This window comes from Brachypodium distachyon, chromosome 3 (assembly GCF_000005505.3).
Source record: "Brachypodium distachyon strain Bd21 chromosome 3, Brachypodium_distachyon_v3.0, whole genome shotgun sequence".
Classification (NCBI taxonomy): Eukaryota; Viridiplantae; Streptophyta; class Magnoliopsida; order Poales; family Poaceae; genus Brachypodium; species Brachypodium distachyon.
In genome coordinates, this window is record NC_016133.3 from 38,248,470 (window position 1) to 38,381,610 (window position 133,141).

The window sequence follows — 133,141 nt, forward strand, 5'->3', positions numbered from 1 at the left end:
TCGATTTGGGACTTTGGAGCCGCATCCAGCCTGTGCGGGTGCCAGCACGGGGCCCGGCCGTCTGTGCTACGAAAGCAAATTCGTTGCCCGGCCCGGAACCGAGTATGTCTTGGACTTTGAGTAGGCGTGGGAGTTCGGTCCACTATGACGCTTTAGGTTCGGTCTTAGGGCAACTCCAGAGCAGCCACCAAAATAGGACACAAAAAGTGTTTGTTTTGGTCCGTTTAGGTTGCGATCCGGACAGATCGGAGGACTTTGGCCGTTTGGGTCTGCTAGTACCCAACGCAGCCACCTATTTAATTGGTCCATTTTATTGGTCAGGAAAAGACAAAGGAGCAAATGGAGGACAAACGCAGTGCAAAGATGCTTTTCGTCCAGACCCCAAACCTGAATTTAATTTGGGCTAAAAATAGGTTGCGCCGGACAGAAAAAACGGACTCTCTTCAAGATGGGTCGCTGCATTGGGACAGGCTTTTATCCGTTTGAACACAAATGGATCAGTCTGCGCTAAATGGATCTTTCTGCTGGAGATGCCCTTAGCAACAGAGCACGCCCGTCATCTCTGGCTCTAACGGCTTTCCGGAATATTTGATCGTGCCGATTTATTTAAAATACTGTTGGAGTCAAATATAAATTCTCTGGTAGCAGGGCTGCTAACTACTGGTTCTTAATACGTTTGTGCAGAGTTGACAACTGAGCTTTCTCACTATGTGGACATGCGATGTGGAATCCATTATCCATGCATTTATGTCAACGCCCCCTCGTACTGGTCCTCGGAAACATTTCATACGTGCGTCGTGTACTCGTGTTCTGTGTCTGACCAATGACCCAGCCTTGTCAGAGATAGAAAATGTCTCTTCAAAAAAACAGTATGCATATTTAGAATCTCGGATCAAGCGAGTTGAGATAACATCGCTACTCCGTTTCTGTAGCTCACCTATATAATTTCCGCTGCAAAAAAAACATATGTAATCACTTTAAATCACATGGGCCAGGATCGAGGGAAACAACGACCAGTAGGAAGAAGGCGGCCGATGCATTCTCGCCACGACGGCACGCTTCACTTGGGCTCGAGTTCTTCGGAGCCGCATCCAAGCAGGTGCGCTACAGAAACGAGTCCATTGCTCGGCCCGGAACCGAGCATGTCCTGGGTTTGAATAGGCGTGTGAGCCCGGTCCACTATGAGAATACTTTGGGCTGCGTGGGCCTTCGCCTTGGACGGGGCACGCTCCCCACGAACTTGAGCAAAATAATGCTCGCAATTCTCTCCTTCCTTCGCTCCCAGGCCCAACAATCAGTTGATTGTTTTTTATTCGCTCAAAACAAAAGTAGATTTTTCGCTCAATTTTTTTTATCAGTATACACGCACAGACTCTACTAGTCTACTATATCGGTTGTTTCAAAAAAAAAAGTCTGCCGTATTGCTACACTCGTATGATTTGTAGGTTTTGCTATAGAAAAGTTGACATGTTTTTCAGTTACAGACAAGTCAACGTGTTGATAGTTTGATCTTAGTCCAACGACAGCACGTGAAAGATGAGGAGTGGAGATAACGTCCATATCTTAATCGAACAATTATGACTAAGATTTAAGATTTTTTTTTTAAACAAGCGACCGAGAAATAATCACACACATAATCCCTTAATTTATTGCCCAAGAACACGAATTAGCTAGCCTTGCGTGAAGATTTAACTCAGAAAATGTTCCGTTCATATTGCGAGACGCTGGCTCCACCGGGCTATACTCATCGGGGCCCAAACTATGATGTTTCCATTTAAATAGTGACATTTAATCGAGTTCATCTCGTTGATCACAGCCTTATCCAGCTGAAACGGATCGATATTTAGGCGCCAGAGCTTCCAAGGAAAACGGAAACGCCTGAACTAACAACACACCATGCAAACCATATCGCTACTCCGGCAACGTATCCAAGGGCTGCTCGCAGTATCAAATCTGTGGCTCTCGGCGCTCCCACACCGCACGCGTGCACTGTACGTATCGCGCGCGTCCAAGTTTTAGTACGAGTGCAGCCTGATTGGTAGCTCGTGATCGATGCCCCTGAGGCCTTGATTGGTTTTAGGCCCCTGAGCCACGACGAGGGTCTCTCGTCTCGTCAGAGTGGTCTTCAGACTGGATGGATGGATGGAAGACAGCATATGCACACGTGCAGTACGGTTCAGACGTCCGAACTAACACCTGGTGCGTTGGTCTGTCCGAGATGATCGATTATAAGTTAGACGAATATTCCAATGAGTAGGAGTATTATTTAGCGTGTCCACAGAACGTCCACCAACTATGCCAGGCCAGCAAGCACGTAGTACACAAGGCCGTGGAAGAAAGTATATATGCAGGCCACCGCGCGTCCGTGCATGTGCCGTATGGCAGCAGCAAGCAAAAACTATAGAATCGTCACAACTTCACCTACATAATCTCAGTACACCCCTACAGCCTACTGGAAAGCCAAACACTGCAATAGATCTCAACAAATACTGTAGAAGGATCTAGAAGCGAATCCCCAGACTTGGCAGCAGCTGATCGAACGTACGTACCATTGGTCCCTAACTCTTCAAGTCACAGTGTTTCTTTCCACGACCTAACGCAGAGAGGCCCGGGACAAACCAACATAGCAGTACTACTGTGGCCGGGACGACCACTACCCAACGCACAGCCCAAATGCGCGGGAAAAGGTGCCTCACAACCGCCCTGGAGGAGACCGGCCCTATGCATGCCTGGCCGGAGCGTGTTACGCCACGATTGGCTGTTGTCTACGAGCTGGGCTCCACGCAATACGCGACATTGGACACCTGGCTTGGGCTAGCTCTGATGAAGGGTCTCCGATGTCCGATATCTGGCTCCTGGTGCAAGCAACGGGGCCACCACTATTCTTGGTTGAGCTGCGCAGCAGGGCCTCACACGTGTCCACGGGCCTTGGACAGGCTCCGTACTCAGCCTCGTTTGGTCGAACTGAAAATCGTACTCACTCGGTCCCATGACACGAGGCGGCAAGTCTTCCTAACGAATCTAATGACGTATATTTTGTTAAAAAACATACGTATTTAGTTAATCAAATTGAAAATGTAAGGGTGCGTGCGTGTATCATATTATGGGACGGAGGGAGTATCATGGACCAGCCATATTGTGATGCGGTGCGTAGGACATTTCCAAACAGGCAATAGCGACATTTTTGTTTTGAGAGTTATACTGTTCACGGGACGTGTGTCCATGGTATCCAAGATTAACAGCTCCCATGGCATGAAATTAAAATCATCTACTTAATCAGGCTGAAACCAGAGGGTGTCTGTCAACCAGCGTTCTCAGGCCGATTGATTGACGGTAACCATTTCCTATGCAAATTGTAAGGCCGATGCTACCACTCAAATTTAAGTTGGGACTGTAGCATGTATAGGAGGAGCTCATTAATTCCTCGGGTAGGCAGTGTGGTCTTCCGTCAGATACTGGAAAAGGTCTCCAGGGTACCGGTGACAAGGAGCCGCGTTTTACTACCTGAACTGTTGCAGACTGATACGGATCCTGAGGCTTCGCGGTCAGCAACGACGTTTTCGCGACAGATTTCACTGTACCCTTCCGTCACGTCACTGCTCCGACAATATGTATAGCGATAAGAGCAAAAATGTCAAGGTCAATGTCACGTTCTTGATATTTATAAATTACAATTTTGCCTTGTAGCAGAGCATTACCAAATTACCCTACATAAAAAACGAAAAGAATGGAGAGCTAAAAAAATACACATCGAATCATTCAGATGTACATGTCACAAAAATGTAAGATTTTGCACGAAACTTAAGATGTGCACCTAATAGTAGGTCATTGACATATGTAGTTATTTAGCCCCCTTCTTTTCGGTTTCTAGGATGGGCTTCTCCGAGAAGCTGCTCCCACCCAGCTTCCTGGAGAAGCCGCATGTGAAATTTTGTTAGGCTTCCAAATTAGGTTAGCCTAACCTAATCTAAAGACCTAGCAAAAATTTAGGGCGGCTTCTCCCGAAAGCTGGGGGAGAGCAGCTTCTCCGAGAAGCCCATCCTGAAAGCCGAAAAGAAGGAGGCCTTAAAAGTATTTTGAGCGGCCATTCTTCTTAGGGTCCTCGGCTCACTTAGAGCATCTCAACCTAGTGTCCTAAAATGGTTACGGTCCCTATTATCAAACTCATTGTACTCACTTCGTCCCGAAATAAGTGAGGTAGATTTGTATAAAAATCAATATAAATCCAAGTCATTTATTTTGGAATGGAGGGAGTACAATAAGTTATCTCTAACTTATTAGAGGATGTATTGTACGATAAGTTGTTAGAGCATCTCAAATTTTGAGGAGTCAACGATGAACTTTTTTAGATACCATCAGTACCAATTCTAGTTCATCTTTTTAGTCATAAAATGGCCAATAAAGCAAACAAAACCTCAACCAAAAATTTGACATGATATTGGTGGGTTCAAACCAAACGGACCCCTAATTCTCATTTGAAAAGGATGCAAACATTACCGTGGGCATCTCGATCCTTTTGTAAATCAGGTACTCGTATTAATTTACGGTGTCTCGATCTATATCGTGTGATCGATCGTGCATGTGTCATCTCAAAGCACATTGGCCTTCCAAAACGAATCTACAACAATAGCTCTGGTTATTTCTAAGTCGTCGGATTTTTAAAAAATAGCCTTAAATCTCAGTCAACGTTTAGAACCGTTGGATTAAGATTTAAGGGTCATCCGCATTCTCTCATCTCCCAGTTACGTAGTATCGTTAGATTAAGATCTGATGGCTAACATGTCGACTAATTTATAATTAATAAACAAGAGACTCCTCAACATCAAAACCGTGTCAAAAAAAAAAATCATCCGACGAGTTACCCATTGGCGGCAACCGCACAACCAAAACGATCCTAATTCTCGTCTCAAGAGATGCAACGATGGGCATCTCAATCCTTTGGTAAATCAGGTACTCGTACTAATTTACAGTGTCTCGATCCGATCTCTATCGTGTGATCGATCATGCATGTGTGTCATCTCAAAGTACAGTGGCCTTCCAAAAACGAATCTACCACAACAGCTCCGCCGGCAACCTCGCAGACGGCGTCGAACGCCGCCCTGACCGGCCGGTGGTCCGAGAGCCTGTACCCGCCGCACCTCTCGTATTCAATCTGCTTCAGCCCCTTGCCGCGCCAGAGGATCCGATCGCACCTGCAAGAATCACGCCACAGACATCTAAGAATCCTCATCCCATTGGCAAGACAAAGTATATATTCATGGGTTAATTTGTCGGGCTCGGGCCAGACCATGCCGGCGCTCGCTGCTGCTTCTGGCGGCCACCGGGGGCGGTGCCGCCGTCGACGCACCAGTAGAACTTGTCTGAATTGCGGTGGTACTTGTAGGTCGGGGAGAAGGTGACGAGCCCCTCGCTCCATCCCTCGAAGCTCCGGCCCTCGGAGAGCTCCAGCAGCAGCTCGTCGTTCTCCAGCAGCATGCCCCACTTGCTGGCGCTCACCAGCAGCCGCGCCTCCGCGTCGTCCATGGAGATCCGGTAGTTCAGGTCCCCCAGCAACACCACGCGGCTGCACACAACAGCAGCCACAAGTACATCTCCATTAGATTATTATTAGAGCACTGTGTTTAATTACATCGATCTAGGACCAGGACCAGGCATCATAATTAAGATGATTTGGCTTTCTAATAATTAAGATGATTTATTGAGGCAATGAGATAGTATGTGTGTGGCGCCTACTCATGGTCGAGGATCTTCTCCGGCAAGCCCGCTGCCGTGGGGAAGCTGGTCCTGGAGAGGATGTCCGCGGCGTCCGCGTTCCGGAGCAGCACGGCGCCGCACTTGCTGCCGGAGGCCAGGTGGCAGCACACGAAGCAGAAGCTCGTGCCGTGGAGCAAGAAGCGGACGGACACGGCGCCCTTGTTGCCGAGCCGGCCGAGGACGCCCGCGCCCACGCAGGAGACGCCGGGGCTGCGGACGTGCCGGCGGACGCCGCTCCTCGCCCAGACGGACACGAAGATGCCGACCATCTGCTTGCTCGCGACGCGCCTGAACCCGAACGACGACTGCTGCTTCTGCTGCTGCTCACGCGCTTCTGCTTCTTCTTCTCGCCTTGTTCTCGCCGTTTTGTTCTTGTTCAGTGCGTCCCCAATGAGTTGGTTCCACTTCCTGGTCGCCGAGCTGTTCTTGGGGCCGACCACGTTCCTCGCATTCAGCGGCACGATCTCCTGGAACCTGAAGGGGAAAATAAATCAAAATTAGAACCGCAAAAATCTAACACAAGAACTTGTTACTTGACGGCTCCATTACTGAGAGATTAATTACTGAAAGATGATTCAGGTGCAATACCCAAGAACGTATATGTCGTAGGAGTTGGCCCTGGTGTCCAGCCAATCCTCCAGGTCTAGATCGTCCGGCGGCGCCACGCCGCCGACGTTCCATGTGCTGGTGAACACCCTGCAAACAAACAGAACATGGAAATCAGTGGTCTGTTCTGTTGACACTTGACAGGAAACTAATTCAATGGCGATGTACTGCGAGAAATGCTCACCTGTAATTCACGGTGCCGTTCTTGCTCTCCTGCAACGCATCCTCCCCCAATCCAGCGAACTCGGAGACGAGCCGGTGGCATAGCAAGTTGCTCGCCACGAATCTTGGCCGGATAACCTGGAACGAAATTGGGAGGAGTTCATGCTATACTGACGGGCAAGTTATCTGAAGAAATTAGTACAGGCATGCGTGCATTTAAAGGGTGCTGACTTGTGCAAAATTTGGGGACTCCCCCATGATGCAGCAGAGAGCCACAGAGGCAAGGATGATAGCACTGCCTCCTTGTTTAGCAGGGACTAGGGAGAATGCATGCAAGAATGGCCAGGGCATGAGCAGAAAAGAATTATGGGTCAAGTATGGAGAAGTGCTGCAACCTTGCAAGATATATAGTGATGCAACTTGAAGGGAAAGAGAGCTACCTGCTAGAACAGCAGTGAGCAGGGCAGAAGCTCTGATGTTGACAAGAAGACACAGGAGGAGATCTCGTCCACATGTTTGGTGAAGACTTGTCGAAATCTCTGCACTAGAAGGTTTGCTGTAGAAGCATATTAGACCTTGCAGAAAACCAGCAGCTTCTCTTTTGCACATAAGAAACCTGAGCTTATGGTTTACTCTTCATGTCCCTGTCATTCCTAATAACTACCGTCTTACTAGATGAACAGTACTGAAGACCTCAGCATGTAGTAGCTTCTTACAATTGTCAAACCTTTGTGTTCAATCACAATAAGATCCAGGGAGGAATGGAGGATCACGTTTGGGAAAACGTGTGGCTGGAAGTAGAAAAAGGAGGTTATCCTCACCGAATTCTTGGTAACTCTTGGATTGGATGGAAGCTCAGTACGGATGAAAAGGTTTTATGTGTGTATTTGTTTTTCGATCACTGAAGAGATGACTCTCCTACACTCTTCATGAATAAATGCACGCAATAAAAAGTTATCACAAAATAATTATATAAAAGTAGCAAGCGAAAATTATGTGACAAACCACCTACATTAACAGAAACCAAATGGCCTATCCTGTGGAGTCCGGTAAGAGCAGTTACCGGACAGTAACCAAAATTAGCAAGTAGCACTTAGTTTTACAACCACCATGGAGAATAACAGAAACACAGCTAGCTACTAATACATAAGTAGATTAAAAAAATGAGGATAACCCCCGGCCTCTCCGTGGGTTGATGCACACGACTAGATTTATATATTCTTTATGAGGGTGGAGCTTTGTTCTTTTTTCTGTATATTAAATTTAATATATTTTATTGTTTTAGACAAAGAGAATTATCAGTTGAACTTGAAGTACAACTGTTTTAACCTTTTGTTTCTTGCCAGAAAATGCACTTGTCGAAACAATGGCTTTTTGCATTTTGATAAGAGATGGGTAATTTTTCTGGAAATATAAATTATCTATGTTTCAAGCTACTCTCTTTTTTTTTAAGGAAATAATGTAGGGAATAACCCTAAAGTATATTGTGAGGGAGTAATGCACCCACAACTCTACCACCACACCAAGAGGTGCTTCTCGTTTCAAGCTACTCTAATATCTGAGCTGTGAAGTTTTGACAATTAGACACCTTGTTTAGCAGTTTCTATGAAATGGAGCTGGGACAGAATAGCTCTTTTTGACGCAAGAAAGTCAATGTTTCAAATAATTAACGGGGCAAGAAATGCAATCCATATTTTTCTGATTAATTAGATCAGATGTTACATCGACATGTGTATTTCATCGGATGGTTTGGCTGGGGAAGAACCATATCCATTTCTGAATAATGGATGATTTGCCGGGTAAAATATGGGCTAAAGCACTGTTGTGCAACTTGGCTGCAGAATATGATTGTTATTGCTATCTGTTTGGCGTGCTACCTTAGGCTGTGGCAATGCAACCAATAACCTTGCAAAGTTGTGCGTGATTTGCCAGGATTCAGCTGACTCTTGTGCGTGTTCTCACGCGACTACTTTCTTTATATCTTAGCTAGAGATGTCGAGTAGTAGGCTGTAGACAGATACATGCAGAATTGTTTTTCAAGACACTGCATATTTGGCATTGCCATGTGTTGCTTCAGCAGACATGATTTTGGTCTTCAGTTCCTCACCGTGTCCCAGCAAAGTTTGAAGAAAACCGCCAGTGAAGCCGTCGTGGCCCGACTCTTTGTCAGCAGACACTGAAATTAGCAGATCAAGTAAAAGAGCTGCACAAAACGCCCACAAAACGGTTTCTAATGGTGCAGAGTCTATGTTCAGTGTGCAGCCCCAAGATGTTATTGTTGAGACCACAGGTAGGGAGATACTCTGCGTTGTCGGTTGCATGATCAACCGGAACTCTTTCACTATCTTAACAAATAATTTCCTTTCAGATGGAAAAATCAGGTGTTACGTTGTCGATGGACTTTGAGAGATGATGCCGCAGCCAGCACTCCTCCGTCGACCGATATAAATTCCTATAAATTTCGTTGTCATCAAAATCACTTCTTAACAAAATAATTTTTTATCAAAATTTTATCTTAACGAGACCAAATAGAAAAGAGCTTAATTAACATTGCTGCTACTCTGAGGTTGCCTTGGTCACATACCATAAACCATGAACGGCCTCTCAACCTTTTCCAACATTTGTTTCTAGAAATGGCAAAGTTCCAAATATGAAAATCCCACTAGCTCTACCGATTTGGAACCAAAATCTCCAACTGCTGGCGGCATATCAGAGCAAAATATCGAGTCACCTTTTTATGATAAAATAGCTCGAAGTAAAGAGATAATTATGATTGGATTTTCTGTTGTTTCCTCCACTAACAGCACAAACGCATTAAAACAGAAACTTTAACGGCAGTTATCCAGACCACACTATCTAGTGACAGCAACTAAAGTGACAGCTTAATTAACTTACCCAAAACCAGTAAGAGACAATACAAGGCAGCAACTTGTGTTAGGCAAAGACAAGAGCAGATGGCCAATAGTGTCAGAAACTGGCCAATCAGCGTGGTTTCTGCATTAATAGGTTATGTCATCTGTTAATGCCCCTTAACTATTATAAATTATCCTAGTGTCACAGAATGGCCATATTGTTGATTTAAAACCAGACACTGGCCGAGTTGATGTTTTCCTGCTTCCTTGTCTTGGCTCTAAGCATTTTTTAGAGAAAAGGCTTTTTCCGTCCGGCTTTATTAGAAAGCCCAAAGGTCCGGCTGGGGATACCAGCGATACAATGTAGACCAGACCACCAAAGAGTGCTTACAGAAAAGCACTGAAACAAATTAATCTGTACTGGGGTTATTTTTACAGGGTGACACACTGCGGGGATACTGTAATTCAGAAGAGCAACACACAAGATTTGGTTTTGTAATAATTCGTTAAAATCGACCACTGACGTATGGCAACGTTTGACGAAGTCAACTAGCAATCCTTTAAGCATGACCTCGGACAAGTACATTATTGCCTTTCCAACTTTGCAGGACTCTCGGGTGTGCCCTGGACAAGGAGAAGGCTAGAGAAGCTAACCTTTTATTCGAATTACTTCTAATTTTGATCTCTTGGCTTCGATTCCTACTGTTTAGCCTATGTGTTTACATAGTTACCACGATATCCCTCTCAAAATGGGAACGTATCAGATGAAAACCTCTATTAAGTGAAAATTAAAATTTTGAAATACTAGCAATTACTCCCTCTGTCCCATATTTGTCGCAACTTCGTCTAGATACGCATATATTTCGAGTTTTAGTGTTTACATATATTTTATTTCATAAGTAAACAGAGAATCCATATTTTTGTTGATCTATTTATTTGAGATCTAATTGCTAGATCGAAAGTTTGTTGTGATATGCCGCCTCTCAAAAGCTTTGGAAATTTTGGTAATACTTCATGCACTGCACAGGAACAACATATAGTACTTCATCCGTCCCTAAAATAGGTGTCGTAATTTTTTCCCTAAAATAATGAATCTACCCAATAAAACATGTCTAGATACACAGGTATCTAGATATTTTGGGACAGAGGCAGTATATACCTCGTCATAATACTATTTGTTTAATAGGTTTTTTTTGTCTTTCTTATGCTAGTTTAATCACATTATTTCTACTCTCAACATGAACTTTCTATAGCAGATGTTCAGCGAGGAGTGATTTAGAAACCACAAAAGTTCAGGTTTTGAGTTACTGGTATTTGCGGAAATATGCAAAAATAGACAAGACAAACGGTATTGCCGAAATCCCATCGAAGTACCAAACAAAACCTAGACTTTAACATAGGATTAGGATTAGAATCGGACGCAATTTCATCGGTAAGAAAAGGACATGCACTTTACCGCTTGGCTAAAAAAGATGGTTAGTTAGCCTTTCTGTGGCTTGAAAGGTCACAGGTTAGATTAGAACATCAAGAGCAGCATCACGCTTCGACGGTGGAATTTGTCCATCGTCACGAAGCCGTAAACTTCAATCGGTAAAGAAAACGAAAGGATACTCCATTTGAGGACAGGGCCAGTGTATAATCCATGTCACTCACACCCACTCTGGCAAGGCGACGCAGGAACACTGATCGCCACGTACAGACCAACAAGCAGAGTCAAACACAAGCAGTAGCGTAATGAGCATGACAGCGCACTGAAGATATGGTGTTCAAATTAACCCTAAAACGTACTCATTGTTCTTCAATGGGAACACCATTGCAGATCTTGGTTCTAATCGCAGAAATAAAACAGGAACACGCAGAGGGTCTCAGAATTAAGAGTAAATATTACAGAACCCATGGTTTAGGACGAACCGTATCACAGAACTGCACCTTTTGGGTTTTTTTATCACTTAAACCCGATAATTGGGCAAAAATGTATCACAGAACCCGTCATCACGCTGTCAATGGCGCTAACATGGAAACTGACTCCGGGCCCCACCTGTCGGTCTCTGTTACTTGGACTGGCTTAACCGGTCGGTTTTTAGGCCGGTTCGGGCTGGTCGGGACCCGGGAGTGGCATAAGTGGCTCGGGACGGCGCTCTTCCCCTCTGTTCTCTCACTCTTCCCCTCTGTTCTTCGTTGTTCCCGCAAGGAGAGACGAAATCCAAGGTGGCGGATGAAGGCGCGAAGATGACGAACAACAGTGAAGCATCATCTTCCCTGTCTGCAGTTCAAGTGTTGTTTGAATTTGGGGATTAGAGTTTTTGATTTGGGGATTGGGGTTTTCAATTTGGGGATTAGGGTTCCCCAAATGGGGATTAAGGTTTCCGAATCGGTGTTTGGGGCAAAATTGGTACGATTTGATGCTTCTGGGATGATCTTTTCGTAGGAATTTGGCAAAATCCCGATGGACGTGGATGATATCGAGTACTTCGGTTGGGAGATCGAGTCTGTTGTGAGGTGCCGCTGTGGGCTGATACAAGTTCGAAGGGTTGCTTTTGAAGGTTGTTTTACTGGTCGCCGTTTCATCAGCTGCTGCAATGACGATGAAACGAGATGTGATTTCATCTCATGGTATGATCCAGAATGGCCTCCTACCATGGAAAGGGCTTTGGAGAAGCTATGGGGAATGGGAGAAGCAAATTCATGCCGAACTCAACTCACTCATTCATCTATGATATGATGTGGTGGTTACGTCAAACAGAAATGGCAGATTTCATGTACTCATTCATCTATGATATGATGCAATGACTATTTTCAGCTCATTCTGTAACTTGTCGTGATAATGTGACACATATTGATGAACTGTGCATACAAATTGAGGCCTGAAACACATAGTAGTCCAGTAGCTATGCCAATCACACACAAAATCTTGCACAAACATGTCCAGTGCATACAAAATAAGACCTGAATCATACATGTTGAGTGGCATGGCAATCACACACATAATCCAGCACATACATGTTTAGTGGACACAAAATGAAGTTCTGTAACACTTGCAATTAATTACATGAAAAGAAGACAGCAATCAAGGCTTCTTCTCGTGGTTCCTTCCACTTGCAGTTAAGTATGACCACATCCTCCCTCTCCCTCTGACCGGCAGAAGCTTCTGAACCCTGGCCTGAGAGGAAGAGCCAGCTTCATCATTGTTTCTTCCTCTCCCTCTAAATGGACTGGGTGGGGCTGGTGGAAAATCTTCATCAGATGTATCTGCTTCAAATGATGAGTCAGTGTCATCACAGCTAGAGCCAACTTGATAGGTCACATGAGTCCCATGCTCCTTCTTCTCCTTCTATTGCTGCAGCTTGTTCTTCAGCTTCAAAGTTTCTCCTGTTGCTCTGCACTTGGAATAATTAACATGGTGTTAATGCTTAATTATCATTACAATGTGCCATATGTATAGTAAGAGTTCTGAAAGTTACCTTGTGAAGTTGCTTTCTAATAGCCAGGTCTGGCCTTAGCTCTTGCCCACAATGTGTGAACTTATGCCCTTGTAGATGGCAGTTTGAACAAGTGATGGTCGCCATCCTTGCTTTACCTTGGTCATTTGCTTTCTCATCTTTGCTTTTCCTTCTATTTTTCTTCCTCCTCCCTGGATGCCTAGTGAATATTGGTGGGTCTATGTCAGATCCTGCTGTCTTTGTCCAGTCATGGCTCCCTGGCACAGGATACATCATAGCAGTAAATGATTTCTTGTAGGTGTTGATCTTGAAGAACTCACTGACATAGTCCTCAGGCTATTGTCTGGCTTTGTAGATGGCAGAAACTGCATGGTTGCATGGCTGCCCTGTGAAGTCCCATTTTCTGCATCCACAAGTGTGTTTCTCTAAGTCAACAACATATGTCCTTTCACCACTTGTCACTTGGTAAATTCTTTGTCCAGCAAATCATTATAGAACGACTGAAAACTCTTTGATGGAGGTGGTGAATCCAGATGTAACTGCTTCTTCATGATATGCAAATTAATAGTCTTTGTACTCTCAAACAGTTTCACAACTTCATCAATTTTGGCTGAACTGTCAACCAAATCTAGCCCAGCTAACCCACGCTTCTCATCCTTCTCATAATACAGAAAATCACTTGTTGAAAATCCCTTGCTTAGCATCAGATTAACCAAGTTCATAAATCTCAAATCTTCTCTGACCACTGTTCTACACTCAACACAACGTCCTTGCGCAATGAGCTTTAAGACCCAAAAATCATCAGCGAACCTACATCACATACGAAATTTAGGGCACAATCAAACCTATGCAAGAAAAGTGTGGACAAACCGTACCCAAATTACTCAATCTACCGGTCAATTGAGCCAACCCGACACAAAATTGGCAGCGCCAAGCTACACACACAACCAGCATAATCAAACCAACAAATTCCACTGCAGATCCGCCAAGAAACTGACGTCGATCATCCCAACTAAAACCCTAACCTCAAAAGTTCAAACTTTCAACAGAGAATACGACGCGAACCCTAGATAAAAAGCAAAAGAGATGATAGCGGGGGCTTACATCTCTAAGGTCTGATGCTTCCATGGATCAGTATGCACGCGATTCACCGCCGCCGAGGCCCCCAAGCCGCCGCCGACATCGTCGTCGCCCGCTTCCACCTCCATCTGTCGTCTCGCCTTCCGGGTAGATGGGTTATCGGACTAAGCCGGGTCTTCGCCCAAACGCGCCGTCCCGAGCCACTTATGCCACTCCCGGGTCCCGACTAGCCCGAACCGGCCCGAAAACCGACCGGTTAAGCCTGTCCAAGTAACAAAGACCGACATGTGGGGCCCGGAGTCAGTTTCCGTGTTAGCGCCGTTGACAGCGTGATTATGGATTCTGTGATACATTTTTGCCCAATTATCCGGTTTAAGTGATAAGAAAACCAAAAGGTGAAATTCTGTGATACGGTTCGTCCTAAACCATGGGTTCTGTGATATTTACTCCAGAATTAATTTCGAGATGACATCATTTTGAGATTTTTTTTTTCTTTCAGAATCATGTCCAGCCCAAACTGCATCAATAAGAACCATCACGGCCCAAACTGTAGACCAACCCAACGCCTATTTTTTGTTTGTTCTTTTATGAGGAAGTAGTACACGCTAAAGTATCATGAGAAACCTTTTTTTCGTTATCCAAATTATGGACAGGCTATTACAAAGCAGTTAAGATGAATTGTCACTCCAGTGCTTTGCTTCGACTGTTCGACAGGCAGAGTCGGATCCATGCGGTGGGGACGTCAGAGCATCCGCCGCGTCCCTAGCACGTACGTCCCACAATTGAGTCACGGTGTCACAACTTGTGCCTCTGAACATCTCCCCCTGGTTTGAGCACGTGCATGGTGAGATGGGTTCGATATCGATACAGAAGGATAAGTGAGCAAGAAAATCGGTTTGAATTTCCGTCGTATCTAAGTTTCTTATCGGTAGATGCCAGGATGGGTTTGACCGAGGCCTTCGTAGGAGTAAAATCGTAGGCAAGACGGTTCAATATCACCTGAAGCTGGATGGCCCGGCGGACGACCGGACGTGGACGCGTACATATATGGTCCATCAGCAAAAAGGCGCGCGGCGCAACAAGGCGATTGATTCGATCCCCCCAAACTCGATAAGGAGGCATCCCATTTCTCTTCCCCTTGACAGTGGTGGTTGGATTGCCCGCGTCAATCAGACGCAGTAGACCACCCTTGCACGGCGCTGGTCGGTCCATCGACCTAGCGGTGATTCCTCGAGAATCCGAGACAGGTATCTAGCCTAGCCTAGGCGTAGGCGGCCGCAGGGAAAAGCTACCGTCTTCTTCCCCCTTTTAAACCCCCTCCGGCCTCTGTACCAACGCCAGCACGAGCGGCAGCAGAGTCCCCAAAACACCGATAAGATCGTTAGCTCACGGCAGCAAACCTGCAAGAACATCCGAGCTTTCGAGCGATTGGTTAACCGAGGCAAAAATGGCGAGCCTGAGCGTGCCGCCGGTGCTCACGTCCCCGCGCCAGGACGCCGCCGCCCTCCACAAGGCCTTCAAAGGTGTCCTGCACGTTTTGTTCAAAGTCCAAACTTAACCAGCAATCGATGATGATGATGCTTGTGCTTAATAGCTCTTGTCACGGCCGGTTTCGTGTTGTTGTTTTCAGGGTTTGGCTGCGACAGCACGACGGTGATCAACATCCTCGCCCACCGCAACGCCACGCAGCGGGCGCTCATCATGCAGGAGTACAGGGCCATCTACCACCAGGACCTCTACCACCGCCTCTCCACCGAGCTCACCGGAAACCACAAGGCAACAACGCAAAAAAAAACTCGCAAAAATTCGTTTGTTCTGTCCGTCTGTCTTGGAAGAAAGAAACTAACTCTGCTCTGGCTGTGCGACATTCTTCCAGAAGGCAATGCTGCTGTGGATCCTGGACCCGGCGGGCCGGGACGCGACGATACTGAACCAGGCCCTGAACAGCGACATCCCGGACCTGAGGGCGGCCACGGAGATCGTCTGCTCCAGGACTCCCTCCCAGCTACAGATCATGAAGCAGACCTACCGCGTCAGGTTCGGCTGCTACCTGGAGCATGACATCACCGAGCGCGCCTACGGCGACCACCAGCGGCTCCTGCTCGCCTACCTGGGAGTCCCGCGCCACGAAGGGCCCGAGGTGGATCCTTCCGCCGTCACGCACGACGCCAGGGAGCTCTACAAGGCCGGCGAGAAGAGGCTGGGCACCGACGAGCGGACCTTCATCCGCATCTTCAGCGAACGCAGCTGGGCGCACTTGGCCTCCGTCGCCTCCGCCTACCAGCACATGTACGCCCGGTCCCTGGAGAAGGTGATGTTCTGAAGATGCTTCTCTCCAATTCAGGCTGAAAAACCAGGGCTTAAAAGTTCATATGGAGAGTGAATATATTGTTGCAGGCTGTGAAGAGCGAGACGTCGGGGAACTTCGGGTTCGGGCTGCTGACGGTGCTGAGGTGCGCCGAGAGCCCGGCCAAGTACTTCGCCAAGGTGATGCACAAGGCCATGAAAGGGCTGGGAACCAGCGACACCACGCTCATCCGGGTCGTGGTGACCAGGACGGAGATCGATATGCAGTACATCAAGGCGGAGTACCACAAGAAGTACAAGAGGTCGCTGGCCGACGCCATCCATTCCGAGACCTCCGGCAACTACCGGACCTTCCTCCTCTCCCTCGTCGGCCGCGATCGCTAGGGCGTGCGCTCCCTCGATCAAGCCTCCCAAGACATTTGCCTGGCCTGGCCCTTTTGGTGTATCCGTGTACATACTTGTTTCTTTGGGGCTGTGGCACTAAAACTTGTTAGGGAAGAAGCAAAAGGAGCCAGGACCGACTGCTATGATCACTGATCAGTGTATTTCCATTTGGACTGCTATGTGTTAATTAATGTGTCCCATGTGCATGTATTGCTACTCATTATTACTGCAATGTTCAACAGAATCATGAAGAGCATGTATATTTACAGCGCAATACCATAGCTGATTTATTCCATACTCACGGCCAACATTGGCTATTTTATCTCACTGGTTCACAATGTCGCACTACATCCCATAAAAGAGAACCCTTGCTTATTGGCTACTAGAGTTTGGCTATCTCACTGGTTCACAATACCGCACTACTACATCTCATAAAAACCAACCTGCCTTATTGGCTACTAGAGTATACAGACAACTAGAAGTTCAGAGGCGATACCCTTAACACTAAACTGGACCGATATACAGGGAACCGTAGCTCTCACCTATACCAGCATGTCTGTCCCCTGGTCATGAGAGCCTACTAGACAAGCAGTAATTCACAAAGAGGAAGCTTCAGGTAGCACATGATATAGCAGCAAGGTGGCGAGCCAGCTACGTCACGCGGCTCTAGCGCAGTTGGAGCCGGAATCGCAGCCCGCTCTTCAGTCTGTAGGCTTCTGCCTCACATGTCGCGAAGATGAATACGATTGCATAGCCGAAGTCGTCACGCCGATTGAATGCTTCGTAAGGTCCATGCTCTTTCTTGCCGCAAACCAAATCGCCCAAAAGAATCCAGCCCAACCTGCAGCAGGAGGTTTTATGATATTAGCACGTGTTAATTGGTATACCTCTTATGAGGTGAAGACTATCAGTCGTGGGCCTGGAATTAAATAATCTGAAAAGGAGGAACCTATCTTGTTGAAAACAATCATTATTATTCTTGTAGAATCAACACAATGTTCTATGATTACTTTTCTTGATATGGAGCATCACAATATTCCTGTGGGACGAACACAATTGTTTCCATGATAACTTTTCTTGACACGGAGGATCACTATATTCACAAATTTCCAAATAATACACTGTGCACCTTTTTTTTTTGCTAAAGTAGTATCCCTTTTATACCACTTTATTCCCCTTTATCTCAGTCGTCAGTCTTTTGTGTTCATATTTAACCTATTAACCAGAAAATGTGTGATAGTGTCGTGATGATTGATGTCTACCACTCCGATTAGGACAAAGCGTGAGAACATATTCTAGACTACTGGTCAACCACATCTCTAAAATTCTTTAGAAGTTGATTTTAAGAGCTAAAAGTTGTAAATCACTTCCAGTGGATGCAACCAATCTAATGTTTTCTCAATGGAAAATTTACATTCATGGTTGAATTCATAATTTTATATGCAGTACTTGAGTTTAACTAATGTCCCTGGGGCATTCTCTCTTGTAGAAATAAGATGCAAACCCACTCATTTTATTGCAACTAAAAACTTAGATAGACTAAAATGGGTATGTTTCCGCACTCTGTTCCTCTGCTAGCTGCAACACTTCCTATCCATGACATCATTTTTCATACATATTCTGAAGGATCTAGACTGACACAAGTATCTCAAGCTTAAGTTTTACAGACTGGTTAAGATGCCTCTACATGATATTCCTAGTTAATTAGAAAACAAGACCGTGAAAGAACAAACCAGCCTGTACAAATGATTCACCAAAAATTACATAGCAGTTGGGAAAAACATAATCCTGCTTTATCAATTACTAAGTGAACAACAGGATGCAGAGTGGATAGAAAATGCCCAACTATAATAAATTACTGTTACAAACATGATGCAGTTGGTGAGTAATATTACAAACTGCTCCAGTATAACAAATTACTGTTAAAAATATGATGCAGTTGGTACACGACACCTGGTTCTTCTTGATCATAGAAATACAAGTTTATAGCAATCGCTCCATTGGACAGTAAGGCAAGCTAACAGGCAAAGTAAATGACAACTATAAAAAGTGAGCACATGTGCGAACATAAGATTTCCATCCACAAAAATAGATGATAGTTGAGAATATTACTACAATGCATTAGCACCAACTAGATTAACTGACTATGATAGTTGAGAATATTAATACAATTCATTAGCACCAACTAGATTAACTGACTATGAAGAATGTTTCCAATACTTAACTCTCTGACTTAATCATTACTCCCTCCATTTCATAAAGGTTGGCGTATTTTGTTTCGTTAAGACAAGGCTTTGACCGATGATAACTTTATTAATATGTGTTTTTACATACATGAAATTTATATCAAGAGATTCGTTTTTAAAAGTTCTTTCTAATAATCATGATTTTGTATCATATATGTTACATATTAATAGTGTAATCCTTGGTCAAAGTCTTGTCTTAACGAAACAAAATACGCCAACTTTTGTGAAATGGAGGGAGTATAAGGTAGTTGAGAAGATCAGCAGTTAATGTATATAAAAAGGAGTAACCTGGTGCAAAGGCAGATTTGGCTGGTCCTATACTCTTATATAAATACTGAAATTAGCTGAACCAATACTATGGGTGTGGGTGATGAACAAAGTCCGAAAAATATTATAAGAACCCCTTAGATTGTTGATTAACTAATGGCTATGTGCCCCTAAAAGTTGCATACGACTATACAAGTATTGAAACCTCAAGTAATTTGATCTTCTTCGGGTAAAAAAGGAAAGAGATGGTGTACCAGTAGCAATCATGACTGCAACAATTGCTGAGATAACCGTAGCGGAAATGACGAAAATAGCAACTGATACTGCTCCAACATACACTGCAACTAAGCAGGCAAAGAACAAAGCCAGGAACCCTCCAGCAGCTGCCAAGGACATAAGGACTGAAATGATGATAGCATTAGCAGTCGCAACCAGCAGGAAGGACATGAAAATCAGCAGGCCAGTCAGTGCTATCAGCGTAATCGTTCCAACCTGCCACATTAGCAGTGAAAAATAATTAATTCTCTGTGCGCAACTTCTAATACTCTATTCCAAATATAGATGCCAAAGCAACTATGAAATGAAATTTTCATCAATGCTACAAAGAAATGTACTACAATCTACCACTGCCAAACTAAAAACATTCCTACCCTGTTCAGGTGCATCCACGCTACATACAAATGTACAATCTACTGTGTGTTTTCAGTTACATCATATATGCAGTACAATTCTGCACATACTTCACCACCACATAATCCTGTAAACATTTGTCGCGGGAGCACAGATGATAATCGATTTCACATGACAATAAATTTAGTCCCTAAAACTGGATCCAACCTGTCTGAACCAACATGTATTGCAGAACATAGTAAATAATCGAACTCCTGCCTCATAAATAAAACAAATCTCCCTTAAGAACCTACACGGTCAGTCTGGTCATGGAGCTACAACTAAATTCAGTTCCGAACAAACAGAGGGCGCGCGGCGGGCTCACCGAGATGACAAGGATCGCGCGGAGTCCGCTGCCCTGCCTGGTCCAGGCGAGCAGGTCGCGGGCCGAGTTCCTGGAGGCCTCCCGGAGCCGCGGCGCGGTCTCGCAGGACGCCGCCCGGAGCCGTCGCAGCAGGGGCTCCCCGGCGGCACCGCGCGAGCAGACGCCGTCGACGAAGCTCTTGAGAACCCCCGGGAGCGTGTCCTCGCTGGAGAAGTCGACCGCGCGGCCGTCGTCGGAGACCTCCACCGGGCGGACGTCGTCGGAGACCTCGCCGTTGGCCATCTTGGTGGTGTCCGCCGCGCCGGATTCGTCCATGTTGTGGGTGAAGAGGAAGGAAGGAAGGAGTCGGTCGATGGGCGAGAGGAACGGAAAGGGGATAGGGGACGGTGGAACTCGTCACTGATGCTAGTATACAAAATCATTTTCTTTTCTTGAAGGCAGCGGTTTAGTGACACGTGGCTCTTTGGACCGGAGGGTCTGCCACGTGGGTGATACGTGTACCGGAGGAGCTTCTTCTTTGAAGTCGTCTTGTTGATGGTTGTGCGGTGAAGAGAAGGGTGCAGACACTTGTCCAGCGTCGCTCTCTCTGGTCTCTACATTTATTTTCTGGGGCCAATGCTTACACATGCATTTTGACTCTTTGAATTTAGCATTTCTGATCAGTTTAAGAAAGGAAACAGTTCTACTCGATGAGCAAATTTCGGTGTGGCCGTGGGGATAATGTGGCCAATCAAATCGATGAGCAAAGTTTTATAACATAACTTGACGTAATGACGGAAAGATACAGACAGTATATGGCCGTTGGACCTGATCTGATATTTTCTGGGCCTACTGCAGGCCGGACATCCGGAGCCCAGTAAACAGGCCCATGGATCGAGCAGCCGCTCTCTTCCTTGCCCCAGGCCCCCAGTTTACATACTTACTGTGTTACTCTAAACAAAACGTACTTACTGTATCGTACGGACGATTCTTTTTGGAAGCGTTTCATGATTGTGGAACCAATGCAAGTCACCAACACGTACGAAAAACTCCAATCTTCCCACCTTAACATTGTGATTCCAAGAAAGTACGGGATGTGCTGTACATCCGTATGTAAACAATTACAGCACTGTACTATTTCCACGTGTATTTTTTGTACACAACAAGTATTAATTTACATCTTTTTTTCGAATAAGTATTAATGTACATCACTGGTACGTAACAGCGCATTAACATACGTACCATCCACGTAGGCTGTAGCTAGACACAGTGCAGTGCTTAAATACTTAATCATGCCATCAATAGGCCGGCCGGTTCCGTACGTGTTGCTAGCCCGATCGAAGAATACGTGCATTATTTTTCTTGTATAGAGTGAAGTCCATTTTATCCTTATTTTTTTATGTGAGAAATGAGAAAAATACAAGATAATTAGCATCACAAGTTTGCTTAAATGAGGTAGATTTATATAACATTTCTTAAATGGGGTAGATTGTGTCACAAAAGTAAAATGAAGGGTAAAACATAGGATTCACTGCTATATATTCATATATTGCATCCATGCATGCACGCGTCCTAGGAAAACGAAATGATTGCCTCGTCAGATCATATGGCGTACGCACGGATGTGTGTAGTACGTTGCATAAACTTTTTCTTAAACACGGCGTCCTTTTTAACAAGTACGGGGTACTTACGTACTGCCTACTCACACACAACAATTGAATAACCCTGCTTCTCTTTCATTTCCCGCGCATGCACGGAGTTAGAGATACGAATAAAAAACTACTCTCTCATATCCACGATAAGTGTCAGAAATTTAGTATAAATTTGTACTAATACCGGCCGGCACTTGTTATGGATCGTGGGAAGTAACGAAGAGATAAGACATCGGCCGGTAGATCAGTCGATGGTTGTCGAGATACTGATTTACTCCATGAAGACACCGTAGGGTTTAATTGGGAATATGGCGACGGACCCAGCTGCCGGAGGGTAGCTAGCCAGTCTCCGTCAAGACACCATACGTCCGACGATCTCCCCGAAATGCCAACAGAAAGGAAAAAAGAGCTTATAATTCCCTCTACAGATTTTTTGTGATTCGACAGTCATGTACTACTTGGAGCGATGATGCATGCACATGGAACATGAAGATTTCGTCCTCAAAGATCTGTATTTACATTATTAAGGCGCTCAAGCTAGGGCTTCAATTCAATATTGATTCTAGACGATCGATCTAAATTTCCAACTATGTTATCAAGGGTTTGGGGTACCACGAGATTTGGGATCTAGATCTCTTATCGTAGCTAGGACGTACGACTACTAACCAAATAATTGTATCTGTAAATCAATGAACGACAAAGAAAGCGCAGCATCCATGCATCTATTTCATGCATGCCTGCGAAGTACTGTACATCCAATGATATATGCATCGATTACCAATTATGGCCGTCATCCTCGACGGCCTGTACAAAATATTTCCACGATCGATCATGAAGCACAAAGATCGATCGATCATCTGCATACGTACTGTACAGAGTAGCTATAGCATTAGCAATTATGATTTGTAAGAAGATCGAACAGGCCACACACAAGTCACCACTGTGTTGGGATATGTGTTCCTTTGAAGCATTGGTTTACTCTTGTAGGTGCAGACCGAAGGAGAAGGTGGCCATCTCCGTGCGCCCACCTATCATGAGGCCATCATGGCCAATCTTTTGCGTGTCAGTGTCACACACAAAGGGGCCGGGCCGGGAAAGGCTTAAAGAGAAGATAGGGAAACAAAAGGGCTGGTGAACTTGCAGTGTGGTCAATGGTGGTAGGGGCACGGGGGAAAGGGAGTGTGGGAGCTCAATCATAAAGCAATGGATTGCAGAATCATTTCAAGTCCTTGTTGTTGCTGCATTGCCAGCCTCCCCCCCCCACCCCCCCCCCCCCCCCCCCCCCGCGTTAAAACCAGCGAGCTTGCTGCATGCAGCATCGTCGTCTGCCATGTTTGTGTATGTGCTTAAAAAAAAATCTATATCTGTACATGTTAGTCCATACTACTTGTTTCTTCAGATCTATACTATCTCCCTGACAAAAGTAATAAAGCCGTGATCCAAGAAAGCAGTAGAAATTAATATAATGCCCTGTGGGTGGCTGTCAACAACTTTAATGCTGCCCTGGCTTTATCTGGTGGCCATTCTCCCCCTCTTGCACAATGCTGTACTTACCACGTTCCATTACTTTGTACTGTCCATCGATCTGTTACCTGCGGCTCCAGCGTAATTAACAAAGCTTCTGATCATCCATCCTAATTAAGGCCTCGTACGAAATGTAGTCTCGTTTATTTCGTGTTTTTATTAATTAATTAAAATTATGTGTTCCAACAGACTTACAAGCTTTTTTTTACAAGACAGAGACCTTATAGTAGCTCTTCCGACAGATGACCTCTCAAAAAGTCGCATCAGTTGGCATTGAGCTAGCTGAAGGTGAAGCTCTCTAGCTACAACGTACTGTTAGCCATGTATGGAGGGAATTCTATAGTTGGTACTATGGCGCAAATTAGGATCATAAGATCATTAGATTCCTCGGCAATAAGCAACAAAGTTTGGTTACAGTGTGAACAACATAGTTTACACAAGGAAAGGTACATGTGAGCAGCATATATACTATGCACAACTACATCAATGAACCAACAAAAGTTGGTTCAGGAGGAGAAAAAACGTCAAATCGACAGAGGTAGATCTGTAGAGGTGTATAGCTAATCATGAATTCATGATGCAAAGATTTCGCGATCTAACTACTTTCGTACAGAAAACATGACATGACTATATGTAGTTTTGTGTTCCGACCAATTCAAGCAAGAACTTAAATATCAAACAGTGAAACAAAAAGAAAGGTAGATGTTGTACAGAACTGGGGGGCATTTACCACTCCATTCCTGAATCAGCATTAACTCGATTCATCTCTTCTCCTTGTTTACGACCACATTATTAGTAGTAAACAGATGAGTACTGGCTGCAAGGACATATATATACACATGCATATGGAAGACAAAAGTTAGTGGGTTACTGCTAGCTAGCTGCAGTAGGTTTGTGATACGGAGGCAACCCACGGTAAAACGCACGATCGGAAGAAACAGGATACTCCCTCCGTCCCATATTAAATGTCGAAATATTACATGTATTTAGACGTTTTTTAGATATACATACATCCATAAGGATAAATTTAAGACACTTAATATAAGACAAAGGAAGTATTTGCCATGAATGGAGCATGCATGAGGAGTTCAAGAAAAATAATGGAGGATGCATGGAGTACTCGAGTGATTGACTATATCAACCATCCATCTATCATAAGCTATATCTTGGATGACCATATATATGTCTACACGAGTTAACCATAAGTAACAAATACTAGTCCTACGACGTTAATAAATTAGCATATACTAACTGTTAGAGTAAACTTTTTAATGCAAATTAACTACTAGTAGAAGTACAATTAATCTTGTCCCATTCACCTCATTCATCCAATTAATCAATTTCGTGATCTAACTAGCTAGTTTCGAAAACAAAACAGAATTTTTGGAAACTCAGAAATGTGATTTATTTATTTTAATGAAGGGTTCCAAGAAGTCCAAGCTTCAAAAGCCATTTTCGGTTCGGTTATTGCAGTCATAACATCTCCATTTTATGACTGCAAATACTCAATGGTCAGGCCCATGCATGCTCATTGTTCACAACAATGTGCATATGCATGTATGCGCCCACAGCATGCACATGCCCCTTTCATGGCAGTATATAAGTTGGCCATAAAGACAAATAGCTTTCTGAATCAAGCTAGCCATATAAACCTACACGCATAGCCATGCATGTAGGGGGTGGTACCGGCCAGCAGCTAGCTAGTACACAGCAAACACACATGAAGTAGTACGACCCGGCCGGCGTACCGGCCGTCCATGCATCTCTGCATCATCGGAGCAGAAGCAAAGTGAATGAAATGAACAGTAGTTGCCATCATGCCTTCATAATTTGCATCCAGGACGATGTGCCGCAGTTATGTTGTACATGTGACTGCCACCATGCATGCATCCCACGGCCTGCGCGGCATTTATGCTGCACACTGTTCTTCTCCTTCACCCCGCTGCCCCCTCTCTCTGCCTCGTGGAAAATTGCACGCACACGTACAGTAACAGTATCATTGGTTTACACGCATGCATGCATGCATGCACAGGCCGGCCTGTACTACATGTAAAAAACTGTGACTTTCGCTTCTTTTACCTGAACATCTGCCTAGAAACCCAATCTGTAGAAAATAGTCCATAATTTATGCCAATACTTTACTTTTGAGATTTTACTTTCATTGCTAAACACAAATTAGCAATATCAATATACTGTTATTTTAGTGTTGTGCGTGGTTTTCTCCTTGTGTAAACTCCGCAGCACGTAATTTTTTTTCATGCCTCCGCTACTGACCACAAGCGCACACACTCCTGCAGCTAGAACACCGTAGTCCTGGAGATGAAGTCCCTATATATGAAACCTCTCGCCATCGATAAGCGCCAGCTACTACTAAAGGTAACCTGCAAGGACGTGGCTTTCCTGTTGCCATGCATCATGTTAGTCTCTCAGCCATTGATCCTAGCGAGATCGATCACAAATAAGAGTACATGGTTCGAACAACCGTGTCATGTGCCTCGGAGTACAACAACACTACTAAGTACTATTCCCTCTTTCCCAATATATGAGGCACGCACGTGTCCCAAAATCATTAATTTAACTACCAAAATATAAACTATATACGTAAAAAATATATCATTAAAAAGTTCATTTGATTACGAATTTAACGATATATTTTTTATGAAATATAATTTATATATTTCACTAGTTAAATTTGTAATCTTGGAATGAGTATGTACCTCGTATATGGGACGGAGAAAGTAGTTGGATCTGGACTTTTGCTCTATTTCGTCTTCTAAAGTTCTACAATATGAAGTATCATACACGTACGGCTGCCATTATGCTACCGTGAAACACCGAGCAGTAGCCACCTCACATCATCAACCAGATCTATATATGAAATCTCATACGACCAAAAATGTTAAATGTCATGTCAAGAAAAGGGAAACCCAATTTGGCACTAATTAAAAAGGACACTGTAGTATAGCCACATGGTGGTATGCGTCAAGTCAAAACTTATAACTACGGTGTGCCCTACTAGGTTTTGGAGCCTTCTCCCGGTTTGGTGTCTATTCCGGGGCCCACCACAAGAATGTTAGAGAGAAAGAGGGATGGAGATGTTTGTGTGTGAGAGATCGAGGGAGAGAAGTCAAAGGGGAATTTTTGGGCAGAATCAGCGGAGCATTCCATTCTCCCAAATGTCCTTGAGATCGAGGTGCGTTTGTCAGCTGTGTAAGCTGTCATGAACCTCGCGGTTAGTAGTTTAATTAGCAGTAGTAGTTTATACAATACTGTAGCAGAACATGTGGCGTGTACTTGCATAGTTATGCCGATCGCGGAGAGGCGAAGGAAATGTCTGTTCCGATTAACACTCACGGAATATCTTCGCGGCGCCGGCCGGCCGGGAATATATCTCGCCCCCGTGCGCACAACGCTGTCTTCCCCAGTTCCCCTGCTTAATTCCTCCAATTCGAGTTCGATCTCTTCCCCAAATCCCAACAGCTTGACCTCGATCTTCTCCCCAAATGCGCATCTCCGGCCCTTAATCCATTACTGGTATTACTTACTGTTGATGAGAGGCCTCGCCGCGTGCATGCGTGGATATATACGCTGCTGGCTTTTACTGTTGACGGATTTAATTTTTGTTGTGCAGGACCAGCGCGTGAGTACGTACGTACGTATTGGTGAATTCCGTATTCTTTTTTTTTCTTTTGTCTCGATCGACAGGACGAGGAGACTGTTGAAGCGTTAATCAATGGGGAATCGGCTGTGTCGTCGCAAAGGAACAAGGAAAGTTTTACGGACTCGACTGATTGATGTCACCCCATATTGGTCTATCCTTCCCGATCATGCAGTACAATCCGTAGCTAGCTCCGGGGGTGGTGGTACTGATTTTCTTTAGCCTGCGGATGGTACGTACGTACTGTCATATACGGAGTAGTATACAGTATTTTACTGGTAGGAAACAGTATGTCATTTTGGAACCTCTGGTAGTGAGAGCTGCTTTATTTTGAGAACCGATAATTCGGCTTGTGAAATTTGAATCGAACGATACCAAAGACGTGGATGGTTCAGTGCCAATAATGTTCACGCGCGTACGTGCTGTCACGGTTCTTGATGCGCGCCTTTAATTAGAGCGAGATCTACCACAGTAATTAAACGGTGGTAGACTTTGCTGCTTTATACGCAACGGCCGGACGTACGAACGACTACGAGCACGTATGTATATACACGATATTAATTGTTGTACCCAGAGTACAAATAAAACAGTTCAAATTACAGTATGATCATCGTTTTAGCTAGCTAGTGTGTCCATATATTTGGATGATTTGACGATAATTAAGAGCAACCGGCAGATCCAAACACGGACGACAGCCCTATCAACGTTAGCGTCAATGTTATGTCCAGTTGGCTGGAAGCTAGTTTGAGACGGGACTATTGGGTGCATGCTGTTTGATAAAATGGAGCCGGGGGTCGAGGTTCCCTGGTCATCTAAAAAAAATGCTCTAGATCTTGAATAATATCATGCATGGATGAGAGTCCTCCATGGATGAAGCGCCTGCACAAGGGGTTTTAAAAATGGGAATGTAGGTTTGCTGGACCTCATCAATGCATAAAAAATAATAATCTAAACCTAATAATAAAGAGAATAGCTATCCGCAAAAATAATAATAATATAATAATAAAGATAATAGTGTTTTTTCGCCAGTTGTCGTCCGTCGCACGATTTGGGCTTCGGCCTAGGCCCAGCCCAATTGGGGGGATTGGTCTGTCCAGCCCATCGAACCACGAGTCCGAAAGAAAAAATCGCTTCGTCCGTCCCTGACGCGCGCGAGATGCTGAGCCCGACCTCAAATCCACACGCGCGCCGCCAAATCCGCTGCTGCACTGCCTCCCCGCGCCTCCGGTGGCATCCACGAGACTCCGGATCGGTACTGTTTCTCTTCTTTGCTAATTAGCTGGAGTAGCAATAAATTTTCATGACCTCTTTGTTAGTGTATGGCGTTTATGTTTAACGGTCCATGATAACGCACGGACACTAGACTAGTATCTATAATGTAAAATAGTCTAGTATCGTACCATGTACCACGACACTTTTAATTTCTGTAGAAAATAATACAAATACAAATACCATGATAATCCGCTTTGCAAGACAAGCTCCAACCGAGCGGATATGCATCTGCCTGCAAGCCCTTGCTTCGCGGGAGCCATGCCTCGCTTGATGTAACCTTGGGATTCGAAGTTGACAGACCGCGCAGACCGGTGGACGGCAAGCATAGGGGAGTCAAATTAGGCTCGTGTCTTTCTGCTGCGTGAGGAATTTGGGCATGTGGGGGTGACATGATAGTTCCAGACAAGGTCGCATCGCAGCTGGATAGGGCGGGGAATATCTGGGGAGCTACGGCCATCGGTGTTTCTCGAAGCAAAGGTGCGTTTCAGCTCGTTTTCTATTGGGCCAACCGTGGATCCACGGGACATTGGAGGTCAACGCAGTAAAAGATAAGGGCAGGGTAAAAATGACGATCAGGCCCCATGGGCTGGGCCCCCGGCGTTAAAAAGAAACTTAGAAAAGGCCGTCTGTCATGAATAATGTTTTTTTTGTTTTGCGAATAATGCTTTTTTGAGTTAGCAAATCAATTAAGCAGGATCTCGCCTGCATCACCAACTATGATTTTTTTTTTGAAAAAGAGGGTTTCCCCTCCTGTTTCCATTAAAGAAACCATAGTTCGGTACAAGATCAGAGTCTGAAGGGCACTCATCCCAGAAAAAGAAAAAAACAAAGGATTCTAACGAAACAGCCCTATTCGCACCGCCGCCTGCAAATACAAAACAGGACAGAGCTTAAACATCCAAAACTCAAGCTGCAGCACCCCCTACACCTTGTGCATACTCCCTCCAGGTCTTAACAGCGGAAAACAGGCACGAAGTCGAGGCTGTCCATCAGCAACGTCCCACCAGGCCACCAGAACCAGATTCCAGTCAGGCAAAAGAAGAAGAACACCCACACATCATCAGGCCATTGCAAACAGCATGCGAACTTCCAGCTCCAGGCTTAGTTGGAGGAGAAAGCTACGAGGACATCCGCATGGTTGACTCTTAACCAACTCTTATTTAAATTTTGTGTGTGTGGAGAAAAGAGAAATAGGAGAATAGAACTGACTCTTCGGGAAGAGTCTCCGATAAAAAAAAAGACTCTTCGTGAATCTGACTCATCTTAAGGAAAGAATCGACGAAGAGTCAGCTAAGAGTCGACCTTTTAACCATTGTGCAACATCGCTTTAATGCTAACAAATTATCTAGATCAATTTAAAAACACAAACCATTGCACATGTTATTTTACCGTTGACTCTAGATGACGTGGAGAGTCAGTACTCACTCTACTATTGCGGATGTCATGAGAAACAAAGGCCCGCGGATGCATGATATCCACCTATATTTTGGGGTAGGGGATTTTCTGGCCTGGGCACATTGATTCTCATATCTTTCACCGTTGAATCTGCTTTGAGATACGTGGGTTGTGCGTAGTAAAGTTTGCTTTGAAAAATTGGTTTAGTTTTGTATTCGCAATGGGAAGGGATGACTTTGAGATACACTATATGTTAAGCATAGACAATTAATTAGACACTCATGTTGCATGTACAAAGAAGATCAATCCAATAAAAGTTCCGGTTTTTGACTCCTTTTTGCTACATATTTTGTAAGATTGTCATTTTCTGAAACGTGAAGGCCGGGTCCCAAACGACATAGCCTCCCACTCGGTATATCCTTTTCTTGCTCGTTGGAAATCTCTCTTCATTTATACTCTTTCCACTTTCTCTCTCAGCGGTCACCAGCCCCTTTTAATACCAGTACCTAACCAAGACAAGGCAAGACACCAATTCCATTCCATCCATCTCTCATGTCACTCCTGATATCTTGAGGGAGAAAGAAAGGAAGAAGAGAAAGGGGAGATGTATGGAGAGACAAAGTAGAAGATAGCAGCAGCGGTGGTGGTAGAAATTTGCACACAAAGCAAAAAAAGAAAAGGAAAAAAAAAGAGAGGCAGCAGCAAGCACCAGACATCGCAAAACACAAGCAGAAACAAACACAAGAGGCCTCTCCCAAGAACACCAAGAACCTTCCATCGGTGGAATCCTTGCACTGCCACTACCCACCGCGCTCACGCGCGCACGCGCGGAAGGTGTTCGATCGGTGGATGGAGGCGGCGGCGCCGTCCCCTGACCTGTCGCTGCACATCAGCCTTCCGACCAGCGGCACGATGATGCCGACGTCCGCGCCGGGGCTGGGCGCGGCGGCGGCGGCAGGTGGTGCAGGCGGGGACCCGTGGCGGCGGCTGAACGGCTCCACGGCGTCTACCGAGCTGTCGCTCTCGCCGCCGCCGCCGCCGCCGCCGCAGGGTCATCAGCAGGCAGACGTCCTGCCGTGGCGACTCAGGCAGATGATGGCGTCGTCGTCCGTGCCAGTGACCTTGCCGACGCGTCCTCTGGATGCCGCTGCCGCGGCAGAGTCCTCGGCGCGGCCGATCCGGGGCATACCCGTCTACAGCAGGCCGGGCGCCGCGCATCATCCGTTCTACAACAACCCCTACTACTGCCAGTCATCCGAGGCGTGGCCTCCATCGTCCACGGCGCCTTCGTCTTCGGTGGACGCTGCAGCTGCGGCTTCGGCGGCGGCGTTCCTGTCGCCTTCGGCATACCACCGGATGCTGTCGAGCACGGGGCGGCTGCACGGCGTGCTCGCGGACACGCTCCGGGGCTACGGCGCCCTGGGCGCGGCGTCCCGCTTCATGCTGCCCAAGCTCCCGGGCTCCCGCCGCAGCATGCGCGCGCCCCGGATGCGCTGGACCAGCAGCCTCCACGCCCGCTTCGTCCACGCTGTCGAGCTCCTTGGCGGCCACGAGCGTCAGTCCTCTGTCCTCAATCCCCGCTTGCACATCTCATTTTTGCTTGCAATCTCGGATCATTTCATGTTGAAACAACGAACATCGATCTGCAGCCGATGAATTGCTAATTTCTTGTTGATCGATTGGGCGCATTATGCTGCAGGTGCGACGCCCAAGTCGGTGCTGGAGCTGATGGACGTGAAGGATCTGACGCTAGCCCATGTGAAGAGCCATTTGCAGGTGAGTTCGAATTAAGAGGCCGGCCGGCTCCAAATTAGGGCTGCTAGCTGCTCGGCTCTCTCTCTTGTTGTACCGTCCAATCCCTTTAAATTCAGTGCTGTTGTTGGCCACTGTTCTTGTTCTTGTTGGGGTGCCTGCACAAGGAGGTCCAATCTCGGCACAGATTCCGACGGAAACTGAAATGAGAGAGAAAGTCGTGCGCTTCCCCTAGGCAAGAAACTGCCATCCCTAGAGAGAGAGGGGGGCTAGAGAGAGGGAGGTGAAATGCATGTGTGTGGGTGCTAGAAAAAGTTGCCATCATTACACAATAATGCAATCTGTGTGTGTGTTGCCCCAAGCACTGAACAAGGAAACATGCAGGAGCCCGGCCAGCCACACACAGAGGAGAGAGAAAGAGATGGGCTAAGCTAAGTTAGCTAGGACCAGAGACATGGCACCAATTCACCATAGTATTTTTGTTTGTCCATTTCTTGGTGTATGCTTTGCTCACTGATCCATCATATTGCTGTCTTTTTACCACCACATCCTGCATCGCCTCCTTTTTCATATATATCTCCCCAAAGAGATATATCTGCAGCTTTGCTTTCTTGGTCATTCTTTTCGTGCTGCTCTTTTCCCAGATGTATAGGACCGTCAAAAGCACTGACAAGCCTGCATCCTCCTCGGGTAATTAAAACATTCCTATCCCCATTTGCCAAACTCCAATCTCTCTAAGCAATTTACTAACCCAGCTAGAGCTACCCTTCTTAATTTAGGGCCAATGGACGGCATTGGCTCCGGCTCCGGCGACGACAACCTCCCGGACAGCGTCAGGCAAGCGACGTCGGGCGGCGACATGAACCCACAGCTGTTCAACGAGCACAACCGGTCTTCTTCCGAGTGCACGGCGAGCCCTGCCGCCGCCGGTGCCGGCGACGTCGACTGCTCATCGTCGGCCGCCAACTCCGACAGCAGGGCACGCAGCGATTCAAGGTAATGTCATATATCTGAGCAGTGCAGCAGCAGTACGTAGTTGTACTGTGTTGTGTGCTCGATCTGTTTTGTCTGGCTTGTCACGTTTTTCGCTGGCCGGCTACTCTTGTTGTTGCATTCACGATCTGGACAGTAAGTAACTTGTCATGAGATAACGTGACACAGTAGTTTTAGCAGATGGCTTAGGAGCAAAGATAACCAAACATAAAGTTGCCAACAGAAGTGTGGTGTCTAGCGGTAATGCGATAATGGCCAGAGCTTCAAAAGATGGTTTGGCCCTACACCAACACGGGAAGAGAACCAGCCATGGCATTGGCATCTCATTCATATATCAGAGTGTACGTGTGAAGTTTCACGAGCTAGCTAGCTGTGGCGCTTTGTCCTCTTTTTATCCTTCTCCCTCTCAAGTCTCAACTCAAGCAGTAGACTGTCTTTTTACCTTTTCTTATCACTGCATGGCTGTGTCTCCAGTCCAGGGGAGTGCTGCATGCTGGGCTTTGACCTCAGATCCGACATGCAATCCTAGAAATGTGTTGCCAAGGACTTCTTCAGATCATAATATAGCCTCCTTTATTTTTCATCGGAACATGGAGTAGCATGCAGTACAATTTCTGCTTCTTTCTTGATTTATTTACGTACAGTAATGATAGTTGCATGTTTCCATGCCCCCCCCCCCCCCCCCCGCCAAAGTCACTGTTCAAAAAGGTCCCTGTGTGCTACACGTACACCGGTCCGGAGTTGCTGATGTTAAGGCGCCTGAAACCTTTCTTTAGCCCATAAGGAAATTTTATTTCTCTAAACATGCATGCTAACGTTAGTTAATTTATTTCAGCACAAAATTAAGGTTGAACATTACTTCTGGATTAGCTAGAAGTAGAACGTTCTTGTGCCTAGTAAAGATGCATGTTTTCCATGTAAAAAAAATCACACGGATACCTCACAAGCCGGTGTAAGTATATACAAATAAGTGAACTTAACTACTTCCTCCATCCCAAAATAAGTAACGTGGATTTGCATAGTACGTAAGTAACGTAGATTTGTATATCTATACAATTCCGCGTCACTTATTTGAGATATACAAATCCATGCCACTTATTTTGGGACGGGAGAGAGTAGTACAATTTCTCATTTTTCGCTTAAAATTAATTATATGTGGGGTTCGCAGACTGACCACTTTGCACCCTTAATATGAAGAAGAAAAATATCGTTATTAAGAAGCCATGTGTAAACACTAGAATTAAGGGTGCAATACAAATATATCCAAAGGTTGGGTTCCTTTTGTGTTCTGTGTTATGCTAAAAAGGGTGGGGTTCTCGTAATAAATAAAGATCTAGGAGAACGTGTCCCAAGCATGAGATCTGTGGCGAAAAGAATGTCACCTATACCGAGTACTACAGTACTATAATTAATTTATGTTAATATACTATAAAGTTTAGTTAACAGCCTTGTCACAGATAATTCTGTATTAGTACTACTCCACTAACTGTTGTAGTCAGAGAAATCGAAATCGCGAGGGAGGGGGGAGAGAGAGCATCATGCATGCATAGAGTAACTCACACGGACAATGGTGATTAATATGTACTGTGGCCCTGCACTGCATACATTTGTACGAACACTAGTATAATATTTTAATGACTTGTTGCCTAGAGAGCAATGTGACCCTGCAGCTAGCCATTTTACGATGATTGCTAGCCACAGCAACTACGTACTGTCACTGTTCCTGGTTAAAGGAATTGCAAACGACACATATAGCGCTAGCTAGATCAGATTCAGAGTACAGACAACGACTACGTACAATGTGTATTGTTTTACTGTACTGCAAGTTGCACCTCTACACCCGATCTACTCACAAATTTGCCAAACCAAAACTTCTATTCAGAGATCTGTGGCCGTCATCAAACGGGTGTGACCCTGCCGCTCATCGATTGGTTGGAGCTTCACGAGCAGTTGAGGTAACACATGTAAATTATTTTTATCCTCTTCCTTGCCTCTTCTTAAACCAAAATGCTAATTACATTGTGTTCATCTCGATATATGTCAGGGAATAGAGCCTGCTTGTAGATCAAGTAGCTTGCAGTTGCAGGTATCCAGCCATGAACTGAGCTGCCCAAGCCTCGAGTTCACGCTAGGGCGACCAAATTGGCATGGTGCAGATCATGACTAGCTAGCTAGACGCATGCCTGGCTTCCGAATTTCAGCCATACCATTAATTATGACCTATGGCCATACTTTCATCAGGGCGAGTGTGCTACCAAGAATTCAGCAAATCTGATGAAAAAAGAGAAGGGCTGAACAGCGGCACACAGAGACGTGCTCCAGATTCGTCAAAAGAACACACAAGTGACCTCATTATCTCATCTTTCAGTAGTTTTTCGTCATCTTTTATAGAGAGTTGAGTATTGTAGTTTGTCCGTGAGGGAACCAGCTAGATTATTAGAAATCCCAAAGATGTTCTATACTTGACTTCGTGACTAGCTAGGTAGTGTAATGCCTCATCTGCATATGGAAATTAAGGGAGGGAAATTTGTCCTGTCAGTTCTCCTATCTTTCTAACACAGTTTTTTCTCCTTTTCAAACCATCGTATTGGTATCTGGTTGTTTTCCAGCTGTAAGCAACGTGGAATATGCTTGACTAAACTGTCCAAATCGTTTCACTCTCTTAGTATATATATCTTAAGCGATTATTGCTCGCAAGAAACTCTTAGTTAAGTAATTAGTTACTAACTAAGTGACGGCGCGTTGTTGCGTAGTTTTATTTGCACCTTTATTTTTAATTTTTAACCTATTAAATGTTTTTCACGTAACGAACGTGCCTTAATCTATAAACTCTATAAAGTTGAAGTCCACTAAATACAATAAATTTAGCAAGTTGCACATGCAGGCTATCCACGTCAGCGTCCATGTCAGCCTTTTTCCCATCTTCTAATTTTCTTCTGATTTTCTAATTTCTAATCTTGTTTTTCCCCATCTTCTTCACCCATGTGCGTACATTCGCATACCCCGGTTCCTCCCGTCATGCAGTTGGCCCGTTTCTGCACCTGGGCTCTCGCAGAGATAGCTAGCCACGTTTGAGAATAGGAAAATATGGCTGATAGGATCAACCCATTACGCATTGATATGATGAAGGCGTATGATAGGGTGGAATGGCAATATTTACAGGACATTATGTCCAAGCTTGGATTCTCGGATCGGTGGGTGTCCTCGATCATGAGAGTGATGACATCTGTGTCTTTCTCGGTGCTGTTCAATGGAGAAAGAACGGAGGGTTTCCGCCCGTCCAAGGGAATCCGCCAGGGTGACCCAATTTCACCATATTTGTTTTTGCTAGCAGCTGAAGGTTTGTCTTGCCTGTTAAGGAGCAAGGGGAATTCAGAAAATTTGTCAGGCATCGTCGTGGCGCCCACAACTCTCCCGGTCAATCATCTCTTATTTGCAGACGACAGCTTGCTATTTGCTAAAGCGAATGTGGAAGGTGTGGAGGCAATTACAGAAGTTCTGGACATTTATTGCAATGCATCGGGTCAGCGGATAAACCGTCAAAAGAGCTCAATTCATTTTAGCAAAGGTTGCCCGGAGGACACTAGACATGTGATCATGGATCTGCTACAAGTGCCTAATGAATCATTGAGTGCTAAATATCTTGGGATGCCAACGGATGTAGGGAACTCAAAGAATGGTGCCTTCAAATATTTGAAGGATCGTGTCTGGGGTAAAGTACAAGGATGGATGGAGCAGGTTCTATCAGCTGGGGGGAAGGAGGTTCTAATTAAATCTGTAGCCCAGGCAGTCCCCACTTATTCGATGGCATGTTTTAATCTTCCAAGAGGCTTATGTTTGAAGATTAATTCGATGATCCATGGCTTTTGGTGGGGAAGCAAGCAAGGCAAGCGAAAACCCCATTGGGTGTCGTGGGACACTATGACTATGCCGAAGTATATGGGGGGTCTTGGCTTTCGAGATATCGAGCTATTTAATCTTTCGTTACTGGCTCGGCAAGCTTGGCGGGTGCTTGCTCATCCGAGCACTTTGAGCGCCAGGATCCTCCGCGCTGTCTACTTCCCGCAGAGTTCATTGATGAAAGCTAACTTGGGGCATCGCCCGTCTCAGATTTGGCGGGCTATTATTGAGGGGCGGGACGTTCTGAAACTGGGCATTGTCCGGCGTATTGGCGATGGAAAGACAACGTCGATCTGGCATGATAGTTGAATACCGCGCGATGAGCGGCGTCTGCCTTATACAACTTCAAAATCTGACTTTCTAGTGATGGTGTCAGAATTGATCAACTCCACTACTCGTGAATGGGATGGTGCAGTGGTGAGGAGGCTTTTTCTACCGATGGATGCACAGGCAATTCTTGCGATTCCGTTGAACACGCTCAACTATGGTGATTTCTGGGCATGGCACTTTGAGCCGCGAGGACTGGCTAGAGAAGCGGCCATCGTCTAGTTCTCTGAAATCAGAGAAAGCTTGGACTCTGTTGTGGAAGACCAAGGTGCCTTCCAAAGTGCGAGTTTTTGCATGGAGATTAGCACATCGCTCGTTGCCCATAGGTGATTTACTTGAACATCGGCATATGAAGGAAACGACAATATGTGCGATTTGTCAGGCTACTAATGACTCCTGGAGGCATTCTCTTCTGGACTGTACAATGGCGAGGTGTGTGTGGGCTTTGGCGTATGATCAGCTTGTCGAGCACATGTGCGCGTCCCCTTGCCCGGATGCCCGCGAGTGGATGTTTCATCTAATTGACACAACTTCTCATGCGGAGTTCACGCAGATTCTTCTGACTCTTTGGGCAATTTGGTCGGCGAGGCGCAAGGCTATACATGAATCCATATTTCAGAGCCCGTTGACTGTCCATAGTTTTGTGCAGAAGTTGATGGCAGAATTGCAAGTGCTTCAATCGATTAATCCACCTCGAGCTAGGGCTGGACTGGTTCCAGCACCTCTTCGCTGGATTCCTCCGCCAGTGGGTGTGTTTAAAATGAATGTTGATGGAGGTGTTGCTAAGAATCAGAACAAAGGGGCAGCGGCGGTGGTCTGTCGTGATGAGTTGGGCTGCTACCAAGGGTCTTCAGCCTGGGTGTTCCCAGCTATCACTGATCCTCCGACGTTGAAAGCTCTTGCATGCTGTGAAGCGCTAGCTCTGGCAAAGGATTTAAATATCCAGCGAGTTCGGGTGGCATCGGATGCCCAAGCCGTCATCAAAGGTCTTCTGGAAGGTAACCGATGCAGTTACAACGCTATCTTACGTGAGGTTGCCGTCCGGAGTAGAGATTTTCTAGATGTTACTTTTGTCTATGAGAGTAGATCTTCGAACTTGGATGCTCATAGTCTTGTTAAGAGCTACTTGTCCCTACCACACGGTCGGTTCACTTGGCTTACTCAGCCTTGGAACGATGCTTGTATCCCTATGTTGATTGATTAATAAAGGCTGTGGGTTTCGCTTAAAAAAAAACCAACGCCTCTTTAATGGAAACCGACCTACTAATTGTGGAACAACCTTGCCATTTCCCTTTTCCTCCCCCATGTTCCATTATCAAGTAAAATGGAAATTGCTTTAAAAAAATCAAGTAAAATGGAAACAATCCCACTAATTAAGGAACAAAACGTCGTGCCATTTTCCTTCATTCCCTCGATCTGTCTCTTCCACTTCCAATTCCAATTCCCACTCAATAGTAATTATCGATGGTCCTCCGCTGACGATGCATGCAAAGCAAGTGCTATATAGTCAGCTGCAGACAGGACTGGAGCAGTCCCATGCATGGGAGAGGGGTGATGCACCGGGACATCAAGCATGGAGCAGAGACACCAAGCTCCATGCATGTCGCCGCCATCGGCCTCGCCAACATCTTCTTGCCGTTGCCGTCGTTTCTGCTGCCGCCGAGCCATGTCGTGACGCTGTCGTAGACCTGTGGACCGTCGGGTAAATCTTCGCCGAGCTCCACGTACGGCAGCCCGTGCTGCAGGGGCGCACAGAGGTGGAGGAACCTCAAGCTCTGCGGCTTACCGTCCGTTGACTACGCTGCGTACTGGACCTCTTCCTCCTGTGCTGCCGCCGTGTTACCGCGGTGCCGTACGCGAGCTGGTGAGGGAGAACTTTGGGCCATCCATGGTGCCTGACGAAGCCATGTGTTCGGGCTCCTCGAGATGCTTCTCTCCGTCGACGCCCACGCCCACATCGAGGAGTCGCTCATACTACCGCACTACCCCACGCGCAGCCGCCAGCCAGGAAGTGGGAGAAGCTGCCCAAGGTAGTCGGTTCCATGCAGCTCGACGCGTCCACCGGCTTCGCGTGGGCCAGAAGTCCACACCGCAGAACATTGTGGCGGCGGGTTAATTTTTCCAAACCCAAGTCCGAGTATTTATTTAAATGTTGTGGCCCATTTTTTATTGCTTATATTTTCAGTAAATAAGGGTTTTCCGAATATATATGGCTATGTGAACATGTACTTAAACTAAAGTTCAATTTTTTATATACCATATACTCCCGCAGCAAGGCGCGGGTATCATCTAGTTCTTAGAAAGTTTGGTGCTGATGTGTACATACATAAAGAATGTGTTAATTGTATTAGATTTAGGGGCAGGTGGGGGGGGGGCAAATTTTTTGAATTTTGAACCTAAAGATTAGATTAGATTAGATTAGATTTCGGAGCTCTAATACTTGGAATGTGCGGGGACGACGTACCATCCAACTGTAAATTAAGAGATATAGTAAAGACTTGCTAATTAAGTGTCCACGCGTTGTTGCGTAGTTCACTATAGTATTTTCATTTTTGACCTAACAAATGTTTTTCACGTAAGGAATGTGTCATTCTCCTTTTGGACCTTTTAATTTCTCTTTATTGTGCCACCGTTTTTTTTAGAAAAATCCGGTGTTGATCTAGTATACTTAAGGAATATGCTAATTGTATTAGATTTGGAGGGGGCTAATTTTTGGAACAGGGAAGAAGAGATTAGATTTTGGGATCCTAGTTTTTGGAATGTGTGGAAAAGATGTATAATCGCCACCAACTATTAACTATATAAGAGATTTTTTTTTGCTAAAACAAATAGGCTTGGAATGTGCAGGGGGGGGGGGGGGGGAGGTTGGATGAAACCTTACCACTAATAATTGGAAAAAAGAAACTATTCTACAAAATGATGCAAGTTCACTGGGAAAAGAAAGTCAAAATTTGTTCATATATAATAGATGCTTAAGGGAGTAATAAGACTCAATCAGATCGACAATGTGCTAGAAAAAACTCGCATGGTATAAAACGTTGGTTTCAAGACTCCAATGGGATAAATAAATTTATAGCGGTGCAAGGCTAAAACAAGAGAAAAGGAAGAGGGTCCAGGGAAATAAAACCAATCATAAAGCAATCGATTGCAAAATCATTTTGCTGTGGCCCATGTTTGTCTGTCCCCCTCGTCTATGTCACTGTATTGTTTACTTTGTCGGCTCTTTTGGTCAGTACCTGACAAAACACAGAGAGCAAATTTAAGACAAAGAAGGAAAAGGCAAGGCAAGGCAAACACACCAAAGCAAATAAAGGGCTGCACTGTGTGCATTTAAATCTCTCTGGCCCTTTCTCTCTCGTTTGCATGGGCTTCTGGCGCGAGCAGACGAGGATGGGACCATGTGTACTGTCACTCATTGATGATTCATCGCCACTGTCTGCAAAATATCATGACACTTATCGCCATGCGATCTACTATATCGTTTCTTGCTGTTCCTCGAAACCAGTAACGTGTCTAATTAACAAAGTCGTTTGTTTAATACTGGCTCCACTCTTCAGAAACATTATGTTTGACACGATTTTTGTCAAAACTCTGAGAACACGTATGTATAAATCTGTCTCTAAACATATGGTTTTAAACAGCTAACTATACTGTGACGTTATAGCTTTTCTGGAGCCTGAAAACTAAGCTATGGTACTTAATTTGTATCGGGAAATAGCTGCCCTATTTGCCTTACCGTGAAATCAGTTATAGCTGACACTATTCCTTGGAACCGGAGATTGGCCAAAACAACATTGTGTCTTCCATTGTAGTCATCATTTAAGTCAAAAATAGCCCATCTCTGTATTGTGGCTACTATTGCTACTGATTGTAAACATGTTTCTTGAGTAATAAAGCTCTTTTTTCCTCGTGAAAAATAGATAAATAGCCCTGTATATGAGAAAAGCACTATGACTTATTCGACACGATCATTGACTTCTTTTCTATTTAATATTACTACCAATTTATTAGTACTTCTAAATGATCACTACGATATTCTAGTTTATTTCATACTAGTATGACTTAGGCGACACCGATCATTAGATTTTGTAGCCATAGTTGTCTAGCTATAGGTAGGACCTTGTACGAAGCAGCCTGTGCAGAATGGGTGGTATCAACCTTATCCTAATAATGCCACGTAGATTGCTGACATGGAAAAAAGATAAATGAAAAAAAATGTGAGCCTTCTTCTGACTAAGAGATAAGAGACGATCTCTTTGTAGAAAAAGTAGACAATATTCGTCGTACTAGATTTCATCTTTTATTTTCCATCAGGCTGTGGTCCATTTTCAACGGGCCGTGCCATTTTCTAATGGGTCGCGCTTCTCGGGCTAGACAATATTTGTCATACTAGATTTCATCTTTTATTTTCCATCCGGCTGTGATCCATTTTCAACGGGCCGTGCCATTTTCCAATGGGCCGGGCTTCTCAGGCCGATCTTAATAGTCCAGCAATGCGCGGTGCTGTGCTAAAGACCACTTACGCGTGACATAACATGGGCCCGGTAACAGATCGACCGAGGACACCACACCGCCCCGTCGTCGACCCTAACCGCTCGTCCACGCCCTATTCCTGCCTTACCTCCAGCGCATCATGTCACCACCTTCGCTCCGCTAGATCCCTCTCTCCTGGGACCAAGCAACGGAGGATTCTGCATCAGGTCAGCTCGGGCTGCGCGATTGTGCCACCAAGTCACCACCAGAAGGTTTTCGCTTAATTGGAGCTGCCGGTGTTTTTTCGGGCAGTTCCGGTCTCACACATCGGCGGAGGACAAAAATTATTATAGATATGGCGAATTACTATCTTACCGCTAGGAGTTAACATAGAGATCACATTCAAATATTTGTGTGCTTGTAAAAATATAATATAATAAAATTGGTTTGTTCGGACTTTTTTACAATGCATTTTTGTCCGGTACATCTTATAATAAAACGAAGATAGTACTATATAAAGATTGCGCGTTGTAAAAAAATTAAAATTATGTATTTCAAGAATTATTTTAATGCTCATGCATTACATGACTTGTTTAAATGTTTGTGTTAAATATTAATTATCTCATATTATATGTCAAATCAACCATAATTGAAAGATCACGATACAAATATATATATAACATAGAATATATGTCAGTTACTATAATTTGCAAACAGTTCTTCGGTGGAGTGAACAAACGGCCAACAACTCAAATGTTTATATCGTTTTGTTTCCAAAGATATCCCTATACCCACCGACGTAAAAAGATCAATTAGATATTTGGCACAATAAACAATGCTCTTCTCCATACTTCGAGAGATATGCTATCTTATCAGCAAGAACCACAGAAGGTGAAACATGATTTGTCAAAATCAGAATTTTCTAAAAAGAAAAATACACCACCTGAACATGATTATTCATATCTACTGTCATAAGGAAGATGATTTTCATATCAACTTTCATTCCGTAAGAAATACGGGTAAAGAAAAGACAATTAAGACAACATCAAGCAATCATGCACGGATGTTAATAGTAGGTAGCCAAAAGAACTAAAAGGGTGAGAAGTTGCGTCTCCCGGAGAGTCGGTCTTTCCAAGCCATGTCGTCGTCAACTGCGCGAAGGCACATTGGAACACCACGCGCACCGCCTCACACGAGACCCGTCATCACGGTCGAAGATTGGCCACTAAAGCAGACGACAATTGACTCGTTGTTGCTGCCTCCTACGATGCCATTCTGATCGGACCCCGTCCAAATGCATAGCTTGGCAAAAAAAAAATACTACCTTCGTTTTATTATCTTTGGCACCCCTTCGTAGTTGGCCTCCCTCTGCCCCATCTCACTATTGAGTGACCCAGACCCCTATAGGTGGCCAACGGGCCGGCACTAGCCTGGCTCGGGATAAAATGGCCTAGCCTGAGCGCGGCCCGGTGAAGCCTGACAATAGAGCGAAATCTCCTCCACCAGGCCCAGGCACTGCACCGAGCCCGGCCCAGGCCCGTTAAGGCCCGACGGGGCCTACCGAAGCCCATCTCGCCACATGGGCCAAATCAGGGAAAAAGGAAAAAAGAAAACAACGGGTTGGGCCAGATTAGAGAAAAAATGATTGTGCTAGACCAAACATGAAAAAATGTGGGCTAAAAGAGAAAAAAGTGGTGGGTTGGTACAGAATGGAGAAGGTTAATGGGTCAAGTGTGTTAATCCAAAAAAATAATATAAACGGGCCGTGTCGGGCTGGCCCAAGGGCCTGAGCTTGAATCCCAGGCACGGCACAGGCAGAGCTTCGGGCCAGTCCGGCATGATTATTTTTGTGCTGGGCCTCGCACAGGGGCTAAGCTCGCGGGCTCTCGGACTTTGCCAAAAGGAGAAGATTTCTAGTGCTACAAGACTTTAGGGGGCTGTTTGGTTTGAGCCCACAAGTGCCATGCCAAAAATTTGGTTGAGGTTTTGATTGTCCATGAATTGGCAACTTTGGTCAAAAAAATGAATTAGAATTGATAATGAAATGTTTGCTTGCCAAATAGTTGGCTTTCATCCAAACAAAAACCAAATTTTGGTCAATGACCAAAAAATTGTAGGACAATGTTTGACCACCATCTAAAGAGTGCCTAGGTGCTCACACACAGTTCCATGCTCCGGGGCAACCAGGAACGTCTAATCTGCATCCAACGGGGTTCTTTTTGCATACGTGGCAGGGATGGGGCTGAGGATGCCTTTAATCCTGTCCGTTGAATCAGATCTCACGGTCCAGGTTGGCACTGGAGTTTGGAGTTTGGTAGCAGCAGACGAGAGCCTGGTTGGTAGCACAGGAAATCTTCTGAGATCTCTATACAGACACCTCGCTCCGTGCATCGTCTTCCTCATCGCGCGAGCGCCGCCACCCATCCCGCTGCCGAGCGCCCCAGCCCCTTCCTCCTCGCACGAGCGTCTCCACCGCAGGTTGATCTCCCCTTTGATTCTCTCACTCCCGACCATTTCTCCTCCCATCACCCTACGAACGGATTCCGCCCTTTAGCTCCCCGTTTCATAATCTTCCCCAATTCGTAACCGAGGCAAAATTCAAGGTAGGGCGGACCTTGCCCTACTGGGTCCTCCGCCCGTGGTCTCAGATGGGGTTATCCTCGACCGACGGCGCGCAGCTGTGCGTCTTCGACCTCAGGAGGGGGCAGCAGGAGGGGCAGGAGCTCGACAAGATCCTCTTCTTCCACCCCACCGACTGCCCCATCCTCCTCCAGCTCTCCGTCATTGGCCTCTGTGAGGGGATCATCACTTTCACAAGGTTTGCTTTTCATTCCGCTGCACGATTCTCGCAAGGAACTGAAGTAGTTGTGCATTTAGCGGTCGTTTGTCGTTACCAGTAACCAGTTACCATTTCAGTTGAGACTTTCTTCTGTTCTGGTACATAACATTGGCGACATCATTCCATTGTGTTTTACTCCCTCCGTTCCTAAATACTTGTCGTGGTTTTACTGCAAATTTATACTAAAAGCACGACAAGTATTTAGGAACGGAGGGAGTATTTGTTTACATTTGTAGGCGTTCGGTCTTATCGAGCCGTAATAAGCACTAGCTTGCTGCTCCCAAAACTTAATTAAGCCCAAATTTCACTAAGCTTTGTGGCGTGGCATATCAGTTCCTCATGCAGTGGAATCTAGTGTTCATGAATTTGGTGGCATATCTTCCTGCTTATAATTTTCAAGGAAGAACTTACATATGTCGTGCGGGACTTGAACCAAAGGTTTTAAGTGTTGGTTCGCTGCAAATTGCGAACCTTACAGTGTTTAAGGTCAAAGTATTGCTTTAAGTACATCTTAATTTTAAAGGTACCAAGTTCTTTAGATCGCCTTTTCTGTAGAGAATTCACATATATTCCATTAGATCACTGGACAATTGTGAACATCTGTTAGTATGGACTAACATGGAACCATAAAAGGCCCACAGATCAGAGCGCTTTGTAGGCAGCAGTTTGTTTATCATTGCTTTACGTCCCAAATGATTCTCCAATCAATGTCGATCCTTTACTTGTGCTACTTCATTTCTTGCCTTATTTTGTTGTATTTAGCCATTTCATCTCTCTGATGTTAATTATGTGCAGAATATTTTCCCCTGAAGATGATTGTGAGGTGATAGAATCAGATAGACATTCCCATGTTTTTTACCAAGCTGAGACAGATATTTGGATGGTTCTGGTAATGGCTGTTCACTACATTTGGCATTTTGGTTTAGCAATCTTTTTTGCCTTTTAAGTTTGTGTTGCTTACCACATATGTCACGTGGTTGCTTTCAGCAATCTTTGGCTGAAATGAAGTATAAATTTATGTGTTTTTGCTATTTCAACACTGTTTGAGCAAATTTCTACCATGTCGGTTGGGTTTGCTTCTTGATAGAATTGCTCTTTTTATCTAACAGGATGTAAAAGTTAGTGATTGATATAGAATAAATGATGACTAGCTGGCGGTTGTTACCATTGAATGGTACTCATTGCAAAGTCTGGAAATATTCATTTGTAGGAGTTAAGAGATATTCCACACTAGAACCGAAATTTCTCTTTTATGCCATGTTGTACAATAATGTAAACGACTTAATGCAGTTGAGCATTTTTACCTGTTCTTGGAACCTTTTTGCTGGAAATTTGGTCTCTGATTGATGAACATGGGACTTTGTTCTTTTCCTTGAAAATTTGTATTTGCATCCTCTGCACAACAATAAATGAAATGATTCTTTCGTTTACTTACCGCTCACATGCAATTTCATATTTAGGTGGTGGAGAAGACCAAGGATAGTGAATCAACCTTGCGTTGTGCTGCATTGCAAGGAATACTTAAAGAATCTCATTCACTTTTCACAATGTTTCATGGCCCAATCCGATCTTTACTTGACAGAAAACCAAGTGCTGAACTTGCCCGCGGTCACCTCCACACATTTATCACAGATTATTTAAGCGGTAGGTTTAGTTTTCCATTATGCTGTGGTCATCGTAATTCCTTCTAGTTTTAGCATGATATATTGCAAGAGTAAATGAACATATTAAACCTCTTCTTGAAGAACATATGGTATTTGTGAATTTAATAGCTACACCAATTCCATCTATATGTTCTTGAGCAGATTTCACTGTTGGCAAAAAGCTACAATTGCCAACCTACCGTGACAGCCTAAAGGAGCGGGGAACAGTCCAAATGCTAACAGTCTCACGAGAAGTGGCACTTGAAGTTCAGGTAGTCTGTATAGTTTTGAAATCTTATGTGTTCTCCATCTTAACTGTAATTTTCAGTAGAAAAAACAACTGTCTCCTACTCCATCAACAAGCGCAATACTAAGCCGGGTTGCCTGCTTAGCGCATGCAAGGTTTTGTTCATATCTTGTTCAGAGTTGTGCTAGGTTTACTTAGAAGCAGTGTGTGAATCGAATTTGGAGATGAATTTTTGCATGATGGTTCACATATATATTGTGCCAATCCACTCTTTTTTCTGAATGTTTTGCATAACTTTCTGTGTTTCTGCTACCTCGACTTAGGAGCACGGTAGCACCCTAAGTCATGAGGAGTTGATATCTTCTCCAGTTGGCTTCACCTAAAGGCTGAATTTTAGTTCTACTTCGTAGATTATGATATATGCAATTGGTTAACATGACTTGTTGGTAGGTTTTTAAATATGGTATGCTTTTTAGAGTGTGATGCCGTTGATCACTTATTTTGCATTAAAACATGGTTGCATAAAGTTTTCGCTTGTAGCACAGTAAAAGTCCTTCTGGGTGTATGTAGAAGCTTCCTGTGTGTTTCTTCAGAAACAATTGGAACCCATGTTGCACTTTTAGGTTAACCCACAGCAGCAGTGTATAAACATTGTGCTCTACTGTATTATCTGGAATCAGGTTTTCTAACACTTTCCATACATGTCAATTCAACCATTGATGTTTTAGTATTTCAGTCACTCGCCACAGTTCTTGGATCGTGTCTTGGAAATGTTGCCTGCCAATCAATTGTATTATTCGAGGATCTCTTGGTATCTACGACACTTTCCCCGGTATGATCTCTCTGCAATCAGTACTTCTGTTTTTTTTCTTCTATTTTTGGCCTTTTCTGGTTCATGGCATGTGGTTTGCTTGTGGTGAAAGATTGTAAGTCTTCTATTTCTGTTGTAGGATGATACACTAAACCTATATACGTATGCTATCCTGCGGTTGACTCCTCGTGCTTTATCCAATGCAAACTCATGGTCTTATTTGCGGAAAGGGGTTTATGTTAATGCTGGCTCCACCTCAAGTTCGTCGAATGGAGCAGCTACAGCAGAAAGGTATCATAGTCGATCTCGTGATACTTCTCCTGATGGACAAAATCAGATGCGTCATAATTTCAGGCCTCTCCAGCGTGAGAAATTGTCTAAGGGAAAGGATGGTTTTGTTGCTGCTGAGTTTGCAACTACAGAAGTTCGTGGTGCTGTACCTTTGACTCCGATACTGTGGTTCCAGCAGGCAGAGGAGCGCATGTATCTATGTGTTTATCAGCACAAGAGCCTCACCATCTTATTGCTGATTCCAGCTTCCTCGCTAATAAACGGAGAAGAGGGTATTGCTCATGTGAAGAGGCATCTTCTTGAAAATGTGTGTGATATTGCATTATTGCATAACTTTCATCATTTTTCTGAAATATTTTTTCCTGATTCAAAGCTGACCCGGACTATCCTAGTTTGTGGGAAAAAGACTAGCATGTTCTTCTCAGTATTATTTATTTATTTATGAACATGGACTTTAATGCAATGCTCAACAATTCGACTGACTTGCAGGCATCAGAGAACATTGTCATGGTTGAACAAAAACTAGCACGAGGATGGGGAGGAGAAAATGCCTATCATGTTGGTGGATATCGTTACTTACTCGTGGATCCAGACAGAAAAATATCAAGAGCCTCCCCGCCTGGGAAAGTCACCACCCTGTCAAAGGTTTGTTATTCACATTGAGTAAAATACTAACAGACCATTCTTTTCTTGATCATTCATTCATTTGGGAAAGATATATCCATCTCCCTACATGTGTAAGCTGCAAGTCATGCGGATTGATGATGTTACTTTCATAAACTAGTAGGCACTAACTTGCTTATTAAGCTTAGCCTTTTTTTCAAGGTTGAGTGGTCCTTCAGACTGATTTGCGTTCCATGTCTGTTAAATTTTCTTGTGTGATGAAATTGTGCAGGATTCTCTACTTGCCCTCAATAGGCTGAGAGAAGAAATGGATTTAGAGAAGTCAAGAGCTAAGAGGAGTGACCCTACCCGGGACAAAGACTTTGAAGTATGCATCAGAGCGAAAAACAATGCATGGGTTATTGCTAAAATTACTCGAGGAAGAGAACTCTATATGGCTTTAGAGAAGGGTGGGGAAACACTTCTTTATGCGTCTACAGCTGTCGAGAAATTTAGCAACAGGTATTCTTTTTGTTATGTGGTGGCCAATTTCAGTTTCATATTCACAGTTACCATTGGCAACAGTTACCATGCCAATGATACTGTGGTTAACTCAATTTGGGATAATGAATCTTCTATGTGCTCTGTCGGGCAGCCATTCCAATGAAATAGCTGATTAAGAAATTGAAGATTTTTTTGGTTCGTTGTGCTTTCATGCTTCGTGAAAGTATATGCTCCTCTTTTAATGCCCTAAAAAGGGTTGTATAGATCTTCTGTTTGACCAAACTGGTAAACCTTCACTTTTATTTGAATGGTACTCCTGGATCTATGTCATCCGCTCTGATTACATATTTACATTACACTTTGAATTGGTATTTTTCTGTCCCCAGCCATAGCACCGTTAAACTGCAGTTAATAACAACCTTGCTAATTGCATTCCTCTCAGGTACTGTGAAGGAGCATTCTCGACAGACTAAAAGCACCACCACGAGATGTCGCCTCTTCTCCATTGTACAACAAATGGGGTCGGACTGGATGGTTCCTTTAAGGTGTAATGAAAGTGGGTCTCTCGTCATGACTGGATTCATACTAGGTGTACTAAAGTCTATGCGTGAAAAGAGACTTCCGATAATAATATAGAGCAGACCAGCATGGCTTGCCTTACAGTCTTGCGGCCTTCCAGGACACATTCTCGTTTCTATGCTGACGATGGACTTGCTGACGAGGGTAGTTAACTTGCGGATGTATTATGTTTCATAGCCGTTGTCAGTTTGTGTGTTATTTTGAGTTGCTCAATGTTTACTAAACAGTTTACCAGTTTTTTATACTGCCTATTTGAGAATATGAATGGAAAAGAGGCTTGAAAGTTGAAACTTCCACAAAAGAGATTGAGGCGACTAAAAAAGAGGGGAGAAATTAAGTTGCTATTCCATTTGCAATTTTCGCTGCCTCATATTTTGGTCGCTCCTTGCTCGAGTAGTCGAGTTTCTATTGTGTAATGTGGTAGACCGTGGCTTTAGTTCTCTGATACTGTTGAAGCAGGTCAAATTCACCAAAATCTCAAACGGATGGACGTCAAACAAAATTTGTACTACATGGGGATGCCAGTTATGATACCCCTACAGCAGATGCAGTTGACAGTACAAGGATCCAGAGAAAGAAATGAAACCTGAGGTACATGAGGATCCAGAGTGAGCGTCTGCGCTCACTCTAATCCAACGCGAAGTTGCCAACAAACAAAATAGGGTAAAAACGCAAAACAAAAAAAAATGCGCATCCAGGGAATCGAACCCTGGTCAGTACCGTGGGAGGGTACTATGATACCACTACACCAGATGCGCTCTTCATATGCTTAGTGAGCTTTAAGAGAATTAATAACTACTCTCTCCGATCCTAAATTGTTGTCCAAATATTACATATATCTAGACGCTTTTTAAAAATAGATACATCCATATTTGGACAAATTTGGTTCAAGAATTTAGAATCAGAGGGAGTACTTCGTAGTTAACATTTCATTTAATTTGAGTTGTTGTCCCTGAGTATCCGGCCACAACCTGATAAACAAGATTTTGGATGAAGAAAAAAAACTCCGGTTCAAACCTAAACACACATAAGGGATGAAACCCATGAGACTTTGAGCAAGATCATGATGAAGAGCACCCCCAAATCCTGCGGCCCTAACCCCCGAATGCTTGCCACTAAACTAACCACTCCGGATAAGTCTTCTCGCTGTTCTCCCCCTCCGTAGCCTCTGCACGTAGGCTTGGGTGCGTACGTGAATGACCAGGAGCACAACAAAGCATGGCAACTACTATTACCATAGTTCTTAAATATAAGATGTTAAAAAAAACTTTGTCATAAGTCAAATTTACTAAAATTTGATCAAATATATAGAAAATATACTAATATCTATAATACTACTCCCACCGATTCTAAATTGTTGTCGAAATATTAAATGTATCTAGACGCTTTTTAGGAATAGACACATCCATATTTGGGCAAATTTGAGTCAAGAATTTAGAATCAGAGGAAGTATCAAATAAGTATACTATGAAAATGTATATAATGACAAATTAATAAAACTAACTTTGAGTTGTGGATGGTCTATTTTTCTATAAAATTGGTCAAACGTTGAAATTTTTGACTTAGATAAAATCAAAACATACTCCCTCCGTTTTGAAATATATGTGTGTAATTTTTGTTGACTCACAAGTTTGACCAAGTTTATAGAAAAAAACTAACAACATCTAAAGTCACGAATCAAGATCACTAGATCTACCGCGAAATATATTTCCCACTTTTATATTGTATTCATTTGACTAGTACGATGTTAATATTTTTTAGGTAAGTTTGGTCAAAGTTTAAAAAGTTTGACCATCAATAAATTTATACATCTTATATTTTAGAATGGAGGGAGTATGTTTACTTGTTATAAAGATTTGAGTTGGGAGTCGTTCGTTCATTCCATGAGACTATTCCCTATATTGTCCGGAAATGAATGTATATTTAATAACGGAGTGAGTAGTATATATACCCTTTATATACTGGAGTACTAGTCCATACCACCGTATCATACAATGTCCTCGTTGAACTTTCCTCGATCGGCCGGGCCTACACTTCACGTAATTCATCTCTAGTGCTCCATGTGCGTAATTAAATTGGTGCTGGCTCATGGGCAACCTGAATCGTTATGCCAGCCCTAGGGCGGGACAGTAGTAAAGTGGTCAAATTAATGGAAAATGTCCAACCAAGTTACCCCATGAAGTCGGCGGGGCTTGATCTTCATGTGGCTGCGGTTCACCTCCCTCAGATGATGCACACCCAAAAGGCCAAAACTTTGAAAACTTTTGCCCGAAAGTACATCCTTTGAATTGCCATCGTAGCTAGTTCAACTCGACTACATTAGTTTTTACCCCAGACAGCCTTTGTCGCAATTTGTCAACGTGGCGAACGCATGCACCTCCGTATCCAACGACGTGCGTTATGATCTAATGATCGCTTGATGGACGGTTAGGATGGACAGAGGAATACGTTGCGGCTTTCCAGGCATGCATACGTTGGCTATAAATAGCTGGCCTTGGCGCCATATTCTTGATCACACTCACAGCTAGCCCTTAAATAGCCCTAGGCATTTGGAACTTGCAGGACACATTAGGACACATTCTCTCTTGCTCGACCAGACCAGCAGGAAGCGCGGCGCCGATGGTCCGAGCAAAGTTGGTTCTGCTTCTCGCAGCCCTGTTGATCGCCTCGGCGGCGATCCACGCCGTTGCGGCCGGCAGAGCTCTCGAAGGAGAAGATGAACTTCGTCGCGGCACGGTCCGGTATGACGACGACGACAGTCTTGGTGCAGGCAAGGCGGCGGCGGCGTTGCCGCACCCATCTTGCTGCTCCAACCACCAAACGTGCCCTGCTTCTGCTCATTGCCAGCAGCAGTCATCGCCGTAGGAGTTAATAACATGTAAACTGCGGGTATATATAGGAGGCAACACAACCAACACGAACCCTCCTATAACCTTTGTGGTGCACACCAGTTCCATCGTCCTTTGTTTTAGGTGCCATTTATGAGCAACATAATGCCCAAAAATCAAATAAGTGAGTGTTTCACAATTTATATAAGGTGTGCATTCCATATGTATTTCAGATTTTTGATACTCCCTCCGTCCAAGAAAAGATATCTCAAGTTTGTTAAAATTTGGATGTATCTAGATTTGACTTAGTGTATAGATGCATTCAAATTTAGTCAAAGTTGAGACATCCTTTGTTGGACGGAGAATACAAAATAAGAATGTTGTCCTTTCCACCTTATGATTATAACGGTTTTAGTAAGCGTTCTCTACATATATAGTACTTAAGAGATAATTGCTATTCCCTCCATTCCTAAATTCTTGTCGTTGTTTTAGTACAAATTTGAACTAAAACAACGACAAGAATCTAGGAACGGAGGGAGTAGCTGATTTCAATGTCTCTTTGGTCCTTTATAAGTGTACTTTTTTTTATCAGCACAGAAGTATGTACGTGTACACCATTTCAAGTGCAAGTTCATTCTATGTGAGGAGCAACAAAATGAGATAAATCTCAAGAGCTATACTCCCTCCATTTCACAAAGATTGGCGTATTTTGTTTCGTTAAGACAAGATTTTCACCAATGATAATTGTATTAATATGTGTTTTTACATACATGAAATTTATATCAATATATTCGTCTTTAAAAGTTCTTTCTAATAATCATGATTTTGTATGATATAAGTTACATATTAATAGTGTAATTCTTGGTCAAAGTCTTGTCTTAACAAAACAAAATACGCCAACCTTTGTGAAATGGAGAGAGTATATAAGTTACTCCACACATAGAATGATGTTGCAATTTCAAGTGTATTTTTCTATTGTAGTTCTGTGAGGTGTCCAACCAAACAGATTTTGAGCTGACTTTTGTACCGTTTCTAGTGTACAGTACAATTGTGCTGTTATCCAAAAAACTTGAAATGAATTATATTGATCTCCAATGCTCTGATTCCTATGGAACCAAAATAGAAGTTCGATCGATATCCCATTTCTAAATTTGTAATCCAAATGGATCCAAGTTACGAACCTAACACACCATTTGGACAGAGAAATTTAGCATAGAATTTAGGGAGTTCACTCTGCTCAATTCCACTCCTAAACTATATGATAATTTTCTCTATCCAAATGGCGTGTTATGTTCGTAACTAGGAGTTTCATCTAATTTTATTCTATCCTGTAAAGCAACGATTGCATAATAACTTTATGGGCCCTTGTATGCTTTTAGAGTTGGAGCTTATGCTTGATCACAGTCGATTCAGCGGTCATCACATCCAGGACATGGGGTATTGTGTAATTTGCAACACCAATGGAACTCCCACCGTCACATATTCATCCTTGACACGTTAGTCAATCATGTCCGTCTTTTGAATCTGAAATACTTGAAATGTCCAACGGGGTTTAAAAAAATAACTTTTGCATATGAGGAAACATTATTGTCTGCATAAAGATTTTCAACGTGTCATGCAAATATGCTTTCAACACAATACTCCATGTCAGTGAACGGTATTAAAAGAACCTAAAACGTAACGCGCGTATGTACGCGCGTTCGTGTCCGCACGCGCACGTTGTTGCCTGCACTGTCCCATGAAATTTGTGTATGCATGCGCTGGTTTCTTTGCATGCACTGCAATGAGCTGGTTAAGTGTTTGAGGCATTCGTACTTGTACTACTTCATTTTTAGAGCTTTAAAATGTTCTATAGCACAAACCGTTTGTCCGATTCATAATCCGTTTTCACCGTTGGTTTCGTATCGACGAATGCTTTAAATCTAAATCCCATTGTAATGTGTTTTGATAAAAAAAAAGTTGAACTCTTTAGTTACCAAGCGGAAATGCACAAGTTAACATCCTAATTTGGAAGAAGTTGGCATGTTGTAAGATGTGGTAACTTGTTAATAAAAGAAGGATAACTTCATATATTATTGGATGGTAATTTTCATTCATGAGTTACCACCCCGGCCCTATTTAATATGAATTACCATGTGGAAACTTGTTATTAACAGAATGGTATATTTGTATATTATTGGGTGGTAACTTTGATTCGTGAGATACCACCCCTATTTTGTGAGAAGCTGCCACATGGCAACTTATTATTAACAGAGTGGTATTTTTGTATATTATTAGGCGGTAATTTTCATTTGCGAGATACCACCCCTATTTTGTATGAAGCTGTCACATGACAACTTATTAGTAACATCGTGGTATTTTTGTATATTATTGGGTGGTAACTTTCATTCGCGAGATACCATCCCTATTTTGCATGAAACTGCCACACGGCAACTTATTATTAACAGAATGATATTTTGTATATTACTGGATGGTAACTTTCATTTGTGAGATACTGCCCCTATTTTGTATGAAGTTGCCACATGGCAACTTATTATTAACAGAGTGGTAACTTCATATATAGATGGTAACTTTTAGGATCTATTTATTTTTGTCGAAACATAACAATATGAGACCTAATTTTGAAGATCTTATCGAGACAAAGCTAACCGTCAAGACGGATTTTAAATCGAGTAAACAGTTTGAAAGTTTCAGCTTTTCAAAGTTTAAAATTTTGCAAGTATCAACTTGCTCGCATGCATGCATAGTCTTCATACCATGCAGCAACCATGCTGCTGCATGTGACTCGTACGTGCGGCCGTGCCATCGCGCGCACGGTCGCGCGTTAGCAACGTCCTAGGATATTTTTGTGCCAAGAAACATATTGTACTTGATACAATACAAATGCTTAGTCAACGGTGAAACATATTAAAATAAGTGTGATTCAAAAGCTATGTTTTTATTTATTAGATTTCTAAAAAAAATTGAGAACTTATTTATTAGAGTTCTTTTTACTATTACTTTTTGTTTGAGTAATTTAGAGTTCATTACTCCCTCCTTCCCCAAAAATATGACGTATTAGGATTTTTATTTTTTTCCAAATTAACCGTCGTATTAGCTTTCCACGTTGAATCCTGCGGCTTGGCAGGCTGCATGCAGAGCAATTACTGGATTGAGTGGCTGCATGCAGCGATTAGTGGTGGAGGTGATTAATTGCAGCCGCTCATTCCGCCAGTCCCTGCGAGGAAAATGCGCCAGTAGAGCGCATGCGCCGTTGCAGCTCACTCGGTTCATTAAGAGAAGCTTTGTCTTGGTATTTGGGATTTGTCTAATACGACATATAAATTGGGATGAAGGAGTACTAAGATAAGAAAAGTTGATGGACCAGCCCACTAAACTCGGCCCACCCGCTCTCGCCCGGAAGCACTGCAGCCCGGTCGCAGGTTCCGCGGCGAGCAGTTCAAATGAAAACTGTGAGCCCATGAGGCCATTCAAGGGTCGGTCGGTCCAATACTTCCCTTTCCACCGGGACTGGTTCCACGTCGCCTCGTGGCGCGCGAAACTCACAAGGCCAGCACCACCACCGGTTGCGGCTCCCGTCGCTCCCCTTCCCTCTAGACCTAGCGGCGGCCGGCGGCCACCTCCGCTTCTCCCCTGCCCCTTCCCCTCCAATCTCCGCCGAAGACCGCAAGGAAGAGGGGTCCTGCTGCTTCTCCAGCAATGCGGACCAGGGGCCAGACCCACCGCGAGGCCAAACCCCCACCGGCTTCGTCCCCTGCCTCCTTAGGTGCTGCTCGTCCCCTCCCTTTCCGCTCTCGTATTGTGCTTTATCCTCTGGTTTTACTGAAGTTTTTGTTCTTTGTCATGTAGGAGGAGGGGAGGTTGCAGCTAGCGGCGCCAATCGCCGGAAAGCTTCGTCCTCTGCGAAAGGGAAATCCCCCGCCGCCAAAGGGAAGTCCCCCGCCGCCATGGTGAGACTTCAAATACGGTACTGTGCTAGTAGTGATGAACGCTCTTTTGGGTGTTAGGATTCCAGAGGATTAAGTGAGAAGCTGATTGTGTAGACTACTGTGTTTCTGTTTTTAGCCTTTGTGATATTAATATTTAGTCCCCATTTGGAAGTGCAGTTATATTTAACACCAACAAATGATTTGCACCGTTAAATAATTACTTGGCAGAAGAAAAAACCGGTGGAATACAATGGTAACTTGTTTCTCTTGTAAATGGTGTTTGAGTAATCCACTCGAAACTCACTTGGATAGGACAAACATGGCCTACCACGGCATATATGGTACAAATATTTAACTCACCTGAACACGAAAAGGGTATATAATCTCAACAGAACAACTCTGGATGCAGACAAGAGGTTCCATTACAAGAGCTCTAATCTGAATTGAAGAAAATTCAGAAGAAATCCACAATATGGCAAACTAAAATCCAGAAGTAATCAAGATGTTCTATAGAGTAGCAGCACATGTAACAATTATACCAAGACAGAATAAATCTCAGACCCTTAAAACCTTACGGATGGTACATGCCTCCTGGAGAAGATCAACCTGACCAACAAAGAGGAATTTGGTGACGCCATACATGGTCGTCTTCATGGACTTGGATGCAGAGGACCATGGCCGCTGACACGTCCTTATACTCTGTAACACCTCCGTGGAGAGGAGGCAGTGGAGAAGCAGATTGAGCACCTTTAAGAGGAAGCTGAGCATGCGATGGGGAGATGGCAGCAGCCGCGGGGCAGTGTTGCCTTCCTGGTGCGAGGCGGTCGTGTCAGCGACGGGGAAGCCATGATGGAGGAGAGTGTGCAGTAGTCCGCTACAGCGGGGAATCCGGGAATGTGCCGGCGTCTCCATCTGCCCACGGCATTACCTTCCTCATCCTAGATTCTCCCCATATTCGTTGGATTGAAAGTAGGAGCTCCCCAGGTGCATTTTCTCTTCTGGGTGTAATCACAAACCTGACGGATTTGGACGAGTCAACTACTGGACTTCCCGTACATGTAAATCCCTTATTTGATGAAATAACAGGCTTCCAAATGTGCCATTAATATTTTTGGACTTTCAGCATAGAATATTCTTTCTTTATGAGCAATTTTTTTGGTAGATGTTGAGTGAGTTGTTAGACATAGGTTCAAATTAAATGAGTTGAAACTTGCCACAAATTGACTAGAAATGAATCGACTTTATCTACTGAAAGTGTTCTGTTTCGTATGTTTAGGAGTACAATTGAGTTTGAAGCATATGCCCCATAGGGATTCTATTTTTTGGGTGAAAAGTAGAGACTGGTGTCGAGTTCTGGGAAGTTCCTAAGGTAGTAGGGGAAATACGGCTTAGGGTTGTGAAGATTTCGCCATCTAAGTGATGTCAAACTTATGGATTCCTTGATAGGATTTGCTAATGCTGTTCATTTCAGGTGGAATTGGAATCCTCATCGGGGCTTAAACACAAAAAAGGTAAAGTCAATACGAAGTGGAATGATGAATCTGGTATGAAAAGGTGCAGTGCAGGGAGTTCTGAAAAGAAATTTTTGGAAAAGAAAGAGCCAGAGGCAATTGGTGACAGCGATGCAGCTGGCATGGATTGGGAAGAAGGGCATGTCTCTGTGGTAGAACGTGAACAGGGTTATTCCCATGATCTTGGAGAGACTGTCACTGTTGAGTTCACTGATGTACCTTCTTCCACTGAGAAGAGAACTGTTCGAAGGCATACTGCTGAAGAAAAGGTAACAAAATCCATGAGTAAAAGAAGTTGTTAGTCAAGGTATCTGCGTAGATGAGTGTATAAATATGTGCTTTAAATCTCTAACCTGTTTACCATCACTTTATCCTGTAACAAATGGAATTCTTGTTTATCACTATGGCCCTACGATGTGTGCTGACTGCAGAGGATTGCCAGGTACCAGCTTGTTTGCTGAGTAGTATGTAATTCTCTGCAGCCTAGTCGCAAGAAAGCCTTGGACCATGTCTGAAAAGGACATCAGTTCATGTTCCTTTTTATTGTACTTCAGATTACTACTCTCTTTCTTTCTTTTTGCAAGTCAGACTGTTTTTAGTGTTGATCGGTTATTACTTTCCTATTTATTCAGGAGTTGGCTGAACTCATGCACAAGGTCCATTTGCTTTGCCTGCTAGCAAGGGGTAGAGTAATTGACAAGGCTTGCAATGATCCTCTCATTCAGGTGCATATATTGGTCTTCGTTTATATCATTTTAGATTCCTCTATGTTCAAAAATGATGGAATTTCATTATGGATTCACGGAAGTACTGAACTGAGGCCACTTTCTAGCTAAACCATGTCTTTATTTTTTCCTCAAATTGTTCTTTCAGGCTTCAATTCTCTCTGTTTTACCAAACCACTTACTGCTGAATGGTGTAGACATTGCAAAACTGGACGCTAATAACCTGCGTAGTCTTGTGAGCTGGGTAAGCCCCTTTATGTCTTATATGTGAATTTTTATGAAACATTAACCCAGACATGTTTTTTTATCTTCTTAAACAATACAATTATTGGGCTTGCAGTTCCATCATACTTTCAGTGTAATTGCACAATCTACTGAGCGGAGATCTTTCGAATCAAATATGGCTTTCGCTCTTCAAAGTCATGTAGGCACTGCTGAAGAGGTATTGTATCGTCTCACTCCAGATTATACTTTCTGAAGAAATTAGCTATCCTTATGTCATCAGGCATTATGACTTATCCACATTTTTCAGATATAAAAACTCTAAACATGAACCAGAGTAATTATATTTCCTTGGTCCATAATTTGTTTTCTGTCTAAGTATGGAAATGGAATCCATCTTCTGAAGCTATGCATAATTACCCTTTTAAATCTGTCACATAAATTGTTTGCAATGCAGGTTTGTGCACTATCAGTGGCACTGTTTAGGGCTCTCAACCTGACTGCGAGGTATGGATATAACTGTTATGTGCTTGAGTTTAGCCATATCTTAACTGTTTGCATCAGCAAGGCATAAGGCATATATCATTTTGGTGTATTGAATTTTGTTCCACAAAGGTGCATACCGATAATCAATCGTAGATATGTGTGATTTAACTGATTCAGTTTGAGTATACTGGATTTGCTAATTTGTAATAAAAACGTGTTTTTAATGTATAAAAAAAAGGAGGCTCAGGATAAAGGCTGTAAGTAGTGATTATGCATCAGTGCTCTCTTTAAGTTACACTTCGTAAAATACTTAGGTTGAATTCTGAAGTTAATTCTCTACAAGTGTTTCCTATCATTTCGCCAACCGTTTCATATCTCCCATGAAGATGAAGCATGCAGACAAATTAGAGGCTTACTACACTATCCTTTGTTTCTGTTTGATAATTAGTTTATCTTGTAGGTTTGTTACAAATATGGATGTTGTTGGACTCAAGCCTGATGCTAAAGGGATGGGGACGCCAAATCAAGATGGGCCTAGGCTTTCTACAAGGGCACTACCATCTAGTTCTGTTGCAGGCCATGAGGAGTTTAATACTCTTTCTCCGGCTCGATCACAAGATAATACCAAACGTGGCATCAGTATGGCTAAGCAACAATGTAATCTTGGCAATTTGAAAAGAACATCAGCCTGCAGGAGAAGTTTGTCTAAAAACTTATCAAATTGCAATGCAGCTGATGGAAGTAGCTTTGCATCAACATCAAACGGTGAATCATCCAGAAGCCCATGCCCTCTCACTCCCAGTACTGCTGAAATGAAAAAACGGAGAGGGGATGTAGAATTTGAGTTGCAACTGGAAATGGCCCTTTCAGCCACTGCGGCTGACAGTAAAGAAAACAAGCTTGCTACCACATCAAGTCAGTCAACTGGTAGCTTACTATATTCTACTCCCCCGTTAAAGAAATTGCGCAAAAATGCAGAAGTTGAGTCCAACTCAAGCGCAGTTTGGTCAAGAAGTAGAGCACCATTATATTGGGCTGAGGTATACTGTGGTGGCCAGACATCAACTGGACGATGGTTGCATGTTGATGTTGTAAATGATATTATCGACGGTGAACGGAAAGTTGAAGCTGCTTCTGCTGTTTGCAGGAAGCCATTGAGATACGTTGTTGGCTTTGCTGGAGGTGGTGCTAAAGATGTGACTAGAAGGTTTGCCTCTTGCAATTCACAAGTTTGTGCTATGTGCCTATGTCAAACATATTCTACTAACTGTTTTATCTTTGTTTACTAGAAATTCTATTTTTTTAGCCAAACCAACAAAGTACTCCCTCCGGCCGGTATTACTTGTCGAAATATTACATGTATCTAGACGCTCTTTAAACATAGATACATCCATATTTGGGCAAATTTGAGACAAGTAATATGGGTCAACTGAAGTAAAATACTGTAGGCACGATTACTGAAATTATTCGTCCCTAACGCAAATCCAGTCTAAACTGAATGACCTGGAGAACTTTATTTTAATAAGCTTTAAACTTGGAAAATATCAGTAATTATATGGTTCGTCCAACCCAACATGGAGGATGCGTTCTTGAAGTTCAGGAACAGAGCCAGAAAAATACGCCTCAGGTGGCCAGCTTGTAATATTTGTATATTTTGGCAAACACAACTTTTGCAATATTTGCATGTAGCAAATACATATGCCCTCCGTCCCATATGAAGTGACTTTCTTAATATGGGACTGAGGGAGTATATGTAAGGTTGTGAATATGAACCCGTGGGCTTGGGATGGGGTGGGGTTGTTGTTAGTCAGTCCCCCTAGCTCCATCACTGCTCTTCTTGACTAGGAAAATGGTTTGAAGAATTGTTCTCTACATGTTCACAGGTATTGCTTGCAGTGGCACAGAATTGTCCAGGGGAGAGTGAATCCAGAATGGTGGGAGAATGTTTTGGCGCCGCTAGAGCAGCTCGAATTGGCAGCAACAAATGACTCTGAAGAGATGGAACTTCAGACCAGGGCCCTAACAGAGCCTCTTCCAACCAATCAACAGGTACAGCCCCTACAGGATTTAAGACGTATTAATACAACTTTTACCCCTCTTGCTTCTTCAAAACTTGCATGTTGTATCGTTTTAAATACTTATCTAACCATTTAGGCCTACAAAGACCATCACCTGTATGCTCTTGAGAAATGGCTGCACAAGAACCAAGTTCTTCACCCAAAGGGTCCAGTGCTTGGCTTCTGTACAGGGCATCCTGTTTATCCTAGATCTTGTGTTCAAACACTACAATCAAGACATGCATGGTTGCGGGAGGGTCTTCAAGTCAGAGAAAACGAGTCACCTGCAAAGGTCCATAACACAAGCACAACCTTATCTTCTCTCTTGTCTTTATGGTGGACTAATAATTTTTATGTCTGTAGGTTGTGTCACGTCCAAAGAGGACTTTTAATTCTCAAGCTCATGAATCCAATAGTAATGAAGATGTACTTCAGCCAACAATGGAATTATATGGTAAATGGCAACTCGAGCCGCTGCGACTTCCTTGTGCTGTAAATGGCATTGTGCCAAAGGTATGAGTCCTATGTTTATTAGTATCACTTGCCACTTGGTACCCATTAGTATTTATTTCTGGTGTTTCTGTGTTCCATACTGACTAATGCTATATTGTTCTAAGAATGAGCGTGGCCAAGTTGATGTATGGTCAGAGAAGTGCCTTCCACCTGGTACAGTACACTTGAGGTTACCAAGAGTGTTCCAGATTGCAAAGAGGCTTGGAATTGACTATGCTCCTGCCATGGTTGGATTTGATTATCGAGGCGGTCGGTGCATTCCAGTTTTTGATGGAATTGTTGTCTGTGCTGAATTTAAAAATGCCATCTTGGAGGTATGTTGAATAAAGGAGGTCGATTAGCATTTTTTTTGATTTATTTCAAATGTTTGAAACCTGTTATTGACAAGATTTAAAAGATGTTCCATACAACCCAGTTATGTATCTTTCTAAAAAAATATAGTAATGTTAATTAGGTGAAAATTATTGAAGATATATGATAATCAATACCTATCCTATGCTGGGCACATGGAATGTACTGTGTTCCTTGTTGAAATATGCATGCCTGAAAAGTACCTGCATTGTGTACCATAATTCAGAAGCCAGATAAGTGTCCTTGTTTCATTGTCGCTGTGAAAATTAGGCCATTCTGCTGAAATTAGTAGTAGTTAACTTTGATAATGCTTCCTGCTAGGCATATGGAGAAGAGGAAGAGCAGAGACAAGCTGCGGAAAGGAAGCAGGAGGAAACTCAGGCTCTCTCTAGGTGGTATCAGCTGCTCTGTTCTATTGCAACTAGACAGCGGTTGAAGGATTCCTACAACGCACGGTCAGCAGGGCTTGCTCCAGGGAGACCTGCTGAAATTGATAATCAGCAGAAAAGCACCGGTGATAGCCGATGCTTGAAGGCGACCACTCATCCAAGCAAACCGCAGGCAGATCAACCTCCAAATCCTTCTTTTGCTGCTGACGACCATGAGCATGAGTTTCCGGAGGAAGATCAGAGCTTTGACGAAGAGACTTTTGTGCGGACAAAACGCTGCCCATGTGGTTTTGTAATCCAAGTTGAGGAAATGTAGCATCTTCTTGGAGAAAGAAATACCTAGGTTGACCATGTAGCGTATTGCCTTTTTTGGGTCCAATTGGAACCTTGATATTTTGATGACTAGTTCTGGAGTTGCAGTTTCTCCCATAATAGAAGTATGCAGCTCCTGTTTGCTGCTTATCATGCATTTGTCTACAGAGCAGTGCTGACTCTATGGGTACACTATAGTTGAGCTCTAGTTTTATACGGTTATGGAATATGCCTATTTTATTTTTTTGGAAGGAAGGATTATGCTTATTGGTGCCGAGGTTGACAAGTGCAGATACAAGTGTAATCAAGTTAATTTCCAAAAGCAAGTGCAATCAAGTTGAGATTTCCTGAAACTAATGACGGGACTCTGGGTTAATTAACGGATAAACCTGATGAAGCAACTTTATTGCATTCGGCAAAGAATAACAAATTTGATCACTATAGTCAGGAAGAAGTAAACACGAAGCAACATTAATCAAAGATGAACAATGTAGTATACGAGGCGGCTTTTCTTATGCCACTGCAGAATCCGGCAGCCCAACAACAATGGAACAACAACAACAAAATGCCAAACTACAGAACCGAATTGTCTCATTTCCCAGAAGCAATCAACGAGCCGGAAGCTTGAAAAAGGAAAAGATGGCCGTTCAGGCTGACACGCTCCGGCTGCCGTCGGTGCTGCTGAAGTCGGCCCTCCGGCACGCGTCCTCGACGATCCGCTCGATCCGGGCCTCCACCTCGGCCATGTCCGGCCGCCGCTCGGGGCTCCGCTCGGTGCAGTCCATCCCCAGCTGCAGCAGCCGCATCATCTCCTCCTCCACCCTCGGCTCATTCCCAATAACAGAGTCGAACACCTCGGACGTCCACTCCTCCTGCACCACGGACCGGACCCACCTCGCCAGGTCCACCCCGCCGCCACCTGGCGCCCCGTCATCCGCCAGCGCGTGCGTCGGCGCCCGCCCCGTCAGCAGCTCCAGCACCACCACGCCGAAGCTGTACACGTCGGCGCTCTGCGATGCCGCCCCCTTCGCCGCGTCGGACGTCACCTCGGGTGCCCGGTACCCGGTGCCACGCTTCGGGAGGGAACCGGTCCCGGCCAGCTGGGCCAGCCCGTAGTCCGCCACGTAGGCGCCGTCCCGCGCCGCGTTGACCAACACGTTGGACGACTTGATCCCGCCGTGCGCCAGCCTGGAGGCGCCTCCTCCCCCGTGGATGTACGCCACCCCTCTCGCCGCCGCCAGCGCGATCCTCGCCCTCGCCGTGAAGTCCAGCCTCGACCGCCCCTCCGCCCCGTTGCCTACATGCATCGAAATGACAATATGAACAAATTTGATACTCTCTCCGATTCATAATAAGTGTCGGGAATTTAGTACAAAGTTAGCAACGTGGCGGCCATGGAGAGACTGACAGGGGCTATGTATGTTACCGTGGAGGAGGGAGCAGAGGCTGCCGGCGCCGACGAAGTCGAAGACGAGGAGCTTCTCCTCCTTGCTGTAGAAGTAAGCCCGGAGGGGCGGGAGATTCTCGTGCCGCAGCGCGCCGAGGGCGACGACCTTGTCGCGGAACTCGCGCTCGGGGAGCCGCACGTCGCGGAGCCGCTTGATGGCGAGGACGGGGTCGCCGCCGTCGAGCGTGGCGCGGTAGGTCGTGCCGTGGACGCCCTTGCCCAGCACCTCGGCGGAGGCCCGCAGCATCGTCTCCAGGTCGTAGGGCTTTTCGGGGGCCCCGCCCAGGAACACCAGCTTCCTCCCGTCCCCCGTCAGCGCCACCATGGCTGTCGTGGCCGAGGGCGACGGCGGGGAGACCGTGTGCGAGCGCTTCACGGCGTCCCTGTCCGTCATGGCCACGGTCACCGTGATCGGCCCCGTGCCCTCGTGCACGTCCGCCGCCGCGGTCTCCGTGGTCGTCGTCGTCCCGGCGTTAGCAGCTCTTCGCCGGCGGCGGAAGCAGATGAGGAACCACGCCGTGAGCACGAGCATCAGAAGCACCACCGCGGCGACGATTATCCCCGCGATCGCGCCGCTGGACAGCTCGCTGTTGTCGCCGCCGTCGTGCCCAGACGGCGTCGGCGGCGGCGGGGCCACGGGGCTGGCGCACGTGGCGAGAGGGGGCCCGCAGAGCGCGGTGCCAGCGAAAGCGCTCGCTGGCATCCCGGAGAGCGAGGCCGGCACGGGGCCGCTCAGCTTGGCATTGCCCGAGACGTTGAACTGGGTGAGCTTGGGGAGCGCGAGCCCGCTCGGGAGAGCGCCGGCAAAGTCATTCCCCTCGAGGTTCAGCGTGGCGAGGCTCCGGAGCGCGTTGAACTGCGGGGATACCCCGCCGGTTAGCCGGTTCCCGGAGAGATCGGCCTTCTTGAGCAGCGCGAGCGAGAAGAAGCCCTCCGGAACATCCCCCACGAGGCGGTTCCCGGCCAGGTACATCCACCGGAGCTGGGCGGCTGCGCCGATGTCGGCAGGGATGGCGCCCGAGATGGCGTTGAACCGGAGCGAGAGCGTCTGGAGCGCCGTGAGGTTGCCCACCGTGCCCGCAGGGATCTGGCCGCTCAGGCTCTTGCCGATCAGGCGGAGCTCCACGACGCGCTCCAGAGGGGCGGTGCCGGAGCAGCCGACGCCGAGCCAAAGGCCGCTGCACGGTGATGTGGTCACGTCCCACGGGAGATGGGGCCCCACGGCGGCGCGCAGGGCCAGCAGCGCCGCCTGGTCGGCGGCGAGGTCTGCCGACACGTGGCGAGGGAGCACGGCGAGAAGAGCGACCGCGAGCTGCAGGACGAGGACGGCCGCGCGCCCGCCCAGCGCCATCCTGTGAACAAATTGGTTAACGCGGCAGCTGATTAATTCTTACTGCAACACGCACGGCCGGAGAGATCAAGCTCAAGCAGCAGCTTAGATAAGCTAGCTCTTGGGGAAGGCGCAGAGGATATATGCTTTGGGAGCTACGTATATAAATGTACAGGCGGCGGCGGACGATTCGGTGGCGCGGCGACGGCGGCGAGGCTTCGTGGATGGATGGAGCTGCCGTGGCAAGGTGTAAGCTGAAGTCCGCGGGGGCTGGTGCTAAATAAGGCGCGTAAATTTTAATGGCGGAAAGTTCGATTGCATTGCTTGCGATGCATAGGACAGTCCAGCAGCTGTACGTGCTGGATTAGTAGTTTTATTACCCCCATTCAGTTTGGAATTTTTGTTGGCACTAAACGACGGCGAGTTAAATAGGATTACGGGCATCGGGATCGACGTTGGCGCGTGGGCGATGGAGGTGAAAGAACTGAAGCGGGGGGTTTGGATGGGAGCACGAACTGTCACGCAAACAATGCATTGCCGCCGGCCCGCGCCGAGGGAAGGAAGGTATGATGCGCGAGGACACCTTTCTCTCGTCTTGTCTTCCACTCTCAAATAAGTAATTCGGGGCGTGGATTTGGACCGTATAATTTACTCTTTTTTTTTGCCACTTTCAACTAGTATTTGCCCAGTTGCCCACGTAATTCCACTCTGAACTAGGAGTACATTTTGTTTTAGCATTCCAAGTGGTTCTCACATGTCCCTTCTCCAGGTGACGTGGCTCCGGCTTGACACCGCACAGGCTGACTGGGATGTGCATTTTCTGGGTACGTGTTCGACGTGGCAGTCTCTAGCAGCACTATACACATATTTTCTTTGCGCTAAGTCGAAGTTTGAACATATTTATATTCATCAAAATATCAACATCTATAATAGCAGATAAATACACAATGAATATATTTCATGGTTGATTTATGAGTAAATTACAGAAAACCACCACATTAGTGGCAAGGGTTTCACATATGTACAGGTTTACGTTTTGGTGATTAAAAACCACCGGATTTAGTTAACTTCTCGCTCGCTAGCGGTTAAACACGTTTTTGACAAAACGGGTCCACCGGTCAGGCCAACGTGGCGTCCAGCGTGGCAACTTTTTCTTCTTCCTCACTGACTGCACTCTCCCCGTTCGTGGCCGATGGGCTCTTGCTGCCGCCTGGACTGCTGCTGCGGCCGCCGCAAGCGATCAGACCTGAACGAAGAGCAACTGCCCAACGGACTGGACGTGCTCGACCTCCGGGCCGCCAACCGCCTGCTGCTTGGCTTCGAGCGCCGCCTCCGGGACAACCACGAGGCGCGCATGAAGCACCCCGACGACCCGTCCCGCTTCGCCAACTCCGAGCTCGCGCACGGGTCAGAGCTGGGGCGGCGAGCAACGCGAGCGGCAACGGCCGCGAGGGAGAAGGACGGCGACGCTCGGGGAGAAGGGCGGCCCCGTCTCCGAAGCGCCCGCCGGCTGCGCGCGAGGGAAAAGGGTGGCTGCGCTTGGAGGAGAAGGGCGGCGGCCGCGCGCGGGAGAAGGCGGACGACGGCGCCCGGGGAGCAGGGCGGCCGCACGCGAGGGAGAAGGGAGCGGGTGGCGCGTGGGGAGAAGGCGGGCGGCGGCGCGAGATGGAGAAGGGAGGTGGCTCGTCGACTCAGACGGCTCCCCGGCCGCGTCCGCCATGACCGTCCACGAGCAGAAGCTGGGGCGGCGAGAAACACGAGCGGCAGCGGACGCGAGGGAGAAGGGCGGCGGCGCTCGGGGGAGAAGGGTGACTCCGTCTCCGAAGCGCCCGCCGGCCGCGCACGAGGGAAAAGGGCGGCCGCGCTCGGGGGAGAAGGGCGGCCGCGCGCGGGGAGAAGGAGGACGGCGGCGTCAGGGGAGCAAGGCGGCCGCGTGCGAGGGAGAAGGGATGAGGCGGCCCTGGCCTCATCCGTGGCGTTGCTCATGTTCTAGGCCGAAGCGTGGGAGAGAGTAAGATCCTCGCGGGACGACACGTCCGACAGTGGGCCACACCAGTCATAATCGTGTTTAAATGTGACCTTTTTTTTAATTTTAATTTTTTTACTAAATCCGATGATTTTTAGTAAAAAAAATGAACCGGTACCTGTTGAAACCCTCGCAACCAATGAATGTTTTTTTTAATTTACTCTTGATTTATTGGTATTCTATATGTACTTAATTCTGTGTGCACTTTCTTTCATACGAGCACTGCTAGATTTGGCCCAACATAACTGCTGAAAGAAGCCCGTTAACGGAAAGATGGGCTTGGAGAGGAATTCAGCTGGCCCTTTGGAAAACAAAACTCCGGTGTATTTTCTGTGCTGAAACTTTTAGCTGCCGAATTTTCGCTTGCTCGAGGAGACGAAATAAACAGGATCTTCAGGTTGATGCAGAGGCTGCCAAAGGTGATCCTTCCTCGGAAAAAAAATCTCGAGCTAGAAAAACAAATGAACCAGCACAGTCGTCTCCTAACTGCATGTCCACCGTTCCTCTCAAAAAAAAAAACTGCATGTCCACCGGATAAGAATTTCATCAACACTTTCTTAGAGCAAGGACTCTGTTCCAAATTAATGATTTATCTATTTTCATATATAAGACATTTTGAAAACCAAATATAGTACTCCCTCTGATCTAAAATAAGTGTCTCAGTTTGGATAGTACTCGGTAGTAGTTTCTTTGTTAGAAGCGTCATGTATTGGTCGAAATCGTTGTTCTACATGGGTTTTCACGGAGAGTCAACTAGTCAAGGCTGTTAGAATGGAACGAGATTGAATCAAGGATGATCTATTCGATGATTGACAACCCTATATAAAGGGTACAACAGGTGTCTCTTCCCAGGCAGACGCGAGCAACGGCCGCGTCTGTTCGGGAGAACTGTGCACGAGGACGCCCGGCGGTTTGCACGCAGGCAACCGTCCGGTGCTAATTACAAGATAATGATTAAACTAATTAATTTCTTAACACTCCCCCTAATCATGTCTTGTCTTGTCTTGTCCTTGTGAGTTGTTCATCATCTTTGAAAAAGTTTCTTCAGAAAAACCCTGTGGGAAAAATTTGAATAAAATTGTGTTATGTAATATGCCGTGAAAAACTCCTTGAAAACCCATCGGGAAAAGAGGAGAAAAATTCTTGTATTAGCATTGTCTCATTAAAAACCTTCTATGAGAAACCATATATGGAAAAACTCATAGGGGAAAAGAGTACAATGTAAATGTAACATCCCAAAATTTCAAGCTTTTACATGTGCATTGCATCCATGAGCATCATGCCACAATTTCATATTTGAATTCAAATTTTGAATCTCAAAAGGCTTTGGAAAGATTCTTTATTTCATTTTAAACCCTAGGGTTTACACCCATTTGAGTTTGGATTTTCAAACCAATAGGTTTTATGTATAAAAGGGGTTTAGTGCATATATGAGCTATCCCATATTTTTTGGATAATTATTTGGAGTTGAAAAAGTATTATATTCAAATAGATATATAGCCCTAAAGGCATTTATAGGACAAATGTATTTTTATATATTTTATTTTGAGGAGAAACTACTCCCAAAAGTTGTATCATGGTAGAATATGATTTTACAAATTTTCTGGAATTTATTTGGACCAATTTGGAGTTCAAACACAAAAGATATCAAAGAAATGAGAAAAACAGAAAAAGAAAAGGGTTAAAAGAAAAAAAAGGGTAAACCGGACCGGCCCGGCCAAAATGGGCCGAACCGGCCCAGTCCGACCGCACCCGACCGGCCCAGACCGCCCGGTCCGCGCGCGCGCGCCCGCAGTCGCTGACAGGTGGGGTCCACCTGTCAGCTGTGTCTTCCCCGAAGGAAAGCGCTGTCGGTCACGCGCGCGATTTCCGGCCGCCGTCCCCGCGCGCCCGCCGCCGCAATCTCCTCCTCCGGCCTTCCATTTTCACGCCCGAGCATGTCTTTATAATCCCCGGGACCCCCTCTCTTTCCCCCCCCGGTTGCCCTCGCTCGCATGCCGCCAGGCCGCCGGAATCCCTCGCCGGAGCCGCCCCGCGCCGTCGCGTCTTCCTCGTCCTAGGCGCCGACCGCGCCGTCCCTGAGCGCCGCCGACCGCGCACCCGTCTCCGCCGTGCCGCGCCGCGCCTCCCCGTGTCCTCCCCGACGCCCGAGGTCCACCCGAACGCCGCCCGCCTCCACGCCCGAGCCGCGCCGCCGCCGGTTTCCGTCGCCGGAACCCTAACCCGCCGGTGAGCTTCCCCCGATCGATCTCGTCCGTCCATCCATCTCCAACGGTGTAGATTAGATCGTCTTTATTCACTTAAACCGAACCGGTACCATCCAGTAATAATGCGCCACATGGCCCCTGGTTTATAAAATGAGAATGTAATTTTAATCCCCCGGAATAATTAAATGGTCTTTTTGCAGATAGGCCCCTGTAACTTCAAATGATCACAACTTTAAATCTGTTTGGCCAAATTTGGTGATCCACACCTTTTTGGAATCCTTAGGAAGTGTAGAATCTTTTTGCACTGCCCAAATTCAAATTTGAATATTTGAATCACATTCAAATCACAGATTAGGGTTTTATGCCATTTAAATGATAACTATTTATTTATAAGTCCTTTTTGAATGGAACCAGTGCCCAAAATTTTGTTTTATTGTCCTCTGTCCAATGGGACAGAGAAATAAATATTTTAAACTAATCTATTTGGCTGGTGCCAATAAAATCTCATTTTAGGGTTTAAACCATAACCTTTGTTACTAGTTTAAAACCCTAATCGCATGTGCTTAATTATCAATGCTTTGGATCAGTAGATCACCCAAATAAAATAAACCAAAACTCATGTCACATGATTTGCATTGCATCATGGCATACATATTCTTTGTTTGTATGGTATGTTTATGTATGTGTATGTTTGCCTGATTGTATAGTTTTCTCGGAGAGCGAACTGTGTGACTATGAAGAGTGTCTGAATACCAACTACTATCAAGGCAAGTTCACTTTGATCATTTACCCATTATTTTATTATGCACTAGATTTTATTAGTTGCATTGTCAGGATTATTATTGTATCTATGCTAGCTATGATCTGTCTTAGTAGTATAGGATACCTTTGCCATGACTTCACCACCAATTGCCATTGTAGTAGTAAGAGGCTATGCTATGATAATATACGAGGGTGGTATTGTTACAATGTGATACTGTTGAATTACAATATGATTTTCCTAGTGTATGGCAAAACAAGTAATTCAATGAACCGTTCTGAATGGGCTGCTTTGAGTTTTCGGATGTCGTGACGTTAGGTCCATGTCTATGGGGCCCGCTGAGTCGTCTCTCCGTGTGATTCGGGAGCGTCCATGGTCGTCTCCCCGTGCGATTCGGGGAGCGCCTGCATCACAATGTGGGATGCCACCCGGGGTAACCAGAGACTGGACTAGTTTCCTGTTTAGTAGCTTCCAGTACAACCACATGGTATTATGGGCTCTGCCAGGATGGATGTAAGAAATATGAACCCGGATCCGAGGTGACATCGGTATGTAGCAGTGTAGGTGGGGGCGCGTCCCTCAGGTGGTTTGGGGGAATATGTTCTGAAAATTCCTGTAATCGATGCCGTTGCTACTCCACCTGGAGGACAGCAAGGGATTAACACGTCGATTTCTTGTGGGTAAAGTGTACCACCTCTCGAGAGTGTCAAACTAAGTACTTAGCCGTGTCCCCGGTTACGGACAATTATGAGCAACTAGATATTGGAGCTGTAAGGAAGGTCTCACTCATTCCAATTTCATAATAAAATGAATGGTTTGAACTGGGTAGGAGCATTGATGTTTCTACTGAATGTGCCTAGGTTAATAAGAGCATGGGTGTTTCTACCCCGTGTCCAATAGAATTCAAAGCTATTTATCTAAAAATGATAGGATTTGAATAATGATGCCTTTATGCAAAATAGCCAAACCCCACTTAGCCAAACTATGCATGTACTTGATAGGTCCTTTATAACTCTAGTGAGCTTGCCAATACATTCAAATGTATTGACCACGTAGTGGCTGCAATTAATAATGCAGGTGGATCCGACGATGAGTGAGGCTCGTCGTTTTGTCATGGGTCATGTGCTTACATTCCAACATGCTCTCACCTTGGAGTAGTGTGGCCTTATGTTCTACCCTTTTCCGCTGCAGTATTTTGAAATATTGTTTTATAATGTTGAAAGAGTATTTGTTTTATGTTGGTCCCAGAGGTCATGCGAGGTTGTAAGTACTATTAAATTCCGGATGATGCGATGTAATAAAGTACTTTGACCTTTGCTTCTATATATTTCATCATGAAACTGTGTGTGCTAGTGAGTCGATCCAGGGACTAGCACAGTAAGCACAGAGATCGAACCCTTGGTGAAGGGGGATCGCTTCAGTAAAGGATCTAATGATCATAATCAGATTATATATATTATCAGGGGTTTTACTCCCTCTGGATCTTATAAATCTCGAAGTCGTCTCATACCAATTCCATTTACATACTTCTGAAATAAAGAATTTGGTAAAGACTTTGTAAATAAATATGCTAGATTACCACATGACTTCGTTTGCAAAATATTTATCTCTCCATCGTTTTGTAATTCATGGGAATAAAATAATTTAGGAGCAATGTGCTTTGTTATATTGCTCTTTATATAACCTGTTTGCATTTGCATAATACAAGCGACATTATCTTCATAAATAATCGTGGGTGATTCCAATGAACCAATACCTCTTGAACTTTGATTAAAGTTCATCATTCTGCGTAACCATACACATTCTCGTGAGGCCTCATACAAAGCAATAATTTCAGAATGATTAGTGGATGTAGCCACTAAAGTTTGTTTCGTTGACTTCTAGGAAAAAGCCGGTCCTCCATACAGGAAAACAAAACCAGTTTGTGACCTAGCATTATGGGCATCCGAGAGGTATCCAGCATCACAATATCCAATCATGGTCTTATCTTGATTTTTCTGATAGAATAAACCAAGATCTCTAGTGCATTGGAGATATCTAAGAACATTTCTGACACCAACCCAATGTCTTTTAGTTGGCGATGCACTATGTCTAGCTAGTAGATTGACCGCAAATGATATATCGGGTCTAGTGCAATTTGCTAAGTACATGAGTGCACCAATAGCGCTGAGATATGGAAATTCAGGTCCCAATATCTCTTCATCATTGCCTTTAGGTCTAAATGGGTCTTTATCTCTATCAAGAGATCGAACAACCATAGGTGTTTTTGAAGGATATGATTTATCCATATTGAATTTTTCAAGTAACTTTTGGATATAAGATGACTGGTGTACTAGTATCCCAGAGGGAATATGTTCAAGTTGCAAACCTAAGCAAAATTTGGTCTTGTCCAAATCTTTCATTTCAAATTCCGTCTTAAGATGAGTACTTGCCTCATGTATGTCTTCTGTCGTTCCAATGATATTGAGATCATCTACATACACAGAAATGATACAAAAAACATTTGATGATTTCTTTATAAATACACATGGGCAATCATCATTATTAGAGTAACCCTTTAGAAGAAGGAACTCACTTAGTCGGTTATACCACATTCTTCCCGACTGTTTTAAGCCATAAAGAGACTTTTGAAGCTTCACGCAATACATGTTGCGATTTGCTTTTGGATTTGGAACATTTAGTCCTTCCGGGACTTTCATGTAGATATCCGAATCGAGTGACCCATATAAGTATGCAGTCACTACATCCATTAATTGGATAAACAAATTCATATTTACTGCCAATGATATTAAATATCGGAACGTAATTCCACTCATAACAGGAGAGTAGGTTTCATCATAATCAATGCCAGGTCTCTGCGTAAAACCTTGTGCTACAAGCCTCGCTTTGTATCCCACCACTTCATTGTTTTCATTTCTTTTACGAACAAAAACCCATTTTGATCCCACTAGGAAAACATTTTGAGGAGTAGGTATTACTGAAGTAAATACACCTCTTTTTGTGAGCGAGCGCAATTCATCATCAATTGCAGCCTTCCATTTGGACCAGTCGGAGCACTTAAGGCACTCTGCCATGGACTAGGTTCTGGATCCAATTCGAGGCTTTTCGCAACTTTGGATGAAAAATAAATGTCGACAACTGTAGTTTTTCTATTGTATGATTCTCCTGAAACAATATAATTCATGGAAATTTCATTAACATCTTCTGACTCGTTATGATTCCCCATACTAATTGAGTCAATGTGTTCCGGTGTCCCAGCGTTTATTTTTCCGTGGACATATGTGCTGGGCTCTGAATGTTGAACATCCATTTGGTGTCTCTCAACAGTAGGTTGAGCATCAACTCGTGGTTGAATTGCATTTACTATTGGAGAATTCCTTGTTTTCCGCGGACGCTTCTGTGAAGTTTTGTCTTTTGTGTCCAGAGTCCTACCCCTCTTGGGTGGTTGAGTGGTTTTATTAATTATCTCCACTCTTTTTGGCACATTCATCGCGGGAACATATGATTTAGTGACACCTTTATGGTCAGTAAATGCATCAGGCAGATTATTTGCAATAAGCTGCAAATTGATAATTCTCTGAACTTCAGATTCAGATTCATTTGTACGTGGATCAAGGGATTGAATGCCTTTGACATTCCAATCTATTTCCCGGCATTCATTGTGGTTCTTATCTCCCCCTAATGCCGAAAAATTGCCCTCGTCAAAAATACTATCAGCGTATCGGGCCGTGAATAAGTCTCCTGTTAGAGGCTCTAGGTACTTTATAATTGACGGTGAATTGTACCCTACATATATCCCCAGTGTTCTATGGGGGCCCATTGATGTACGTTGCGGTGATGATATCGGTACGTATATAGCGCAACCGAATTGTCGCAGATGGGAAATATTTGGTTGATTTCCACTTACTAACTGCAATGGGGAGGCCGTATGGTATGCAGTTGGACGAATTTGTATTAATTCCGCGGCATGTAAAACCACATGTCCCCAACAAGATGTTGGAAGAGTACAATTCTGTAGAAGTGGTCTTGCTATCAATTTAATTCTTTTTATAAGAGATTCCGCAAGACCATTTTGAGTATGTACATAAGGTACAGAGTGCTCCACAGTTATACCCAAAGATAGACAGTAATCATTGAATGCTCGTGAACTAAATTCAGCGGCATTATCCATTCTTATGGACTTTATCTTATGCTCAGGATAATTTTCTTTTAATTTGATTATTTGAGCAATAAGTTTAGCGAAGGCATGGTTCCGTGTAGATATGAGACACACATTTGACCATCTTGTAGACGCATCAATAAGTACCATGAAATATCTGAATGGTCCAGATAATGGTTGTATAGATCCACATATATCTCCTTGAATGCGTTCAAGAAAATTAAGTGGCTCATTCTTTATCTTTGGGTAAGAAGGCCTTGTGATTAATTTTCTAGTAGCACAAGCCGTGCATACAAAATCTGAGGATTTCGGGAATTTTGTAAGTGATAAATTGTGTCCGACGGATCCATCAATAATTTTTCTCCTGGATGACCAAGGCGTTCATGCCATACCTTGAATTTGTCAAGATTTTGAAAAATTATTTTAAATGCCGTATGTGGCTCTGGTTTTATGTATGTATAATACAATCCAGATGATAGAGAAGGTAGTTTCTTAAGGATTTGTTTTTCACATCCTTTTTGTTGAGTTATAAGGAGGCTCTCGACCTCATTTTGTTCTTGAGTCTCAACATGGAATCCGTTCTTACGGATATCTTAAAACTTAATAGGGTAGTCCGGAAATAATAATGCATCCTGGATCACAAGTTTTGTACCCATAGGGAGAGTAATTATGGTCTGACCAGAACCAACAATTAATGTGTCACGACCAGCAATTGTCATTACACTTCCTTTGCTCTTTTTTAGAGTTTGGAAATATTTAATCTCCCGTAATATTGTATTAGTAGAAGTACTATCTACTAGACAAATTTCCTCCTCCATTGGATTTTCTAGAAGATTCTATACAGAGTAAAAGAATAAATTTAGTAATTTATTTCAACTCATGTAGCAATAATACATATATTACAACACTTCATGTCTGAGGCCGCGTCTGTTCGGGAGAATTGTGCACGAGGACGCCCGACGGTTTGCACGCAGCCAACCGTCCGGTGCTAATTACAAGATAATGATTAAACTAATTAATTTCTTAACAAAGTCGTCTGTCCATAGTGATGGACTCAAGGACTCATCTCTGACGCAAGTCACTGACGGATGTTCTCTTTTGTCAGCGGACATGTTAAGTGCTTGTCTAAATTAAACTGATATGTATTGGTTTCATCTTTCATCACAATGATTTTTATTTTTATTTTTATTTTTGTGAGAAACACTGATGTAAATGCACACGAGCAAGACAAACACACGCGCGCGCATCAGTGACGGATTTTGAGCCCTTCATGATCATATGAACAGCACTCAAAAAATAAAAAAAAAATCATCAATATTACTAAATTTCTTGGCTAGGTCCACCGCTGCCACCCATTTACACGGGTCACCTCAATGAGACACACAAGACACACCGAACGTCAAACCTAAGATTTGATCATTGATGGGCCGAAACTAATCAACCGTGTTACTTTAACCATCGAGCCAACCAACGGTCGGTTTTTTAACACTGAGATGGAGAAGTACAGTACATGGACCTAACAACACGTACGCAAGACAAACACGATAACCTGATACCGACCTGTTGCCATGAATTAAATTGACGTGAGATTACTGCCTAGTTCATAACGACACATCAATTGATCACACACACCCAACTGAAAGCAGTAACTACGTACAGTGCCTGTCATATTCGAAAGCGGTTGTTAATTGCGACAAAACAGCCGGTTAGTTGCACCAATCGCCAGTAGCATATACTACCAGTTGTGAATGTTATCCATTTTTCTTTCTTCTACCTTTGAAGGCTAAGGAAGGTCCTCGCAGAAAAGGAAAAAAGAAGGATAAGAAAGGGTTGTTGTTGCTTTGCCGCTTCCATCTAGCGAGCTGCAGCTGGTCAAGTGACATTATCCCAACATTAGGTGCAAGGTTGGAGCTCTAACTATACTTAACCCATGCGTCCATCCAAAAGTTTCCTTTAACAATGTGCGAGGCATCGCAAAAGCCAATTCAGCAGTGTCGATGCCTCGCAAAATATATAGGGTGCCAGAAAATATGCAGGACCTGATACTATAATAAACCTGTGAAATTTCAAGATCTTGGTTGAAAGTTATACAAAAGAAGTTAAGACAACTGCAACATGAGTATTTGATGATTCTTTTACTCATTCCTCTGCTGCCCCATTTGATACTACAGAATTCATCGCTAGTACACTCATTCCTCTGCTGGCCCATTTCATATCTTCCAAGTGAGACCAAGTACGATATTGAAATTTTGGATCTTTACAAAATGTCATGTACCCCACATATGCTAAAGTGTTTGAGCATTCCCACTTTAGTGGTCATCACGCGTGTTTGAGCTTTGGAATGACGCTGAGCTGAGCTTAGAAGCGTCTGCTATATGAGCTCACAGAGTCACAAGTTTAACCAGAAAAGGCCGAGGAAAATCAGCATTGCTTGTAGTAAAAAGATTAGATAATACCACTGTAGGTTCTTCGTCGCCAAATTTCTTGAAATATATTTGCGTTCCGTTCTATAAAAAAATCTCGAAATATTTTGCAGAGACCGAAGCCATGTTGTGGTTCCAGTATAAATCTATATCCACGTGGACAGTTGGCCGTTTCTTCCACGCAGTCGCCGAGAAGGACTCGGCAACGGGGTTACGGGGGGAGTCTTGTCCTGTTTAGTCTCTGTGTTACGCATCACTCGTCGTTGATTTCTATTGATCCTTTGGTGTTAATCATATTTTACTGATGATTGTGTGGCACATTTTTCACCTTCAGGAAGTAGTTGTACCAGTAGATTCTAACCATCAATTTCTTGTGACAGTTTTTTCCAAAAGTAAGACACGCCTTACAAAGAAAGGAAGTTTGCTGCCAAAAAAAAGGAAGTTTAATTCGACCAAGAAACATTTTTTACACGTCTTTGCCAAAAGACTAGCTAGTGGTTACCAAGGCCATCTCAATCATGCAAGTAAACTATTCCTTACCCCTAAAAATGTCATTGCTCTGGAACATCGAGGATGGTTGGCATGTATGTTTATTTCTATGCAGTTGAAATAAAAGCTTATCTCCAACCTATTTCACTTTTCTCACCCACCAGCTCCTTCCTACAAAACTTAATATCGAACAAACAAACCAAAACCCTCTCTCTTTCTCTCAAGGCCTTCTCTGTCTCTGTCTACACCTTGCACTATATATATTGTGACACTAGTGGCAAATGGTTTGGAAGTAACCAAGAAAACTAAAAGGTCGGTCTTGCTTTTGCTCCCATCATGGAGGAGGAGATGCTGCCGGAGCAAGGTGCAAGGGGTGAACTGTTGAAGCTGGAGCAAGAAGCGCCGGTCCACAGCCAGGTCAGGAAGATCAAGCAGGAGGATGAGAAGGCCAGGGAGCTCCTCCACCGGCTGCAGCTGCCGGAGACGAGGCCGTCGGTAACCGACTTCCGCGAGCTGTCGCCACGGGTCTCGCCGTCGTCGTCGCCACTCCGCCGCGCTGGGCAGGCCATCTCGGTTGGAGATTGAGGCCCAAATTTCTCTTTTGAACAGGCTGATGTAGTGTCTTTCGGTAGTTCGGTATGATATGCTGGTGTGCTGTCCCTGTATGATCATCTTCCCATCCCATGGATAGGCAGCTTAGCAGAATCCTGTTGTTGTGCCTTTCTTCTGTTTGTAAATACATTGACAGTATATAGTTTGCTGTGCCATCTGGTTTTCATTTTACGTCAAATCTCCTGACTATAATGGTAATATTTTTCTTCTTAGAGGACAAACGATGCGACTTTAAGCACACACCACTAAGGACAAACTACAGTGACTATTTGGTGTTTCGTAGTAGAAATCAGTAAATAATTTTTAGTAACTCTTATGATACAGTAAATCTTTGCAAGGCACGTCGGCTAACGATTAATCAAATTCTAAGCCAGCGTCTAACATCAAAGTAGATTTTACGCTGCCTACTATGGCCGGATAAACCACAATGCTTCCAAAGAACATAGCCGAAAAATTTGACAATTTTTTAATGGCGGGGTTTCTAGGCATGATAACAAACAAGTCATCGAATAGCATCGCAAGCTTGTTTGTTTCTTCTACTTAACACGATAATCTTAGACAACCAGTACAAAAGTAACATCTAAGGCTGCAGATTGCAAATAGACCACTAGAGAAGTTGGTTTCGGAACCAGCGCAGAAAGATATCTGCTCCCAGAAATACTACTGCTCAAACTGATACAACTGATCATTGGATAATGTTGAAGCCCATGCGGAAGTGCAGCACCGCCATCACTAACTTGCAACAATCAGTCGGTCTTCATTGCCTCGGCATGATAGGAATCCAGATCTTTGTCCAGGTCATCTGCAGTCTTCTCTGGTTGCTTTCTTCCCCGACCGCGGCCCCGGAATTGACCGCGACCCCTGCCTCGTCCCTGGAACTGGGCTTGGAATGGGGCACGACCTCTGCCTCGGCCTCGGCCAGCTTGGAAAGCACCACGATTGCATCTGTTGGCAGGATTACTGAAATGGCAAACTGAGAGTCAGGAAAAAAGATACAGTATTACACAAATCAAACCATTTTGGGAGCACCAAACTCAAAAGAAAACCATTAACACCAACCTCCAAAACCATACAAAAAGAAGACACACCAATAACAGTTAGTCAAAAGCAACCTCCTTTTTTTGCGTTTTTGTCTTTTCTCGGATACATACATGTATAAACTACCAGTAAATTTGTCCTCCTATGGCAGGAACAACTGGAAACATGGCCGCTCCATGCTACAAAATTGGTAGTAACATTTAATTATACCTCCCACCAGAGCATTTGAAATGTTTTTATTTGAAAAAAAAACTAATTGGACCTACTTACGAGCACAGTGACGTTTTGGCTCCTGGGCTGGTTAAAATAAAAGTTCAAAAATGATATTTTGAAGTTTCAAAAAAATATGAAAACAAATACACGTAAATGTGTATGTTACATGCCTGTAAATTTTTATTAGAAAATATTGTTTGGTTGTGCGAAGCTTCCGAATATGATTTTTCAAAAAAAGAAAAGGAAAAAAAATCAGTCCAAAAGCACTTTCTACACCCCTGACATACTATCAGGAAGACAAATAGATACACTGGTTTATTGACCTGTGAAATAAATCAACCAGGTTTAGTCCGCCCAGACTAGACACCACTGGGCTAGCACGAAATTCTCAAAGAAACTGTTCTCACAACATTGATCACGCAAGTTGCAAGCAAAATGAATCGAAAGATATTTGTTTGCAAGAAATCCCTAATACCTAATAAGTACTTTTTTCTGGAAGCAGGGCAAACTTCTAATGCTAGTAATAGTCAGTTAACAACGAAGCAATAGCTTCACCATACATAGGACAAAGAAAATAAAAGGTACTTGTTACGTATTAACAAAATGAACTGCACAGCTAGAAGTTGATATATTACCTCAAAGGCCTATTGCTGGCACCACCACCACGTCGACCCATTTCAGGCCTGAAATGTAACATTTTTGTTGAGATGAAACATAGCAGTGTACTGTTCATATTCAAAAGCATTATTAAACTGCCAAGTACAAGCATGAAAAAACACAGTTAGGCCTTGTTTGGAAATGCTGGAACTGCACATCAAACAGTTAAGAGGGCTCATTTGATTCATAGGAAAAGTGGATGAAGAACATAAGAATTGGAAATCTTCCTATGATGGCACTATCATGATTTTAGATAGGGCACTATGCAACTTAGCAGCATCTGGAACTTTTTCCAGCTGCTAAGACGCTAAAGCAGCCCTACAGCACCACTTTGACAGATAGAGTTTTCACACACAAAAAAGAAAAAGAAAAATATGAAGTTAAGTTGAGGACTTGAGCTGGTCCCCTTGGTGCTCTTCAGGCATGGGTGGAGTAAGCCACCGCCAGTCGCCAGCCATTGAAAGCACAATGTAGCCGTCGCCCGGCCACCGTCTTCCAGCCAACGTCTCCATTAGGTTTAAGGTTCTTCTCAAGAGGGGAGGTGAGTGTGTGTCGGCTGGAAGCTGGGGAACAGACGCGGGATGGAGCTGAGGTCTTTAGGCTGTGAGTTTGGGCCTTGGGTGCAGCAAATTTCAGTCGGGGAACAGACACGGGAGGGAGCTGAGGTCTTTAGGCTGTGAGCTTGGGCCTTGAGTGCAGCAAATTTCAGTTAAGGAACAGACGCGGGAGGGAGCTGAGGTCTTTAGGCTGTGAGTTTGGGCCTTGAGTGCAGCAAATTTCAGTCGATGGGCTCAATTTTTGGCCCACCCTCCCAATCTGATGTAGCAACTCTTTTCTCCTGCTACCGCTAAGGAGTTTAGCGCCAGTAGCTGCCATATGGTAATAATGGTCATACCGTAGCAGGAGCACTCTGAGAACGCTACAGCGCAGCTATAGCCCGCTATTAAAAAAATCTTGGCACATCCATTTGCTTAGGAACAGAATAAAAGGACAAATAGAGAAATCCCTTTGGTCTCGGTTTCAAGGGTTAAAACACAGGAAGTTGCAATCATCTTGGACCTCATTCCAGAATACTTATGCACGAAGAACAATGCAAGGATCTTTAGTAGCATAATGAAGTCATAATTCTACTTTTGCGGCTTTGCCACTGGTTTGACTTCGGTTTGTCTGGGGTTAGTAGGATTCATGTGTTTCTCCTATTCCTAAGAATCGAACATGTGAGTTTACAGAGTTCAAGTATTCAGCGATCCTCTGTTTTACGCATGCATTTCCTGTGTTTTCCCGTTCCTATATTTTTCAGAATCACGTAAATCAAAGAGGCCCAATTCCAACACTTGGAATTTTCCTCATTTTTAACTACTGTAGTCCTGTATAAGTACTAATTGCATATACTCCCTCCGTCCAACAAAGGATGCCTCAACTTTGACCAAATTTGAATGCATCTATACACTAAGTCATGTCTACATACATCCAAATTTTGACAAACTTGAGACATCTTTTGTTGGACGGAGGGAGTAACATATTTCACAGAATACATGAATCAACAATAATTTGAAAGGGTACTGACAACTACAGGCCATAAACACAGGCATGTAAGAAACTTCTTAATGAAAGTTGATCAGACATATTAGAAAGCAGAGTAGGCCATGGCTCGTGGGTGATCTAGCTGAGATTTTAGGTCATTTAATTGATCCTCAGAAGCTGATGGGGCATCAGCAGAACACCAGCACGCATTGAACTTAGATGAAGCAAAATATTCATCACAACGCTTGTGGCCAAATGTATAACACTAAATGATAATCACAAATCGCTAGAAGAAAAAACACTTACGTCATGACAACTGTTCTCGTAGCTCTGCCATTAGAAGCCCCGACGACATTTATACGAGGTGTCATAGGCAAACCCAAGTCACTTCCAATAACTTCTATCTTCATAGCTTTCCCATCAAGTAGAACATTATTATAACGTTTCAATGCAGCAACCGCATCACTCCTCCTTGTAAATACCACCTCCGCCGTACCCTTCAGAAAATAAAATAAAAAAATGAGTGCAGCGAAAATCTAGATTTTTGGTCACTACAGGCTTAGAGAAAACACCAGCATCAAAGTAAAATTAATATAAACAGGTCATCTGCACTTAACAAAAAGAAATGGATAGGCATGAATTCATGCTCAAATACGAGGAGAAACTAGCCAAGACATTAGCCCTGTATTTCTACATAAACTCTTCATATTCTGCCTTTTACTTATTCACGCGGTGTCAAATGTAAGATATACTTTCTTACTAGAAATCATCATTGATAGCATAAGTATACTATAACTATATATCCATGTAGAGCAAACGGAAACTACCTAGGGGACGGTGGGAAAAAGTTTTAATATCCTAAATTGCACTTGAATTGTGTGTAGCATCATATCATGTGTATTCTCCATAGATTGCAAAAAAAAAATCACTTACGAGTAAAGTAGAAAGAACTATGTAGCACAAAAGATGCACATTAAAAGTTCTAAATATTCTGTATAATTAAAATTGAAATACCACAAGAAATACGAACATTTTGGTGACCATATCCATCGAAGTGAACAGCAAAGCGTTTCAAGTGACCAACTTCTGAAAACAGCTCCTACAAGGGAAATTGCAACTATGTTAGATACATTTATATCAAACGAGGAATGGTTAAATGCTGAATTCAGGATTTTTTGTTTCACAAACCTTTATATCCTCGTTCGAAACACGATAGTCCAGGTTTGAAATGTACAACTTTGTACCAGTTTCTATTCCACTAGCCGCCATACTATCACTAAACAGATCAGGTCTCCAGGTCATATCTTTGGTTCTGCTGAAAGACTGAAAATGCCAAAGAACCAGCATGTGAGGAAACATGTCACCATAGAAGAATACCACCTCAAACTGTTTGATATGATCATGCCAACAATTAGGAACCACATTGACTTGGTATCAACCATTATGGTAGAGAAGCAACAAGTTACTGAAAAGCAGCTAAGCTATGAAATACTGCATGAAGTTAACAATGGGGAGGACAAGGGTTCCAACAATATCACCGATATCAAAGCCAAATTTATAAATGGCTCAAGCACTTGCTCTGGAGACAGCCTAGAAGCACCTAGCACCTCTGTGGAGTAGAGTCCAGAACTGTCTCAAGAGCGGCACATTGCAGTTCCAAAACCCTTCAGTGCCTCATGGACCCATACACATCAAATTGCAAGAACTCCATAAAGTTTTGAACATAGCAACAGGGTGAGTGGAGACCCCTCCTTCGGTGCCTCATGTACCATACACATCGAATTGCAGGAACTCCAGAAAGTATCTTTTTTTTGTTTAGGCCTTTCTGTTTGATAAACAGGTGGTATCCTTCAAAGTTTCCATTGGAGGTACTCATCACATTTACTTCTGCCATTCCATAAACAAAGGCTTAGAGATGCTCTACCCAACAATGTATTCCTTAGGGAGAAATACCAAGGTTACTTCTGCCCCTCCACATGACAAACGAGACGCTCTAGCCAACAAAGGCTTGCTAGTGGTAAACACCACTGTTATTACTGTCCCTCCATATAATAATGAACTTAGGGATGCTCTCCTCATTCAGTTTTCTACTTTATTCAGGAATCTGGCCATGAAGAAAAACATAGTGACAGTTTTGGCCTTGCCTTGGCAATAATGCGTGCAGATGGTCGGGCGTTAATCCCAAGTGGTCCTCGAGGAGGCAGTCCTGATCTTCCACGCATGACATGTCCACCTCGCCCACCTCCTCCATGAAAGCGGTTACTACCCCTGTCTCCATCCCTTCTTGCATAAAATGACATCCTAAATCGTTTCAGTCAATGGCAGACAAGACAAGTCTCCAACAATAAATTGACAACCTGAAGAACAGATGGTAACTTTACAAGTTAGATATGATCATCCATACCTTCATAACCCAAACTCATAAGAAACTAAACAAACATGTGTTAAGTTGTAAATGAAGAGATATCTTTGATGTGGCCAAGTTTAATGAAATTAATGGATAGCACAATGCATCCATATTATATGCAAGTACAGTAAAACTTAACAAGTGGATAACACACATCAAAAGGATTATACTATATTACAGATTACAGTACAAAAGGTTCAACTCAATGGAATCTCAATGTGTTGGCTCTAATCATAAACAAACGTTTGTCAACCTGGTGCTACCAGGATGCAAGTAGCAAGTAGCACCTCTATCGATACAGCAACATTGGTTGTGTCCCCATGCAGTATGTCAGCGATACGGGGATCCACCAGTACACTGGACGATACGTGTATCCCCGAGTATCCCTTTTTTCGATTTAAAAGGAAAGAAAAAAATAGGGATACTGACAAGATACGGATGGGATACACAAGGAGAGGAAGATAGGAATGGCGCCCGCCGGCGAGGAAGAACATCCTGGCGAAAGGAAGATGGGGACAGAACCTGTCAATGAGGGAGAAGATAAGGATGGGGAGAAAGGAGGGGATTGCAGCAGCAGGTGAGAAGACGGGGACGGCAGACACCATCGAGAAAAAATTTCCAGGCAACAGAGCAGTTACTGCTGTCCTCCTCTCCCGCCATAGCTTGGGTGCAACTGGAGGCAAGAATGCTGGTGGTGTGGAGGCTGGAAGTGACTTTAGTCTTACCCGCAAAAAAAGAAAAGAAAAAGGAAGTTACTTTAGTCTAGGGTTTTCTGAAACTGGGTCTTATATGGGCTTTAGCCTTTAAGTGAAGGGTTACTTGAGCTTTTAGTACCTGCCTGACTGCTTCAAGCTTAAAGTCATACATCAATGGAAACCAGGCAACATATGTGCAGCACTCTCATCTTCCATCTACAAATATAATTTAATCTTTCTTCCATGCTGTGTATTTTTCTACAATATACTTATACTCTGCCGTATCCCCATATGGCTGTTCTTGGAAAATGGCATATCCCGTATCCCCATATCCGTATCCCCATGCTCGTATCCCTGCTTCTCCACCAGGCACTAATCCATTTCATCATGCATCTTACTAATCCAATTGCGATGTAGCACCACTTGGCATAAGCATGTTTTGAAAAAACAAGTGAGCTAAATAATTCATATCCCCCATTCAGGAGTGTCCTATTTGGAACCATCATTGATTAAATTTCCAGGAGAAAGGAACAGAACCCACCAAAACCAAGTTTGAACTGAGAGAAACGAGGATCTGGCAAACAAAATTCTAAAGATCCAATCCCTCACTGTCAATTCGAGCAAAAGAAGGAAAACAAGCCTCTTCACGCTACTGTCATCTGCAAGACTACATCTAGACTTAAACCCCCGCGAGGGCACAAGAAGCAGCGCGCATGTTGCAGCTCGGTGACAAGCTAGTGCACAACTTCCTCCGCAACCTAACTCCCCTCAGCCCGCCCAATTTCGCGTCAACCCTAGACCCCGCTACAACCGGATGGACCAAGAAATCAACAAGAGCACAGGGCGTATCAAGGCTTACTCTTGGGGCGCTCAGGGATTCGGCACTCGGCAGCCGCTGATTCTCGTCGGGAGGCGGTAGATGCTTCCGACCTGGGTGTCTAGAGCCTCTGCTGCTGAGGAGGAGGGACGGGACGGAGACGAGGCGTCCGCCTCCGAGGAGTGAGAGGCGATTTTGGGGAAGAGAGGTGCGGAGGCGGCGTGCTGGGGTTTCGTTGGAATCAAAACCCTAGCCCCCCGTCCGTTTTTGTTTTTCTTTTCTCCCTGCTGCTTTAGAGAAACTTGACAAAATGCTACGGTTTTCTTTGTACTACACTTGGGCCGGCAGGGAGACCACGCGCCATGATAACGGGCCAGCGGAGCTGGTCTCGACGGCCCAGCTATTTGACAGGCCGAGTTTGCGGAGCCCTTCCATCGAGCGGTTGACTATACATACCATCGTGCAACCATCCAATGATCCAACGACGCTTCTCTCAGCTAAAAAAACCGATTTTGCTAGTGCACAGGCGCCTGAAATTTGTGGAAAAAACAGGCGACGTGTGCACCGTCGGATGCGTGCGTTGCGATCCGGTAAAGTTTGGTGGGTTTCCTTTTCTTTTTTCTTCTGGCTCCCACCGCTTCTTTTATGTTTCAATCCCCTTGTCTTCTGTTCTTCTGGAGATGTGTGGGCGGGGAGGGGAACAGCTCGAGCTGGCACACGAGGCCGTCGGTGCTTTTGCCACACTTCGAGCCACTCGGCCCTCTGAGCTCCGCCCGCTTGTCCTTCACGGCGCCGCTCAGCTGGTCGCTGCCCTTCAGCCCGGCGGCCGCTGCCACTGGCCGCTCCACCTCCTCCCACACCGCCGTATATCCTGAACCCTCCCTCGTCGGTGTTAGGCCTCCTCCTCCTCTTCCTTTGCCATTCTCTTCTGTAGTGTCGCCATGGACGCCATGAAGCCGTCGCCGCCATGGCATCCCTCCACAACGCAGAGATCGCCGTCCTCACCTGTGAGTTGCCCGTGCGCCATGTTTTAGGTTGCTTCTTTTTGGGGCTCATTTCACCGACTGTGTTTTGGTTGCGGGGATGGGGCGTTTGATCTGTTGTTGTGTGCTCATTTGACCGATGCTCTGTGATTTTTTCTGCTTGAATTTTTTTCCTTGGCTCAGGTGTGGCGAGGGGAAGACGGCAGAGGCAGGAGGGGGTTTCGATCCGCGCTCATCGACGGCGAGGTCTATTCGGCCTTAGTCTATTCGGCCTTCCGGTGAGTTTGCTTGTTGTGTTCTTCTACAAATGGAGTTTGATTACTTGTGATTTGTTGCGGCTGTCTGATTAGTCCCTCGTTGGCGATGCGAAGGCAGTAGTTACTTCCCGAGGTTTTGCATTTCATATTCGTGGCGACATTGCGCTTAGACGGCTGAGACTGGTCTGCTCTGAACCATGGAGATATTTTGGGTGTCATTCTACGGCCTCTGTTTAATTTTGGCTGGCGGGGTGTTTGATTCGGGGGTTGTTGGTGGTTTTGTGGTGCTGTTTTTGATGTATTGATTTAGAGCAGGCTGAATGCTTTCTGAACGCCGGCTAACTGTAGTAGGGATTGAGATTTAGACTATGTTTTAGCTGCTGAACGCAATTTTGGCCAGTTCATGTATTATGGGCTGATGTGTTCTGGTTTTGTTCATGAATGTGCTTTGGTTTTGCCAATGAATGTAATTTGCCTTTTGTATTTGGAACCAATATAGCAATTTTTCATTTCATGGCCATTTTCTGATTCTAAGGGTTTGTCTAGTATAAGTGTTGATTTGTTGTATAATTGGTAACTAATACCAGGAGTGTCAATTTGTAGCCTATAAATCACTTTTGCTATAGGTCCCTTCTGTGATAAAGCTATGCCTATTTAGATTGCACCCACTTTCAAATAAAATTGCATTTGTTCTCTTGTTATAACAGCAGGTATTTTTAAACTACAATTGCATATATTAGGTTCCTATGTATGTTCTCTTTGTTTTGTTAGTTGGAATCTATTCATTAGCCATTACATAATCAGTCCGAAACAGAGTGCCTTTTTGAAATAAAATTGCACCCTTCAGCACTATTGCAAAACTCTCACTCTCTCACCCATCTGAAATGTTTCACAAGAAGCAAATACATTTGGTAGTTCTGGATTTGCATGCTGCGGTTCATCTGGTGCAAAGCACATGTGAGCTTTCCAGTACCTGCATACTGTAATTCCATTAAAACCTGCATACTACCTGGACTGCAATTGAACTTGTTCTGAATAGCTATAAATTTCAGCTGCACCTACACCTTAATACTAACAGGGTTTTGCTTTTGGTTGTGTATTTCTCCTGTGTGTTTATACTCTGTGTGTTTCCTTCTCATTTTTGGTCTTCATTATTTGATGCTTCTAGTGCACAGGCCCATTTAATTCCTCTGTTTGAGCTGCTTCTCTATATGGTTTGTTTGTGAATTTCAATCTGATCTAGTGTAGTGGTGCATACATACAGTCATGTAGTGGTGCATATACACATACGATTTGTTAGTTGTAATCATGATGGACACCACTGCAGTGTGTTTTTACCATTGAATTTTTCTGGGCCGTGGCCTGTAACTTTATTTTTTATCCGTATCGTTAAATCGTATGCAAACTTTAACTTTTGTTGTGGCCGTAACTTTTGAGCTTTACTATTGCAATCCCAATTTTGTGCAAATGCAATTGAATATTACAAGCATATCATTACATTTTTTTCTTTTAAATTTAAATTTCATAAATTTACTTCTCTGCTTTTTACTTTGCCCACGAATTTTAATTTGCACTAGTAATTGCAATGCAAATACATGCGATTGCACTTTTTTGACAGCTGCAACTGCATTTTGGTGGGTTCTATCACGAATTTTGACTTTGCAGCCAGTAATTGCAATGCAATACATGCAATTGCAATTCCTGACAGCTGCAATTGTATTTTGGTTGGGTTCTATCATGAACATGATGCCTGCCTCCCAGACCATTTTAATGGAAATCTGTTTAATGTTGTTATCTCTTAGTGTCTTCCCTTATATAGTCAAATTCTTTAGTTATACACGATAAGAGCAGAGAGTTGTGTCTCTTCTAGTATTTATTTATTCTTCTTCCTCTCTTTTGTTCTTCTCTATATTTTTTTGACCAGCCATGCACCTAGGTACTTCTATCTGACGAGTAGTTGTACCTTTCTTCCCGTCGAGTTGTGTCTTTTTGAAAGATCGGTATGGTCGACTAGAGGGGGGGGGGGGTGAATAGGAGACTAACAAATTTTAACTTTTCTTTTTCTTGAAAGATACAAACACTTAATCCTAGGGATTTTTAGATTCTCTAAAGTGAATGCAACCCTAGTATGAAGTGCAATAGCCGAAGCAAAGTATAGGCAATGAAGTAAAGCAAGTAAGTAAAGGGGCAAGTATGATACCACACGGGAAGACGAAGATTTCACCGGAGTTCCACCTATTGGGATCGGTGTACGTCTCCGATTGGAGGAGTGCTCTACCACAAAGGGAGAGACGCCACGAGGGCTCACTCCATTCTCCAACTCACCACGCCACAAAGGTGGGATGAGCTCTCACAACACCACAAAGGCGAAGTGAGTTCCACTAATGGCTTCCTTGAAGGCGAATGCCGAACCTTTACAAACAAGGAGAAGGGCACGAATTCACAACTAAATTGGAGGCTCCTTCCCAAATACTCAAACACCTCCTCACAAGATTAGAGTGCTTGAAGAGACACCTTCCGGCTAGGGATCCCAAAATCCCAAGAGTAACAAAATCCACCAAGGAAAACAAGGGGAATCAACTTTTGATTTGGTGAAACCCTAGATCGAGCTCTTCTCAACCTTTCCTCAAAGTATTAGCTAGGGGGAAGCACCAGGGAGAGAGATCTCGAGATTTGAAGCTTTGGAGGTGAAGAACGCTTGCAGGAATGGAGTAACGAACCGTTGGGGACGAAGACCCTCTTTTATAGGATCCCCGATTTCTGCCCGTTATGTGCAATTTCTGCACAGGGCGGTACTACCGCTAGCTCAAGCGGTACTACCGCGAGCGGTAGTGCAGCACCGGTACCGTGCCAGTGCCGCTATATGTCAGTAGCGTTTTGCTACCTCATAGCACTGGTGCGGTACCGGGGCGGTACTACCGCGACCGGTACTACCGGCTTGGGATGACCGGTACTGCTGCCCTGGATAGGAAAAAGAGGTAGAACCCTTTGGTTCAAGAATAAGTTTTAGCTAATCTTCACCGGTGGGATTGAGGCTATCTGGTAGGTGCAATTTGGTGGTTATGTGTACGTGAAATTGATTCACCCAAGCCTTCCCAGATGGACTCCCTCTTTATAGTACGGATTTTCCTACGACTCAATATAAATAAAAAGCCGTAAATCCTTCTACGCTTCTTTCCTTTGAGGACAACGAACCGCTTTGCTTGATTCTATATAATTTCTGAAAACACTTAGCATACGGTTGGTCCACATATTAAGTTGTCATTAACACCAAAACTCATTAGGGATCGAAATGCCCTTTCACTTTTGTCTCTAGGGTTTGATAATACAGGGCCAATAGTTATTAAACATGCTAGATCTTTAAAGGGCATGTTCACTTCATTATTGGACTTCATTAATTTTGTCCAATAAAACTGGCCTATGGTTAGTTTTGTTCTTTTAACGACCAATATGAACACTCTATCTCTCTGTCTAACTTTGTCTTTTTTTTCTTCTGAACTTGCATTTGAAATCTTTTCAAAACTTACGATTCAGACTTTCAAGTTCCATCATCACTTGCAATCAAAGCCTTACAAAATTGCACCGCCCTTTTAGTTTAGTTGCAATACTGTAACTCTACAATTCTAAGTGTATCGAGTTGCAATTGCAGTTTTTATTTTTGTGTTTACACGTGTTTTTGCCATTATTTGGACTTCATTACATGATGATAAAGAGTTTTAGGCGTTTCGCCCTTTCAAATTTGTAGTTGCAGTAGGTGTTGTCATGTGGAAGGTGTTCTATCCAGAACACTAAATATTATTTGACCCTGAACTCTGGGTGTTGAATGTTTAGAAACTAGACTCAATTTGTTTTAGAACATAGATAGAAGCGTATGTTGTTCTTAAAGGGTTCCAGATTTTCCAATAGGTTTTAGAACACCAAATTTGCACTTCTTTTTAAATCTTTTTGCATGCAGTTTACTATTTGCAATTCTTGTTATGTACAAATGCAATTGCAGCTGATTTAATTGGAATTGCATCCCCAGCTATCTGGCTATGATGGCTTCCACGTATGCTTCTACTATAGTTTTTGTAGTGTAATTTTGAGTTCTGCTCCTATGCAGATTTTTATCATGTATGTGTTTTAGATGATCCCATAGTTTGCTTCCCTAGCTATTCTGTATTATTTTTATTTGTGAGTTAGATCCCAAAATCTATTCCAAGCAGTTTTGTATTGAAAATTTGAATTCAGTTCTTCTTTCCTTTAGTCTTTAGCCTTAGATTTGAATTATGTTCCAACACTAGAAGGAATTCTTTTTTGGATTGATTTTACTCCAAGATGAGCTCTATTCCAATGGTTCAAGGGATTCTTTTGCCCACTACAGATTAGGCCATGTCTACCCGAGAATAAGCCTAGTCCACTCCATAATAGACCAAGTTCAGTCCAGAACAGGCCTTGAAAATCATACAGAAAAAACCCATATAACAAGCCTTTTGGAAAGTTCTTATGTAAATATTTAAATACAAAGAGGCATAACTGTAGAGGTCAGTATGTTCTTATGTATTTGTCAACCCTTTTGTCGGTGTTCTTATTATGTTCCAGATTTTTCTCAATTTTTATCGGTGTTCTTATTATCTTATTATGTCGCTTCTTGTTCCAGTCAACCATGCCTGTCTTCTATTGGAAAGTTTGTACCCAAGTTTGTACTCATCTTTTCCCTGCACTTTGTGGTAGTGTTGTCGGCAACTAGTGGCAGTGGTTGTCAATCAAAGCTAACATATATTTCTGCTTTTTTTGTGACCTGCATGTACTGATTTGGCGGATCAGGTGGGGTGTCGTGGCATGGAGATCAAGGCGTGAAGGGCATCATTTTCTTCCTCTCTGTTTTTATTTTTTGACGAACCTGACAGTTGTACCTTCTTTTCAAGATGACCGCTGATCCATGCGGGTTCAGCTGTTTCTGCTTCCTCTATGTTTCATTGCAGCTGCCATGCCCTCTCCTGCTTTATGTTTTCTTGGGGTGAGGTTTGGGGGAGCAGCAGGTCGTAGGGGGTGGGTTCTAGCCAAGGTTTCTATTCCCAGATCGACAGAAGCTACCAGATCAGGGCCCACATAGCCTCCTTTCCTGTGATTCTAAGTGGGATTCTAAGTAGCGACACCCTTTGTTAATACATGTGTTCTGCAGTTCTAATTTTGAATTTTTTAAATTTGACTGAACATGGTTGCACTGTCAGAATTCTAGAGTTATGGAAGATGCCGACTTTCCTCTTGAGTTGAGAAGGTTGTTAGGAGGTGATTTGTGCAAACTGATAGTCAGTTTGCAGAGAAGTGCTCTCGCCATGATGCACTTTCTTCTGGAACAACTGCGCTTACAACAATGATTTTTGGAAGGTACTATTCCTGTCACATGCAATCCTTCCTCTCTTGTTTTATGCACTTTCATTTCATTGACGAACAGAAAATCCTAATGCATGTTTTGCGTGCTATGTCTCACTCTCAAATTAGAATGCTTATGACAGTATGTTCGGCATGTCCCTGTGTGTCAATCCAGAAGTATTTGAACATTTACCATTTTGAAAAGTTACTACAATCTAATGCATCATAATTCAAAACTTGTCAACTAGCTTGAGGTTAATTTCTCTGTAACTTGCAACCTAGGACCTCTGCCAATCAGCCATACATCATGTTATGCCCGTAACACTGACCAGAATTGGCAGTACTTTCTACTGTAAGTGTCTATATATGTTATCGGGTGATTCCAAGTGATTAGGAATGCTAATCATTAGCATATCTTGTGCAGGTCTCTTCTGATTTTGGCGGTGGTGCGTTTGATTTGGTCGTTTGTGTGGCTGTTTGTGATGTAGTGTTCCGAACGATGTCCAGTTGTAGCCTGCAGCAGTGATTCATTTAGTTGTCTATGTCAACAGAGTTTAAAAGACCTTTGTCAGTTTGGAGTTTATGTCCTGTGTATATATGGTTACCCTATGGTTATGGTCATGGTTATGGTTGTAGGTCACTTTATCTTAGCAAACATAGTAGTCTAAATGCACTGAGCATCTAAGCTTTTGGTCCCATAACATAATGTCGAATGGTGTGTTTTGCAAGTTGGTTCTATCGTGTGTTAGCTCTTATCTCTTGGGAACTTACTACCCTGGAAGCATTTTGAATATCTTTTATCTGCACACAAGAGATCAGGTTTGCAAACAAAAAACCAGAAATCAACTCTGTGTTTTGTACTTTAATTACATGTTGCTCCATATGCTGCTGTGTTGTAGTTTGCATCCATGTTACTTGTGGCGCCAAAGCTAGCAGCTTGTTTATGTTCTGGCCAACCGGCTAGTTTACGTGAGATTTGACTGTTTTTTGCCAAAATACCAGACGACTGGTGCAAAAGCAAAAAACAGGCGCCTGATCTTTGTTCAAAAACCAGGTGACTGCTTTCAGTTCTAAAACCAGGCGTCTGTCCTATAGACAGACCTGTCCTCACCTAGCTTTCTGGAGAAGTCGCATCACAAATTTAGCTAGACTTTCAAAGTACTTTAGGCCAAACTAGTTTGATAGCTTAATCAAATTTAGGTGGCGGTTTTTCCAAGAAGCTGGTGGAGGCCTAGAGGGCAGCTTCTTCGAGAAGCTGGTTCGGGAAGCCGAAAAGAACTGGCCTTTAACCTGTTGGCCTACCGATTTCCAGTTTCCCCACTTACGCAAAAGCTAATCTCATCTAATGATCTATGTCCTCTTTTCAGCAAGAAAGCTAGCGACATCCGAAACATAAAAAAAAAACGCTCCTTCTTCAGAGTTGATAAAACATGCAATCATTTTTTCGCATTCTACACAATCTTTTTTCTTTCTTTCTTTCTAACACGACAATCTAACATAATGCTCCGAAGGAGAATCTACAACTCGACAAATTACCAAACCTACATGGTGGTCACAATTTTGGGCGATTGGGTCACACTGAAAGTTCATCTTAGAGCTCATACCCCGCATCGAGCGGACACATCGTTTCACTATAAAAAAGCGTGGAAGTTGGTAGGTCCTTTGTAGAAGCTATGTACACCCATCTATCATGTCCTTAGAGGGTTTTGCAGCTGTCTGTCAAGCTAATTTTTGGTTGTGTGAAATAGGAGCCTTGTAAAATACCATCAAGGTCTAAAGAGGCGGCTCGGTTATGACCCTCTGTCGTCCACAAAGGTAGTTCCTAGCATTGTATGGTGTCTCCTATCATTTGCACCAAGATAGGTGATAGAAATTTTGCATACCACCGACTTTGTGCATTTTCCCCTATGAAGACCCCCTCATATGCTGTGAATAGACACTCAAATTTAACAATTTTGAGAATTTTTTTGAATCACTTTACATGACAGTCATGGATATTCCATTACATACAAATTGGGATTGACTAGGGAGCAGGCGACTGAGATTAAGATAATCTCAGTCGATAGATACCATGTCCATCAGTTTGCTCTAGACGGAACATGCATACACGAGATTGAATACCGGCTCTGGACGGAACATGCATACGCGAGATTGAATACCGGCTCTGGACGGAACATGCATGCACAAGATTGAGTACAGACCACAGGCATCATGTGCATGCACGGCTGAATACGTACGAAAAACAATCCATGCTAAAAATTTGCATATACATTTGCACGTGCAATTTTAAATTTGCGCATAAAATTTCACTTGCAATTTTTAAATTACACATAAATTCCACTTCCAATTTTTAAAATTGCACCTAAAATTTCAGGTGCAATTTTTAAATTTTGATAGTTATTGTTTTTCTTGCCTTTTTCCTTCCCCCTTTTAAAGAAATTTTGGTGCAATTGTAAAAACTTTAGTTGCAATCCCATGAGACGGAGAAGCATCGAATGTGCGAATTTAGGCTTTCAAAATGTGCAGCCCTATATAATTACACCGGCACATATAATATTTCTGCCGTTATGGTTTTCGAAATATGCAACTCATCCAAAAAAATAGGAGCACAAAAAAATAAGACAAATATACAAATTATCTTATACTGCTATTTTACGTTAGTGTACATATATAAAATTTAAAACAAAATATTAAGAGAAATAAAAAATTGAAGACCCTATATAATTACACTCGCACATATAATATTTCTGCCGTTATGGTTTTCGGAATATGCAACTCATCCAAAAAAATAAAACAAATATACAAATTATCTTATAATGCTATTTTTACGTTAGTGTACATCTATAAAAAATAGGAAAAGGAAACAAAAAATTGGACGGGAAGGCATTCGAACCTGCGACCTCCAGAACAGAGCGACAATGCACAAACCACCAGGCCATGTACATATCGATGTTTCATTCAGTTATTAATATACTTATTATATATTAGTTTCAAATCCGATACAAATTTTACTTCCACAATAGAAACGGGGGTACTTGGGCGACGCTCGAGGAGACTAGAAGTGCGCCCCCTTATGTTTGGACCTCGCAGATGAGATCCAAATCGATCGGGAGGAGAAGCTGGAGACGACAGGGATGAAGGTTGGGAAGATTATAGGGAAGGTAGAGGAGGAGGAAGGGCGTGAGGTACTGCAAGAACTTGAGCTGAGCTACAGCGCTAGCACTAGCAAGCGTCATGCGTGTGCATGCAGTGTTGACGCATGATCTCGTGGAGTCATGGGGACAAGAAGGAGCTTCTCCTTCCGATGCATGCCCAGCCCGAACACCTCGGTCATGTCGACGTGCTCCTCCCGCATCCCACCAGGGAGCTCCCAGTCGAAGCAGTAGACGAGGTTGGCAAGCATCGTCTCCACGGAGGCCACCCCGAAGCTTACCCCATCAGATCATTCTTTAGTTTTTTGATGGTCAATTGATCAAATCTTAACTCATGTTGCACGCTCGCGCCGGCGCCTGGCTAGCCGGACGCTGCCCTGTTCTGGCTCTGGGCTACATGCGACTGCCCGAGCTGCTGGCCTGCTAGCGTGCATGCCGCCTCCTCGGATCTAACGTGACATCTAATAAGTGGACCCACGTATCAGAAACATTGTTAATGTTCTAAATTGGTAGGTTTGGGTCATATGAGAAGCTCCGTTTCAAGAGTTAATAGTTCTGTCATAAAATTGACGTCAACCGTGGTTTTGTGCCAATTGCACAAAATTACGTGATTTATGAAATTTACTATAAATTACAAAATGTTCGATTCAAGTACACTCGTACATATTAGCGTGCGAAGTTTTATAGTGTTGAGTACTTGCATCATACTTCGTCCTATAGAACGGAGTGATTAATTATCTCTGTTGGCTAGACACGTGTTCTCTAGCAACGCCGGCGCAAGACGTTGGGCAAGAACTTAAGCTGACCTACCGCAAGCATCATGCTCGAGATCCGGTGGTATCGTTGGGACAAGAAGAAGCTTCTCCTTCCGACGCATGGTCAGCCCAAACACGTCGGCCATGTCTATGTCCTCCTCACGGATCCCACGGGGGAGCTCCCAATTGAAGCAGTAGACAAGGTTGGCGAGCATCATCTCCACGGAGGCCATCCCGAAACCCAACCCGGGGCAGATCCTCCGCCCGGCTCCGAACGGCAGGAACTGGAAATCCCTCCCCTTGAAGTCGGTCGTTGCCGCCGCGCTGTCGTGGTCGACCATGAACCTCTCCGGCGAGAACTCCTCTGCGTCCTCCCCCCATGACCGTGCATCTCTCCCAAGTGCCCATGCATTGACAAGAACGCGCGTCCCGGCCGGGACAGCGTAGCCGTTGACGTCATCGCAGCTGGACATGGAGATGCGCGGCAGGAGGAGCGGCACGGGCGGATGCAGCCGAAGCGTCTCCTTCACGACGGCCTTCAGGTAGGCCATGCCGCTCAAGTCTTCCTCCTTGACCGTCTGTTGGCCCTTGGGCGTCTTGCTCCTTATCTCGGCTTGGAGCTTGGCCATGACGCTGGGTTTCCGCATCAGCTCCGCCATCGCAAACTCCATGACGATGTATGACGTGTCTGTGCCCGCTGCAAACATGTCCTATATAATTGAAAAAAATAAAAATAATTACACATGCAAATAATATAAGCATCATGGAATTAATTAATATTGAGTAAATGGATTAATTACGATCAAGACGGCCTTGATGTTGTCTCTGGTGAGATTGTACTCCTGCTGAAGAGAGAGAAGAACGTCTACAAAGTCTCTCTCCTGATCTTCTTGTTGCTCGTCGTGGTTTCTATCATGTTGTTTCCGCGACGAACAAGATTTGGCTGCGTGGTCATTTATGATCTTGTCGAGCAGCTCGTGCCACCTCTTCTTCAGCGCGATCGTCCTGGCCAGCACGAGCCGCCGGAGCAGGCGCACCTTGGCCAGCCCCGGGAAGTAGTCCTCCAGGTTGAACCCCGCGAACACGGCCGCGTTCCCGGCGATGAGCTCCCGGAACAGCTCGTTCCGGCCCTCCTCCCGGAAGAACTTGCCGGACACGGCGCAGCACACGACGTCGTTGGCGTAGGCGCCCAGCATCTCGCTCAGGTCGACGGCGCCGCCTTGGGCGCCGCAGGCCGCGGTCCGGACCTTGGCGAGCACCAGGGCCACTTCCTCGTCCCGGGCGCCGGCCAGGGCGCGCACCTTGCTGGCGCTAAGCAGGTGCGTGGTGACGAGCCTCCTGGCCTGGCGCCAGTACTCGCCGTAGGGCGCGAGCGCGACGTCGGAGACGCCGTTGAAGAGCACGTCGGCGACCGCGGAAGGCGGGCGCGAGGCGAAGGCGTGGTCGTGCGCACGCAGGACGGCCTCGGCGGCCCGCGGGGAGGAGACCACGAGGTTGCGGGCCTGGCCCAGGTCCAGGAGAAGGAGCCCGTCGGGGCCCGCGTGCTTCCGTGAGAGCTCGGCCAGGGAGACGTGAGGGGTTTCCGGGTTAACCAGGTGCAGGTGGCCGATGATCGGGAACCTGCTTGGTGGCGAAGGAGGGAGCCGGCGGCGGCCTTGGTCGAGCTGCTGCTTGTTATTGTAGTATCGTAGCAGCAGGAGGAAAAGGGAGCAGAGGAACAGAGTGAGAAGCCCCTGTGGAGAGAAGATGATGAGTAGTGGCTGCTGCTGAGGCTGAGCCATGTCGACCTGCATTATTCGATCCGTGTACGTGTTAATTTGCTCCTCGGCTTTGCTCACTCATTTATACACATCAGGAAAGAGTAGTATTCCAAGGGAACTGTAATAATTGGTTAGATTTTTTCCGCGCATGATATTATATTGTAAATGAGTGGAATTTTTTACCAGATAACTAGTCGTCTTTGATTTCAAGTGGTGACTTGGTGAGTGCGCGCGGCTCAGATTGCACGGACTTGGTGAGTGCGCGCGGCTCAGATTGACTTGGTGAGTAGCAATCGGTTATCTATCGGTAACCTAGGGACGATCATCATCATATCGATTCGAAATTCCAGAAGCGCAGAGCCATAGACCATACGTCTCTTATCATGGCGGCAGGCTGCAACAAGCCAAATCAGTCGATCCGCACAATTCCACGTTCATGCACGCACACATATGGAAATCTTGGGTGAATAACGAGAGACGAGAGGTTACGTTGAGAATGCTGATTCCTCCTTTCTTGGCTGGCTAGCTAGCTAGCTTATTCTCGTGCACGTCCACGTCTTAGTAGGCTACCTTTTCACCCATCGTTGCACGTATGTTGAAGAAACATAGCCAAAGTGTGATTGATCGATATGGTGGTCCAATTTTTTTTCTAGAATAATATTTTGGTCCAATTGGTAATTTGTCTGGCATGCAAATTTCTTCTTTTACGGCCAATGCAATGGAAGAAATTCCAGTGACATATCTATATAGAAGGAGATAAGACAGAGACGGATGCATGGATAGACATGGATTTACAATTTATATATATACAACCATGCGTCCATGCGGTTTGTAACTTAATTTCTGCTGCTGTCTAGCTACCAAGTCGAGTTCAAGATGAATTTACACGTGCAAGCTACGTATGAACGGCGATATACCACCATATTACTATTGTTGATCTTCTTCTTCTAGCTCCCAGCTAGCCGAGCATGCATGCATGCACAAGTTGCGATGATCATATTTCTGCATGCCGCATGTATGGGCCTTAAAGGTGTTTGGGCTCATTTAAAGTTCAAACTGGGCCTCTAACCTGATAGGGAAACCGCTGGGCCTTACTGTCCTCGCTGGTTTCCTTGGGCATTCATCCCCTCTCTTCTCGAAGGGCCGAAGGCACTGTCGTTGTCACGTCAAGCAAAGCAGCCCAAATGCCTTTAACGCCCATACGATGCTTCCGACCACGGCGGCGCCGGCGGCCGGCCCCTGCTCCTGGCGAGCCACACGCTGCCCTGTTCCTGGCTCTAGGCTACATGCGGCTGCCCGAGCTGTTGGCCTGTGGCGCGTATCGGCGTATGCCGCCTCCGGTCGGAATTACTGATCGCAAGTTGTATTAAATCCGCGACAAGTAATTCTGACAAACTTTGCGACAAGTAATTTCGTCCGAACAAAATAATATTACTCTTACATATGTGATCTATGTACTTTTTCCTGTAGAGCGTATAATTTTTATTGAGTGTCAACTTTCTAAGGTTGCACCAACTTTTTTGACATCTATAAACTTTATAAAATTGAAACCCACTAAGTGCAGTTAATTTAGCAAGCTGCACATGTAGCCAATCCACATAGCAACATCTTCTATACCTAAATAGGGATCCCCACTTGAAGCTAAGTCACCTCCTATCACCCGTTCCGTTACGGCGTCACAGGTGTTTCGCCTGCGCCAACTTCGGAGCCCACCCTCGACCGATGTGGCCTATGCAACAGGGGAATGCTTGATGCAACCAATTATCAAAATGGAAACCGCCCCACTGATTAAGGAATTGAAACCGTGACACTAATCAAGGAATAAACTTCCGGCATTTCCCTTCCTCTTGCCTCTATCTTTTCCAATTCCCACTCAATAATTTCCCACGATCCGTGCATACAGATCAAGTGCTGTATGCGAAAGCCACGGTGGGTCTCCATGGAAATGCCCATGTTAATGGACTTGTGTTTTTCGATAGAAGAGATGTGCTGGCGAGTTCGTCGTCCAACAAGGAGACAGGGGCACAATTTACCCAGGTTCGGAGCCCTCGTGGAGGTAATACCCCTACTCCTACTTGTCTGAGCTTGTATTGAAACGAGATCACAAGATCTCCTGAAAGCTATGGTGCACAGATTGGATATGGCGTGGTGTGTCTGAGATTGAACGTGATCCCTCCCCGCTGCCCCTCCTAGTCTTTTATATAAGGGGCTAGGTCTCGGGGGCAGAGTCCGAGTAGGTTACAAGTGGTGTTTAAACCTGTTGTAGTAAAATAAAACCCCTATATTGGCCGGGCCGTAAATTCTACGTGGCGACGACTGGGTCAACATTTCCCAAGCACGAGTCAAGACGCCCACGTGGCATGATCAATCCTACGTGGCAAAGGAAAACAAGTCAACAAGTCAAGCCTCTCATGCCATGGTTAAAGGGTCAAATGAGATAGAGAAGGGGGCAAGAAAGGTGTGAGGAGGGGGCCCTTAGTCCATGATGGATCATGGACCAAGCCCCACTTTTCCCACATGGTGCATACAAAAGCTATGAACCAAGAAGCTACTTTTACCATTTTGCCTCCACTTTTCTCTCTCCGCCAAGGGTAGCCATGGTCTTTTGTCATGGACTCCTAGGCTATAAATACCCCCCCATGGGGGTATGTACCACTCACTCTCACTTGAATAAACTCAAGGGGAGAGAGCTAGAGAGCCTCTTTGAGAGGAGATCTAGTTTCGGGATCTCGGGAAGCCTCGTTCGGCCCGAGCCCGAAGGAGAGGGAATCGGGTTAGAGTCTTAAGGGTATCTCGACCTCGCTACTTGGAAAGCTCGTTCGGCCCAAGTACGAGGATGCCCCTTTCGACCTCTCGCTAAGTGATTCGGGGAGTCTCGATCGACCCGAACGCTTTGGCTAACGACCCTCTCGAAGCCTCTCCTAACATAGGACTAAGTCGCACCCGCAGAATCGACCGAACCTATTAAAAAAATATTGACGTGTCAACTTGTCCAAGTGTACGGCGACCTTCGCTATAAGGCCAGCGTACGCGCCCTACTTTTATACTCGTACCTGTGCTACCGAGCTTTGGCACCTCTTACTCTAATTGTTGTTGAGAACAACAACAAAACCCTAAGTCGATTTCCTTATATGTTCTTGTCTTGTACCATACGCCAAGGATCTTGGGCTTCATGGATTGTAGTGAGCCATCATGTTTTCTTATTTCCTTGATTCCTTCAGTTGTGACCCAATGTATGTAGATTAAAATTTGAGTTGTACATATGCTTAGAACAGCATTGAGTTTATTTGAAAATTTAATATGATTGTTGTTAATAAAATTGAATGTACCTTTTAGCAGCGATCTAAAGTTCTCTCAGCATGCTGAATATATGTTGTATAAATTATGTATTGTTGTACCGTTAGCAGCGACCTTACAGTAATTGCCATGTACTCCTCCCGTTTCATATATAATTCTTGTCTCAAATTTGCCTAAAAATAAATGCATTTGTTTCTAAAATACTTCTAGGTACATGTAATATTTCGATAAGAATTATGGGATGGAGGAAGTACATGTCTAGGGATCGTTTGGACTATGTTACTAAGCCATATATCAAGGCGTAATTTGTCATTACTAAGCCATATATCAAGGCTTAATGTGTTTAGTTTCATGTCATCAATAAGATGAGCCACAATACTTATCTTAGACGCAGCCTGACAAGGTGAATATGGATAAGCAGTTATTAGACACCCAGAGGTTATCAAGTCCTGCATCTAGGTAATGAAAAGAAAATTTCTTCTAAGGGCATATATTAAAGGACAACACTTTTTTGGCATTTAGATCAGTATATATTTTTTCATATTTGGATCGTGGCATTCATTCCTTGCACCTGTACCAATGCTAAGGAATTTGTTTCAAGCACAAAACATTATATAGAATACACTGATGTTTCAAGTATATGAGTATCTCTCTTCGTAAAAAAAAAGTATATATCTTCAATTTCGCAAGGTTTTTATTTAGACCCAACATAATTCATAAACAGCAACGCACAAGGTTTTTACCAATACTCAATGACTAGCAATTTGCACAAATATCGATCTGAAATATTCCCGCAGCAACACACTATTCGCAGCAACACATGGGGTTTCATCTAGTTCTTTATATTTTTGTAGACTACAGCTATATTAGTAGAGCGGAGGTAGTATCTCAGGCTTCAGCTAGGCGCGTCTTCTCCGGCAACGCAGGCGCACGGGCGCGGCCAAGAACTTAGAGGTGAGCTACCGATAGCAAGCGTCACGCACGGGCATGCAGTGTTGATGCATGATCTCGTGGAGTCGTGGGGACCAGAAGGAGCTTCTCCTTCCGATGCCTGCTCAGCCCGAACACCTCGGTCAGGTCGATGTCCTCCTCCCGCATCCCATCGGGGAGCTCCCAGTCGAAGCAGTAGACGAGGTTGGCGAGCATCATCTCCACGGAGGCCACCCCGAAGTTCATTCCGGGGCAAATCCTCCGCCTGGCTCCAAACGGCAGGAACTGGAAATCCCTCCTCTTGAAGTCGCCCGCCGCCGCACCACCGTCATCAGCCATGAACCTCTCCGGCGAGAACTCCTCCGCATTCTTCCCCCACGACCGTGCGTCTCTCCCCAGCGCCCACGCGTTGACGACGACGTGTGTCCTAGCCGGGACAGCGTAGCCATTGACATCATCGCAGCTGGACATGGAGATGCGAGGCAGGAGGAGCGGCACCGGCGGATGCAGCCGGAGCGTCTCCTTCACGACGGCCTTCAGGTAGGCCATGCCGCTCAGGTCGTCCTTCTTCACCGCCTGCTGGCCCTTGGGCGTCTTGCTCCTCACCTCGGCGTGGAGCTTGGCCAATAGACGTGGCTTTCGCACCATCTCCGCCATGGCGTGATGGGTTCGTCGTATGAAAAACAAAATTTTTCCTACGACATGTGCGGAAGAAACCCATATCGCACCAGTGGCACCCGGAGTACCACCGCTACACGACGCGTGGGTCGCATTGCTGAGTTCCCGGGAGGATCTCGCATCGGGCGGCAACTTGAAGGCTGCCCAGCAAGCTACCAGCCCAGAAGGGCTCGCGGGGCTTCAGGGAATATTCCCGCCTGGACACCTCCCGGGAAGGCACTTGCCGGGAAGGGGAGTTCCCGGGTGCAGGTTCCCGCCGTGAGGGCGGGGCCAAGCGAGCAGAGCAGCGATGCCACGTGGGCGTGCGACAGGCGCCCAGTGTGCAGTCTCGCCAGGGCAAGGAGTGAAGCGCACGGCGCATTTAATGAGCCGACATGAGGGGCGTTATCCGTCTAGTCGGACGAACAATGCCTGTCCAGTCCTATTTTTTAGGTCTTAGACATCTAGCCGCGGGGTTGGCACTCATGCATGCATGCCAGCACACTGAGGAGGAGCTGCCCGAGCTCCTTGCTCGCCACTTGTAAACCATGCACCGTGGCTCCTGTGGTATGCCCTTGGCTATAAAAGGAGGACCCTCGCCAATGGTCAAAGGGTTCTACGATCTCACAGTTCGACACTAGCCTTGACCAAAAGTAATAAGGAGCACTTAGCCGAAAAGAGAGCACCCGGGGACCCTTCCCCGGGAACTTGTAATTCCTCTGTTTCACAATAATACAAGGTCAGACAAGCAGGACGTAGGGTTTTACACCGCAAGGTGGCCCGAACCTGGGTAAAAAGTGTGTGCATGTGCCCTTGGTAGCGTTCATGGTGCATTCCTACGCCTAGCATTGGTCCCGTCGGCGATTGCCGGAGCGATCCCCGTAGCCCACTGCCGAACCTAAAAAGGGGGTGCCCGTGCATCCCCGGTGTCGGAGCCCCGTGCAACGACATCTGGCGCGCCAGGTAGGGGTCGCGTGAGGAGAGCTCGCCGGTGATCGCCGGCGGCAGCGTCTGCATAAACATCGGCCTCGTTCTCGTCGACGACAGAGCCGGTCACCATGCCCCCCAAGCGGGCTGGTGACTCGAGGATCGACCCACGTGCGGCCCCAGCGGCGCACACGCGATCGCATGACATGCCACGCGTGTCGCAGGAACAGGGTGATCCTGAGCCTGCCCGAGTGCAGCCATCACAGCTGCCGCCGCCGCCTCCCCGACCGTCGGCTGATAACCGGTTGAGAGGGCCGACGGCTCCCAGCGCCAGAGCCAGCTGCGCGAGCGGTCACAACGCCGCCCGCGCCCTGAAGCAGGGAGGCCCGCAGGTCGACGAACCGCAGCAGCGGCAGCAGCCGCACGAGGAGCACGGAGCGTCGCGGGCGACGCCAACCAGCTTGCGTCCGACTTAGCCGGGGTTGTTCGGGGATAGAGCGGAGGGCAACCGTTCGGGAAACCGGCAGCCCCCCGCGTAAACCCTGGCGGAGGCCATCATCGCCGCGCGAGTCATGGTGCGCTACGAGCCGCCCCAGGGCACGCCGGCGCACGAGGCATGGAGCGCCGAGTTGGACGCGCTCCTCGCGCTCGCCGCCCAACATCCACGAGGCGAATGCGGCCCGGCAGGCTCAGGCCGCGGGCAGAACCTGGGGCGCGGAGACGTGCTCCGCACCTCGCGGCAATGGGAAAACCCTCCCCCGCAGGGAGGCCTGGGAGGCGGGGACCTGGAGGGGTCTTCGGACTCATCACCCACCGTCGCGCGGGGTGACGCGCGCGTCATCTTGATTGCCCGCCAGCAGGAGGACCTGCGTCAGCGCCTGGAGCGCTGGCGCCGACGCGAGGTGGAGCGCCAACGCCCACAGGAGCAGGAGGATGCTCCTATGGGCCCCGAAGACGGCTGCACCGCGTTTACGCGCGAGTTGCAGCGGGTGACATGGCCCCGCAAGTTTTGAGCGCCCCCGCTCGGTACGTATGACGGGACCGTGAATCCGAAGGATTTCCTCCTGACCTACACGTTGGGGATGCATGCCATCGGCGCCGACGACAAGGTCAGAGCCAACTGGTTCTGGATGGTTCTGAAAGGATCAGCGAGAACCTGACTTCTCAACCTGCCTGCTGGGTCCATCGCCACTTGGGCGGACCTGCGCGAGCAGTTTGTGAGCGCGTTCCAGGGCGGCTACCAGCGCCCGGGAACCATGGTGGAGCTACACACTGTAGTGCAGAAGCCGGGAGAGACGTTGCGGAACTTCGTCAACCGTTTCTCCAGTCTCTCCTACTCCATCCCGGAGGCGGAGGCTGCTGCCATCGTCAACACCTTCGCCATCAACGTCCGCGACCCCAAGATGCGCGAGAATCTGAGCACGCATCGGATCCGGACAACGCATGATCTGTACTCCTTGGCGCACAAGTGTGCCATGGCCGAGGAAGGGCGCTTAGCGTCCGAACTAGCAGCTAAAGCCGCCGCGAGCCCAGGAGAGGGCTCGCAGAAGAAGAGTTCCCGCAAGCGCAGCGGGAGGCAAGTCCTTGCCGTGGAGTCGGGGGCTGCCGCGAGGCCTGCGAAGAAGGCCTCGCCCGGTGGTGGGTCTGGAGGCAAGCAGGGTGACGTGCCCCACCACCGCATCCACGCCAACTTCACGCACGATGCGCAGGACTGCCGCATCCTGCAGGGTATCAAGCAGCGGCGCGAGCAGCGCCACGAGGAGCGCCGAGCAGCCGGCGCCTGCTTCAACTGCGGCGACATCGGGCATCTCTCCCGAGATTGCCCGAACGACCCCAGAGCAGGGCCGAGGCCTGCCGGCGGTGGCGCCGGCAGGGAGGAAGCCCAGGGGGGATGCGGCCAAGCCCGCGCTGGCAGGGAGCGCCCTCCCCGGGGACGAGACAGGGCTCGTGCTGAGGAGCAGCGCGAGTCCGACTGCACTGGCGGCGACGAGCCAGGCTTCCAGGAGCCTCGCGGCATCGCCTGCATCCATGGGGGAGCTTAAGCTCTCCCATCCCACGCCGCGGTGAAGCGCCTCACCCGGGACGTGTGCACGCTGTTGCCGGACGCGGAGCCGTAGCAGCCGCTGAGGTGGTCGCATGTGCCGATCACCTTCAGCGCCGACGATCACCCGGCGCGACAGCTGAGTTCAGGGGTCATACCCTTCGTGGTTTCACCAATCATCAGTAACATGACGGTGACCAAGGTGCTGGTGGACAACGGAGCGGGGTTAAACCTCTTGTCCGCCAGGTTGGTGGAAAAACTCCAGTTGCCGGTGGAGCAGATGAAACCCACTGACCCGTTCCGGGGAGTGAACCCCGGGATCGTGCGCCCCCTGGGGCGCATCACGCTGCCGGTGACCTTCGGGTCCCGGGAAGCGTTCCGGACCGAGCACGTGGTGTTCGACGTGGTGCACACCCCGTTGCCATACAATGGGATCCTTGGTCGGCTAGCGATGATCAAGTTCATGGCGGCAACGCACTGCGCCTACGGCGTGATGAAGATGCCGTCCGTGTTGGTGAGGTCGTCAGGGCCGCCGCCGCAGCCGACGCAGGTGACGAAGACGTTGCCGGAGACAGAGGCTCGCCGGGCGACGGCCCGACAACAAAGAAGGCCCGTGCTGCCCCGCAAGTGCTTGCCGAGGGAAGCACAGGCTCGAGCTCGTGCCCTGGCAAGGGCCAGAAGCTCCGGGAGGAGGCCTCCAAGGTGAAGAAGCTGCCCCTCCAAGCCGGCAACCAGGAGCGCACCGTCACCGTCGGTGCGAACCTTACTGCCGAATAGGAAAGCGCCCTCATCACTTTCCTCCGGGAGAACGTCGACGTGTTCGCTTGGGAGCAGTCGGACCTTCCCGGAGTCCCTAGGGAGGTGATTGAGCATCGACTCACGGTGCGCCCGGACGCCCGCCCCGTCAAGCAGATGATCCGCCGCCAAGCGCAGGAGCGGAAGGATTTTATCAAGCAAGAAGTGGACAAGTTCAAGGCTGTCGGGGCTATCAGGGGAGTTCTGTACCCAACTTGGTTAGCTAACCCTGTAGTGGTACCCAAGGCGGGAAATAAGCTTCGCATGTATGTAGATTTTACTGATCTTAACCATGCATGCCCCAAGGATCCTTTCCCTGTGCCCCGCATCAATCAAATAGTTGATTCCACTGCTGGTTGCGACTTGCTGAGTTTTTTGGACGCTTTTTCCGGCTACCATCAAATCAAGATGGCAGTCGAAGACGAGGAGAAAACAGCGTTCATCACCCCGGTTGGCTGTTACTGTTACACATGCATGCCTTTCAGGTTGAAGAACGCGGGCTCAACATTCCAACGCGCGCTGCGTGAATGTTTGGGACCCCAGCTAGGCCAGAACGTGGAGGCCTACATGGACGATATCGTCATCAAATCGAGGCTCGGGGACTCGCTAATTGATGACCTGCGGGAAACGTTTGATAACCTTCGCAGGATCAAACTCAAGTTGAACCTTGAGAAGTGCACCTTCGGTGTAGACTCGGGCCAGCTTCTGGCTTTCTTGGTTTCGCACAGGGGGATACAAGCCAACCCACGCAAGATAGAAGCTATCGAGAAGATGGAGGCTCCCCGCAAGGTGAAGGATGTCCAGCGCCTCAACGGTTGCGTTGCCGCGTTGGGCCGCTTCATCTCAAGGTTGGGCGAACGCGCCCTGCCTTTCTTCAAGGTAATGAAGAAGAAGGGTCCGGTTGACTGGACCCCCGAGGCCGAGGCGGCGTTCCGGGAACTCAAGCAGTACCTGAGGTCGCCGCCCGTCCTCGTCGCCCCCAAGCCGGGCGAGCCGCTGCTACTATACCTAGCAGCGACTGACCAGGGGGTCAGCTCGGTGCTGGTTCCCGAAAGGGAGAAAGACGTTCCGGGGACCCAGGCTGCAGGGCAGGGGGCTGCGCGGCCCCCGGCAACCACCTCGGACCTGGGGACTTTAGCACCGCACAAGCAACTCGTGCAGCACCTAGTGTACTTCGTTAGCACGGTGCTGCGCGACGCCCGTACGAGGTACCCGCAAGTGCAGAAACTCCTCCTGGGGATTCTGTTTGCGTCCCGCAAGCTGCGCCACTACTTTCAGGCGCACCGCGTCACGGTGGTGTCAAGGTTCTACCTTGAGCGAGCCCTCACCAACCGTGAAGCCACCGGAAGGGTGGCCGAATGAAGGATGGAGCTGTCAGAGTTCGATCTGCACTTCACCAACTCCAAGAGCATCAAGAGTGCGGCTCTGGCGGACTTTGTCCCTGAGTGGACGTCGACGAGCGTAGAAGAGGAGGCGCCGGAGACCAGCCTGCCAGGCTGGCTAGACGAAGGCCACTGGGTCCTCTACTTCAATGGCGCGTTCAATCTCCAGGGAGCTGGCGCCGGGGTCGTCATCGAGTCACCGACGGGGGATCAGTTGAGGTTCGCTGTCCAACTCGATTTCCCGAACTCCACCAACAACACGGCAGAGTACGAGGGTTTGCTCGCCGGGTTGCGGGCAGCTTTTGCCCTAGACATTATGCGCTTGGTTGTTCGCGGGGACTCCCAGCTGTGATCAACCAGGTTAATAAGGACTATGACTGCCCGCAGATGGCACCATATGTGGAGGAAGTCCGTAAGTTAGAACGGAAGTTCAAGGGTTTGCAATTCGAGCACGTCAAGCGAAAGGACAACTTCTGACGGAACGCCGGAAGCCTCCGACGGGGGTGTTCTGGCACAGGCAAGCTGCGCCCTCAGTCGCCCCCGAGCCGGTTGCCGGGGAAGCCCCTCCGGCAACCGAAGGAAGCCCCACAACAACAGGGGTCCATGCCGCTGACGTAGCAGCATGCGTTGGCAGGGAGACCCCTCCCTGGGTGGTGGAAATCGCCCGCTATCTGAAGGGGGAGGCCCTCCCGGAAGATGACGTCTCTGTGGAACGAGTGGCCCGGCAAGCCAAAATGTACGCCATGGTGGACGGGAACCTCTACCGCAGGTGCGCAAATGGAATCATGCTTCTCTGGGTGCCTCAGGATGAAGGGCACGCACTATTGGAGGATATACATCGAGGCACATGCTCCCACCATGTGGCCTCCCGGGCGCTGTCCGGCAAGACGTTTCGGCACGGTTTTTACTGGCCCACGGCCCTGGCCGACGCGGAGCAACTGGTGAAGACATGTGAGGCGTGCCAGTTCCACTCGAAGAAGAGCAACCAGCCGGCGCAGGCCTTGCATGTCATCCCGTCCTCAATGCCATTTGCGGTCTGGGGGCTGGACATCGTCGGCAAGCTGCTGAGAGCAATCGGCGGCTACGAGTACTTGCTCGTGGCCATCGACAAGTTCTCCAAGTGGGTGGAGGTGGAACCAGTGCGGAAGGTGATTGCCCAGGCGGCCATCAAGTTTTTCAAGAACATTGTGTGCCGGTTTGGTGTGCCTAACGGCATCATCACCGACAACGGCACGCAATTCACGAGCGCGTTGTTCCAGGCCTATTGCGAGGGCATGGGCACCAAGATACACTTCGCGTCCGTTGCTCACCGGAGGAGTAACGGGCAGGCGGAGCGAGCCAATGCGGAAGTGCTGCGGGGGCTCAAGACGAGAACCTTTGACAAGCTCAAAGGCCATGGGAAACACTGGGTCGAAGAACTCTAACCCGTGCTGTGGTCAATCAGGACCACACCTAGCCGGGCAACGGGCGAAACTCTTTTCGCCCTTGTCTACGGGGCAGAAGCAGTGCTGCTGTAACATCCCAAAATTTCAAACTTTTACATGTGCATTGCATGCATGAGCATCATGCCACAATTGCATATTTGAACTCAAATTTTGAATCTCAAAAGGCTTTAAAAGATTTGGTTTACACCCATTTGAGCTTTGGAATTTTCAAACCAATAGGGTTTATGCATAAAAGGGTTTAATGCATATATAAGCTATCCCATAATATTTGGATAATTATTTGGAGTTGAAAAATTGTTTTATTTAAATAGATATATGGCCCTAAAGGCATTTATAGGGCAAAGGTATTTTTATATATTTTATTTTGAAGAGAAACTACTTTCAAAAGTTGTTTCATGGTAGGACATGATTTTGCAAATTTTCTGGATATCATTTGGACCAATTTGGAGTTCAAACTCAAAAGATATCAAAGAAATGAGAAAAGCAGAAAAAGAAGAGGGCTAAAAGAAAAAAAAAAGGAGAAACGGACCGGCCCGGCCACTTTGGGCTGAACCGGCCCATTCCTCACGCACGCGCGCGCGCAGCCCAGCCCAGCAGCGCCCCGCGCCGTGCCCACACCCGCTGACAGGTGGGGCCCACCTGTCAGGGGGCTTCTTCCCCGGAAGGAAAGCCCCGCGTCCGCCGCGCGCCTTCCTTCTTCGCCGCCGCGCGCTCACCACCGGATTCCCCTCGCTGCGTCCCTTAATCCTCGAGCCCGAGCGCGTCCATAAATAGCCCATGCCCTCCTCTCTTCTTCCCCCTTGCTTCCCCAGCCAATCGCGCCACCAGGCCGCCCCGATTCTTCGCCGGAGCCGCGCCCGCGCCGTCGCTGTCTTCGCGTCACGCCGACGAGCTCCGTGAGTAAACCTCAAAGCCGCTTGCCCCATTCTTCTCCTCTCTCTCTCGTGCACCCTGTGATGCACTCCAGTGTCGCTTTCGCGCACTGCAGCGCCGCCCACGTCGACACCGAACCTCGCCGGAGTCCGCCCCCCGCGCCGCCGAGCTCGCTTCGTCCTAGGCGAGGCGTCCGACCGCCCCGTGCCGCGCCGACCGCGCCATCGACCTCGCCGTGCCGCGCCGCGCCTCCTCGTGACTTCCCCGAGCCGCCCGCGTCGCCGGAGCACCCCGCGCCGCCATGCCCGTGCCCGCGCCGCCATCCCCTCTGTCTCCGGTGACCGTCGCCGCCGCCTGGTAAAAACCCTAGCCCCTCGTCCGTCCGATCTTTGATCAACGGTGTAGATTAGATCGTTCTTATTCACTTAAACGAACCGGTACGCACCAATCAGGAGCCACCACGTGTAACTGCGTAAATAAAATGATAATGTAATTTTTAATTCCCCGGAATAATTAAAAGGTACTTTTGCAGATAGGCCCCTGTAACTTCAAATGATCATAACTTTAAATCTGTTTGACCAAATTTAATGTTCCACAGCTTTTTGGAATCCTTAGGTTATGTAGAATCTTTTGGCACTGTCCGGGTCTAGGTTCATACAACTTACTCTTGTCTCGCCAGAGCCCATATAGCATTGTGGTTGTACTGGAAGCTTCTAAATAGGAAACTAGTCTAGTCTCGGTTACCCCAGGTGGCATTCCACATTTGCAACGTAGGCGCTCCCCGAATCCACGGGAGAGACGTCCATGGACGATCCATTCCTGAATCCACAGGAGCTCGACTCAGAGGGACCCATAGAAATGGACCTGACGCCGCTAATCCTCAAAATCTTCAAAGCAGCCCACCCAGGACGGTTCACCTCGTTTGTCTTCAGCGCTAGTTTATACGGGGGCGGTCGCTTCACGCGTACTCTGGTTTTCACCAGATACCGCTGAACCCTAATGATCAAATAAATACATCATTGATCACCCCGTTCGGGGCTTATTTCTATCGCATTATGCCATTTGGTTTGAGAAATGCAGGGGCTACTTATCAAAGATGCATGCAGAAATGCTTGCACGATCAACTTGGCAAAAATGTGCAGGTGTATGTTGGCGATGTTGTCATAAAAACCAAAGAAAGCACCACGCTGCTGGATGATATCCGGAAAACATTCGCAAATTTGAGGAGATTCCGAATGAAGCTAAACCCGGCCAAATGCACATTCGGTGTGCCGACAGGGAAGTCGCTTGGGTTCCTGGTATCAAGTCGAGGTATAGAAACGAACCATGTGAAAATCGCCGCCAAAGAGAGAATGAAATTGCCGAAATGTCTCAAAGATTTGCAGAAATTCACTGGATGCCTAGCATCTCTAAGTCGTTTCGTTAGTCGGCTGGATGAAAAGGCAATGCCCTTATACCAGCTGATAAAGAAAACCGACAAATTTGTGTGGATGCAACAGGCAGAAGTAGCATTTCAAGAGCTGAAGAAGATGATTGCTACGGCGCCGATATTAGCCTCGACGATGGAAAAAGATCCAATGTTGTTGTACATAGCAGCAACAAACTGAGTCGTTAGCGCAATCATAGTGGTGGAAAGAGATGAAAACAGCAAATCGATGCAGAGGTCGGTATATTACCTGAGCGAGGTGTTATCGTTGTCTAAGCAGAATTATCCCCATTAACAGAAGATAGCATACGGCGTTTATATGGCGGCAAAGAAGCTGAAGCATTATTTTGATGCGCATCAGATCCGGGTTATATGCGAGGAGTCCATCTCGGAAATCATGAGCAATAAATACGCAAGAGGCCGGATCGCAAAATGGGCTATTGAGTTAGCACCCTACACGCTGCAGTACGACAGACGGGATGCCATAAAATCTCAGGCTCTCGCGGATTTCCTGGTAGACTGGGCCGAGATAGAATATGAACCACCGCCGCCTGAAACTAGCTACTAGAAGATGCATTTTGATGGCTTTAAAATGAAAAGTGGGCTTGGTGCTGGCATAGTCTTAAGTTCACTTAAGCGCGACCAACTTAAATATGTGCTGCAAATTCATTTTGCGGCATCCAACAATGTTGCCGAGTATGAGGCGCTTGTGCACGGACTGAAGATGGCAAAAGAAATTGGCGTTCGCCGGATTCAGTGCTTTGGCGATTCCGACTAGGTAGTCCAGCAAGCTTCCGGCAATTGGGATGCATTGGATGCCAATATGGCGCTATACCGCTTTCATGTTCAGAAGATCAGTGGTCACTTCGAAGGATGCGAATTCCATTATATACCGCGGGCGGAGAATGAGGCAGCTAACACGTTGTCGAAGCTCGGCTCAATGTGTGAAGTGATCCTCCCCCTTACAGGGTTCGATCTCTGTGCTTACTGTGCTAGTCCCTGGATCGACTCACTAGCACACACAGTTTCATGATGAAATATACAGAAACAAAGGTCAAAGTACTTTATTACATCGCATCATCCAGGATTTAAATAGGACTTAGAACCTCGCATGACCCCTTGGGTCAGCATAAACAAATACTGTTTCAACATGATAAAACATTGTTTTCACAACTGCAGCGGAAAAGGGTAGAACATAAGGGCCACAACTACTCCAAGGTGAGAGCATGTTGAAATGTAAGCACATGACCCACGAGACAACGAAGAACCTCACTCATCGTCGGATTCACCTGCATTATTAATTGCAGCCACTATGTGGTCAATACATTTGAATGTATTGGCAAGTTCACCAGAGTTATAAAAGACCTACCAAGTACATGCGTAATTTGGCTAGGAGGGGTTTGGCTATTTGCATAAAAGCATCATTGTTCAATCCTATCATTTTTAAACAAATAGTTTTGAATTCTATTGGACACGGGGTAGAAACACCCATGCTCCTATTAACCTAGGCACATTGAGTAGATACATCAATGCTCCTACGCAGTTCAATCCATTCGTTTTATTAGGAAATTGGAATGAGTGAGACCTTCCTTACAGCCCCAATATCTAGTTTCTCATAACTGTCCGTAACCGGGGACACGGCTAAGTACTTCGTTTGACACTCTTGAGAGGTGGTACACTTTACCCACAAGAAATCGACGTGTTAATCCCTTGCTGTCCTCAGGGTAGAGTAGCAACGGCATCGACTACAGGAATTTTCAGAACATAATCCTCCAGACCACCTCAGGGACGTGCCCCCACCTACACTGCTACATACCGATGTCACCTCGGATCCGGGTTCATATTTCTTACATCCATCCTGGTAGAGCCCATAATACCATGTGGTTGTACTGGAAGCTACTAAACAGGAAACTAGTCCAGTCTCTGGTTACCCCGGGTGGCATTCCTCGGTTGCAACGCAGGCACTCCCATAGAAATGGCATGATGACTCATAGAAATGGACCCATAGAAATGGACCTGACGCCACATACATCTCCACTTCCTCAAAGCAGCCCACCCAGGACGGTTCATTGAATTACTTGTTTTGCCATACACTAGGAAAACCATATTGTAATTCAATAGTATCACATTGTAATAATACCACTCTCGTATATTATCATAGCATAGCATTTTACTACCACGATGGTAATTGGTGGTGAGGACATGGCAAGGGTATCCTATACTACTAGGAGAGATCATAGCTAGCATAGATACTATAATAATCCTAACAATGTAACTAATAAAAACTAGTGCATAAGAAAATAATAGGATGATGGTCAAAGTGAACTTGCCTGATTAGTGTCTTTGTATTCTTCTTCTTTTCGATAGTCATAGTTACTGCACTCCGTACAATCTATCGCGAAGAACGAAAAGCAATAATAAATAACTATTCGAGAACTCCAAATCATAACTCCAATTAAAGAACCAAAAGCAAATACAAAGTTTAAATTAGATAGTACCTAACTACTGTTAGGCTATCGTAGGCATAGATCTAAGAGGTAGGAACAAGTCTTGGGTTCTATCGGAGTTGAAACAGTGAAGTCATTGACTGTTAACAGATACAATTTTCTAGGGGTCATGAGCTATGGTAGATGAACTTAAAAAGGTGCACAAAGTGATCCAGAATCAAGAGTTGGGTTTATTCTTGTCAACACAGAAAGAAAGAACTGGTTTAGAATTAGGGATCAACAGATATGCCTCTTCGAAGGTAGCTAACCAGTAATCAGACTGCAGCAGATACAATTTTCAACTGGAAATACACTATTTATTATGAACTTGAACTAGGTGAAAAATTGGACTGGTGTGAGGAGGGTGATCTATTCTTTGTATTACAGAAGGAATTGGATTAATAGGACAGACGGATAAAAATATATGAGCTTGCAAAGACGGCTAGTCAGAAACTGGCAGACTAAAGGTACTAATTCCAATTGAAATTTTACTGGTGCGAATGACTTCAAAAGACAGAGGGCCAATGTGATGAATTAAACTAGATCTAACAAGATTTCAAACTCCACTGGTGTAACCTAAATAGGAGTTGTGAGTCAAAAGATGCAGGCTTACAAAAAAGGCTAATCTATAACAAAGTTTCTGTAACTAAAGGCTTAGAATTGGCAGTGTGGGGAACTGTTGAAGGTTCTGTTTTTCAATGACGATGCACTAGTGTGGATGAACTTGGAAAGGTGTTAAAAGAGGTATAGTATTTATATTTGTATTTGATATTGACGTGAAAGAAATAATCATCTAATTTGAAGTAACGGCTCAAAAGATATAGGCTTCGGAAGACAGCTAACTGATGTGATAGTGTTAACAGATACGACTTTTGATTGAAGATGCACCTCTGTAGATGAATCCTAAGTTGTGCAAGGAGTACACTAATGTGTAGACCATGATATAATTTATGAACTACAGAAGGTTTGGAACCAAACGGATCAATGGAACAACCTACATGAATTTCGAAACGTGGCTAATCTAGAAGCAGCATACTGTGAATAGCAATTTCCAACGAATATGCCGTACTGAAGATCATGGAGAAGGGGTATAAAAACTGATATAATATATAGGTGAGTACGTGATCTAATTACAACAGAAAAATTCAGCCAAAAATGATACACAGATCAAAAGATATGGGCTTCTAAACATGGCTAATCAAAACTGCTGCGGCTGAAAAGTTGCTCACCGGAAAAGACAAGGAGTTCGCCGGAGTTAAAAGAGGATGGCGATGATGTCAACGTAGGGTTCAATGGGGCCGTGAAAGACGTCGAGGCGGACATCGTGACGCGGCTTGCGCGGTCGTAACATCTCCGGATGGCGACGGGCAAAGCTCCGGGCACGGCGTCGGCATGGGGTCAGGCACGGCGCGGCCAACGATGAAGATGGATCGCATAAACTTGTCACGGAGGTAGGAGATGGTCAAGTGAGTGCACCGGTGAATGGAATTTAAAAACGGACCTTCGGAGAGAGCTCACCGGCAACAATGGCGGAGGCGACGGGCGGATAAAGACGTCGACGTAGCCGGATGTACAGAGGTTTTGATGCGAAACTTTCTACATGGGAATGGGAGAGGAGAGGCAAAGGCTCAAAGTGACGCGCGTGAAATCCTTTTATACTGGCCGAGGAGGGAGATCGGGTGCGGGATGTCGACAGGCGGCATTCGGGGCGCCTCTTTTGGAAACTGCGATTATGAGAGGAAACTTCAAATTAATTGACTGAATCGGTTCCTGGGATGGTGAGGATTGATAGGGTGATGTCCTTTCGAAGAGAGACACGTGGGAAGGAAAGAAATCGAAGAAAGAAAATATGAAAGGAGGGGTTTCCTTTACTTGCAGAGGAGGAAGAACACGAGCACGAGCTCGTGCTCGGCTGGGCTGCTAGGTGGAGATGGGCCGGCCCAGTTTGGGTCGGTCCATTCTCTCTTTTTTTTTCTTTTTCTTTTTTTCCATTTTTGTTTTTATTAATAACTTTTGATTCCTAACTCCAAATAAGTCCAAATAAACTCCAGTAAATTTGTAAATTCAAATCCTCCAAAGTGTGAACTTTTGGGACTTGATTCCTTTCAAAATAAAATAAGTGAAAATACTTTTGCTTATATAAATGTCATTAAGGCTTTATAAGTAATACATAAAATAGGTTTTGAAATCTATTATGAAACCTTTGTTTCTTAAATTAGTTTAAACTCCAATAAAATGTTGGGTTGTCATACTTTGCACTAAAACCGTTCCTTAGCTAAATACCCCATTGGGTTGAACTCCAAATAAAATCTCATAATAATAATACAGTTCAATTAAATTCACAAATAGCTTTATAACACCAAATCACAAACCATGTAAACCATCGCAGATGTTTCCAAACCCTGACGCCCCTACCGAACCTAAAAGGGGGCCGTGACCGCACGCCCCCGGTGTCGGAGCACCGTGCGACGACATCTGGCGCGCCAGGTAGGGGGCGCGGAAAAAGAGCCTGCCGGTGGTCGCCGGCAGCATCGTTTGCATCGACGTCGGCCTCGCCTTCTTCGCCGACGAGAATAGTCACCATGCCCCCCAAGCGGGCTGGTGATCCTCGTATAGACCCGCGTGAAGCCCCAGCGGCGCACACGCGGTCGCATGACATGCGACCCGAGTCGGAGGCTTCGGAGAACCTCGAGCCCTCAAGGGTGCAGCAGACACAGCTGCCTCCCCCGCCTCCTCGGCCGTCTGCCGACAATCGGCCGAGGGGAACGGCTGCCCCCAGTGCCGGGGCCAGTCGCGCGAGCACGCCCGGTGCCGCCCGCTCCGGGCAGCGGGTTGAGTCGCGGGCCGAGGATGCTCCGCGACGGCGGCACCAGGAGCATACCGCGTCGCCGGCGACCCCTAGGGGTTCGCACCCTGCGCACCCGGAGGCGTCCGGGGCCAGCGCAGGAAGCAGCCGCTCGGGAAACCGGCTGCCCCCCGCACGAACCCCGGCTGAAGCCATCATCGCCGCGTGCGTCATGGTGCGGTACGAACCGCAGCAAGGCACGCCGGCGCACGAGACGTGGGGCGAGGAGTTAGAGGTGCTCCTCGCCCTGGCCGCCCAGCAGCCGCAAGGCGAGGGCGCCCCAGTAGGCTCCGGCCACGGGCAGAACCCGGAGCGCATGGACGCGCCACCCGCCTCGCGACAGGGGGAGAATCCTCCCCCTTTGCAGGGAGGCCAAGGAGACGGGGGCCCGGAGGGGTCCTCGAACTCGTCGCCCACTGTTCCGGGGGGCGATGCGCGCGGCATCTTCAATGCCCGCTAGCAAGAGGATTTGCGCCAGCGCTTGGAGTGTCGGCGTAGGCGCGAGGTAGAGTGCCAGCGCCCACAGGAGCAGGAAGACGCTCCCATGGGCCCCAAGCATGGTTGCACCGCGTTCACACGCGAGTTGCGGCGGGTGACGTGGCCCCGTAAGTTCCGAGCGCCTGCGCTCGGTACGTACGACGGGACCGCCAACCCCAAGGATTTCCTCTTGACCTACACGTTGGGTATGCACGTCATTGGCGCCGACGACAAGGTCAGGGCAAACTGGTTCCCGATGGTCCTAAAAGGATCAGCGCGAACCTGGCTACTCAACCTGCCCACCGGGTCCATCGCCACATGGGCGGACCTGCGCGAGCAGTTCGTGAGCGCATTCCAGGGCGGTTATAAGCGCCCGGGAACCATGGCGGAGCTGCACACTATTGTGCAGAAGCCGGGAGAGACGTTGCGGGCCTTCGTCAACCGCTTCTCCAACCTCTCCTATTCCATCCCAGAGGCGGAGGCGGCGGCCATCATCAACACCTTCGCCATCAACGTCCGTGATCCCAAGATGCACGAGAAGCTGAGCACGCATCGGATCCGGACGACACGGGACCTATATGCCCTGGCGCACAAATGCGCCATGGCCGAGGAAGGGCGCCTAGCGCCCGAGCTAGCAGCTAAGGCTGCCGCGAGCCCTGGCAAGGGGTCGAAGAAGAAGGGTTCCCGCAAGCGCTGCGGGAAGCAAGTTCTCGTCGCGGACTCGGGGGCTCCTGCCGCGAGGCCTGTGAAGAAGGCCTCGCCGGGTGACGGATCTGGCGGGAAGCAGGGCGACGCGCCCCGCTGCCCCATTCACAGCAACTCCACCCACGACGCGCAGAACTACCGTGTTCTGCAGGGGATCAAGCAGCGGCGGGAGCAGCGCCATGAGGAGCGCCGCGCCGCCGACGCCTGCTTCAACTGTGGCGACATCGGGCATCTCTCCCGAGACTGCGGGGCCAAGGCCTGCCGGCGGCGGTGCCAGCAGGGATGAACCCCAAGGGGGGCGCGGTCAGCCCCGCGCTGGGCGGGAACGCCCCCCCCCCCCCCCGGGGACGCGACAGGGCGTGCGCTGAGGAGAGGAGCAGCGCGAGTCCGACTGTACTGGCGGCGACGAGCCGGGCTTCCAGGAGCCTCGCGGCGTCGCCTGCATTCATGGGGGAGCTTATGCTCTCCCATCCCATGCCGCGGTGAAGCGCCTCACCCGCGACGTGTGCGCGCTGTTGCCGGATGCAGAGCCGCAACAGCCGCTGAGGTGGTCGCACGTGCCGATCACCTTCAGCGCCGACGATCACCCAGCACGGCAGTTGGGTTCAGGGGTAATACCCTTCGTCGTCTCGCCGATCATTAGCAATATGATGGTGACCAAGGTGTTGGTGGAGAACAGAGCGGGGCTTAACCTCCTATCCGCCAGGCTGGTGGAAAAACTCCAGTTGCCGATGGAGCAGCTGAAGCCCACCGACCCGTTCCGGGGGGTGAACCCCGGGATCGTGCGCCCGCTGGGACGCATCACGCTGCCAGTCACCTTTGGGTCCCGGGAAGCGTTCAGGACCGAACACCTAGTGTCCAACGTGGTGCATACCCCGCTGCCCTACAACGAGATCCTTGGTCGGCCAGCGCTGATCAAGTTCATGGCGGCCACGCATTGCGCCTATGGCGTGATGAAGATGCCGTCCATCTATGGAGTCCTCTCCATCAGGTGCGACCTCAAGGACGCGGCCTGGTGCGTCGACGAAGTCGTCCGGGCTGCTACCGTAGCTGACGCCGGCGACGAGGATGCTGCCGGAGACGACAGCTTGCCGGGTGATGCCCCGGCAACGAAGAAGGCCCGTGCTACCCCGCAAGAGCTTGCCGGGGGAGGCGCACGCTCGAGCTCGCGCCCCGGCAAGGGGCAGAGGCTCCGGGAGGAGGCCGCCAAGTTGAAGAAGCTGCCCCTCCAAGCCGGCGACAAGGAGCGCACCGTTACCGTGCATAAGATTCGGCGGCAAGCACAAGAGCGTAAGGATTTCATCAAGCAAGAGGTGGACAAGCTCAAGGCTGCCGGGGTGATCAGGAAAGTTCAGTACCCTACTTGGCTGGCTAACCCTGTAGTAGTGCCTAAAGCAGGGAATAAGCTTCGCATGTGTGTAGATTTTACGGATCTTAATCGCGCATGCCCCAAGGATCCCCTCCCTGTACCCCGTATCGATCAAATAGTTGATTCTACCGCTGGTTGTGACTTGCTGAGTTTTCTGGATGCTTTCTCCGGCTACCATCAAATCAAGATGGCGGTCGAGGATGAGGAAAAGACAGCGTTCATCACCCCGGTTGGCTGTTATTGTTATACATGCATGCCTTTCGGGTTGAAGAACGCGAGCTCCACATTTCAACGCGCCCTGCACGAATGTTTGGGGCCCAGCTAGGCCACAACGTGGAGGCCTACATGGACGACATCGTCATCAAATCGAAGCATGAGGACTCGCTGGTTGATGACCTGCGGGAGACATTTGACAACCTCCGCAGGATCAAGCTCAAGCTGAACCCCGATAAGTGCACCTTCGGTGTCAACTCCGGGCAGCTTCTGAGTTTCTTGGTTTCACACAGGGGGATACAGGCCAACCCGAGCAAGATAGAAGCCATCGAGAAGATGGAGGCCCCTCGCAAGGTGAAGGATGTCCAGCGCCTCGACAGCTATGTTGCCGCGCTGGGACGTTTCATCTCCCGGCTGGGGGAGCGTGCCCTGCCTTTCTTCAAGGTGATGAAGAAGAAGGGTCCAGTCGACTAGACTCCCGAGGCCGAGGCGGCGTTCCGGGAACTCAAACAGTACCTGAGGTCGCCGCCCGTCCTCGTCGCCCCCAAGCCGGGCGAGCCGCTGCTACTCTACCTAGCGGCGACTGACCAGGTGGTCAGCTCGGTGCTGGTTGCCGAGAGGGAGGAAGATGTCCCGGGGACTGAGGCTGCAGGGCAGGGGGTTGACCGGCCCCCGGCAACCGCCTCGGACCTGGGGACCACCCCCGAGTCAGCAGCCTCGGCACCGCGGAAGCGGTTGGTGCAGCACCCGGTGTACTTCGTTAGTACGGTGCTGCACGACGCGTGGACGAGGTACTCGCAAGTACAGAAGCTCCTTCTGGGGATTCTCCTTGCGTCCCGCAAGCTGCGCTACTACTTTCAGGCGCACCGCGTCACGGTGGTGTCCGGGTTCTGCCTTGAGCGGGCCCTCACCAACCGTGAAGCCACCGGGAGGGTGGCCGAATGGAGGATGGAGTTGTCGGAGTTCGACCTCCATTTCGCCAACTCCAAAAGCATTAAGAGCACAGCCTTGGCGGACTTCGTCGCTGAATGGACGTCCACAGGCATGGAAGAAAGTGAGCTGGAGACCAGCCTGCCCGGCAAGCTGGACGAGGGCCACTGGGTCCTCTACTTCAACGGCGCGTTCAGTCTCCAAGGAGTAAGCGCCGGGGTCGTCATCGAGTCACCGACAGGGGACCAGTTGAGATTCGTTGTCCAACTCGACTTCGCGAACTCCACCAACAACACGGCGGAATACGAGGGCCTGCTTGCTGGGTTGCGGGCGGCGGTCGCCCTCGATATTAAGCGCCTAGTTGTTCGCGGCGATTCCCAGCTCGTGATCAACCAGGTGAACAAGGACTACGACTGCCCGCAAATGGCGCCGTACGTGGAGGAGGTCCGCAAGCTAGAAGGTAAGTTCAAAGGTTTGCGTTTCGAGCACGTCAAGCGGAAGGATAACTTCGCTGTTGACGAGCTGGCCAAGATGGCAGCAGAGCGCCGGAAACCTCCGGCGGGGGTGTTCTCTCAGAAGCAAGCGGCTCCTTCAGTCGCCCCCCAGCTGGCTGCCGGAGACGCCCCTCCGGCAATCGAAGGAACCCCTGCAGCAGCAGGGGTCCATGCCGCTGACATAGCGGCATGCGTTGGCAAGGAGATCCCTCTCTGGGCGGAAGAGATCGCCCACTACTTGAAAGGAGGGGCTCTCCCGGAAGATGACGTCGCCGCAGAGCGAGTAGCGCGGCAAGCCAAGATGTAGACTATGGTGGATGGGAACCTCTACCGAAGGCGTGCAAACGGTGTCAAGCTTATCTGCGTGCCGCAGGATGAAGGGCACGCACTGTTGGAAGACATACACCGAGGCACATGCTCACACCATGTGGCCTCCCGGGCTTTAGCCGGCAAGGCGTTTCAACACGGCTTCTACTGGCCCACGGCCCTGGCCGACGCGGAGCAGCTGGTGAGGACGTGCGAAGCATGCCAGTTCTATTCGAAGAAGAGCAACCAGCCGGCGCAGACCCTACATGTCATCCCTTCCTCGTGGCCGTTCGCGGTCTAGGGGCTCGACATCGTCGGTAACCTACCAAGGGCAGTTGGCGGTTACGAATATCTGTTCGTAGCCATCGACAAGTTCTCCAAGTGGGTGGAGGTGGAACCAGTGCGGAAGGTGACCGCCCAGGCGGCCATCAAGTTCTTCAAAGGCATTGTGTGCCGGTTTGCTGTGCCTAAGAGCATCATCACCGACAACGGCACACAGTTCACAAGTGCAGCGTTCCAGGCATACTGCGAAGACATGGGCACTAAGCTGCGTTTCGCGTCCGTTGCTCACCCAAGGTGTAACGGACAGGCGGAACAAGCCAACGCAATCAGGACCACACCTAGTCGGGCAACGGGCGAAACTCCTTTCGCCTTTGTCTACGGGGCAGAAGCGGTGCTGCCTCTCGAGCTCAAGCACGGATCTCCCCGGGTACGCGCGTACGGCGACACCAGCCAACACGACCAAAGGGTTGCCGATCTAAACTTCATCGAAGAGCTTCAATGTCGGGCTGCTGTGCGAGCAGGGACTCCGTCGTTATCACGACAGGCGAGTCCGTCCCCGGGGGCTCGAGAACGGCGACCTTGTCCTGCGCCGGATACAAGGAACGAAGGCCAGGAACAAGTTGACTCCGAAATGGGAGGGCCCCTTCCGGGTAGTGCAGGTGACCAGGTTGGGGGTTGTCCGGCTGGAAACCGAAGACGGCTTGTCGGTGCCTGAACATGAATGCCGAATTCGCTAAGAACTGAACGGAATTGAGCACTGTCTCGTTGGGTGTGGTCCCAGATTCTGTGCATAGCCAGAGTGTTAAAAGGACGCTTGCGGGGGGAGTGCGCTCCCCGTGTGGCTTTGCGGGTCCGTCCCGGAAGGGCACGGCTTGGAATAGTTACCCTGCGAGTGGAGTGGCTCCCCGCTACCGCTTGGCCCCAGGTCGGCACCGCGGGTCCGTCCCGGGTCCCTAGTCTAGTCAAGGGTGAGGCGCGCGAGTCCCCTGCAACACAAGGCAAAATGCACGAAGGCTAAAAGGGCCGCCCCGCTAGACAGCACCGGGAACAATGAACATGTCGAAAAACTTAATTGACTAAGAGTCGAACGATTACATGGCCTAATCCGAAGTATAATTGTTCAAACAATGATAAGCGCCACACTTGCAGGGAAAGCAAACAAAAGAAGATACATTGGGGAGCAACAAGCACGGCTGGGGGCTGCGGCAACTAGTTGCCGCCGTCTTCGGCCGAGGGGTCGGTGGGGAGATTTGGCTCCGGCTTCATCTCCATCCGCTCGACCACCTCGTCAACGAACTCGCGCACTGCTTGGGTGTGCGTGGGCTCGTCCTCGCTGTCAGACCAAGCGTCCAGCAGGGACTCGAAGGGAAACTCCGGGTCCCGGAGATGAATCCGCGGGAGGATTGTCCCGGCAACCTCCCAAGCACAGTTGGCGACTTCGTTGGCGCCGTACTGGGCGATCCAGACGTCGAGCGCCCCAAGCTTTCCCATCAGATCGGAGAAGAAGGGGATCAGCGTCGTGACATCTGTCCCGTCCACTTCCGCTGCCTGCAGCTCGAACTTGGGCAGCAGGTCGCACAGCGACTGGGCGATCTTCAGCAGCTTATCGATCTCGATTTTCCGCTGACCGATTAGCGTGCCGTGATGAAGCCGGGCGTTGACGGCAGCCTCCTTGGCCTTGCTGAGGTGGCCCGCCAGCTTCTCGAACTCTGTGGCCTTGGCCACATTGTCCTCGCCTGGCTTGACGAGCTCCTCCCGGACGGTGGCCAGCTCGGTCTCAAGCCTGGCCGCTCTGTCCTTGGCGGAGCCGAGCTCGGTCTCCGGCCGAGCCGCCGCTCCTACCGCGTCTTCGGTGGCCTTGACTTGCACCTCCAGCATGGCGCGAAGGCCTTGGATTTTGCCACGATAGTTGGCGATCAGGACACTCTTCTCGTCTAGCCGGGTCTGGGCCGCCGCGACCACCTCGGCATGTTCCTTCTTGGTCGCCTCGAGGGTGGCCGCCATTGAGTCGAGCTTCCCCTGGAGCTCCATGCGTTGGGCCTCCAGCTGCCGGTGGAGCTCGGCCTCCGGGACCATAGGCTCCCGGACGTCCTCCAGGGCTTGCCGGGCCAGCCGCGCCTCCTCCTCGGCGAGGTGCATCTCCTCGCGCAGCCGGGACAATTCTCGCCGCTCTCTCTCCATGGCCTCCCGCACCTCGCCAACTTGGTTCTTGGCGGCAGCGTGATGCTCCCTCACCTCGTTGAAGGTGGTGACGAAGGCCTGTTGCTGGTCCCTAACGGCGTCCAGGAACCGGTGCCCCCGCTCGAAGATGCTCGGATCCCAGGTGAGGGGGTTCCAAGCGACCCCGGCGAGGGTGCCGAGGTCGGTACCGGGGAGAGCCGCCGAGGATGATGAAGCCCCCGCTGCCGATGTGAGGCTGTGTGCGGGGTCACCAGCCAGCTCCCGGGGGTCTTGCTGTCCTTCCCCGGCAACTTCCCCTGTGCCTGCGCCCAGGGACCTCGGGGCTGGGGAAGCCTCCCTGCTCCCGGCGGGGGCTGTCCCCTGCTGGGCGGCAGGTGAGCCCGCGCCAGTCACATCCGCAGCTACGGGCCGTCGCCGGGTGTCGTCTCAGCGGCGGCGGTGTCCACCGCTGCCCCTGCCTCCGCATCGGCGGGGCTTGACGTGAGAGCCGGTTCCGGCTCCACCTCCGCCCCCGCGACTTCGACGATCGGGTCAAGATCGACCACGGTCGCGCCCATTCCAGGTGTGGGCGCACTTGTGGCTGCGACGATGAGAAGCATGAGGATCGGCGAGTAACGTGACTATCAAAAACGGACAAAGGAGACCAGGATGGTTACCTTGCGCAGCTGTCGGGCTTGCGGGGGGAGCCTCTCCTGCCTCGCCTGCGCCGGCAGGAGCGTCCAAGAGGCTTGCCGCGGGCGAGCTACCGCTCACTGCGAAAAAAGGTACGTTCATGAGTTTGGCTAACAGAAAATTGCAGCTGCGGATAAGTAACGAAGACATACCGGTTGCCGGCCCTGCCTCCGTGGGGGCTGGGCCGTCAGGGGGCACGATCGCGTCGCTGCCAACCCCTGCGGCGGTGGGGTCGGCGGCGCTGCTCGCATCGGCGCGTGCCCTCTTGCTTGGTGTGCCGGGCGGGGAATCGCTCCTCACCCTCTTGCTGGCACCCGCCGGCGAGTTGGACTTCGGGGGGTTACGCCGGAGCGCGAAGCCCCGGAAGACTCCCCGAGCGGGCGGCACCGGGGGCGCCCGCTGAGTCGTCGTGACCCGGAGAGTCCCGGGTGTCAACGGTGATGCCGCCGCGGTGCCGAGAGCCGACCTTGGGGAGGCTCCCGCCACTGGGGCGAGGGCCGTTGCCGAGACTCCGGCGACCCCTGCGGACGCGGGCGCTACCGGAGTACCGACGGGCGCCCTGGGAGCAGCTGCCGCCATGGTGCTGGCGGCTGCCGTTGAGGCGGAGGCCGCTGCCGAGGTATCGACGGGCGTCCCTGAAGCGACTGTTGCCGCAAGGTTGGTGGCCGCTGCCGGGGCGGACGTCGCCGTCGAGGAGATGGCTGCGGCTGCTGCAAACGCCCTCGACCTCCTCACGATCAGGGGCGCACTGTCGCGGCTTTCATCGTCGTCGTCCACGGCGACGACCTCCGGGGACGCAGCCGCCTGGCCCGCCTCGTCGTCCAGCGACTGGAGGGAGGGCCAGCTGGGCTCAGATCCGCCCCCGCTCTCCTCGAGCACCTGCTTCTCGCGGGGTGCTTGCGGGGGAGCGTGCGGGACCCGAGTGGGGGTGTCGTCCATCAACCCCCACTCGTTGCAGGGCGGGAAGGCGCCGACGATATCACTGAGCGCCTTGACGCCAGCGTGGAGACAAGAAACCCCTGGCGGGAACTCCGTTGATTGGAAGATCTCGCCGGAGATCCCCCTCACCCACGTCCTGAGGGTCTCCAAGTCCACGTCGTCCTGCTGGAGGCATGTCCTGTCCCCGGGACCCGTGTACATCCACACAGGCCGGGAGCGTAGCTGCAGCGGGGCTATGCGCCGATGGACAAAGGTGCGTGCCACGTCCACGTCGGTGAGCCCCGCTAGCCACAGCGCCTTGATCTTCTCCACGATGGGGAGGAGGTCGGCGTTGCGGTGGTACCTGTCCTACCAGTCGTTCTGGGGTTGCGGCAGCTCCGTCGACGACTGGATGAACTCCTAGGGGTCCTCCACTCAGACCCAACACCAATCGCTCTGCCACTCCTTTTCGATTTTCTTCCCCGACCGGACGATGAATTCGGACTTCATCTGGTCGCGGGCGCGGAATACCACCCCCGACGACATTGCCTTCGCGTTATCAATGCGGGGGTAGAAGTAGTGGCGGAAGAGCCCCACCGATGGCATCACCCCCACGAACACCTCGCAGAGGAACTGGAAGGTGGCGAGGAGGAATAGCGACGTGGGGTGGAGCTGCGCCACCCGCAGATGGTAAGACTCCATCAGTGCGTGGAGGAATAGTGAGAAGGGCGGCACCAGGCCGCAGAGGAGGAAGCGCGCGAACACCCGGAAGTCGTTGTCCTAGTCGCTCGACGCCCGCCGGGAAGATCAGCGTCTCCCCGTGCTCGTTGAAGTTGGAGGCGATGGCGTGCCAGAGTTTCCCCAGCGCCTCGTTGTTGTAGCCGGGGCGGAAGAAAGCGACCGCGGCCCGCATCTCCCGCCTCTTTTGGTCCTTGGCGGCGGCCGCCTTGGTTGCCGCTTCACTCTTGCTGCCCGCGGCTTTCTTTGAAACCTGGACCTCCTTCTCCTTTCTGGTGGTGGGGGCGCCATGGAAAGCATGGAGTGGCCTTAACTTCCCGTCATTAGGAGTGATGCGTGGAGTGGCCTTAACTTTCCGTCTGTAACAGCGCCATACACGGGGCAGCGAAGGGACGCGGGCCCGCGGCAGACCGGGGCCCACACGTCGGTTAAGGGCGTAACCCGGCAACCGACCTGGGGGAGACTCATCCGGGAGCAGGTGATGCCGGCCCACGCCCGGGGGCTACTGTCGCACCAGTGGCACCCGGGGTACCACCGCTGCGTGACGCGTGGGCCCCGTCCCTGGGTTCCCGGGGAAGTTCCATCCCGGGCAGCGGCTACGAGCAGCCCGGCAAGCTACCAGCCCGGAAGGGCTAGCGGGGCTTCGGGGAATATTCCCGCGTGGGCACTTCCCGGGAAGCCGCTTCCCAGGGGGAGGTTCCCGGGTGCGTTGGGCCGAGGCGCTTCCCAGGGAGCGACTTGCCGGGACAGGGAGTTCCCGGACGCATGCCCCCGCCTCAAGCGTGGGGCCCAGTAGGCAGATCAACAGCGCCACGCGGGCGCGTGGCGCGCGTGGGGTGCGCGGCCCCACCGGGGCAAGGAGTAAGGCGCACGGCTCATTAAATGAGCCGACCGACGGGGCGTTACCCGTCCGATCAAGTGAACAGTGGCAGTCCAATCTTACACTAGGGTTTTAGACCCCTAGCGGCCGAGGTGGCGTCCATGCGCGCCACCAGCTCACCGGGGGGGAGTTGTATGCCTCCCCGCTCGACACTTGTAGCCCATGCACCGTGGCACCTGTGGCATCCCCTTGAGTATAAAAGGAGGACCCCCGCCAACGGTCAAGGGCTTCGTTGGGTTGGAATCTCAGTTGGTTCCAGTAGACGGTAGGGTTCGGTTGAGTTCGATCAACCGACAGTTAGCCTCTAGCATTAGCAGAGATAGTAAGGAGTACCTAGCCAAAGGGAGAGGGTGTCCAGGAACTTACCCGGCAACCTATAAACACTTGATTCAAAACCAATACCAGCTCAGACAAGCAAGACGTAGGGTTTTACACCTCCGGGTGGCCCGAACCTCGGTAAAAACGTGCGTGTATCTGTTCTTTGATTAGCGCGCACTTTTAATACTTCATTTCGCCGGGGTGAACCCCGACGCCCCTACCGAACCTAAAAGGGGGCCGTGACCGCACGCCCCCGGATTCGGAGCACCGTGCGACGACATCTGGCGCGCCAGGTAGGGGGCGCGGGAAAAGAGCCTGCCGGTGGTCGCCGGCAGCATCGTTTGCATCGACATCGGCCTCGCCTTCTTCGCCGACGAGAATAGTCACCATGCCCCCCAAGCGGGCTGGTGATCCTCGTATAGACCCGCGTGAAGCCCCAGCGGCGCACACGCGGTCGCATGACATGCGACTCGAGTCGGGGGCTCAGGAGAACCCCGAGCCCTCGAGGGTGCAGCAGACACAGCTGCCTCCCCCGCCTCCTCGGCCGTCTGCCGACAATCGGCCGAGGGGACCGGCTGCCCCCAATGCCGGGGCCAGTCACGCGAGCACGCACGGTGCCGCCCGCGCCGGGCAGCGAGTTGAGTCGCGGGCCGAGGATGCTCCGCGACGGCGACACCAGGAGCCGGCAGAAGGGCAAGAGATACTCCGAGATATTCATCAGGGAGAGTGCGGTCACCATGCGTCTTCAAGAACATTGGTGGGCAAGGCATTCCGGCACGGTTTCTACTGGCCGAGTGTGCTACAGGAAGCAGAAGACATGGTCCGGAAATGCAACGGTTGCCAGAGATATGCCAGGAAGATTCACATGCCGGCATCTGAGCTCAAAACTATTCCAATCACTTGGCCATTTGCTGTTTGGTGTTTGGATATGGTGGGACCTTTCAAGCGGGCGCGAGGAGGCATGACACATATTTTGGTCCTGGTTGACAAGTTCAGCAAATGGATCGAAGTGAAGCCGATACGAAAGTGTGACGGCAAGACCGCGGTATCATTCTCGAAGGACATCATCTTGAGGTATGGTTACCCCCACAGTGTCATTACGGATAACGGAACAAACTTCGCGAAAGGACCTTTTGCGCGATTTTGCGCGGAAAAGAAAATCCGGCTAGACGTCGCCTACGTGGCACATCCTCAGTCCAACGGACAGGTTGAAAGAGCAAACGGCATGGTTCTAGCCGACATAAAACCTCGGTTGATTGAGCCACTGGAATGCACTCCAGGATGCTGATTAGATGAACTCCCAGCTGTGCTATGGAGTCTCAGGACAACTCCAAATCGCTCTACAGGCTACACGCCATTTTTCCTCGTGTACGGGGCGGAAGTTGTCTTACCAGCCGACATTGAACATGACTCTCCGCGAGTGACCATATATACGAAGGCCGAGGTAAAAGAGGCCCGAGAAAATGATGTCGACCTGCTCGAAGAAGCACGGGATTTGGCTCTATCTCGGTCAGCCATCTATCAATAACACCTAAGGCGTTATCACAGCCGGAGGGTAAACCCGCGAGAATTCCGGGAAGGAGACCTCGTGCTCCGACTTGTGTAGCGCACAGCCGACATGCATAAACTGTCACCTCCATGGGAAGGACCCTTCATTGTGAGCAAAGCGCTACACAACGATTCCTACTATCTTATAGATGCGCAGGATCCCAAAGCAAACATGATGGACAGGTCAAGCGAGAAGACCAAGAGGCCATGGAACGTAGCTTTGCTTCGTCCGTTCTATACTTGAAAGATGAGTATTTGTATCGTTTTTCCCTTATGTTGAATGTTTTGAGACAATGAAATTATCCGTCGGGTTCTTAAAAGGGACTCAGGGACTCCCATGTTGTTAAAGTATTGAATTGCGATTATCTATTTGTATGTCGGCATGGCTTGGTTGTGTAATCTTATGTCGATTTAGTAGTGTGTCAGTATTGAAAATCCCCTCTATGACTAAGCTGTTGTCCGCAACCCGGCTTCATGGCAAGCTAGAGATTGGGTACGAGATAACTGGACACATGAAAAACGATTGCGGAAACAAGCAAAAAAGCGAGCCGAGATGCGCGTTGTTTTACTTAACCCGGCATTTCATTCTTGTCTCGAGTATTGCCAAGCGAATTTGTCGAGTTTAACTTTTTGAAAGGGTTGTTCTATGACTTCGCGATTCATACGTCGAACACCGACAAGGCAGACAAAGAGCTGGAGTCATAAAATTTCACCAACAGAAAAGATAAACTCAGGGACTCGGTCGGGAACTCGATAATTAAAAGACTTAAATAAATTAAAAGTATGGTTCTTCACAAACAAAATTGTTTTAACCCGGTTACATGTGCACCCGGCATCCCGGGGATCTGATAATCTTAAAATATTTATTCCGACATGCTAAAATGAAACAGAAGGATTGGCGGCGCCGGAACTCGGAGCGTCCGTTGTAGTAGAAGCCGACTCGACGACAATCTCTTCGTCGACTTCTTCTTCGTCTTCCTCGGCCATTTTTGCATCTGCTTCTGACACCGGGCCCTCCACAAATTTATGCACATCGGCATATTGGATAAAGGAGTAGGCCCGCTCCTGCCGTTTCGCAATGAGTTCCGAATCTGAGAGGAATGGGGAGCCGACTCGCATCGATTGCAGCACGTCGAGGTTGATGCCGTCGTACCAAGAGAGTACAAACGACAAAGCCTCGTCGGCGCCGACATGAGCGGCCGATTCCCGCCACTCGTTCAGCCGGTCCTCCACCTCCAGAAGGCGCTTCGCCAATTCCGGGATGCCGGTCGGAGCTTCTTGAAGCGACCCCCCCCCTTACAGGGTTCGATCTCTGTGCTTATTTGTGCTAGTCCCTGGATCGACTCACTAGCACACACAGTTTCGGGATGTAATACCAAGATACAAAGGTCAAAAGTACTTTATTACATCGTATCATCCAGAATTAATTGTACTTACAAACTTGCATGACCCCTTAGGCCAGCATAAACAAAATACGGTTTCAACATTATTAAACATTGTTTTCAAAAACTGCAGCGGAAAAAGGGTAGAACAAATGGGCCTTAACTACTCCCAGAGGAGAGAGCATGTTGGAATGTAAGCACATGACCCAAAGAACATCGACGAACCTCACTCTTCGTCAGATTCACCTGCATTATTAATTGCAGCCACTACGTGGTCAATACATTGAATGTATTGGCAAGTTCACCTGGAAGTTATAACAGATCCTACCAAGTATATGCAATTGAGGTATAGTGGGGTTCAGGCTTTATGGCATGGTAGCAAAACATAGTTTATCCTACTACAATTGAATGTTACAATATTGTTAACTAGTGGACACCGGGTAGAAACACCGATGCTCCTATTAATCTAAGGACAGCGAGTAGACACATAGATGCTCCTAAACCCAAGTTCAAACATTCATTTTATTTAGAAATTGGAATGAGTGAGACCTTCCTTACAGCCCCAATATCTAGTTGCTCATAATTGTCCATAACCGGGGACATGGCTAAGTACTTAGTTTGACACTCTCGAGAGGTTGTACACATTCCCCACAGAAATCGACGTCTTAATCCCTTGTTGTCCTCAGGGTAGAGTAGCAACGGCATCGATTACAGGAATTTTCAGACCATAATCACCCAGACCACCTGAGGGACCTACGTTCCCACCTACACGGCTACATCTGCACAATCCTTCGGATCCAGGATCATATGTCTTATATTCATCTTGGCAGAGCCCATATTACCATGTGGTTGTACTGGAAGCTACTAAACAGGAAACTAGTCCAGTCTTTGGTTACCCCGAGTGGCATTCCTCATTTGCGACGTAGGCGCTCCCATAGAAATGGCGAGACGACTCACAGAAATGGACCCATAGAAATGGACCTGACGTCGCATACATCTCCAATTCCTCAAAGCAGCCCACCCAGGACGGTTCATTAAAGTTGTTTTTGTCAGGTTTCCAAAATACTTCATAATAACAGTTTCATGGTAATTGAGATTCCCTCCCACGTATACTAACATAGCATAGCATCCAACTACTTACGATGGCAATTGGTGGAAGGGTAATGGCAAAGGTAATCCTATCACTAATAGGTCAAGTCATAGCTAGCATAAGTACGAGTAATAGTCCTATCGATGCATTTCTACAAACAACTCTAATGCATAAGTATTTTAAAAACAAACAGTAATACGATATGATTAAAGTGAACTTGCCTTGGTAGCAGTTGGAGTTCAAACACTCGTCACAATCACAAGGTTCGCTCTGCGAGAAAACTATACGAAACAAACAATATACACACACAATTCAAATCACGACAAAAGAATGTATGCTATGATGCAATATAAACATGTGACATGATTGGGTTTATTTTATTTGGGTGATCAACTGATCCTAAGCATAAGTAATTAAAACAAATGTATTAGGGTTTTAAACAAAAAGGCAAAAACAATTGATTAAAACCCTAAATTATAGTTTTATTGGCATCAGCCAAATAATTTAATTCAAAATATTTATGTCTCTATCCCAATGGATAGAGGATAATAAAACAAATTTTTGGGCACTGGTTTCAATTAAAAAGGATTTATAAATAATTAGTTGTGAATTAAATGACATTAAACCCTATTCTGTAAATTGACTGTGATTAAAATATTCAGATTTAAATTTAAACAGTGCCAAAAGATTCTACAGGTTGAGAGCTTTCCAAAAAGGTAAACTTTGTCAAATTGGCCAAAGGGTTTAAAAGTTACAAGCATTTGAAGTTAGAGGGGCTTTTCTGCAAAAGTGCCATTTAATTAAACCGGGGGATTAAAATTACATTTTTATTTTTCTATTAAAGTGCCACGTGTCAGCTTCTAATTGGACGGTACCGGTTTGATTAAAAGAATTAACTGGATCTAATCTCGGCCGTTGATCAAGATCCAACGGACGAGATTGACATGAGGGTTTACCGGCGGCGCTACGGTTCCGGCGACGACGCGAGCTCGGGCGGCGGTGGCGCGGGCTGTTTTGGCGGAGCTAGCGGCTCGGGGAAGCGCGGGGAAGGCGCGGCGCGTCGAGGCGGAGCGGACGGCGGCGTCGGCAGGGCTCGGGCGCGACGGAGTCGGCAGCTAGGACAACGGAGGCGCTGCGGGCGGCGGCGGAGCTCCGGCGAGCAACGGGCGACGGCTGCGGTGGACAAAAAAGGAAACGGCGCACGTCACAAGAACCTCAAGAAAGAGAGGAAAGAGAGGGGTGAGGTTTGGTTGTCCATGGTGTACCGTGCAGTCGGCGACGAGCTCGGAACGGCGGCAGGCGGCGGCGAGCTACGGCGAGAAATCGCGGCGGCGTGGGCGCGTGCGAGTGAGGGCAAATAGAGGGAAAGAAGAGAGGGGGCTCCGGGCTTTAAAGGGACGCGCTCGGGCGATTTCGGGAAGGCCGAAATCAACGGGAACGGCGATGGCGGCGGCGACGGCGCGCGCGGGTTGGCCGGCATGACGCGCGAGGGTTTCCCTGCGGGGAAGACGACCCCGACAGGCGGGGCCCACCTGTCGGTGGCTCACGCGGGTGCGCGCGCGCTGGGCTGGTTCGGTCCAGATCGGGCGCGGGCGAAGCTGGGCCGGTTCGGCCCATTTGGCCGGGCCGGTCCGGTTTTCCCTTTTTTTTTCTCTTTTTCCTTTTTCTCATTTCTTTCATATCTTTTGATTTTGAACTCCAAATTGGTCCAAATAAATTCCAGAAAATTTGTAAAATCATGTTCTATCATGATTCAACATTTGAGAGTAATTTCCCCTCAAAATAAAATATATAAAAATACATTTGCCCTATAAATGCCTTTAGGGCTATATAACTATTTAAATAACATATTTTTTCAACTCCAAATAATTATCCAAAAATTATGGGATAGCTTATGTATGAAATAAACCCCTTTTATAGATAAACCCTATTGGTTTGAGGATCCAAAGCTCAAATGGGTGAAAACCCTAGGGTTTAAATTGAAATAAAATCTTTTAAAGCCTTTTGAGATTCAAAATTGAATTCAAATATGCAATTGTGGCATGATGCTCATGGATGCAATGCACATGTAAGAATTTGAAATTTTGGGATGTTACACTTATTCTCCCGGCCACAACGCTCGGAAGGCCCGGATGCCAGCATTGAGCATGTTTACCCCGAACGACTTTAGAGGCTTAACCCGGCTCGCAATGCTGACCAAGTAATCCTCCAAGTCATATTCGAAGGGTACTGCCCCGGCTGGATCCCTCCTTTTACGGGCCTTGATCACGGCAGCTTGGGCAGTCTCAACAGATTGTGGGAAAATTTCTGACAAAGGCAAAAATATAGTAATGAGTCTCGGCACCCTATTGCTGTTTTCGGACAAATGATCAGAGGAAGAGATTTGGACAAGGACAACTTACTAGTCAGCATTGCGTCGATTTTGATGAGGTCACGCCGGCACACGCTGAGCAGGCGGGCGTTCTCGGCCTTCTCCTTCTCGGCAGAAGTGGCGCGGGTCTCGACCTCGGCGACAAGATCCTTGCATTTCTGCACTTCGCCTTCAAGGAGGATCTTCTCGTCGGCTTGGTTAGACAGAGCCGAGGTAAGTTGACCTACCTCGGTCTTATGC

The 133,141-nt window shown here is 47.2% G+C and overlaps 10 protein-coding genes, 1 long non-coding RNA gene and 1 other non-coding gene across 18 annotated transcripts; 5 read left to right on the forward strand and 7 right to left on the reverse strand.

The window, feature by feature from the left end:
- Positions 1 to 4,768: 4,768 nt before the first annotated feature.
- LOC100828607 (type IV inositol polyphosphate 5-phosphatase 9) lies at positions 4,769 to 6,955 on the reverse strand. Its single transcript, XM_010236837.3, has 6 exons — positions 6,754 to 6,955; positions 6,545 to 6,660; positions 6,343 to 6,450; positions 5,734 to 6,228; positions 5,288 to 5,563; positions 4,769 to 5,192 (listed from the first exon to the last, which is right to left on the reverse strand). The coding sequence occupies exons 1-6, from the start codon at positions 6,871 to 6,873 to the stop codon at positions 5,015 to 5,017; spliced, it is 1,293 nt and encodes a 430-aa protein (XP_010235139.1). The 5' UTR covers positions 6,874 to 6,955; the 3' UTR covers positions 4,769 to 5,014.
- An 8,208-nt stretch (positions 6,956 to 15,163) lies between these two features.
- On the forward strand, positions 15,164 to 16,811 carry LOC100846526 (annexin D5). 2 transcript variants are annotated; one of them, XM_014901327.2, is made up of 4 exons: positions 15,164 to 15,417; positions 15,525 to 15,670; positions 15,774 to 16,205; positions 16,292 to 16,811. In XM_014901327.2, exons 1-4 carry the CDS (start codon positions 15,342 to 15,344, stop codon positions 16,583 to 16,585), a joined length of 948 nt encoding a protein of 315 aa, XP_014756813.1. In that variant the 5' UTR covers positions 15,164 to 15,341; the 3' UTR covers positions 16,586 to 16,811. The 2 variants fall into 2 exon arrangements, with proteins under 2 accessions (XP_014756813.1, XP_003574497.2); XM_003574449.4 differs by having other exon boundaries at positions 15,206 to 15,417; positions 15,771 to 16,205.
- Positions 16,812 to 16,826: 15 nt separating this feature from the next.
- LOC100828906 lies at positions 16,827 to 20,494 on the reverse strand. The gene is made up of 3 exons (XM_003572159.4): positions 20,093 to 20,494; positions 19,353 to 19,590; positions 16,827 to 17,426 (listed from the first exon to the last, which is right to left on the reverse strand). The coding sequence occupies exons 1-3, from the start codon at positions 20,405 to 20,407 to the stop codon at positions 17,287 to 17,289; spliced, it is 693 nt and encodes a 230-aa protein (XP_003572207.1). The 5' UTR covers positions 20,408 to 20,494; the 3' UTR covers positions 16,827 to 17,286.
- Positions 20,495 to 30,036: 9,542 nt separating this feature from the next.
- Positions 30,037 to 34,896, forward strand: LOC100829715 (probable transcription factor RL9). The gene is made up of 6 exons (XM_003572162.3): positions 30,037 to 31,127; positions 31,272 to 31,348; positions 31,969 to 32,014; positions 32,104 to 32,320; positions 34,200 to 34,272; positions 34,362 to 34,896. The coding sequence occupies exons 1-6, from the start codon at positions 30,422 to 30,424 to the stop codon at positions 34,482 to 34,484; spliced, it is 1,242 nt and encodes a 413-aa protein (XP_003572210.1). The 5' UTR covers positions 30,037 to 30,421; the 3' UTR covers positions 34,485 to 34,896.
- An 8,460-nt stretch (positions 34,897 to 43,356) lies between these two features.
- On the forward strand, positions 43,357 to 48,835 carry LOC100846835 (vacuolar fusion protein CCZ1 homolog). Of its 3 annotated transcripts, none has more exons than XM_003574450.4 (10): positions 43,358 to 43,835; positions 44,652 to 44,745; positions 45,317 to 45,500; positions 45,662 to 45,771; positions 46,483 to 46,578; positions 46,697 to 46,848; positions 46,912 to 47,155; positions 47,338 to 47,493; positions 47,744 to 47,973; positions 48,398 to 48,835. In XM_003574450.4, exons 1-10 carry the CDS (start codon positions 43,666 to 43,668, stop codon positions 48,426 to 48,428), a joined length of 1,467 nt encoding a protein of 488 aa, XP_003574498.1. In that variant the 5' UTR covers positions 43,358 to 43,665; the 3' UTR covers positions 48,429 to 48,835. The 3 variants fall into 3 exon arrangements, with proteins under 3 accessions (XP_010235140.1, XP_003574498.1, XP_024317633.1); XM_024461865.1 differs by having other exon boundaries at positions 43,368 to 43,495; positions 43,621 to 43,835; positions 46,697 to 47,155; XM_010236838.3 differs by having other exon boundaries at positions 43,357 to 43,835; positions 46,697 to 47,155.
- Positions 48,836 to 49,221: 386 nt separating this feature from the next.
- TRNAG-CCC lies at positions 49,222 to 49,292 on the reverse strand. Its single transcript has one exon. It is a non-coding gene; the product is annotated as a tRNA-Gly (tRNA).
- A 5,579-nt stretch (positions 49,293 to 54,871) lies between these two features.
- LOC100830028 (DNA repair protein RAD4) lies at positions 54,872 to 62,079 on the forward strand. Of its 4 annotated transcripts, XM_010236839.3 has the most exons (14): positions 54,872 to 55,128; positions 55,212 to 55,312; positions 56,763 to 57,071; positions 57,435 to 57,527; positions 57,676 to 57,771; positions 57,868 to 57,969; positions 58,207 to 58,256; positions 58,696 to 58,892; positions 58,968 to 59,442; positions 60,119 to 60,284; positions 60,390 to 60,584; positions 60,656 to 60,805; positions 60,910 to 61,119; positions 61,478 to 62,079. In XM_010236839.3, exons 1-14 carry the CDS (start codon positions 55,062 to 55,064, stop codon positions 61,859 to 61,861), a joined length of 2,595 nt encoding a protein of 864 aa, XP_010235141.1. In that variant the 5' UTR covers positions 54,872 to 55,061; the 3' UTR covers positions 61,862 to 62,079. The 4 variants fall into 4 exon arrangements, with proteins under 4 accessions (XP_010235141.1, XP_003572211.1, XP_024317919.1 ...); XM_003572163.4 differs by having other exon boundaries at positions 58,696 to 59,442; XM_024462151.1 differs by lacking the exon at positions 61,478 to 62,079 and adding an exon at positions 61,260 to 61,471 and having other exon boundaries at positions 58,696 to 59,442.
- On the reverse strand, positions 61,944 to 64,867 carry LOC100821027 (probable inactive receptor kinase RLK902). Its single transcript, XM_003574451.2, has 2 exons — positions 63,284 to 64,867; positions 61,944 to 63,154 (listed from the first exon to the last, which is right to left on the reverse strand). Exons 1-2 carry the CDS (start codon positions 64,653 to 64,655, stop codon positions 62,505 to 62,507), a joined length of 2,022 nt encoding a protein of 673 aa, XP_003574499.1. The 5' UTR covers positions 64,656 to 64,867; the 3' UTR covers positions 61,944 to 62,504.
- A 12,871-nt stretch (positions 64,868 to 77,738) lies between these two features.
- Positions 77,739 to 84,954, reverse strand: LOC100821328 (THO complex subunit 4D). Its single transcript, XM_003574452.3, has 7 exons — positions 84,704 to 84,954; positions 82,887 to 83,099; positions 81,931 to 82,065; positions 81,773 to 81,841; positions 81,049 to 81,239; positions 79,197 to 79,244; positions 77,739 to 78,270 (listed from the first exon to the last, which is right to left on the reverse strand). Exons 2-7 carry the CDS (start codon positions 83,040 to 83,042, stop codon positions 78,057 to 78,059), a joined length of 813 nt encoding a protein of 270 aa, XP_003574500.1. The 5' UTR covers positions 83,043 to 83,099; positions 84,704 to 84,954; the 3' UTR covers positions 77,739 to 78,056.
- Positions 84,955 to 85,316: 362 nt separating this feature from the next.
- Positions 85,317 to 92,011, forward strand: LOC104583712. Its single transcript, XR_731642.3, has 4 exons — positions 85,317 to 85,668; positions 85,828 to 85,922; positions 90,708 to 91,271; positions 91,681 to 92,011. It is a non-coding gene; the product is annotated as an uncharacterized LOC104583712 (long non-coding RNA).
- A 2,976-nt stretch (positions 92,012 to 94,987) lies between these two features.
- LOC100821630 (indole-2-monooxygenase) lies at positions 94,988 to 96,993 on the reverse strand. The gene is made up of 2 exons (XM_003574453.4): positions 95,964 to 96,993; positions 94,988 to 95,873 (listed from the first exon to the last, which is right to left on the reverse strand). Exons 1-2 carry the CDS (start codon positions 96,954 to 96,956, stop codon positions 95,205 to 95,207), a joined length of 1,662 nt encoding a protein of 553 aa, XP_003574501.1. The 5' UTR covers positions 96,957 to 96,993; the 3' UTR covers positions 94,988 to 95,204.
- Positions 96,994 to 101,195: 4,202 nt separating this feature from the next.
- Positions 101,196 to 101,807, reverse strand: LOC106865392 (indole-2-monooxygenase). Its single transcript, XM_014900545.1, has one exon. It carries the CDS (start codon positions 101,805 to 101,807, stop codon positions 101,196 to 101,198), a length of 612 nt encoding a protein of 203 aa, XP_014756031.1.
- Positions 101,808 to 133,141: the final 31,334 nt, after the last annotated feature.

Bases quoted from the DNA above. Each gene is read 5' to 3' on its own strand.
- LOC100830028 (XM_003572163.4), top strand. From the start codon at position 55,062: ATGCGGACCAGGGGCCAGACCCACCGCGAGGCCAAACCCCCACCGGCT. The intron at 59,443-60,118 runs GTTTGCCTCTTG...ACATGTTCACAG, and splicing joins GCTAAAGATGTGACTAGAAG to GTATTGCTTGCAGTGGCACA. The intron at 60,806-60,909 runs GTATGAGTCCTA...TATTGTTCTAAG, and splicing joins TAAATGGCATTGTGCCAAAG to AATGAGCGTGGCCAAGTTGA.
- LOC106865392 (XM_014900545.1), bottom strand. From the start codon at position 101,807: ATGGCGGAGATGGTGCGAAAGCCACGTCTATTGGCCAAGCTCCACGCC.
- LOC100821027 (XM_003574451.2), bottom strand. From the start codon at position 64,655: ATGGCGCTGGGCGGGCGCGCGGCCGTCCTCGTCCTGCAGCTCGCGGTC. The intron at 63,155-63,283 runs GTAACATACATA...CGATGCATGTAG, and splicing joins CCTCTGCTCCCTCCTCCACG to GCAACGGGGCGGAGGGGCGG.
- LOC100846835 (XM_010236838.3), top strand. From the start codon at position 43,666: ATGGGGTTATCCTCGACCGACGGCGCGCAGCTGTGCGTCTTCGACCTC. The intron at 46,579-46,696 runs GTATGATCTCTC...TTTCTGTTGTAG, and splicing joins TATCTACGACACTTTCCCCG to GATGATACACTAAACCTATA. The intron at 47,974-48,397 runs GTATTCTTTTTG...CATTCCTCTCAG, and splicing joins GTCGAGAAATTTAGCAACAG to GTACTGTGAAGGAGCATTCT.
- LOC100846526 (XM_003574449.4), top strand. From the start codon at position 15,342: ATGGCGAGCCTGAGCGTGCCGCCGGTGCTCACGTCCCCGCGCCAGGAC. The intron at 15,418-15,524 runs GTGTCCTGCACG...TGTTGTTTTCAG, and splicing joins CCTCCACAAGGCCTTCAAAG to GGTTTGGCTGCGACAGCACG. The intron at 15,671-15,770 runs GCAACAACGCAA...ACATTCTTCCAG, and splicing joins AGCTCACCGGAAACCACAAG to AAGGCAATGCTGCTGTGGAT.
- LOC100828607 (XM_010236837.3), bottom strand. From the start codon at position 6,873: ATGCCCTGGCCATTCTTGCATGCATTCTCCCTAGTCCCTGCTAAACAA. The intron at 6,661-6,753 runs GTCAGCACCCTT...ATTTCGTTCCAG, and splicing joins AGTCCCCAAATTTTGCACAA to GTTATCCGGCCAAGATTCGT. The intron at 6,451-6,544 runs GTGAGCATTTCT...GTTTGTTTGCAG, and splicing joins AACGGCACCGTGAATTACAG to GGTGTTCACCAGCACATGGA.
- LOC100821630 (XM_003574453.4), bottom strand. From the start codon at position 96,956: ATGCAGGTCGACATGGCTCAGCCTCAGCAGCAGCCACTACTCATCATC. The intron at 95,874-95,963 runs GTAATTAATCCA...TCAATTATATAG, and splicing joins ACATCAAGGCCGTCTTGATC to GACATGTTTGCAGCGGGCAC.
- LOC100829715 (XM_003572162.3), top strand. From the start codon at position 30,422: ATGGAGGCGGCGGCGCCGTCCCCTGACCTGTCGCTGCACATCAGCCTT. The intron at 32,321-34,199 runs GTAATGTCATAT...ACTTCTATTCAG, and splicing joins AGGGCACGCAGCGATTCAAG to AGATCTGTGGCCGTCATCAA. The intron at 34,273-34,361 runs GTAACACATGTA...GATATATGTCAG, and splicing joins GAGCTTCACGAGCAGTTGAG to GGAATAGAGCCTGCTTGTAG.
- LOC100828906 (XM_003572159.4), bottom strand. From the start codon at position 20,407: ATGGACGAATCCGGCGCGGCGGACACCACCAAGATGGCCAACGGCGAG. The intron at 19,591-20,092 runs GTGAGCCCGCCG...CTAATGTGGCAG, and splicing joins GCGCGATCCTTGTCATCTCG to GTTGGAACGATTACGCTGAT. The intron at 17,427-19,352 runs GTACACCATCTC...CTCCTGCTGCAG, and splicing joins TGCAGTCATGATTGCTACTG to GTTGGGCTGGATTCTTTTGG.
- LOC100821328 (XM_003574452.3), bottom strand. From the start codon at position 83,042: ATGTCATTTTATGCAAGAAGGGATGGAGACAGGGGTAGTAACCGCTTT. The intron at 81,842-81,930 runs GTTTGTGAAACA...TTTCCCTTGTAG, and splicing joins TTTCGAACGAGGATATAAAG to GAGCTGTTTTCAGAAGTTGG. The intron at 81,240-81,772 runs GTTCGTATTTCT...TATTTTCTGAAG, and splicing joins ATGGATATGGTCACCAAAAT to GGTACGGCGGAGGTGGTATT.